We start from the raw sequence: 135,000 nt of genomic DNA on the forward strand, positions 1-135,000 counted from the left end.
TGACTATTAGCACGCTAACCCGAGGCTAGCATTAGCAGAATGGGAGACTTTGAACTCAGAAACGTCAATGTACAGTGGGGAAAAAAAGTATTTAGTCAGCCACCAATTGTGGAAGTTCTCCCACTTAAAAAGATGAGAGAGGCCTGTAATTTTCATCATAGGTACACGTCAACTATGACAGACAAAATGAGAAAAAAAATCCAGAAAATCACATTGTAGGATTTTTAATGAATTTATTTGCAAATTATGGTGGAAAATAAGTATTTGGTCACCTACAAACAAGCAAGATTTCTGGCTCTCACAGACCTGTAACTTCTTCTTTAAGAGGCTCCTCTGTCCTCCACTCGTTACCTGTATTAATGGCACCTGTTTGAACTTGTTATCAGTATAAAAGACACCTGTCCACAACCTCAAACAGTCACACTCCAAACTCCACTATGGCCAAGACCAAAGAGCTGTCAAAGGACACCAGAAACAAAATTGTAGACCTGCACCAGGCTGGGAAGACTGAATCTGCAATAGGTAAGCAGCTTGGTTTGAAGAAATCAACTGTGGGAGCAATTATTAGGAAATGGAAGACATACAAGACCACTGATAATCTCCCTCGATCTAGGGCTCCACGCAAGATCTCACCCCGTGGGGTCAAAATGATCACAAGAACGGTGAGCAAAAATCCCAGAACCACACGGGGGACCTAGTGAATGACCTGCAGAGAGCTGGGACCAAAGTAACAAAGCCTACCATCAGTAACACACTACGCCGCCAGGGACTCAAATCCTGCAGTGCCAGACGTGTCCCCCTGCTTAAGCCAGTACATGTCCAGGCCCGTCTGAAGTTTGCTAGAGTGCATTTGGATGATCCAGAAGAGGATTGGGAGAATGTCATATGGTCAGATGAAACCAAAATATAACTTTTTGGTAAAAACTCAACTCGTCGTGTTTGGAGGACAAAGAATGCTGAGTTGCATCCAAAGACACCATACCTACTGTGAAGCATGGGGGTGGAAACATCATGCTCTGGGGCTGTTTTCTGCAAAGGGACCAGGACGTCTGATCCGTGTAAAGGAAAGAATGAATGGGGCCATGTATCGTGAGATTTTGAGTGAAAACCTCCTTCCATCAGCAAGGGCATTGAAGATGAAACGTGGCTGGGTCTTTCAGCATGACAATGATCCCAAACACACCGCCCGGGCAACGAAGGAGTTGCTTCGTAAGAAGCATTTCAAGGTCCTGGAGTGGCCTAGCCAGTCTCCAGATCTCAACCCCATAGAAAATCTTTGGAGGGAGTTGAAAGTCTGTGTTGCCCAGCAACAGCCCCAAAACATCACTGCTCTAGAGGAGATCTGCATGGAGGAATGGGCCAAAATACCAGCAACAGTGTGTGAAAACCTTGTGAAGACTTACAGAAAACGTTTGACCTGTGTCATTGCCAACAAAGGGTATATAACAAAGTATTGAGAAACTTTTGTTATTGACCTAATACTTATTTTCCACCATAATTTGCAAATTAATTAATTAAAAGTCCTACAATGTGATTTTCTGGAGAAAAAAAATCTCATTTTGTCTGTCATAGTTGACGTGTACCTATGATGAAAATTACAGGCCTCTCTCATCTTTTTAAGTGGGAGAACTTGCACAATTGGTGGCTGACTAAATACTTTTTCCCCCCACTGTAACTATGAGACTAAGGACTAGCTGGTAGGCCTATATATGATGCAGTAAAATACCTGGGGATTTGATTAAAGTCAAAAACAGAAACTCACCCGTACGGTGTCCATATAAGGACTTGCCTCAATCTCTGACACATATCCACAGAAATATATAGACTTTGACTTATTCCCGGACCGAGTTTGGGAAACCCTGCTGTAGAGGATAAGGGTGCCATCTGAGAGGCAGTCAGCCTTTCCATGCCGTGACTGTCCAATTCTAAGTGTTGGAAAACAGGGAGTTTATTTTATTTTTATAATCACATGGTCCAACGTTTGTGTCGGACAGAGAGGAGCTCGAATCGTCTCTCCTTAATTTACCTCACGGGTCTCTCCTTAATTTACCTCATTAAAATAACAATAAAGGATATATTGACAGTGTTGCGTTAACCGCCCAGCGGCACAGTTTTCTATCCAAAAACATTGATTTACTTCATTCATCTTTGGCTCCTGTGAATAGCTTTATGTTTGTGTAAATGTCTCTGTGTGTGTGTTGTGATGACAACACTGTGCCTCAACGCTAAAACAACACTGTGCCTCAACGCTAAAACACACTGTGCCTCAACGCTAAAACAACACTGTGCCTCCCAAGCTAAAACAACACTGTGCCTCAACGCTAAAACAACACTGTGCCTCAACGCTAAAACAACGCTGTGCCTCAACGCTAAAACAACACTGTGCCTCAACGCTAAAACAACACTGTGCCTCAACGCTAAAACAACACTGTGCCTCAACGCTAAAACAACACTGTGCCTCAACGCTAAAACAACACTGTGCCTCAACGCTAAAACAACACTGTGCCTCAACGCTAAAACAACACTGTGCCTCAACGCTAAAACAACACTGTGCCTCAACGCTAAAACAACACTGTGCCTCAACGCTAAAACAACACTGTGCCTCAACGCTAAAACAACACTGTGCCTCAACGCTAAAACAACACTGTGCCTCAACGCTAAAACAACACTGTGCCTCAACGCTAAAACAACACTGTGCCTCAACGCTAAAACAACACTGTGCCTCAACGCTAAAACAACACTGTGCCTCAACGCTAAAACAACACTGTGCCTCAACGCTAAAACAACACTGTGCCTCAACGCTAAAACAACACTGTGCCTCAACGCTAAAACAACACTGTGCCTCAACGCTAAAACAACACTGTGCCTCAACGCTAAAACAACACTGTGCCTCAACGCTAAAACAACACTGTGCCTCAACGCTAAAACAACACTGTGCCTCAACGCTAAAACAACACTGTGCCTCAACGCTAAAACAACACTGTGCCTCAACGCTAAAACAACACTGTGCCTCAACGCTAAAACAACACTGTGCCTCAACGCTAAAACAACTTGGTAAATCAATAGGGTGGATTGAAGACATTACGACAACATCGTCATCGATCAGGACCACCGAGATGTTTCTGCCTCTTTGTGAGCAGCCGCACACAAGCCTAAGATCCCCCCACGCGTAATGCCAAGCGTCGGCTGGAGTGGTGTAAAGCTCGCCGCCATTGGACTCTGGAGCAGTGGAAACGCGTTCTCTGGAGTGATGGATCACGCTTCACCATCTGGCAGTCCCGGATGCATAGTGCCAACTGTAAAGGTGGAGGAGGAATAATGGTCTGGGGCTGTTTTTCATGGTTCGGGCTAGGCCCCTTAGTTCCAGTGAAGGGAAATCTTAACCTATAGCATACAATGACATTCTAGATGATTCTGTGCTTTCAACTTTTTCAGCATGACAATGCCCCCCCGCCGTGCACAAAACGAGGTCCCATACAGAAATGGTTTTGTCGAGATCGGCGTGGAAGAACTTGACTGGCCTTGCACAGAGCCCTGACCTCAACCCCATCGAACACCTTTGGGATGAATTGTAACGCCGACTGAGAGCCAGCGCCCTATCATCAAACGCATGTCCTGGGCCATCTGTCTCTCTCTCTCTGTACCCTGAGCTGCTTCAGAAAACAGCAGAACCCTTTATAGGAGATAGACCGGCACGGCTCATTGGACAGACAGGTCTACTGCTGGTAGACAGCCAATACAGGCTCTGCTCTCTGGTGGACACGTTCAGTTAAACCCTCTGTCTGTCTCTCAGTGACAGGCTCTACTCTCTGAGGGAGACGTTCAGTTAACCCCTCTGTCTGTCTCTCAGTGACAGGCTCTGCTCTCTGAGGGACACGTTCAGTTAACCCCTCTGTCTGTCTCTCAGTGACAGGCTCTGCTCTCTGAGGGACACGTTCAGTTAACCCCTCTGTCTGTCTCTCAGTGACAGGCTCTGCTCTCTGAGGGAGACGTTCAGTTAACCCCTCTGTCTGTCTCTCAGTGACAGGCTCTACTCTCTGAGGGACACGTTCAGTTAACCCCTCTGTCTGTCTCTCAGTGACAGGCTCTACTCTCTGAGGGACACGTTCAGTTAACCCCTCTGTCTGTCTCTCAGTGACAGGCTCTGCTCTCTGAGGGACACGTTCAGTTAACCCCTCTGTCTGTCTCTCAGTGACAGGCTCTACTCTCTGAGGGACACGTTCAGTTAACCCCTCTGTCTGTCTCTCAGTGACAGGCTGGCTCTGCTCTCTGAGGGACACGTTCAGTTAACCCCTCTGTCTGTCTCTCAGTGACAGGCTCTACTCTCTGGTGGACACATTCAGTTAACCCCTCTGTCTGTCTCTTTCAAGGAGCGGGACACTAATCCTGATGCTTATAAGAAATCCCACTATGCCCTAAAACGAACCATCAAACAGGCAAAGCGTCAATCCAGGACTGATTGAATCCTACTACACAGGCTCTGACGCTCGTCGGATGTGGCAGGGCTTGCAAACTACTACGGACTACAAAGGGAAACCCAGCCGCGAGCTGCCCAGTGACGCGAGCCTACCAGACGAGCTAAATGCCTTTTATGCTTGCTTCGAGGCAAGCAACACTGAAGCATGCATGAGAGCACCAGATGTTCCGGATGACTGTGTGATCACGCTCTCTGTAGCCATTGTGAGCAAGACCTTTAAACAGGTCAACATTCACAAGGCCGCTGGGCCAGACGGATTACCAGGACGTGTACTCAGAACATGCGTGGACCAACTGGCCAGTGTCTTCACTGACATTTTCAACATGTCCCTGACTGAGTCTGTAATACCTACATGTTTCAAGCAGACCACCATAGTCCCCGTGCCCAAGAACGCGAAGGTAACCTGCCTAAATGAATACCACCGCGTCGCACTCACATCTGTAGCCATGAAGTGCTTTGAAAGGCTGGTCATGGCTCACATCAACACCATCATCCCGGAAACCCTAGACCCACTCCAATTCGCATACCACCCTAACAGATCCACAGATGATGCAATCTCAATTGCACTCCACACTGTCCATTCCCACTTGGACAAAAGGAACACCTATGTGAGAATGCTGTTCACTACAGCTCAGTGTTCAACACCATAGTGCCCACAAAGCTCATCACTAATCTAAGGACCCTGGGACTAAACACTTCCCTCTGCAACTGGATTCTGGACTTCCTCACGGCCTGTCAACAACCTCTCCTTCAACGTGAGCAAGACAAAGGAGCTGATCGTGGACTACAGGAAAAGTAGGGCCGAACATGCTCCCATTCACATCGACAGGGCTGTAGTGGAGTGGGTCGAGAGCTTCAAGTTCCTTGGTGTCCACATCACTAACAAACTATCATGGTCCAAACTCACCAAGGCAGTCGTGAAGAGGGCACAACAACGCCTATTCCCCCTCAGGAGACTGAAACGATTTGGCATGGTTCCCCAGATCCTCAAAAGGTTCTACAGCTGCACCATCGAGAGCATCCTGACCGGTTGCATCACCGCCTGGTATGGCAACTGCTCGGCATCCGACCGTAAGGCGCTACAGAGGGTATTGCGTACGGCCCAGTACATCACTGGGGCCAAGCTTCCTGCCATCCAGGACCTCTATACCAGGCGGTGTCAGAGGAAGGCCCAAAAAATTGCTCCAGTCACCCAAGTCATAGACTGTTCTCTCTGCTACCACACGGCAAGCGGAACCGGAGCGCCAAGTCTAGGTCCAAAAGGCTCCTTATCAGCTTCTACCCTCAAGCCATAAGACTGCTGAACAATTAATCAAATTGCCACCCGGACTATTTGCATTGACCCCCCCCCCCCCCCCCCCTTTTGTATTTACACTGCTGCTACTCGCTGTTTATTATCTATGCATAGTCACTTTACCCCTACCTACATGTACAAATTACCTAGACTAACCTGCACCCCTGCACATTGACTTGGTACCGGTACCCCCTGAATATAGCCTCATTATTATTTGATTGTGTTACTTATTTTACTTTAGTATATTTAGTAAATATTTTCTTAACTCTATTTTCTTAAAACTGCAATGTTGGTTAACACCTGTTGTATTCGGCGCATGTGACAAATAAAATTGGATTTGAAGTAAATCCCCATCAAAATCCGTCAGTTTAAAATAGAGATATGTTTTTTTTGTTGTTGCATGGGGCTGTGTCTTAAAACAACTCCATGTTAGCTTAGTAGACCCCCCCCCCTCCCTCCCTTTTGAGAATGATGCAAAATGATGACTGAATAGCCATCACATTCTCACTAAGGATCACACACACACAAATAACCGTTTTCATGCACTTTAATATATCCATTTCTCATATTCACAACAAATACATTAAGCTCTTTCATCTTTTTATATAATACAGTTCTTAAATATTTTTTATTTTTATTTTTTTTACACAGCACATTTTCTCAGAACGTCTTCTATCAAAATGTCTTTTCAGTCCTTTATTTTCTTCATTTTAAACATTTTATATATATATCTCATTCCACGTTGAGTCGCCATGCCTCCGGTCAAAACGGCCAGTGTCTCCTTTATACAGCTATTTACAGGTGACAACAATCGTCTCCCAGAAGGATGAAGGTCTTCAGTCGGACGTGGTTTGTGGAATACGTAGGTTTAAGGTGCAGGCAAGGACAGATGGGGAGCGGCCGGGGGGAGGGTTACAGAAAATAAAAGGAACAGCGAAAAGGATAGGTGTTACAGTAAAGTAATACTAATTGAAGTAAACCATTACAGGCAACACACATATGGGACGATAAGAGAGGTTGTCAGCAGAGTCCCATAGTTTTGATGGACCGAAGACATCCACCTTTTGCTGCAACAGCATATCTCATAGAAAACAAAAGAACATGGCTGCATGCCTCCCAAATGGCACCCTATCCCCCATTATAGTGCCCCTATGGGCACTGGTCAAAGGAGGGCACTATAATGGGGATAGGGTGCAATTTAGGATGCTGTCAATCTAAAATAAATAGAGCACTTAACAACTATTTTCTGCTGTTAGTTCCTCAGGGGTCATATCTTGGGTTGTGTAACAGTGAATCCTTTTCTGCTGTTAGTTCCTCGGGGATCATATCTTGGGTTGTGTAACAGTGAATCCTTTCTGCTGTTAGTTCCCCGGGGTCATATCTTGGGTTGTGTAACAGTGAACTGAAGAGAATGGCCCAGTAGAAAGGAAACCATGACCATTTAAAACACATTTACATCTGTCGCTCAGAAAAAATACATTACACTATACATCTCATGGCAGCAAATCTACATTCTGGCATCAATCTCTAGTATTATATTTGCTCTCCTGGGCCTAATCTATGGGCCAGTTTCCCGGACACAGTTGAAGCACAGTCCTGAACTACTAAAATGTAAAATGGGAGATTCTCCATTGAAAGTTCTTCTATTAGCTGAGAAACCAGCCATATCCGCTCAGAGGTTCGTAGAGGCCATTTCTCTCAAGTCTTTAATTCTTCATGTGACGGCCATGGCCGAGTCCCAAATAGAACCCTATTCCTTTATGGCACACTACTTTAGACCAGAGCACCATAACAAAGGGACTAGGGAACCGTTTGGGGACGCGGGCTGTCTAACACACCCTTTGGCTTTCCCCCAGCAGAACATAAAACTGTTGATTTAATAAACCGTCTCCCTAAAGATGTAACACGATGCATTTGGAAATTGAGTTTGGGGTGTTACGTCGTCAACTCAAAATTCATGTTGTGACATGACTTATTTGCTTCTTCGATCCATCGCCCACAAAAGTGAGACAAAAAGACACAAGCAGTAAAAACAAGACAGATGGCTTTAAAAAAAATAAAACTACGCTCTCCCAACGCTCAATAAAAGACAATTAATCAAATGTAATTCACAAATTAGTCAATATTTGCAGGCCTGCCTGTCAACAAAATAAAAAAGGCAAACAACATTAACAAAAAGGTAAGTCAAACAGCTCCTCCGACCCTCCACACACTGGATTGACAAATCCAGCTGCATGATTATAGAAAGGACAGGCGTTATCAGAGAGAGAGAGAAGCGTCCCCTAGGTACAGATCTAAACCATAACCTTAACCAATGGTGAGGGAAATGCAAAAGTGACCCAATATCACCGTCCAGGGGCAACTTTACCCTACCCCCCCCCCCCCCCCCAAAAAAAAAATTACATCTAATAAAATCACACACTAGTCTTTCAAAAGGTAGGTGACGGCAGCCATCTTGTTCACAGGTGCAACAGGTGAGTTGAGCTTCTTCTCCCTCTATCTGTGATAATAGCGGAGTGCAATATCAAAGTCCACGACAAGAAGAGAAAACCTACCAATGAGACTATCACATGCACTGACCAGATAGTTATCACCAACAGAATCAGAGATGTGGGGGGGTTTGACTGGATAGTGTTCGGTGAAGGTAGCCAAGCTGAGAGAAGCAGCGTCTCAGAAGGAGAGCAGACAGACTCTTAACAGCACAATGCAATGTAAACCACAGACTATAGCAGCTGCTATCCAACATATAGACTAAAAAAATGGCACCCTATTTCCCCCCCATGTACTTTTGACCGGGAATATTGGGACGCAGCCCTGAACTTCCTCCCTTCAGACTCTACTCTGGCCAGGACCTTCAGCTAGAGGGAGTGGCATTGTATGGTCTTCTTGTAGTTTCATCCTTCCTTGTACAAAAACGCACTAGAAAACTTCCCCTTCCAAAAATAACGGTGAAACGTGTGGATGTCTGTCGGAGAGATTCTCCTCCTTCCGCACCCCCCTGTAGACTCCGTAACAGATGTTTGTGATCAGGCTTTTTTTTTTTCAAACATCAAGTCAAAACACCAGTCTAAAAAAGAGGCACTGGCAGCCATCTCAGATTCACAGTTTCTTTCTAACAAACCTGTTCATAAAAACAAAAATGTGCTATCCCCTTCCAACAACAGTCCTCAGCTGATTTAAACGGTTATCCGTGATCCTAACGTAGCAGGCGTGGAAAGACGCCGGAGCGGAGTTCCCACTTCTGTTTTTTCAGGGAAAACGGAAGTTAAGTTGAACATACTGTATCCCTGAAAACCGGATGTTAGCTTTCTTTTGGCAACTCCACATACAGTGCCTTGCAAAAGTATTCCTCCCCCTTGCCGTTTTTCCTATTTTGTTGCATTACAACCTGTCATTTAATTGGATAGTCCAAATTGGTGAAGTAAAATTTAAAAAAAAGAACTTCTAAAAAATAAATCATGGAGAAGTGGTGTGTGCATATGTATTCACCCCCTTTGCTATGAAGCCCCTGAATAAGATCTGGTGAAACCAATTACCTTCAGAAGTCACATAATTAGTTAAATAAAGTCCACCTGTGTGAAATCTAAGTGTCACATGATCTGTCACATGATCTCAGTATATATACACCTGTTCTGAAAGGCCCCAGAGTCTGCAACACCGCTAAGCAAGGGGCACCACCAAGCAAGCAGCACCATGAAGACCAAGGAGCTCTCCAAACAGGTCAGGGACAAAGTGGTGGAGAAGTACAGATCAGGGTTGGGTTATTAAAAAATATCAGAAACTTTGAACATCCCACGGAGCACCATTAAATCCAATATAAAAAATGGAAAGAATATGGCACCACAACAAACCTGCCAAGAGAGGGCTGCCCACCAAAACTCACGGACCAGGCAAGGAGGGCATTAATCAGAGAGGCAACAAAGAGACCAAAGATAACCCTGAAGGAGCTGCAAAGCTCCACAGCGGATATTGGAGTATCTGTCCATAGGACCACTTTAAGCCGTACACTCCACAGAGCTGGGCTTTACGGAAGAGTGGCCAGAAAAAAGCCATTGCTTAAAGAAAAAAAATAAGCAAACACGTTTGGTGTTCACCAAAAGGCATGTGGTAGACTCCCCAAACATATGGAAGAAGGTACTCTGGTCAGATGACACCAAAATTGAGCTTTTTGGCCATCAAGGAAAACGCTATGTCTGGCGCAAACCCAACACCTCTCATCACCCCGAGAACACCATCCCCACAGTGAAGCATGGTGGTGGCAGCATCATGCTGTGGGGATGTTTTTCATCGGCAGGGATTGGGAAACTGGTCAGAATTGAAGGAATGATGGATGGCGCTAAATACAGGGAAATTCTTGAGGGAAACCTGTTTCAGTCTTCCAGAGATTTGAGACAGGGAAGGAGGTTCACCTTCCAGCAGGACAATGACCCTAAGTATACTGCTAAAGCAACACGTTGTGGTTTAAGGGGAAACATTTAAATGTCTTGGAATGGCCTAGTCAAAGGCCAGACCTCAATCCTATTGAGAAACTGTTGTATGACTTAAAGATTGCTGTACACCAGCGGAACCCAACCAACTTGAAGGAGCTGGAGCAGTTTTGCCTTGAAGAATGGGCAAAAATCCCAGTGGCTAGATGTGCCAAGCTTATAGAGACATACCCCAAGAGACTTGCAGCTGTAATTGCTGCAAAAGGTGGCTCTACAAAGTATTGACATTTTTTTTTTTTTGGGGGGGGTGAATAGTTATGCACGCTCAAGTTGTTTTTTTGTCTTATTTCTTGTTTGTTTCACAATCAAAAATATTTTGCATCTTCAAAGTGGTAGGCATGTTGTGTAAATCAAATTATACAAACCCCCCAAAAATCAATTTTAATTCCAAGTTGTAAGGCAACAAAATAGGAAAAATGTCAAGGGGGGTTGAATACTTTCGCAAGTAACTGTAGGCTATCAATGATCCAAACAGGGGTTAACATGGAGTTTTGCAGAGGCAAATGACAAGGCAAGATCCAGGAGTCTGGCAAAATGTGGAAAAGCATCCTTCACTCCAAATGGACAGATCTGAGAGAGCTGAGGGTAATTCTCAGAATTTCTGTCCTTTCAGTGAAGCTTGAGTCGAATGTATTCATGTGTGGCCTATCACCAAGTCGGAATGCTTTGTCGTGATTGTAAAAACATCAACGATCTCGTCAAAAAATATAATAAAAAAAAAAAGAGCTCAGAACAACAGCATTCACTCCCATATCCTTAAAATCCAAAAACAAACTGGGACATTTTTTTAAATAAATTAATCTTTCAAGTCATCTTCCCACAGGGTCGACTCCATCCCATGACCTCCAGCTTATCAGGGATTGGCTTAGACCTGGCCCCTCCATCTCAGGCAACCAATGAGCAGCCAGAGAGAGGGAGGCTGCTACTTGTTGACATTGGTCAAAGTGTGGTTTCCTGTGCCTGTAGCTCCGCCCCCTTCGTCAGGGAAGGGGCGTGACGAGGCGTGTGCTGCCCAAACCATCGACCTCTGAACCCTGACCTCTCTTGACCCCTAACCCCCATCCTGTCCTTGTGTTCTCAACCGTTGTCCTCCTCGTCCTCCATCTCTCCACCAGTCCTTCAAGACGTGCTGTTCTCTCCTTTTGCAGTATTCCCTTCTTCCTCTGGTTTGGTTTAGATTTCTTTAGTATTTCTTCATTTGTTTATCCTGTTATGTGTTATTAAAGTTTTCCTGTTTAAAAACAGATGTTGTAGTTGAGTTTTTCGATGTGGTGATTCCCCAGCGGAGATGGTATAATCTTTAGAACTCCCGAGGCGTGGGGCGGAGAGAGGAAGAGGCCGTCTGTCTGTCCGTCCGTCTGTCTTCAGGTGTTGAAAGAGGAAAACTGACGTTCTTTGAGACTAGTATGTTTGTTTTTTGGTTAATGGATGAAGTAATCCACCGCAGGAACACAAGACTGGTTGAAGAGTGACGAGGGATGGACTGGCTGACTGGTGGAATCTGGATCAGCGTCTTATTTAAATGCTGAAAACTCCCCTGGAATGGAGAGGAGGGAGATGATCAGTTTGGAAGGTAGAGAAGAGAGATGATCAGTTTGGAATGAAGAGGAGGGAGATGATCAGTTTGGAAGGGAGAGGAGGGAGATGATCAGTTTGGAATGAAGAGGAGGGAGATGATCAGTTTGGAATGAAGAGGAGGGAGATGATCAGTTTGGAAGGGAGAGGAGGGAGATGATCAGTTTGGAAGGGAGAGGAGGGAGATGATCAGTTTGGAAGGGAGAGGAGAGAGATGATCAGTTTGGAAGGGAGAGGAGGGAGATGATCAGTTTGGAATGAAGAGGAGGGAGATGATCAGTTTGGAAGGGAGAGGAGGGAGATGATCAGTTTGGAAGGGAGAGGAGGAAGATGATCAGTTTGGAAGGGAGAGGAGAGAGATGATCAGTTTGGAAGGGAGAGGAGAGAGATGATCAGTTTGGAAGGGAGAGGAGAGAGAGGATCAGTTTGGAAGGGAGAGGAGCGAGATGATCAGTTTGGAAGGGAGAGGAGAGAGATGATCAGTTTGGAAGGGAGAGGAGCGAGATGATCAGTTTGGAAGGGAGAGGAGAGAGATGATCAGTTTGGAAGGGAGAGGAGAGAGATGATCAATTTGGAAGGGAGAGGAGCGAGATGATCAGTTTGGAAGGGAGAGGAGGAAGATGATCAGTTTGGAAGGGAGAGGAGGGAGATGATCAGTTTGGAAGGGAGAGGAGAGAGATGATCAGTTTGGAAGGGAGAGGAGAGAGATGATCAGTTTGGAAGGGAGAGGAGAGAGATGATCAGTTTGGAAGGGAGAGAGATGATCAGTTTGGAAGGGAGAGAGATGATCCGTTTGGAAGGGAGAGGAGAGAGATGATCCGTTTGGAAGGGAGAGGAGAGAGATGATCCGTTTGGAAGGGAGAGGAGAGAGATGATCCGTTTGGAAGGGAGAGGAGAGAGATTATCAGTTTGGAAGGGAGAGGAGCGAGATGATCAATTTGGAAGGGAGAGGAGCGAGATGATCAGTTTGGAAGGGAGAGGAGCGAGATGATCAGTTTGGAAGGGAGAGGAGCGAGATGATCAGTTTGGAAGGGAGAGGAGAGAGATGATCAGTTTGGAAGGGAGAGGAGAGAGATGATCAGTTTGGAAGGGAGAGGAGAGAGATGATCAGTTTGGAAGGGAGAGGAGCGAGATGATCAGTTTGGAAGGGAGAGGAGGGAGATGATCAGTTTGGAAGGGAGAGGGGAGAGATGATCAGTTTGGAAGGGAGAGGAGCGAGATGATCAGTTTGGAAGGGAGAGGAGAGAGATGATCAGTTTGGAAGGGAGAGGAGAGAGATGATCAGTTTGGAAGGGAGAGGAGAGAGATGATCAGTTTGGAAGGGAGAGGAGAGAGATGATCAGTTTGGAAGGGAGAGGAGAGAGATGATCAGTTTGGAAGGGAGAGGAGAGAGATGATCAGTTTGGAAGGGAGAGGAGAGAGATGATCAGTTTGGAAGGGAGAGGAGAGGAGAGAGATGATCAGTTGGAAGGGAGAGGAGCGAGATGATCAGTTGGAAGGGAGAGGAGCGAGATGATCAGTTTGGAAGGGAGAGGAGAGAGATGATCAGTTTGGAAGGGAGAGGAGCGAGATGATCAGTTTGGAAGGGAGAGGAGAGAGATGATCAGTTTGGAAGGGAGAGGGGAGAGATGATCAGTTTGGAAGGGAGAGGAGAGATGATCAGTTTGGAAGGGAGAGGAGAGAGATGATCAGTTTGGAAGGGAGAGGAGAGAGATGATCAGTTTGGAAGGGAGAGGAGAGAGATGATCAGTTTGGAAGGGAGAGGAGCGAGATGATCAGTTTGGAAGGGAGAGGAGAGAGATGATCAGTTTGGAAGGGAGAGGGGAGAGATGATCAGTTTGGAAGGGAGAGGAGAGAGATGATCAGTTTGGAAGGGAGAGGAGGGAGATGATCAGTTTGGAAGGGAGAGGAGAGAGATGATCAGTTTGGAAGGGAGAGGGGAGAGATGATCAGTTTGGAAGGGAGAGGAGAGATGATCAGTTTGGAAGGGAGAGGAGAGAGATGATCAGTTTGGAAGGGAGAGGAGAGAGATGATCAGTTTGGAAGGGAGAGGAGAGAGATGATCAGTTTGGAAGGGAGAGGAGCGAGATGATCAGTTTGGAAGGGAGAGGAGGGAGATGATCAGTTTGGAAGGGAGAGGGGAGAGATGATCAGTTTGGAAGGGAGAGGGGAGAGATGATCAGTTTGGAAGGGAGAGGAGCGAGATGATCAGTTTGGAAGGGAGAGGAGAGAGATGATCAGTTTGGAAGGGAGAGGAGAGAGATGATCAGTTTGGAAGGGAGAGGAGAGAGATGATCAGTTTGGAAGGGAGAGGAGAGAGATGATCAGTTTGGAAGGGAGAGGAGAGAGATGATCAGTTTGGAAGGGAGAGGAGAGAGATGATCAGTTTGGAAGGGAGAGGAGAGAGATGATCAGTTTGGAAGGGAGAGGAGAGGAGAGAGATGATCAGTTGGAAGGGAGAGGAGCGAGATGATCAGTTTGGAAGGGAGAGGAGAGAGATGATCAGTTTGGAAGGGAGAGGAGCGAGATGATCAGTTTGGAAGGGAGAGGAGAGAGATGATCAGTTTGGAAGGGAGAGGGGAGAGATGATCAGTTTGGAAGGGAGAGGAGAGATGATCAGTTTGGAAGGGAGAGGAGAGAGATGATCAGTTTGGAAGGGAGAGGAGAGAGATGATCAGTTTGGAAGGGAGAGGAGAGAGATGATCAGTTTGGAAGGGAGAGGAGAGAGATGATCAGTTTGGAAGGGAGAGGAGAGAGATGATCAGTTTGGAAGGGAGAGGAGGGAGATGATCAGTTTGGAAGGGAGAGGAGGGAGATGATCAGTTTGGAAGGGAGAGGAGGGAGATGATCAGTTTGGAAGGGAGAGGAGAGAGATGATCAGTTTGGAAGGGAGAGGAGAGAGATGATCAGTTTGGAAGGGAGAGGAGAGAGATGATCAGTTTGGAAGGGAGAGGAGAGAGATGATCAGTTTGGAAGGGAGAGGAGAGAGATTATCAGTTTGGAAGGGAGAGGAGAGAGATGATCAGTTTGGAAGGGAGAGAAGAGAGACGATCAGTTTGAAAGGGAGAGGAGAGAGATGATCAGTTTGGGAGGGAGAGGAGAGAGATGATCAGTTTGGAAGGGAGAGGAGAGAGACGATCAGTTTGAAAGGGAGAGGAGAGAGATGATCAGTTTGGAAGGGAGAGGAGAGAGATGATCAGTTTGGAATGAAGAGGAGAGAGATGATCAGTTTGGAAGGGAGAGGAGAGAGATGATCAGTTTGGAAGGGAGAGGAGAGAGATGATCAGTTTGAAAGGGAGAGGAGAGAGATGATCAGTTTGAAAGGGAGAGGAGAGAGATGATCAGTTTGGAAGGGAGAGGAGAGAGATGATCAGTTTGAAAGGGAGAGGAGAGAGATGATCAGTTTGGAAGGGAGAGGAGAGAGATGATCAGTTTGGAAGGGAGAGGAGAGAGATGATCAGTTTGGAAGGGAGAGGAGAGAGATGATCCGTTTGGAAGGGAGAGGAGAGAGATGATCAGTTTGGAAGGGAGAGGAGAGAGATGATCAGTTTGGAAGGGAGAGGAGCGAGATGATCAGTTTGGAAGGGAGAGGAGAGAGATGATCAGTTTGGAAGGGAGAGGAGCGAGATGATCAGTTTGAAAGGGAGAGGAGAGAGATGATCAGTTTGGGAGGGAGAGGAGAGAGATGATCAGTTTGGGAGGGAGAGGAGAGAGATGATCAGTTTGGAATGAAGAGGAGAGAGATGATCAGTTTGAAAGGGAGAGGAGAGAGATGATCAGTTTGAAAGGGAGAGGAGAGAGATGATCAGTTTGAAAGGGAGAGGAGAGAGATGATCAGTTTGAAAGGGAGAGGAGAGAGATGATCAGTTTGAAAGGGAGAGGAGAGACGGCAGTACATTTCTCTTCTGATGTGCTAAATGATCCTTATTTATTGCATCTGTGTTACAATCCTATCTATTCTTTAAAAAGGCCAATAGTTATGCGAGCATATTTCAAATGGCAGTAACCCCCAGTGTGTGTGTAGCCCCTCACCGTATCCCCCCTGTATCGGGGTTTTGGGGGATGCACAGGCGTACAGGCTGAAGTCCTCCGTCTGGAACCCGGCTCGGTTCAGTGAGGGTTCCGAAGCGGAGCGGTGGATCTTGGGTAAAGAACGCGCCAGCAGCTCAATGGACGCCAGGATCTGACAAGAGGAGGTCAGAGGTTAAAGGTCACCACCAACAAATCAGGAGAAACACAGGCGGTTAGTAGGTCACCACTAGCCAATCACCTATCTCGAATCACTCGTCTCAAATAGGGACAAGTAAGTCAGAGAATCTTAGCTTCAGGCTACCAGCAGAACCTCAGCTGGGCTTTACAGCAGCTTTTAACACAGTGAGATGTTAGTGTGCTTTTATTTCTAATGTTCTGCGGCCACCTAGTGGTGGAACTAACACATTATCATTCATCCATACAAGTAAAAAACTCAAAGGCTCGGTCCCTACACTGGCTACCAGCCTTAACCACATCAGCAGGAACGGCTCAGTCCCTACACTGGCTACCAGCCTTAACCACATCAGCAGGAATGGCTCAGTCCCTACACTGGCTACCAGCCTTAACCACATCAGCAGGAACGGCTCAGTCCCTACGCTGGCTACCAGCCTTAACCACATCAGCAGGAAGATCCTTCTAGTGAGGTGGATATCTTGGTCATTTTAAAACATTCAGCTCAGCCCCTGGCATTTATAGTGAAGTGGTCTCTATAGTTACCTGAGGGAATAGGGGTCGTTTCTATAGATACCTGAGGGAATAGGGGTTGTTTCTATAGATACCTGAGGGAATAGGGGTTGTTTCTATAGTTACCTGAGGGAATAGGGGTTGTTTCTATAGTTACCTGAGGGAATAGGGGTTGTTTCTATAGTTACCTGAGGGAATAGGGGTCGTTTCTATAGTTAACTGAGGGAATAGGGGTCGTTTCTATAGTTACCTGAGGGAATAGGGGTTGTTTCTATAGTTACCTGAGGGAATAGGGGTTGTTTCTATAGTTACCTGAGGGAATAGGGGTCGTTTCTATAGATACCTGAGGGAATAGGGGTCGTTTCTATAGTTACCTGAGGGAATAGGGGTCGTTTCTATAGTTACCTGAGGGAATAGGGGTTGTTTCTATAGATACCTGAGGGAATAGGGGTCGTTTCTATAGATACCTGAGGGAATAGGGGTCGTTTCTATAGTTACCTGAGGGAATAGGGGTCGTTTCTATAGTTACCTGAGGGAATAGGGGTCGTTTCTATAGTTACCTGAGGGAATAGGGGTCGTTTCTATAGTTACCTGAGGGAATAGGGGTTGTTTCTATAGTTACCTGAGGGAATAGGGGTTGTTTCTATAGTTACCTGAGGGAATAGGGGTTGTTTCTATAGTTACCTGAGGGAATAGGGGTTGTTTCTATAGTTACCTGAGGGAATAGGGGTCGTTTCTATAGTTACCTGAGGGAATAGGGGTCGTTTCTATAGATACCTGAGGGAATAGGGGTCGTTCCTCCCTCTTCTTCTTCATACAGTCAGCCATCAGCCTCCTCATGGCTTTAGGACAGTTGGAGCGCACCTTACTGAGGTCAGGAGACAGGTAGCCCCGACCCACCATGAAGATTATCTACAGGAGAGAGGTGGAGGGTTAGAGGTCAGAGGTTATGGGTAGGAGACATGTATAGAACACCTTGCTCAGGAGGGGCAGAGCCCCAAGACATCAGCTCATAGAGAACATTATACATGTATATTCTAGATGTATATAACAGTATTGATATCTACCTGATCTCTGTTATTGATGTTGGAGTAGGGCAGAGCCCCAAGACATCAGGTCATAGAGAACATTATAAATGTATATTCTAGATGTATATAACAGTATTGATATCTACCTGATCTCTGTTATTGATGTTGGAGTAGGGCAGAGCCCCGGACATCAGCTCATAGAGAACTATCCCGAAGGCGTAAACGTCAGACTGGAAGCTGTATGGGTTCTTATCCTGCAAGCGGATCACTTCTGGGGCCTACAGGCAGACAGGGGGCAGCAGAGTCACACAGACGACCAGATATACAAGCCACACTGGCAGGGTTGGGGCTCAATTCCAGTCAATTCAGGAAGTACACCGACGTTCCAATTCTCTTCAATGCTTTTCAAAATGAGGAACATTTTGGAATTGGAATTTGGTTTTACTTTCAGAATTGACTGGAATGTAAATGGAATTGACCCCAAACCAACCCTGCACACTGGGTCTCAAAAGTATTGTCCTTCAGTCTTTCCATCCTCACACCTCCCTCTCAAACCGCATTGGAGGACAAGATCTGAGGTCCCGCCCTTCAGACCCTCTCCTCCAATGAGTTTGTAGATGGAGGCCAGAAGAGGGTGACTAATTGTGTCCGAGCTCATGTCACATTAGACCGATGCATTTATTGACTGTGTTCCTAAAAACAACTCATATCTGATCCTTTCAGATCAGCTCTAATAATGAAGAATAACGTAGATTGAATTCTCTCCCGCTTGACGTTTTCCTCTATTTTCAGGTTCTCCTCTTTCTCCCTGCAGTGTCACTCACCATCCACAGGATGGAGCCAGAGAGCTGTTCAAACTGGTGGGAGCCGCTCCAGCGTGACTTCACAGTGGCCAGGCCGAAGTCTCCGATCTTCACGGTCAGGTCCTCGTGCAGGAAGATGTCTGGGAGGGGAGGGGTTAAGGAAAAGAACGCAAAAGGGAGCTCTGTTTGGGAGACCTCCTGTAAGACTGAAGAGCTTTAAAAAAAAACAGGGAACCATGGAGGTACCTGCTGGTGGCTGTCCATGCCAACTCATCAACAACAACTAACACCATCGCCTTTTCTTCCACTTGTCTAGTCTTTGTCCTACCTAGTTCCCTGAAGAGAAACGTACTGGAAGTTGCTCTGGATAACAGTGTCCTGCTAAATGACTCAAATGTAAAAACAGATCTGAACACAATACTATTTCCCATCAATGGCTTTCGTTTAGGTGACACAGCAGAGAGAGGTGATTATGACCACTTCGCCTTTATAAAAGGGGTCAAAAAAGGTCAGCCGGACTGTGAAAGGCTTGTTGGAACAGGTGAAAGGTCAGAGGTCAGAGAGGATACTGTTGCTCTTCAGGTCTCTATGGATGATGGATTTGGCGTGCAGGTAACTATGGAAGAAAACCACAACAATCCCAGGTTAGTTAGTAATCAATAACACTGGGTACAATAGACATAATTACACTCTCCTAACCTCCACTGGTTAAGACTCTCCTAACCTCTACTGTTACCAGTCTGTCCATGTTAAGACTCTCCTAACCTCCACTGGTTAAGACTCTCCTAACCTCCACTGAACCAGTCTGTCCATGTTAAGACTCTCCTAACCTCCACTGTTACCAGTCTGTCCATGTTAAGACTCTCCTAACCTCCACTGAACCAGTCTGTCCACGTTAAGACTCTCCTAACCTCCACTGTTACCAGTCTGTCCATGTTAAGACTCTCCTAACCTCCACTGGTTAAGACTCTCCTAACCTCCACTGAACCAGTCTGTCCACGTTAAGACTCTCCTAACCTCCACTGTTACCAGTCTGTCCATGTTAAGACTCTCCTAACCTCCACTGTTACCAGTCTGTCCATGTTAAGACTCTCCTAACCTCCACTGTACCAGTCTGTCCATGTTAAGACTCTCCTAACCTCCACTGTTACCAGTCTGTCCACGTTAAGACTCTCCTAACCTCCACTGTACCAGTCTGTCCATGTTAAGACTCTCCTAACCTCCACTGTACCAGTCTGTCCATGTTAAGACTCTCCTAACCTCCACTGTTACCAGTCTGTCCATGTTAAGACTCTCCTAACCTCCACTGTTACCAGTCTGTCCATGTTAAGACTCTCCTAACCTCCACTGAACCAGTCTGTCCATGTTAAGACTCTCCTAACCTCCACTGTTACCAGTCTGTCCACGTTAAGACTCTCCTAACCTCCACTGTTACCAGTCTGTCCATGTTAAGACTCTCCTAACCTCCACTGTACCAGTCTGTCCACGTTAAGACTCTCCTAACCTCCACTGTTACCAGTCTGTCCATGTTAAGACTCTCCTAACCTCCACTGTACCAGTCTGTCCATGTTAAGACTCTCCTAACCTCCACTGTTACCAGTCTGTCCATGTTAAGACTCTCCTAACCTCCACTGTACCAGTCTGTCCACGTTAAGACTCTCCTAACCTCCACTGTTACCAGTCTGTCCATGTTAAGACTCTCCTAACCTCCACTGTTACCAGTCTGTCCACGTTAAGACTCTCCTAACCTCCACTGTAGCAGTCTGTCCATGTTAAGACTCTCCTAACCTCCACTGTAGCAGTCTGTCCATGTTAAGACTCTCCTAACCTCCACTGTTACCAGTCTGTCCACGTTAAGACTCTCCTAACCTCCACTGTTACCAGTCTGTCCATGTTAAGACTCTCCTAACCTCCACTGAACCAGTCTGTCCATGTTAAGACTCTCCTAACCTCCACTGTTACCAGTCTGTCCATGTTAAGACTCTCCTAACCTCCACTGAACCAGTCTGTCCACGTTAAGACTCTCCTAACCTCCACTGTTACCAGTCTGTCCATGTTAAGACTCTCCTAACCTCCACTGAACCAGTCTGTCCACGTTAAGACTCTCCTAACCTCCACTGTTACCAGTCTGTCCATGTTAAGACTCTCCTAACCTCCACTGAACCAGTCAGTCCACGTTAAGACTCTCCTAACCTCCACTGTTACCAGTCTGTCCATGTTAAGACTCTCCTAACCTCCACTGTTACCAGTCTGTCCATGTTAAGACTCTCCTAACCTCCACTGTTACCAGTCTGTCCATGTTAAGACTCTCCTAACCTCCACTGTACCAGTCTGTCCACGTTAAGACTCTCCTAACCTCCACTGTTACCAGTCTGTCCATGTTAAGACTCTCCTAACCTCCACTGTTACCAGTCTGTCCATGTTAAGACTCTCCTAACCTCCACTGAACCAGTCTGTCCACGTTAAGACTCTCCTAACCTCCACTGTTACCAGTCTGTCCATGTTAAGACTCTCCTAACCTCCACTGGTTAAGACTCTCCTAACCTCCACTGAACCAGTCTGTCCACGTTAAGACTCTCCTAACCTCCACTGTTACCAGTCTGTCCATGTTAAGACTCTCCTAACCTCCACGGTTACCAGTCTGTCCACGTTAAGACTCTCCTAACCTCCACTGTTACCAGTCTGTCCACGTTAAGACTCTCCTAACCTCCACTGTTACCAGTCTGTCCACGTTAAGACTCTCCTAACCTCCACTGAACCAGTCTGTCCATGTTAAGACTCTCCTAACCTCCACTGTTACCAGTCTGTCCATGTTAAGACTCTCCTAACCTCCACTGTTACCAGTCTGTCCACGTTAAGACTCTCCTAACCTCTACTGTTACCAGTCTGTCCACGTTAAGACTCTCCTAACCTCCACTGTTACCAGTCTGTCCACGTTAAGACTCTCCTAACCTCCACTGTACCAGTCTGTCCATGTTAAGACTCTCCTAACCTCCACTGTTACCAGTCTGTCCATGTTAAGACTCTCCTAACCTCCACGGTTACCAGTCTGTCCATGTTAAGACTCTCCTAACCTCCACTGTAGCAGTCTGTCCATGTTAAGACTCTCCTAACCTCCACTGTAGCAGTCTGTCCATGTTAAGACTCTCCTAACCTCCACTGTTACCAGTCTGTCCATGTTAAGACTCTCCTAACCTCCACTGTAGCAGTCTGTCCATGTTAAGACTCTCCTAACCTCCACTGTTACCAGTCTGTCCACGTTAAGACTCTCCTAACCTCCACTGAACCAGTCTGTCCACGTTAAGACTCTCCTAACCTCCACTGTTACCAGTCTGTCCATGTTAAGACTCTCCTAACCTCCACTGTTACCAGTCTGTCCACGTTAAGACTCTCCTAACCTCCACTGTTACCAGTCTGTCCATGTTAAGACTCTCCTAACCTCCACTGTTACCAGTCTGTCCACGTTAAGACTCTCCTAACCTCTACTGTTACCAGTCTGTCCATGTTAAGACTCTCCTAACCTCCACTGAACCAGTCTGTCCATGTTAAGACTCTCCTAACCTCCACTGAACCAGTCTGTCCATGTTAAGACTCTCCTAACCTCCACTGTAGCAGTCTGTCCACGTTAAGACTCTCCTAACCTCCACTGTTACCAGTCTGTCCATGTTAAGACTCTCCTAACCTCCACTGTTACCAGTCTGTCCATGTTAAGACTCTCCTAACCTCCACTGTAGCAGTCTGTCCACGTTAAGACTCTCCTAACCTCCACTGAACCAGTCTGTCCATGTTAAGACTCTCCTAACCTCCACTGTTACCAGTCTGTCCACGTTAAGACTCTCCTAACCTCCACTGGTTAAGACTCTCCTAACCTCCACTGAACCAGTCTGTCCATGTTAAGACTCTCCTAACCTCTACTGTTACCAGTCTGTCCACGTTAAGACTCTCCTAACCTCCACTGTTACCAGTCTGTCCATGTTAAGACTCTCCTAACCTCCACTGTAGCAGTCTGTCCACGTTAAGACTCTCCTAACCTCCACTGTACCAGTCTGTCCACGTTAAGACTCTCCTAACCTCTACTGTTACCAGTCTGTCCATGTTAAGACTCTCCTAACCTCCACTGTAGCAGTCTGTCCACGTTAAGACTCTCCTAACATCCACTGTAGCAGTCTGTCCACGTTAAGACTCTCCTAACCTCCACTGAACCAGTCTGTCCATGTTAAGACTCTCCTAACCTCCACTGTTACCAGTCTGTCCATGTTAAGACTCTCCTAACCTCCACTGTAGCAGTCTGTCCACGTTAAGACTCTCCTAACCTCCACTGTAGCAGTCTGTCCACGTTAAGACTCTCCTAACCTCTACTGTTACCAGTCTGTCCACGTTAAGACTCTCCTAACCTCCACTGTAGCAGTCTGTCCACGTTAAGACTCTCCTAACCTCCACTGTTACCAGTCTGTCCATGTTAAGACTCTCCTAACCTCCACTGTACCAGTCTGTCCATGTTAAGACTCTCCTAACCTCCACTGTTACCAGTCTGTCCACGTTAAGACTCTCCTAACCTCCACTGTTACCAGTCTGTCCATGTTAAGACTCTCCTAACCTCCACTGTTACCAGTCTGTCCACGTTAAGACTCTCCTAACCTCCACTGTTACCAGTCTGTCCATGTTAAGACTCTCCTAACCTCCACTGTTACCAGTCTGTCCATGTTAAGACTCTCCTAATCTCCACTGTACCAGTCTGTCCATGTTAAGACTCTCCTAACCTCCACTGTACCAGTCTGTCCACGTTAAGACTCTCCTAACCTCCACTGAACCAGTCTGTCCATGTTAAGACTCTCCTAACCTCCACTGTTACCAGTCTGTCCACGTTAAGACTCTCCTAACCTCCACTGTTACCAGTCTGTCCATGTTAAGACTCTCCTAACCTCCACTGTTACCAGTCTGTCCACGTTAAGACTCTGCTAACCTCCACTGTTACCAGTCTGTCCACGTTAAGACTCTCCTAACCTCCACTGTTACCAGTCTGTCCATGTTAAGACTCTCCTAACCTCCACTGTTACCAGTCTGTCCACGTTAAGACTCTCCTAACCTCCACTGTTACCAGTCTGTCCACGTTAAGACTCTCCTAACCTCCACTGTTACCAGTCTGTCCATGTTAAGACTCTCCTAACCTCCACTGTTACCAGTCTGTCCATGTTAAGACTCTCCTAACCTCCACTGTTACCAGTCTGTCCATGTTAAGACTCTCCTAACCTCCACTGAACCAGTCTGTCCATGTTAAGACTCTCCTAACCTCCACTGGTTAAGACTCTCCTAACCTCCACTGTTACCAGTCTGTCCATGTTAAGACTCTCCTAACCTCCACTGAACCAGTCTGTCCATGTTAAGACTCTCCTAACCTCCACTGTAGCAGTCTGTCCACGTTAAGACTCTCCTAACCTCCACTGTTACCAGTCTGTCCATGTTAAGACTCTCCTAACCTCCACTGTTACCAGTCTGTCCATGTTAAGACTCTCCTAACCTCCACTGTAGCAGTCTGTCCACGTTAAGACTCTCCTAACCTCCACTGTTACCAGTCTGTCCATGTTAAGACTCTCCTAACCTCCACTGTTACCAGTCTGTCCACGTTAAGACTCTCCTAACCTCCACTGTTACCAGTCTGTCCATGTTAAGACTCTCCTAACCTCCACTGTTACCAGTCTGTCCACGTTAAGACTCTCCTAACCTCCACTGTAGCAGTCTGTCCATGTTAAGACTCTCCTAACCTCCACTGTTACCAGTCTGTCCACGTTAAGACTCTCCTAACCTCCACTGTTACCAGTCTGTCCATGTTAAGACTCTCCTAACCTCCACTGTTACCAGTCTGTCCACGTTAAGACTCTCCTAACCTCCACTGTTACCAGTCTGTCCATGTTAAGACTCTCCTAACCTCCACTGTTACCAGTCTGTCCACGTTAAGACTCTCCTAACCTCCACTGTAGCAGTCTGTCCATGTTAAGACTCTCCTAACCTCCACTGTTACCAGTCTGTCCATGTTAAGACTCTCCTAACCTCCACTGTAGCAGAGTTCTGCAGGCACCTACAGTAGTTCAGAGGCGGACTCATTTAAAATGCAGCTCTATCTGCTGTGTAGTGTTGGCCAGAGGTTGGCTCATTTAAAATGCAGCTCTATCTGCTGTGTAGTGTTGGCCAGAGGTTGGCTCATTTAAAATGCAGCTCTATCTGCTGTGTAGTGTTGGCCAGAGGTTGGCTCATTTAAAATGCAGCTCTATCTGCTGTGTAGTGTTGGCCAGAGGTTGGCTCATTTAAAATGCAGCTCTATCTGCTGTGTAGTGTTGGCCAGAGGTTGGCTCATTTAAAATGCAGCTCTATCTGCTGTGTAGTGTTGGCCAGAGGTTGGCTCATTTAAAATGCAGCTCTATCTGCTGTGTAGTGTTGGCCAGAGGCTGACTCATTTAAAATGCAGCTCTATCTGCTGTGTAGTGTTGGCCAGAGGTTGGCTCATTTAAAATGCAGCTCTATCTGCTGTGTAGTGTTGGCCAGAGGTTGGCTCATTTAAAATGCAGCTCTATCTGCTGTGTAGTGTTGGCCAGAGGTTGGCTCATTTAAAATGCAGCTCTATCTGCTGTGTAGTGTTGGCCAGAGGTTGGCTCATTTAAAATGCAGCTCTATCTGCTGTGTAGTGTTGGCCAGAGGTTGGCTCATTTAAAATGCAGCTCTATCTGCTGTGTAGTGTTGGCCAGAGGTTGAGCACATCAACACCTTACAAGACAGACAATAGAAAGGAGGCGAGTAGGAGAATCATGTGGTAGTGGACGAGCGTGTGAGCCAGTGTCTGTGTCCCAGATGTCCCAACCTAAAGCCCTATGTTTGTGACTACTTTTTTTTTTTTTTTTTTAGGGAATAGGGTGCCATTTGGAACGCCGCAATCCAGTGTTGTTGTAGATGGACTCACTCCATGCCCTGTGCGGTCTGCCGGGCGATGTCTATCAGTTTGATCATCTCAAACTTGGTCTCTATGATGTGTAGGTGGTGGTAGAGGGAGGAGCCCTCACACCACTGGGTCACGATGGCTAGCTGAGGCTTGGTGGTGTAGCCCATGAACAGCAGGATGTTGACGTGACGCGTCTTCCTGTTAAGGGAGCAGAGGAGGAAATCAACAGCACTGAGAATGGAGCTTTCGTCTATTCACCCAGCATGTTATTTCATGACAGAACAGAAGCCATGCTATTTCACGACAGAACAGAAGCCATGCTATTTCACGACAGAACAGAAGCCATGCTATTTCACGACAGAACAGAAGCCATGCTATTTCACGACAGAACAGAAGCCATGCTATTTCACGACAGAACAGAAGCCATGCTATTTCACGACAGAACAGAAGCCATGCTATTTCACGACAGAACAGAAGCCATGCTATTTCACGACAGAACAGAAGCCATGCTATTTCACGACAGAACAGAAGCCATGCTATTTCACGACAGAACAGAAGCCATGCTATTTCACGACAGAACAGAAGCCATGCTATTTCACGACAGAACAGAAGCCATGCTATTTCACGACAGAACAGAAGCCATGCTATTTCACGACAGAACAGAAGCCATGCTATTTCACGACAGAACAGAAGCCATGCTATTTCACGACAGAACAGAAGCCATGCTATTTCACGACAGAACAGAAGCCATGCTATTTCACGACAGAACAGAAGCCATGCTATTTCACGACAGAACAGAAGCCATGCTATTTCACGACAGAACAGAAGCCATGCTATTTCACGACAGAACAGAAGCCATGCTATTTCACGACAGAACAGAAGCCATGCTATTTCACGACAGAACAGAAGCCATGTTATTTCACGACAGAACAGAAGCCATGTTATTTCACGACAGAACAGAAGCCATGTTATTTCACGACAGAACAGAAGCCATGTTATTTCACGACAGAACAGAAGCCATGTTATTTCACGACAGAACAGAAGCCATGTTATTTCACGACAGAACAGAAGCCATGTTATTTCACGACAGAACAGAAGCCATGTTATTTCATGACAGAACAGAAGCCATGTTATTTCACGACAGAACAGAAGCCATGTTTACACTATACTTGTTGGTTATATATCCCAACACACATAAGACCTGGAAGGTAGCAGTTTATTACCTAAACGTCAGCAGTAAAAACTGAGTTATCCTACAACTAGTGGTCCGTTAATGTGTCTTACCGAAGGACTCCCACTTCGTTCTTAAAGGCCTGTAGCTGCTGTGGGTTGGGAGCTGTAACGTTCAACATCTTCACCGCCACGTCACCGTGCCACTTGCCCTTGAAGACGGTTCCAAAGGATCCAGATCCTATCCTCTGACCCAGGGTGATCTGACCTTCTGGGATCTCCCAGTCATCGCTAGAGTCCCGTCTGCCCAGGGTTTTCTACGGGGGGGGGGGGGGGGGGGGGACACACACACACACACACGGAAGATGACTCTACTTCCTGCTCTACAACAATAGAGCCGGTGCAGTCTTTAAAGTGGCAGCGCACGGTGAAGGCTCTGTGCATTTCACCACACTATTGTGTTAGTGTTTTACTAGCTCTTTTTCCAAGTAAATACCTGGTTATTTCTAGCTCTCTTGCCAACTCCTGTGTCTTTTTCCATGTAAATACCTGGTTATTTCTAGCTGTCTTGCCAACTCCTGTGTCTTTTTCCAAGTAAATACCAGGTTATTTCTAGCCGTCTCGCCAACTCCTGTGTCTTTTTCCAAGTAAATACCTGGTTATTTCTAGCCGTCTCGCCAACTCCTGCTTCTTTTTCCAAGTAAATACCTGGTTATTTCTAGCTCTCTTGCCAACTCCTGTGTCTTTTTCCATGTAAATACCTGCTTATTTCTAGCCGTCTCGCCAACTCCTGTGTCTTTTTCCAAGTAAATACCTGGTTATTTCTAGCCGTCTCGCCAACTCCTGCGTCTTTTTCCAAGTAAATACCTGGTTATTTCTAGCTCTCTTGCCAACTCCTGTGTCTTTTTCCATGTAAATACCTGGTTATTTCTAGCTGTCTTGCCAACTCCTGTGTCTTTTTCCATGTAAATACCTGGTTATTTCTAGCCGTCTCGCCAACTCCTGTGTCTTTTTCCAAGTAAATACCTGGTTATTTCTAGCCGTCTCGCCAACTCCTGCTTCTTTTTCCAAGTAAATACCTGGTTATTTCTAGCTCTCTTGCCAACTCCTGTGTCTTTTTCCATGTAAATACCTGCTTATTTCTAGCCGTCTCGCCAACTCCTGTGTCTTTTTCCAAGTAAATACCTGGTTATTTCTAGCCGTCTCGCCAACTCCTGCGTCTTTTTCCAAGTAAATACCTGGTTATTTCTAGCTCTCTTGCCAACTCCTGTGTCTTTTTCCATGTAAATACCTGGTTATTTCTAGCTGTCTTGCCAACTCCTGTGTCTTTTTCCATGTAAATACCTGGTTATTTCTAGCCGTCTCGCCAACTCCTGTGTCTTTTTCCATGTAAATACCTGGTTATTTCTAGCCGTCTCGCCAACTCCTGTGTCTTTTTCCAAGTAAATACCTGCTTATTTCTAGTTGTCTCGCCAACTCCTGTGTCTTTTTCCAAGTAAATACCTGGTTATTTCTAGCCGTCTCGCCAACTCCTGCGTCTTTTTCCAAGTAAATACCTGGTTATTTCTAGCTCTCTTGCCAACTCCTGTGTCTTTTTCCATGTAAATACCTGCTTATTTCTAGCCGTCTCGCCAACTCCTGTGTCTTTTTCCAAGTAAATACCTGGTTATTTCTAGCCGTCTCGCCAACTCCTGCGTCTTTTTCCAAGTAAATACCTGGTTATTTCTAGCTCTCTTGCCAACTCCTGTGTCTTTTTCCATGTAAATACCTGGTTATTTCTAGCTGTCTTGCCAACTCCTGTGTCTTTTTCCATGTATATACCTGGTTATTTCTAGCCGTCTCGCCAACTCCTGTGTCTTTTTCCATGTAAATACCTGGTTATTTCTAGCCGTCTCGCCAACTCCTGTGTCTTTTTCCAAGTAAATACCTGCTTATTTCTAGCTGTCTCGCCAACTCCTGTGTCTTTTTCCAAGTAAATACCTGGTTATTTCTAGCCGTCTCGCCAACTCCTGCGTCTTTTTCCAAGTAAATACCTGGTTATTTCTAGCTCTCTTGCCAACTCCTGTGTCTTTTTCCATGTAAATACCTGCTTATTTCTAGCCGTCTCGCCAACTCCTGTGTCTTTTTCCAAGTAAATACCTGGTTATTTCTAGCCGTCTCGCCAACTCCTGCGTCTTTTTCCAAGTAAATACCTGGTTATTTCTAGCTCTCTTGCCAACTCCTGTGTCTTTTTCCATGTAAATACCTGCTTATTTCTAGCCGTCTCGCCAACTCCTGTGTCTTTTTCCAAGTAAATACCTGGTTATTTCTAGCCGTCTCGCCAACTCCTGTGTCTTTTTCCAAGTAAATACCTGGTTATTTCTAGCCGTCTCGCCAACTCCTGCGTCTTTTTCCAAGTAAATACCTGGTTATTTCTAGCTCTCTTGCCAACTCCTGTGTCTTTTTCCATGTAAATACCTGGTTATTTCTAGCTGTCTCGCCAACTCCTGTGTCTTTTTCCATGTAAATACCTGGTTATTTCTAGCCGTCTCGCCAACTCCTGTGTCTTTTTCCATGTAAATACCTGATTATTTCTAGCCGTCTCGCCAACTCCTGTGTCTTTTTCCAAGTAAATACCTGCTTATTTCTAGCTGTCTCGCCAACTCCTGTGTCTTTTTCCAAGTAAATACCTGGTTATTTCTAGCCGTCTCGCCAACTCCTGCGTCTTTTTCCAAGTAAATACCTGGTTATTTCTAGCTCTCTTGCCAACTCCTGTGTCTTTTTCCATGTAAATACCTGCTTATTTCTAGCCGTCTCGCCAACTCCTGTGTCTTTTTCCAAGTAAATACCTGGTTATTTCTAGCCGTCTCGCCAACTCCTGCGTCTTTTTCCAAGTAAATACCTGGTTATTTCTAGCTCTCTTGCCAACTCCTGTGTCTTTTTCCATGTAAATACCTGGTTATTTCTAGCTGTCTTGCCAACTCCTGTGTCTTTTTCCATGTAAATACCTGGTTATTTCTAGCCGTCTCGCCAACTCCTGTGTCTTTTTCCATGTAAATACCTGGTTATTTCTAGCCGTCTCGCCAACTCCTGTGTCTTTTTCCAAGTAAATACCTGGTTATTTCTAGCCGTCTCGCCAACTCCTGTGTCTTTTTCCAAGTAAATACCTGCTTATTTCTAGCCGTCTTGCCAACTCCTATAGTCATTGTTTGGCATCTCCATCTTATTGTAAACTTATTGATCCTGCTTTGTGATAGACAACTCAGCTCTAAGAAGGTCTGTGTTCCTAACAGAGATATCTAACATGTCTCACCATCTTATTGCTTACTTATAAACCAGTCAGCTCTAAGAAGGTGTTTGTAACAGAGATATCTAACATGTCTCACCATCTTATTGCTTACTTATAAACCAGTCAGCTCTAAGAAGGTGTTTGTAACAGAGATATCTAACATGTCTCACCATCTTATTGCTTACTTATAAACCAGTCAGCTCTAAGAAGGTGTTTGTAACAGAGATATCTAACATGTCTCACCATCTTATTGCGGTCGTCAGACGAGGACGAGGACTTCCTCTCTCTCTGTGGACACGGAGACTTCTGAGGAGCCTTCACATTGGTCAGTGAGCCAGGCAGCGAGGCCGGGGGCGTGGCTGACAGCCCTGCGGTCGACCCTATTGGAGGAGGAGGGGGAGGGAGGGGGTTAGAGGGGGGGGAGGAAAAAAAAAAAAAAAACAGAAAGATGAGGATGAGAAGAAACAGAGGACAAACAGAAGCCAGGCGGAAAAGGAGGAGGAGGAAGAGGAGGAAGACGAGGAGGAAGAGGAGGAGGAAGAGGCCGCCAGGGTTTGAGTGAAAGAGAGAAGGGATAAACCCAATCCCAAATTGACCCCTAGACCCTATGCCCTGGGATCGACCCCTAGACCCCATGAGATTATTTGATGGATCTAAAACAAAATAGTGAAACTTCCACCTAGCCAATCAGAGGACAGGTTGGAAATATTACCATATTGCTTCCACCTGTCAAAAATATCTCAGATCTCCACAAGTGCATGGGGTCAATCATAGGGCGTAGGGTCTAGGGGTCAATCATAGGGCGTAGGGTCTAGGGGTCAATCATAGGGCGTAGGGTCTAGGAGTCAATCATAGGGCGTAGGGTCTAGGGGTCAATCATAGGGCGTAGGGTCTAGGGGTCAATCACAGGGCGTAGGGTCTAGGGGTCAATCATAGGGCGTAGGGTCTAGGGATCAATCATAGGGCGTAGGGTCAATCATAGGGCGTAGGGTCTAGGGGTCAATCACAGGGCGTAGGGTCTAGGGGTCAATCACAGGGCGTAGGGTCTAGGGGTCAATCACAGGGCGTAGGGTCTAGGGGTCAATCATAGGGCGTAGGGTCTAGGGGTCAATCACAGGGCGTAGGGTCTAGGGGTCAATCATAGGGCGTAGGGACTAGGGGTCAATCATAGGGCGTAGGGTCTAGGGGTCAATCATAGGGCGTAGGGTCTAGGGGTCAATCACAGGGCGTAGGGTCTAGGGGTCAATCATAGGGCGTAGGGTCTAGGGGTCAATCATAGGGTCTAGGGGTCAATCATAGGGTGTAGGGTCTAGGGGTCAATCATAGGGCGTAGGGTCTAGGGGTCAATCATAGGGTCTAGGGGTCAATCATAGGGTCTAGGGGTCAATCATAGGGCGTAGGGTCTAGGGGTCAATCATAGGGCGTAGGGTCTAGGGGTCAATCATAGGGCGTAGGGTCTAGGGGTCAATCATAGGGCGTAGGGTCTAGGGGTCAATCATAGGGTCTAGGGGTCAATCATAGGGTCTAGGGGTCAATCATAGGGTCTAGGGGTCAATCATAGGGCGTAGGGTCTAGGGGTCAATCATAGGGCGTAGGGTCTAGGGGTCAATCATAGGGCGTAGGGTCTAGGGGTCAATCATAGGGCGTAGGGTCTAGGGGTCAATCATAGGGCGTAGGGTCTAGGGGTCAATCACAGGGCGTAGGGTCTAGGGGTCAATCACAGGGCGTAGGGTCTAGGGGTCAATCACAGGGCAGGGTTCCCCTATAAGCGGCCCGCGGGTGATTTTATTTGGCCCCAAAATGTTCAGAGCAAAAATATTTTTTATTATTTTTATCTATAATTTTCATTCTTGGACAAAAGACTAAAATCACCAGAAAATGAGCTCAAAGTGATTTAATTTAGGAAATCTGTCCCAAGTATTCCAATGCATAAATATAGAGGGATATGTGATCGTATCCCAATGTAATCAAGGTTTGAAATTATTCTGTTTTTCTCAAATATTATATCTGTTTGGGATTCTTGCGGTCAATTTGCAGTGTACAAATGATTTATAACCATGTTCCGGCGCCCCCTTACCATCAGCTCAAGGAAAAATCGTCCCACGGCTGAATGTAATTGGGGACCCTTGGCATAGGGTCCTGGGGTCTATTTGGGATTGGGCCATAGACTGGGTTTCAGAGAACAGGAGGGTTGAGGGAAGCCTGTGAGGTGTTGCGTCCTGGTGGTGTTTGGAGGTGGAGGTGTGGTGACACTGATGGTTTCTCAGAACTGATGGCTTCTACATTTTACCTAAGCCTAACCCTTTTCCTAACCCTTAACCTAATTCTCCTAACCTGCTACGTTAATTGTCCATCCAGCCACAACCGTAGAAGCCATCAGTTCCGAGAAACCATCAGTGTCAGCGGTGTGTGAAGGGGGGGGGGGGGGGGGGGGCTGGTGCAGTAGAGAACTCTGGGTAATGTAGTACTTTAACCTCATCCTCTACTTTATAACCAATACATCTCAATGTGGCTTCCAATATTGAATTAAAAAAGACAAAAACCTACTGGAAGGTAGTTAAATACATTACACTATCAACTGCAGCCGGGTAGTTAAATACATTACACTATCAACCGCAGCCGGGTAGTTAATACATTACACTATCAACTGCAGCCGGGTAGTTAATACATTACACTATAAACTGCAGCCGGGTAGTTAAATACATTACACTATCAACTGCAGCCGGGTAGTTAAATACATTACACTATCAACCGCAGCCGGGTAGTTAAATACATTACACTATCAACTGCAGCCGGGTAGTTAATACATTACACTATCAACCGCAGCCGGGTAGTTAATACATTACACTATCAACCGCAGCCGGGTAGTTAATACATTACACTATCAACTGCAGCCGGGTAGTTAATACATTACACTATCAACTGCAGCCGGGTAGTTAATACATTACACTATCAACTGCAGCCGGGTAGTTAATACATTACACTATCAACCGCAGCCGGGTAGTTAATACATTACACTATCAACTGCAGCCGGGTAGTTAATACATTACACTATCAACCGCAGCCGGGTAGTTAATACATTACACTATCAACCGCAGCCGGGTAGTTAATACATTACACTATCAACCGCAGCCGGGTAGTTAATACATTACACTATCAACCGCAGCCGGGAAGTTAATACATTACACTATCAACTGCAGCCGGGTAGTTAATACATTACACTATCAACTGCAGCCGGGTAGTTAAATACATTACACTATCAACTGCAGCCGGGTAGTTAATACATTACACTATCAACCGCAGCCGGGTAGTTAAATACATTACACTATCAACCGCAGCCGGGTAGTTAAATACGTTACACTATCAACTGCAGCCGGGTAGTTAAATACGTTACACTATCAACTGCAGGTAGTTAAATACATTACACTATCAACCGCAGCCGGGTAGTTAAATACGTTACACTATCAACTGCAGGTAGTTAAATACATTACACTATCAACCGCAGCCGGGTAGTTAAATACATTACACTATCAACCGCAGCCGGGTAGTTAAATACATTACACTATCAACCGCAGCCGGGTAGTTAAATACATTACACTATCAACTGCAGCCGGGTAGTTAAATACATTACACTATCAACCGCAGCCGGGTAGTTAATACATTACACTATCAACTGCAGCCGGGTAGTTAATACATTACACTATAAACTGCAGCCGGGTAGTTAAATACATTACACTATCAACTGCAGCCGGGTAGTTAAATACATTACACTATCAACCGCAGCCGGGTAGTTAAATACATTACACTATCAACTGCAGCCGGGTAGTTAATACATTACACTATCAACCGCAGCCGGGTAGTTAAATACGTTACACTATCAACTGCAGGTAGTTAAATACATTACACTATCAACCGCAGCCGGGTAGTTAAATACGTTACACTATCAACTGCAGGTAGTTAAATACATTACACTATCAACCGCAGCCGGGTAGTTAAATACATTACACTATCAACCGCAGCCGGGTAGTTAAATACATTACACTATCAACCGCAGCCGGGTAGTTAAATACATTACACTATCAACTGCAGCCGGGTAGTTAAATACATTACACTATCAACCGCAGCCGGGTAGTTAATACATTACACTATCAACTGCAGCCGGGTAGTTAATACATTACACTATAAACTGCAGCCGGGTAGTTAAATACATTACACTATCAACTGCAGCCGGGTAGTTAAATACATTACACTATCAACCGCAGCCGGGTAGTTAAATACATTACACTATCAACTGCAGCCGGGTAGTTAATACATTACACTATCAACCGCAGCCGGGTAGTTAATACATTACACTATCAACCGCAGCCGGGTAGTTAATACATTACACTATCAACTGCAGCCGGGTAGTTAATACATTACACTATCAACTGCAGCCGGGTAGTTAATACATTACACTATCAACTGCAGCCGGGTAGTTAATACATTACACTATCAACCGCAGCCGGGTAGTTAATACATTACACTATCAACTGCAGCCGGGTAGTTAATACATTACACTATCAACCGCAGCCGGGTAGTTAATACATTACACTATCAACCGCAGCCGGGTAGTTAATACATTACACTATCAACCGCAGCCGGGTAGTTAATACATTACACTATCAACCGCAGCCGGGAAGTTAATACATTACACTATCAACTGCAGCCGGGTAGTTAATACATTACACTATCAACCGCAGCCGGGTAGTTAAATACATTACACTATCAACTGCAGCCGGGTAGTTAATACATTACACTATCAACCGCAGCCGGGTAGTTAAATACGTTACACTATCAACTGCAGCCGGGTAGTTAAATACGTTACACTATCAACTGCAGGTAGTTAAATACATTACACTATCAACCGCAGCCGGGTAGTTAAATACGTTACACTATCAACTGCAGGTAGTTAAATACATTACACTATCAACCGCAGCCGGGTAGTTAAATACATTACACTATCAACCGCAGCCGGGTAGTTAAATACATTACACTATCAACCGCAGCCGGGTAGTTAAATACATTACACTATCAACCGCAGCCGGGTAGTTAATACATTACACTATCAACTGCAGCCGGGTAGTTAATACATTACACTATCAACCGCAGCCGGGTAGTTAATACATTACACTATCAACCGCAGCCGGGTAGTTAATACATTACACTATCAACCGCAGCCGGGTAATTAATACATTACACTATCAACTGCAGCCGGGTAGTTAATACATTACACTATCAACTGCAGCCGGGTAGTTAATACATTACACTATCAACTGCAGCCGGGTAGTTAATATGTTACACTATCAACTGCAGCCGGGTAGTTAATACATTACACTATCAACCGCAGCCGGGTAGTTAATACATTACACTATCAACCGCAGCCGGGTAGTTAAATACATTACACTATCAACTGCAGCCGGGTAGTTAAATACATTACACTATCAACTGCAGCCGGGTAGTTAAATACATTACACTATCAACTGCAGCCGGGTAGTTAAATACATTACACTATCAACTGCAGCCGGGTAGTTAAATACATTACACTATCAACTGCAGCCGGGTAGTTAATACATTACACTATCAACTGCAGCCGGGTAGTTAATACATTACACTATCAACTGCAGCCGGGTAGTTAATACATTACACTATCAACTGCAGCCGGGTAGTTAAATACATTACACTATCAACTGCAGCCGGGTAGTTAATACATTACACTATCAACTGCAGCCGGGTAGTTAATACATTACACTATCAACTGCAGCCGGGTAGTTAATACATTACACTATCAACTGCAGCCGGGTAGTTAATACATTACACTATCAACTGCAGCCGGGTAGTTAATACATTACACTATCAACCGCAGCCGGGTAGTTAATACATTACACTATCAACTGCAGCCGGGTAGTTAATACATTACACTATCAACTGCAGCCGGGTAGTTAATACATTACACTATCAACTGGAGGTAGTTAATACATTACACTATCAACTGCAGCCGGGTAGTTAATACATTACACTATCAACTGCAGCCGGGTAGTTAATACATTACACTATCAACTGCAGCCGGGTAGTTAATACATTACACTATCAACTGCAGCCGGGTAGTTAATACATTACACTATCAACTGCAGCCGGGTAGTTAATACATTACACTATCAACTGCAGCCGGGTAGTTAATACATTACACTATCAACTGCAGCCGGGTAGTTAATACATTACACTATCAACTGCAGCCGGGTAGTTAATACATTACACTATCAACCCGCAGCCGGGTAGTTAATACATTACACTATCAACTGCAGCCGGGTAGTTAATACATTACACTATCAACTGCAGCCGGGTAGTTAATACATTACACTATCAACCCGCAGCCGGGTAGTTAATACATTACACTATCAACTGCAGCCGGGTAGTTAATACATTACACTATCAACTGCAGCCGGGTAGTTAATACATTACACTATCAACCCGCAGCCGGGTAGTTAATACATTACACTATCAACTGCAGCCGGGTAGTTAATACATTACACTATCAACTGCAGCCGGGTAGTTAAATACATTACACTATCAACTGCAGCCGGGTAGTTAATACATTACACTATCAACTGCAGCAGGGTAGTTAATACATTACACTATCAACTGCAGCCGGGTAGTTAATACATTACACTATCAACTGCAGCCGGGTAGTTAATACATTACACTATCAACTGCAGCCGGGTAGTTAATACATTACACTATCAACTGCAGCCGGGTAGTTAATACATTACACTATCAACTGCAGCCGGGTAGTTAATACATTACACTATCAACTGCAGCCGGGTAGTTAATACATTACACTATCAACCCGCAGCCGGGTAGTTAATACATTACACTATCAACCCGCAGCCGGGTAGTTAATACATTACATTATCAACTGCAGCCGGGTAGTTAATACATTACACTATCAACCGCAGCCGGGTAGTTAATACATTACACTATCAACCGCAGGTAGTTAATACATTACACTATCAACTGCAGCCGGGTAGTTAAATACATTACACTATCAACTGCAGCCGGGTAGTTAATACATTACACTATCAACCGCAGCCGGGTAGTTAATACATTACACTATCAACTGCAGCCGGGTAGTTAATACATTACACTATCAACCGCAGCCGGGTAGTTAATACATTACACTATCAACCGCAGGTAGTTAATACATTACACTATCAACTGCAGCCGGGTAGTTAATACATTACACTATCAACTGCAGCCGGGTAGTTAATACATTACACTATCAACCGCAGCCGGGTAGTTAATACATTACACTATCAACCGCAGGTAGTTAATACATTACACTATCAACTGCAGCCGGGTAGTTAATACATTACACTATCAACTGCAGCCGGGTAGTTAATACATTACACTATCAACTGCAGCCGGGTAGTTAATACATTACACTATCAACTGCAGCCGGGTAGTTAATACATTACACTATCAACTGCAGCCGGGTAGTTAATACATTACACTATCAACCCGCAGCCGGGTAGTTAATACATTACACTATCAACTGCAGCCGGGTAGTTAATACATTACACTATCAACTGCAGCCGGGTAGTTAATACATTACACTATCAACCCGCAGCCGGGTAGTTAATACATTACACTATCAACTGCAGCCGGGTAGTTAATACATTACACTATCAACTGCAGCCGGGTAGTTAATACATTACACTATCAACCCGCAGCCGGGTAGTTAATACATTACACTATCAACTGCAGCCGGGTAGTTAATACATTACACTATCAACTGCAGCCGGGTAGTTAAATACATTACACTATCAACTGCAGCCGGGTAGTTAATACATTACACTATCAACTGCAGCAGGGTAGTTAATACATTACACTATCAACTGCAGCCGGGTAGTTAATACATTACACTATCAACTGCAGCCGGGTAGTTAATACATTACACTATCAACTGCAGCCGGGTAGTTAATACATTACACTATCAACTGCAGCCGGGTAGTTAATACATTACACTATCAACTGCAGCCGGGTAGTTAATACATTACACTATCAACCCGCAGCCGGGTAGTTAATACATTACACTATCAACCCGCAGCCGGGTAGTTAATACATTACATTATCAACTGCAGCCGGGTAGTTAATACATTACACTATCAACCGCAGCCGGGTAGTTAATACATTACACTATCAACCGCAGGTAGTTAATACATTACACTATCAACTGCAGCCGGGTAGTTAAATACATTACACTATCAACTGCAGCCGGGTAGTTAATACATTACACTATCAACCGCAGCCGGGTAGTTAATACATTACACTATCAACTGCAGCCGGGTAGTTAATACATTACACTATCAACCGCAGCCGGGTAGTTAATACATTACACTATCAACCGCAGGTAGTTAATACATTACACTATCAACTGCAGCCGGGTAGTTAATACATTACACTATCAACTGCAGCCGGGTAGTTAATACATTACACTATCAACCGCAGCCGGGTAGTTAATACATTACACTATCAACCGCAGGTAGTTAATACATTACACTATCAACTGCAGCCGGGTAGTTAATACATTACACTATCAACTGCAGCCGGGTAGTTATTACATTACACTATCAACTGCAGCCGGGTAGTTAATACATTACACTATCAACTGCAGCCGGGTAGTTAATACATTACACTATCAACTGCAGCTCATAAATCCCCCTGTTCTCGGTAAGTCAGTTCTGAGGACATTTAGAAAATGTTCTATACATCTATAGTGCACTTTACTAGTCCCTGATCAGGGTCTCTCAGATCTAGGATCAGTTCTCCCTTTTAGATCATAATGAATGAGAATATATGGACAGATCCTAGATCGCCACTCCTACTCTGAGACGCTTTATGGATGCAGGCCCTGAGGCACAAGTAAAACCACCTCTCATATGAGAGTTTTTGGAAGCAGAGGGGGCGGCGGGCGGTAGTGGCAGTGTGAGGGGTCATGATAGTGAGAGAAAACATAAGGAAAGAGTGAAAGACAGACAGACAGACAGACAGACAGACAGACAGACAGACAGACAGACAGACAGACAGACAGACAGACAGACAGACAGACAGACAGACAGACAGACAGACAGACAGACAGACAGACAGACAGACAGACAGACAGACGAGGCCAAAACACAGGTGGCAGGTGAGGACACACAATACACACACACAATACACACACAATACACACACACAATACACACACACACAATACACACACAATACACACACAATACACACATACAATACACACACAATACACACACACAATACACACACAATACACACACAATACACACACAATACACACACACAATACACACACCACACAGAGGCCTAGCTACCTCGGAACACAGGCTCGGACTCAAAATCAAAGACTATGTCATTGGGGTAGGAGTATAGGAGGGGGCTTGAGGTCCGTGTTCGGTGCTTCCTCAAGCAGCGGGCGGGTGGGTGAGTCTGCAGGGGGGGGGCTGCAGGGGGGTGGGGGGGGGGAGAGAGACACACAGCAGGATCACTGGCCCTGAAGACAGGCTTACTGGACCCACCTGACCCCACTTCTCTACGGTACCTACTGTAGGCCCGATCCAATATGGCCGCCCAGATGCTGTGTCGCACCCTACTTTTGGCCACAGCCCCAATGAGTGCAAATGAGGGGGAATAGTGTACAAAATCTGTCTCGAAGGACCAGTAGAAAGTTAAGGAGTTTTTTTTTTCCCCACACACACATTATCACTGGCCAAAAGTAGTGCACTAGATACGGAATAGTTTACCATTTGAGACTGGCCCATAGTAAGTAGTGTACACTCTTCCAGAGGGAGCATGGATGGGCAGTGGAATCAGAGAACGTCAGGGGAAATAAAGGGTAGACGGCTCTCTTAAAGGGGATGTCTCCAGAGCCACTGTTTTACAGTCTAAGGACAAATATTCTGAATATGCATCATGTAGAAATTGAAGTCAGACAGGACAAAATGAGCTTCTAGGGCTTCGTAAGACACAAGAGAACGCAGACGCAGGGTGGGAGGAAGACTTGTTTCTAGGGCTTCGTAAGACACAAGAGAACGCAGACGCAGGGTGGGAGGAAGACTTGTTTCTAGGGCTTCGTAAGACACAAGAGAACGCAGACGCAGGGTGGGAGGAAGACTTGTTGATTGAATGACAGTCCTGATGATGATGATGATGATCAGTTTCCTTACCTCCTTCTGACCTCTGTAAACCTTGGTCTCGAATCAAGTCCTGGAAGAAAGAAAGAGAGAAAGGAAGGAAGGAAGGAAGGAAGGAAGGAAGGAAGGAAGGAAGGAAGGAAGGAAGGAAGGAAGGAAGGAAGGAAGGAAGGAAGGAAGGAAGGAAGGAAGGAAGGAGGAAATAAAAGAGGGAATCACAATACTGTGAAGATTCTCGACCAACACTACAGATTGTGTTATATCTTGATATAACACTTCAAGTGGAACTGACAGCGTTTTAACTACTTGGCAGATATGAAACAGACAATCATAATATCAGTCAAAAATATATCAAATTCCCAGTTTATGCTACAAAACCAACTTTATAAGACGTTTTAAAAATAGGTTCTATTTGACTCAACGTTTCATGACGTACACTAAGGAATTGTTGGCAGAATAGATGGATGCAGTTCAATGCATGATTAATATAATTCACCAATACATTGCTTGGTAGTCCAATAAATATTGCTATCAAGTTGTAAATCACAGTTGGCCTGGTACATTGTTTCCTGCCTCCATTCGATATGCACTGTTTCAGTTTCAATGGCTCAATATTTTGGACAAAAACGGACGAATGTAACTAAGGCTGGGAATGTCAATACAATCAAACTAGCAAAGGCCAAGGGTAATGATCACAAGTCAGTCATTTTACAGTCATAACATGGCTAATAGGCTAGCGTATCTATTTATGTATCAAGCTAAAAACACGGAGCCTAACGTTAGCTAGCTAGCTGCTCGGAGGATGTCATGTCATTGGAGGAGTGGGCGAGTGACTGACTTTTTCCCCTCACATCGTTTTTCGGTGGCTATACACAGCTAGAGATGCAGGTGTCATTTGGTTAGCTAGCAAGAACTTGAACGACTGCTATCCAGTTAGCATATCTCTTGCGTTCGCAGATTCAGAGCGCAGAATAACCGATGAAATTATGACCGCGCAACATCCGCTGAATATGACCGTGCCAGTAAACGTAGGCAAAAAAGTAAGTTAGTCACAAACGCTCTAGATAACACGTAAACAGCCTAACCAGCTCAGCTAGGACGAGTCAAAATGGTCAAGAGTAAGGTGTTCTCTCATTTGTGTCTGGAAGTAGCTAGTTAGCAAGCTAGCCAACATTAGCCAGTTAGCTTTGGGTGCTTGGTTGGGACCAGCATGCGTTGGCAGGCAAGCTGCAGAAGGACGAGGAGGCTACAATTCCCCTTCGCGTATCAGTGCAATTTTGACGGCCCACTAGCTGAAAAAGTTAGAGAGGGTTTGTCTAAAGTTCCTTCGTTATATGTTAGCTCATATTTCTCTGGCTAGCATTAGTTGTTAATCTTTTTGTTGTTGATGTTCATAACTGAGGGAGAGAGTGGCTACCTTTTCATGGTTGTTTGATCAATAGGACTGTAAAGTTCCCAAATGTAAGAGGACTACCTGGTATATACATATTTGGGGGTGTATATGAACAGATTTCAAATTAGATTTAATTTTGCTAAAATGCTGTCAGTTCCCTTTTTAAGTATGACTTAATACGGTTCTGTTGTATTTAGCCAAGCACCCGGATGAGCACCCCATTCACAAGAAGCCTTTTACCAGCGCTGGCAGATAAACATTCTACAGTAGCAGTACTACTTGTCTCCAGCGGGGGGCAGTGTCTGAGCTATCAGACCCAGACAGAAGGGATGGTGGACTCACGTCTATGTTGACGGGTTCGATGGTGTTGATATGGACATTGGGAGCGGAGGAGGAGCGGTCTCTCTGGCCAAACTGGTTCCTGTGGTCCTCTTCTCCAGGCCTGAAATTCTGGGGGATCGGGATGGACTTGGACGGGGACACACTGGCGTGGCACAGGGACCTGGGGGTCAGAGAGAGAGGTCAGGGGTCAGAGAGGATGGGGGTTGAAACTCTGGGGGATGGACTTGGACAGGGACACACTGGTGTGGCACAGGGACCTGGGGGTCAGAGAGAGAGGTCAGGGGTCAGAGAGGATGGGGGTGGAAACTCTGGGGGATGGACTTGGACGGGGACACACTGGTGTGGCACAGGGACCTGGAGGTCAGACAGAGGTTAAGAGGGGAGGACAGGGTGGGTCCATCTCACTGGGGACATTTGGCACAGCATTAGCAGAGAGTCCAGTCTACATTGAATCTAGCAAGGAGATATGAGATGATCAAGGCTGTGCTTCAGTAGTCTTAAATGGCTTCCTTTCCTCACTTCCTTTCCTTCAACTGAGCTGAGGTGAGAATGGGATCAGGACAGGTGTCAGACAGTTCTCAGGTGTGAGACTCACCCAGTGGAGTCGGACGGGGGCAGTGAAGGGTAGGCCACGGTCACATGGGTTAGGATTAGAGGTCAGGGTTAGGTTTAACTCACCCAGTGGAGTCGGACGGGGGCAGTGAGGGGCAGACCTCGGACACGGGGGTGGTGCCCTCTGATGACACCTCCTCCTGGGTGATGGGGTGGTGCTCAAAGAACTTGGACACCAGCAACAAACTGCAGACCCAACCAAGACCCAACAAACAGGTTAGAACTGAACATTAACATATACTTTCATTTGTCTTTTGCTTTTACCCCCCCCGATTTACACACACACGTACAAAAACTAAAAATAACTTGGATACTAGCAATAAGCTGGTGTCCAACTCCAGTCTCGGGGACAGATCACGCCAACTTCAGTCTCAAACAATGAAAAACAACACTTGCGTGCAACCTACAGAATGACATAACTCAACACCAACCCCCCCCCCCCCCCCCCTCTTCTCCAATGACTTAAAAACCGATTCATTTCGATCGATAACTTACTCCAGCTGGTCGTAGTTGACGCACATGAGCGGCACCTCTGTGCTGCAGCGCTGGTGGAACTTATAGCCACACGTCTGACATCGGAACCCCTGGAACAGAAGCTTCCGGCAAAAATCACAGAACGCCAACGTAAAGAACGTCTTCCTCACCTGGGGGAACAGACATGAACAGAGAGAGAGAGAGAGAGAGAGAGAGAGAGAGAGACCCTGTTAGAGAATCCAGTGGGAACATTTTACATTTAAATTTTTGTCATTTAGCAGACGCTCTTATCCAGAGCGACTTACAGGAGCAATTAGGGTTAAGTGCCTTGCTCAAGGGCACATCGACAGATTTTTCACCTAGTCGGCTCGGGGATTAGAACCAGCGACCTTTCGGTTACTGGCACAACGCTCTTAACCACTAAGCTACCTGCCGCCCCGAACGGTTGTCCCTTCTGTCGCATCCATTAAGATAGAAATATGACTGATCTTTGTGTCTGTTGCCATGTGAGGCTCATCTCCATTTTCTTCTTCTATTGTGTTTGTAAAAAAGTGTAAAGCCAATATTGGATTATTTACCGCCACCTGCTGGACTCCTGAACCAAATCTTGTGCGTCAAATCTATTGTGGCCACTAGATGGCAGTGATATATAGCTTAAAAGACATTTACAAACCAAAAGGCGATCAAATTTGAAGAAAGACGATGCTCTGATCATAAGGGAATCCAACCCATAGGATTCCCAACCCAGTTTAAAATACAGTATATGCACATGCTATTGTGAATGCTCATGTTCCAATCATTGGAGGACACTGGAGGTACAGTTTTTCCTTTCATTCAGTGAATGAACCTGCTCTGATACATCAACAGTTTATTTGCCTGGTCTACATGCATGGCCAGAAACAAACATGAGGGTCAACTCAACAATGGACTGAACCTTGAACTGTTTGGTCAGTTCCTCCTTCTCTAGTTAGTATTTCTAGTGGCTTTTCCCAGTAACATCCCACCGCAGTCCCAGCTGGTTCTATGATTCCAGTTCCATAGTTCCGGTTCCATAGTTCCGGTTCCATAGTTCCGGTTCCATAGTTCCGGTTCCATAGTTCTACACTGAACAAAAATATAAATGCAACATGTAAAGCGTTGGTCCCATGTTTCATGAGCTGAAATAAAAATAAAATCCCAGAAATGGTCCATATGCATCCCTGTTAGTGAGCATTTCTCCTTTGCCAAGATAATCCATCCACTTGCCAGGTGTGGCACATCAAGAAGCTGATTAAACAGCATAATCATTACACAGGTGCACCTTGTGCTGGGGACAATAAAAGGCCACTTTAAAAATGTGCAGTTTTGTCACACAACACAATGCCACAGATGTCTCAAGTTTTGAAGGCACGTGCAATTGGCATGCTGACTGCAGGAATGTCCACCAGAGCTGTTGCCAGAGAATGTAATGTTCATTTCTCTACCATAAGCCGCCTCCAACGTCGTTTTAGAGAATTTGGCAGTATGTCCAACCGGCCTAATAACCGCAGACCAAAACTAATTCTGATTGGTTGGGCCTGGCTCCCCTGCCCGGTCATGTCAAATTGTAGTTCTATAGTTCCAGTTATACTCACAAAGTTGTGTGTGGTCAGCGGAACGTTCTCCAGCACTTCCACGTGTAGCTCCTCCCCCGTCAGCCAGGAGATGTCTGTGTCCCAGCCTAGAGGCTTCTTCTCTCTGAGACAGGTGACAGGAAGAGGAGTTAACTGGGTTGTGGTTGAGTTTAGTACACATTAGGGTCATTATTGTAGAAGAGAATGCGTTCTCAATGATTTACCTTGTTAAACAAAGTACAATAAAATAAAGATGAATTGTGTCAGTGTGTCCTATACATTGACCTCATACTGTGTCCTATACATTGACCTCATACTGTGCCCTATACATTGACCTCATACTGTGCCCTATACATTGACCTCTCATACTGTGCCCTATACATTGACCTCTCATACTGTGCCCTATACATTGACCTCTTATACTGTGCCCTATACATTGACCTCATACTGTGTCCTATACATTGACCTCATACTGTGCCCTATACATTGACCTCATACTGTGCCCTATACATTGACCTCATACTGTGTCCTATACATTGCCCTCATACTGTGTCCTATACATTGCCCTCTCATACTGTGTCCTACACATTGACGTCTCATACTGTGTCCTATACATTGACGTCTCATACTGTGTCCTATACGTTGACCTCTCATACTGTGTCCTATCCATTGACCTCTTATACTGTGTCCTATACACTGACCTCATACTGTGTCCTATACATTGACCTCTTATACTGTGTCCTATACACTGACCTCATACTGTGTCCTATACATTGACCTCATACTGTGTCCTATACATTGACCTCATACTGTGTCCTATACATTGACCTCATACTGTGTCCTATACATTGACCTCATACTGTGTCCTATACATTGACCTCATACTGTGTGCTATACATTGACCTCATACTGTGTCCTATACGTTGACCTCATACTGTGTCCTATACGTTGACCTCATACTGTGTCCTATACACTGACCTCATACGGTGTCCTATACACTGACCTCATACTGCGTCCTATACATTGACCTCATACTGTGTCCTATACATTGACCTCATACTGTGTCCTATACATTGACCTCTTATACTGTGTCCTATACATTGACCTCATACTGTGTCCTATACATTGACCTCATACCGTGTCCTATACATTGACCTCATACCGTGTCCTATACATTGACCTCATACCGTGTCCTATACATTGACCTCATACTGTGTCCTATACATTGACCTCATACTGTGTCCTATACATTGACCTCATACTGTGTCCTATACATTGACCTCATATACAGTGTCCTATACATTGACCTCTTATACATTGACCTCTTATACTGTGTCCTATACATTGACCTCATACTGTGTCCTATACATTGACCTCATACTGTGTCCTATACATTGACCTCTTATACATTGACCTCTTATACTGTGTCCTATACATTGACCTCATACTGTGTCCTATACATTGACCTCATATACAGTGTCCTATACATTGACCTCTTATACATTGACCTCTTATACTGTGTCCTATACATTGACCTCATACTGTGTCCTATACACTGACCTCATACTGTGTCCTATACATTGACCTCTTATACATTGACCTCTTATACTGTGTCCTATACATTGACCTCATACTGTGTCCTATACATTGACCTCATACTGTGTCCTATACACTGACCTCATACCGTGTCCTATACATTGACCTCATACTGTGTCCTATACATTGACCTCCCATACTGTGTCCTATACATTGACCTCTCATACTGTGTCCTATACATTGACCTCTTATACTGTGTCCTATACATTGACCTCATACTGTGTCCTATACATTGACCTCATACTGTGTCCTATACATTGACCTCTTATACTGTGTCCTATACATTGACCTCATACTGTGTCCTATACACTGACCTCATACTGTGTCCTATACATTGACCTCATACTGTGTCCTATACATTGACCTCATACTGTGTCCTATACATTGACCTCATACTGTGTCCTATACATTGACCTCATACTGTGTCCTATACATTGACCTCATACCGTGTCCTATACATTGAGCTCATACTGTGTCCTATACATTGACCTCATACTGTGTCCTATATACATTGACCTCATACTGTGTCCTATACATTGACCTCATACTGTGTCCTATACATTGACCTCATACTGTGTCCTATACATTGACCTCATACCGTGTCCTATACATTGACCTCATACTGTGTCCTATACATTGACCTCATACTGTTCCTATACATTGACCTCATACTGTGTCCTATACATTGACCTCTTATACTGTGTCCTATACACTGACCTCATACTGTGTCCTATACATTGACCTCATACTGTGTCCTATACATTGACCTCATACTGTGTCCTATACATTGACCTCATACTGTGTCCTATACATTGACCTCATACCGTGTCCTATACATTGACCTCATACTGTGTCCTATACATTGACCTCATACTGTGTCCTATATACATTGACCTCATACTGTGTCCTATATACATTGACCTCATACTGTGTCCTATACATTGACCTCATACTGTGTCCTATACATTGACCTCATACCGTGTCCTATACATTGACCTCATACTGTGTGCTATACATTGACCTCATACTGTGTCCTATACATTGACCTCATACTGTGTCCTATACGTTGACCTCTCATACTGTGTCCTATACGTTGACCTCATACTGTGTCCTATACATTGACCTCATACTGTGTACTATACATTGATCTCATACTGTGTCCTATCCATTGATCTCATACTGTGTCCTATCCATTGACCTCATACTGTGTCCTATACATTGAACTCATACTGTGTCCTATCCATTGACCTCTCATACTGTGTCCTATCCATTGACCTCTCATACTGTGTCCTATACATTGACCTCATACTGTGTCCTATACATTGACCTCATACTGTGTCCTATACATTGACCTCATACTGGAATCCACCGTGCTGAAATGATTACAAAGTTGAGCAGGAGCATCAATAGACTGTATGTGGAATGTAAAAAGGCACAAAGTGGAGATTGGATCTTTTGGCCAAGGTATACGCGTGTTTTACCCATCCTGGATCCTGTAGACCGCACAGCACTCTGGGATTAGGCCCCTCATCATTAAAGCCTTCTTCAGCGAGTCTCTGACAGTCATGCCACAGCGGGCTGGGACCTGGGACAGGCAGAGAGGAACCATACAGTTAGTTATCTGGTCCTGAACAGCAAGACAACAGGACCTGGGACCTGGGACAGACAGAGAGGAACCATACAGTTAGTTATCTGGTCCTGAACAGCAGGACAACAGGACCTGGGACCTGGGACAGACAGAGAGGAACCATACAGTTAGTTATCTGGTCCTGAACAGCAGGACAACAGGACCTGGGACCTGGGACAGACAGAGAGGAACCATACAGTTAGTTATCTGGTCCTGAACAGCAGGACAACAGGACCTGGGACCTGGGACAGACAGAGAGGAACCATACAGTTAGTTATCTGGTCCTGAACAGCAGGACAACAGGACCTGGGACCTGGGACAGACAGAGAGGAACCATACAGTTAGTTATCTGGTCCTGAACAGCAGGACAACAGGACCTGGGACCTGGGACAGGCAGAGAGGAACCATACAGTTAGTTATCTGGTCCTGAACAGCAGGACAACAGGACCTGGGACCTGGGACAGGCAGAGAGGAACCATACAGTTAGTTATCTGGTCCTGAACAGCAGGACAACAGGACCTGGGACCTGGGACAGGCAGAGAGGAACCATACAGTTAGTTATCTGGTCCTGAACAGCAGGACAACAGGACCTGGGACCTGGGACAGGCAGAGAGGAACCATACAGTTAGTTATCTGGTCCTGAACAGCAGGACAACAGGACCTGGGACCTGGGACAGGCAGAGAGGAACCATACAGTTAGTTATCTGGTCCTGAACAGCAGGACAACAGGACCTGGGACCTGGGACAGGCAGAGAGGAACCATACAGTTAGTTATCTGGTCCTGAACAGCAGGACAACAGGACCTGGGACCTGGGACAGGCAGAGAGGAACCATACAGTTAGTTATCTGGTCCTGAACAACAGGACAACAGGACCTGGGACCTGGGACAGGCAGAGAGGAACCATACAGTTAGTTATCTGGTCCTGAACAGCAGGACAACAGGACCTGGGACAGACAGAGAGGAACCATACAGTTAGTTATCTGGTCCTGAACAGCAGGCCAACAGGACCTGGGACCTGGGACAGGCAGAGAGGAACCATACAGTTAGTTATCTGGTCCTGAACAGCAGGACAACAGGACCTGGGACAGGCAGAGAGGAACCATACAGTTAGTTATCTGGTCCTGAACAGCAGGACAACAGGACCTGGGACCTGGGACAGGCAGAGAGGAACCATACAGTTAGTTATCTGGTCCTGAACAGCAGGACAACAGGACCTGGGACCTGGGACAGGCAGAGAGGAACCATACAGTTAGTTATCTGGTCCTGAACAGCAGGACAACATGACCTGGGACCTGGGACAGGCAGAGAGGAACCATACAGTTAGTTATCTGGTCCTGAACAGCAGGACAACAGGACCTGGGACCTGGGACAGGCAGAGAGGAACCATACAGTTAGTTATCTGGTCCTGAACAGTAGGACAACAGGACCTGGGACCTGGGACAGACAGAGAGGAACCATACAGTTAGTTATCTGGTCCTGAACAGCAGGACAACAGGACCTGGGACCTGGGACAGGCAGAGAGGAACCATACAGTTAGTTATCTGGTCCTGAACAGCAGGACAACAGGACCTGGGACCTGGGACAGGCAGAGAGGAACCATACAGTTAGTTATCTGGTCCTGAACAGCAGGACAACAGGACCTGGGACCTGGGACCTGGGACAGGCAGAGAGGAACCATACAGTTAGTTATCTGGTCCTGAACAGCAGGACAACAGGACCTGGGACCTGGGACAGGCAGAGAGGAACCATACAGTTAGTTATCTGGTCCTGAACAGCAGGACAACAGGACCTGGGACCTGGGACAGGCAGAGAGGAACCATACAGTTAGTTATCTGGTCCTGAACAGCAGGACAACAGGACCTGGGACCTGGGACAGGCAGAGAGGAACCATACAGTTAGTTATCTGGTCCTGAACAGCAGGACAACAGGACCTGGGACAGGCAGAGAGGAACCATACAGTTAGTTATCTGGTCCTGAACAGCAGGACAACAGGACCTGGGACCTGGGACAGACAGAGAGGAACCATACAGTTAGTTATCTGGTCCTGAACAGCAGGACAACAGGACCTGGGACCTGGGACAGGCAGAGAGGAACCATACAGTTAGTTATCTGGTCCTGAACAGCAGGACAACAGGACCTGGGACCTGTGACAGACAGAGAGGAACCATACAGTTAGTTATCTGGTCCTGAACAGCAGGACAACAGGACCTGGGACCTGGGACCTGGGACAGGCAGAGAGGAACCATACAGTTAGTTATCTGGTCCTGAACAGCAGGACAACAGGACCTGGGACCTGGGACAGACAGAGAGGAACCATACAGTTAGTTATCTGGTCCTGAACAGCAGGACAACAGGACCTGGGACCTGGGACAGGCAGAGAGGAACCATACAGTTAGTTATCTGGTCCTGAACAGCAGGACAACAGGACCTGGGACCTGGGACAGACAGAGAGGAACCATACAGTTAGTTATCTGGTCCTGAACAGCAGGACAACAGGACCTGGGACCTGGGACAGGCAGAGAGGAACCATATAGTTAGTTATCTGGTCCTGAACAGCAGGACAACAGGACCTGGGACAGGCAGAGCATTAGTTCCCCAGTCCATTCCCTGATACAGCGGTCTGGCCTGCATTAGTTCCCCAGTCCATTCACTGATACAGCGGTCTGGCCCGCATTAGTTCCCCAGTCCATTCCCTGATACAGCGGTCTGGCCTGCATTAGTTCCCCAGTCCATTCCCTGATACAGCGGTCTGGCCCGCATTAGTTCCCCAGTCCATTCCCTGATACAGCGGTCTGGCCTGCATTAGTTCCCCAGTCCATTCCCTGATACAGCGGTCTGGCCCGCATTAGTTCCCCAGTCCATTCCCTGATACAGCGGTCTGGCCTGCATTAGTTCCCCAGTCCATTCCCTGATACAGCGGTCTGGCCCGCATTAGTTCCCCAATCCATTCCCTGATACAGCGGTCTGGCCCGCATTAGTTCCCCAGTCCATTCACTGATACAGCGGTCTGGCCCGCATTAGTTCCCCAGTCCATTCCCTGATACAGCGGTCTGGCCTGCATTAGTTCCCCAGTCCATTCACTGATACAGCGGTCTGGCCTGCATTAGTTCCCCAGTCCATTCCCTGATACAGCGGTCTGGCCTGCATTAGTTCCCCAGTCCATTCCCTGATACAGCGGTCTGGCCTGCATTAGTTCCCCAGTCCATTCCCTGATACAGCGGTCTGGCCTGCATTAGTTCCCCAGTCCATTCCCTGATACAGCGGTCTGGCCTGCATTAGTTCCCCAGTCCATTCACTGATACAGCGGTCTGGCCCGCATTAGTTCCCCAGTCCATTCACTGATACAGCGGTCTGGCCTGCATTAGTTCCCCAGTCCATTCCCTGATACAGCGGTCTGGCCTGCATTAGTTCCCCAGTCCATTCCCTGATACAGCGGTCTGGCCTGCATTAGTTCCCCAGTCCATTCCCTGATACAGCGGTCTGGCCTGCATTAGTTCCCCAGTCCATTCCCTGATACAGCGGTCTGGCCTGCATTAGTTCCCCAGTCCATTCCCTGATACAGCGGTCTGGCCTGCATTAGTTCCCCAGTCCATTCACTGATACAGCGGTCTGGCCCGCATTAGTTCCCCAGTCCATTCACTGATACAGCGGTCTGGCCTGCATTAGTTCCCCAGTCCATTCCCTGATACAGCGGTCTGGCCTGCATTAGTTCCCCAGTCCATTCCCTGATACAGCGGTCTGGCCTGCATTAGTTCCCCAGTCCATTCCCTGATACAGCGGTCTGGCCTGCATTAGTTCCCCAGTCCATTCCCTGATACAGCGGTCTGGCCTGCATTAGTTCCCCAGTCCATTCCCTGATACAGCGGTCTGGCCTGCATTAGTTCCCCAGTCCATTCCCTGATACAGCGGTCTGGCCCGCATTAGTTCCCCAGTCCCCCACTCATGCTGCACAGACGTTAACACACTTGAATAACGCAACACGGGATGAAGAAATGTTGAAACTGTCCATACAGGCTAGAACACTTTTACAATGCAAGAAGATATACGGAAGTCCTACATGGAAGGGATCTGTGGCACCATGAAATCAGCTAAAATAAGCTGAATAACTCAATGCATGACACACTCCTATTGAATAATATGCATTCACCTGTACTGTGAACAGACCTAGGCTACATTTTGATTTAATTAGTTTATCAATAGAGATTCAACTTTCAAATAAATGATTACCATTATGTTGTTGTGTAGTTTGTTTTTACCAATCTAAGTCAGATCGGTTGTAAAATGGATTCAATGCATGCATACATGGCTGTCTCTAAATGATTGACTCCCGAGTGGCGTGGTGGTCTAAGGCTGTGCCACTAGACATCCTGGTTCCAGTCCAGGATCTGTCGCAGCTGGCACACAATTGGCCCAGCGTCGTCCAAGGTAGGGGAGGGTTTGGCCGGCAGGGTTGTGGGTTTGTTTCCCACGGGGGGCCCAGTATGAAAAATGTATGCACTCACTAACTGTAAGTCGCTCTGGATAAGAGCGTCTGCTAAATGACTAACATATAAAATGTAAATAAATGTTCAAATGTAGCGACACTGAACTCAGATGCCCAGCGGTTGGACAGAGCAGTAGCTGAGTTGATCTGTCTGGATCCAAGTGCCATTCTGGGACTTTGGTTCATAAGCCTTTTCTTTTATGGTATCGAGTACCGTGATGGTATCGAGTACCGTGATGGTATCGAGTACCGTAATGTTACCGAGTACCGTGATGGTATCGAGTACCGTGATGGTATCGAGTACCGTGATGTTACCGAGTACCGTGATGTTACCGAGTACCGTGATGTTACCGAGTACCGTGATGTTACCGAGTACCGTGATGGTATCGAGTACCGTGATGTTACCGAGTACCGTGATGTTACAGAGTACCGTGATGTTACAGAGTACCGTGATGTTACCGAGTACCGTGATGTTACAGAGTACCGTGATGTTACCGAGTACCGTGATGTTACAGAGTACCGTGATGTTACAGAGTACCGTGATGTTACAGAGTACCGTGATGTTACCGAGTACCGTGATGTTACCGAGTACCGTGATGTTACCGAGTACCGTGATGTTACCGAGTACCGTGATGTTACCGAGTACCGTGATGGTATCGAGTACCGTGATGTTACCGAGTACCGTGATGTTACCGAGTACCGTGATGTTACCGAGCCTTGTCATACTAAACCTGGTATCCGTATATCAAAAAGTTAAAATTCTGGTATCGTGACAACACCACTCTGCATTAGTTAATGGTGACGTTGAAGCGTGAACGGCGACAGTGTTGTTGGCCACAGCACTTCAGTAGAGCACCAGGCTCCTTCTACCCAGGCCACAGTCTGGGCTCTATCACACATCTGTGGTTACTAATTGTCAATGTGCAAATAGCCTAGTGTCACAACCCTACGTCATTAAGGTCCTGTAGCTTAAGTCATTTGTCCTTTAAAGGTACACCCTTATGTAGAGTGACACTTCTAATGAAGACTTGGCCTTCTGGTGAAAACACAACAGGGATACTAAAAGGTACATTACAACACAGGGGAGGTTGGTGTTGTAATTATGGCAAAAGGCTCCGGGTTTTTAACTGACGTAACATACGATGAAGAAATGCATCAATGCAATAAATAGTGAAAAAATTACAGAAGTAGGGTATATGTGGCCACCGGAACATCAGGACAGAGACCTAGACCATCTCTCCCTAACTATTGGCTAATATCATCATCATCATCATCATCATCATCATCACAGGACAGACCATCTCTCCCTAACTATTGGTCTAATATCATCATCATCACCATCATCATCACAGGACAGACCATCTCTCCCTAACTATTGTCTAATATCATCATCATCATCATCATCATCATCACAGGACAGACCATCTCTCCCTAACTATTATCTAATATCATCATCATCATCATCACAGGACAGACCATCGCTCCCTAACTATTGTCTAATATCATCATCATCATCATCATCACAGGACAGACCATCTCTCCCTAACTATTGTCTAATATCATCATCATCATCATCATCATCATCATCACAGGACAGACCATCTCTCCCTATCTATTGTCTAATATCATCATCATCATCATCATCACAGGACAGACCATCTCTCCCTAACTATTATCTAATATCATCATCATCATCATCATCACAGGACAGACCATCTCTCCCTAACTATTGTCTAATATCATCATCATCATCACAGGACAGAACATCTCTCCCTAACTATTGTCTAATATCATCATCATCATCATCATCATCATCACAGGACAGACCATCTCTCCCTAACTATTGTCTAATATCATCATCATCATCATCATCACAGGACAGACCATCTCTCCCTAACTATTGTCTAATATCATCATCATCATCATCATCATCATCATCACAGGACAGACCATCTCTCCCTAACTATTGTCTAATATCATCATCATCCTCATCATCACAGGACAGACCATCTCTCCCTAACTAACAACCATCAGCATCTCATAATGCCTATTGACTAGGATTGTTCTGGAGACCTTAAACTGCCACAGAGTAGCATGATTACAACTTCATAACCTGATACATGTTTTCCTTCCGACTAATATAAACAAAGAATAGCATAAGATACTCCAACCCTTCACCTGTAAATCAAAGCCACCCTAACCCCCTAACCCCTCCGAAAGCCACCCTAACCCCTAACCCCTCCCAAAGCCACCCTAACCCCTCCCAAAGCCACCCTAACCCCTCCCAAAGCCACCCTAACCCCTCCCAAAGCCACCCTAACCCCTCCCAAAGCCACCCTAACCCCTAACCCCTCCCAAAGCCACCCTAACCCCTCCCAAAGCCTCCCTAACCCCTCCCAGAGCCACCCTAGCCCCTAACCCCACCCAAAGCCACCCTAACCCCTCCCAAAGCCACCCTAACCCCTAACCCCTCCCAAAGCCACCCTAACCCCTCCCAAAGCCACCCTAGCCCCTCCCAAAGCCACCCTAACCCCTCCCAGAGCCACCCTAGCCCCTAACCCCTCCCAAAGCCACCCTAACCCCTCCCAAAGCCACCCTAACCCCTCCCAAAGCCACCCTAACCCCTCCCAAAGCCACCTTAACCCCTCCCAAAGCCACTCTAACCCCTAACCCCTCCCAAAGCCACCCTAACCCCTCCCAAAGCCACCCTAACCCCTCTCAAAGCCACTCTAACCCCTCCCAAAGCCACCCTAACCCCTAACCCCTCCCAAAGCCACCCTAACCCCTCCCAAAGCCACCCTAGCCCCTCCCAAAGCCACCCTAACCCCTCCCAGAGCCACCCTAGCCCCTAACCCCTCCCAAAGCCACCCTAACCCCTCCCAAAGCCACCCTAACCCCTCCCAAAGCCACCTTAACCCCTCCCAAAGCCACCCTAACCCCTAACCCCTCCCAAAGCCACCCTAACCCCTCCCAAAGCCACCCTAACCCCTCCCAAAGCCACTCTAACCCCTCCCAAAGCCACCCTAACCCCTAACCCCTCCCAAAGCCACCCTAACCCCTCCCAAAGCCACCCTAGCCCCTCCCAAAGCCACCCTAACCCCTCCCAGAGCCACCCTAGCCCCTCCCAAAGCCACCCTAACCCCTCCCAAAGCCACCCTAACCCCTCCCAAAGCCACCCTAACCCCTCCCAAAGCCACCCTAACCCCTCCCAAAGCCACCTTAACCCCTCCCAAAGCCACTCTAACCCCTCCCAAAGCCACTCTAACCCCTCCCAAAGCCACCCTAACCCCTCCCAAAGCCACCCTAACCCCTCCCAAAGCCACCCTAACCCCTCCCAAAGCGAATGCCAAGTGGTATATGTATTATAACCAACCCCAACTCACCACGGTCCGCTGTTTGTTGGGCAGGAACACCCTGACGATGGGTTTCTGAGGGGAGCGGGGGTTGGCACGTCCGTCCGTAGGGGTCTGGAGGACAGCCAGGGAGTTGGTGGCGGAGGGGAGGAGGGCCTGGGCGCCCCCGGATCCCCCAAAACAGCTCATACCCCCATCCAGGAGGGAAGGGGGCGTAGGGGAGGAGGAGTAGAAGTCTGTCCCGTTCCCCATGGCTTCCAGGAGCTGCTGTTCCCTCTGCTGCAGAGCATCAAGCTTACTGGTGTACTCCTCATAGGCCTGCAGAGAGAATACACACATTATATATACAGTTAACTGGTGTACTCCTCATTAGGCCTGCAGAGAGAATACACACATTATATATACAGTTAACTGGTGTACTCCTCATAGGCCTTTCAGAGAGAATACACACATTATATATATAGTTAACTGGTGTACTCCTCATTAGGCCTAAAGAGAGAATACACACATTATATATACAGTTAACTGGTGTACTCTTCATTAGGCCTGCAGAGAGAATACACACATTATATATACAGTTAACTGGTGTACTCCTCATTAGGCCTGCAGAGAGAATACACAGATTATATATACAGTTAACTGGTGTACTCCTCATTAGGCCTGCAGAGAGAATACACACATTATATATACAGTGGAGGAAAAAAGTATTTAGTCAGCCACCAATTGTGCAAGTTCTCCCACTTAAAAAGATGAGAGAGGCCTGTAATTTTCATCATAGGTACACGTCAACTAGGATTTTAAATGAATTTATTTGCAAATTATGGTGGAAAATAAGTATTTGGTCAATAACAAAAGTTTCTCAATACTTTGTTATATACCCTTTGTTGGCAATGACACAGGTCAAACGTTTTCTGTAAGTCTTCACAAGGTTTTCACACACTGTTGCTGGTATTTTGACCCATTCCTCCATGCAGATCTCCTCTAGAGCAGTGATGTTTTGGGGCTGTCGCTGGGCAACACAGACTTTCAACTCCCTCCAAAGATTTTCTATGGGGTTGAGATCTGGAGACTGGCTAGGCCACTCCAGGACCTTGAAATGCTTCTTACGAAGCCACTCCTTCGTTGCCCGGGCGGTGTGTTTGGGATCATTGTCATGCTGAAAGACCCAGCCACGTTTCATCTTCAATGCCCTTGCTGATGGAAGGAGGTTTTCACTCAAAATCTCACGATACATGGCCCCATTCATTCTTTCCTTTACACGGATCAGTCGTCCTGGTCCCTTTGCAGAAAAACAGCCCCAAAGCATGATGTTTCCACCCCCATGCTTCACAGTAGGTATGGTGTTCTTTGGATGCAACTCAGCATTCTTTGTCCTCCAAACACGACGAGTTGAGTTTTTACCAAAAAATTATATTTTGGTTTCATCTGACCATATGACATTCTCCCAATCCTCTTCTGGATCATCCAAATGCACTCTAGCAAACTTCAGATGGGCCTGGACATGTACTGGCTTAAGCAGGGGGACACGTCTGGCACTGCAGGATTTGAGTCCCTGGCGGCGTAGTGTGTTACTGATGGTAGGCTTTGTTACTTTGGTCCCAGCTCTCTGCAGGTCATTCAGTAGGTCCCCCCGTGTGGTTCTGGGATTTTTGCTCACCGTTCTTGTGATCATTTTGACCCCATGGGGTGAGATCTTGCGTGGAGCCCCAGATCGAGGGAGATTATCAGTGGTCTTGTATGTCTTCCATTTCCTAATAATTGCTCCCACAGTTGATTTCTTCAAACCAAGCTGCTTACCTATTGCAGATTCAGTCTTCCCAGCCTGGTGCAGGTCTACAATTTTGTTTCTGGTGTCCTTTGACAGCTCTTTGGTCTTGGCCATAGTGGAGTTTGGAGTGTGACTGTTTGAGGTTGTGGACAGGTGTCTTTTATACTGATAACAACTTCAAACAGGTGCCATTAATACAGGTAACGAGTGGAGGACAGAGGAGCCTCTTAAAGAAGAAGTTACAGGTCTGTGAGAGCCAGAAATCTTGCTTGTTTGTAGGTGACCAAATATTTATTTTCCACCATAATTTGCAAATAAATTCATTAAAAATCATACAATGTGATTTTCTGGAATTTTTTTTCTCAATTTGTCTGTCATAGTTGACGTGTACCTATGATGAAAATTACAGGCCTCTCTCATATTTTTAAGTGGGAGAACTTGCACAATTGGTGGCTGACTAAATACTTATTTTCCCCCACTGTATGGACGGGGGGTTACATTCTCCTCAGTAACTCACCTCCAGATATATGGACTGGGGGTTACATTCTCCTCAGTAACTCACCTCCAGATATATGGACGGGGGGTTACATTCTCCTCAGTAACTCACCTCCAGATATATGGACGGGGGGTCATATTCTCCTCACAGTGTAACTCACCTCCAGATATATGGACGGGGGGGTTACATTCTCCTCAGTAACTCACCTCCAGATATATGGACGGGGGGGTTACATTCTCCTCAGTAACTCACCTCCAGATATATGGACGGGGGGTTACATTCTCCTCAGTAACTCACCTCCAGATATATGGACGGGGGGTCATATTCTCCTCACAGTGTAACTCACCTCCAGATATATGGACGGGGGGGTTACATTCTCCTCAGTAACTCACCTCCAGATATATGGACGGGGGGTCATATTCTCCTCACATTGTAACTCACCTCCAGATATATGGACGGGGGGTTACATTCTCCTCAGTAACTCACCTCCAGATATATGGACGGGGGGGTTACATTCTCCTCAGTAACTCACCTCCAGATATATGGACGGGGGGGTTACATTCTCCTCACAGTGTAACTCACCTCCAGATATATGGACGGGGGGGTTACATTCTCCTCACAGTGTAACTCACCTCCAGATATATGGACGGGGGGTTACATTCTCCTCAGTAACTCACCTCCAGATATATGGACGGGGGGTTACATTCTCCTCAGTAACTCACCTCCAGATATATGGACGGGGGGGTTACATTCTCCTCAGTAACTCACCTCCAGATATATGGACGGGGGGTTACATTCTCCTCAGTAACTCACCTCCAGATATATGGACGGGGGGTTACATTCTCCTCAGTAACTCACCTCCAGATATATGGACGGGGGGTTACATTCTCCTCAGTAACTCACCTCCAGATATATGGACGGGGGGGTTACATTCTCCTCACAGTGTAACTCACCTCCAGATATATGGACGGGGGGGTTACATTCTCCTCACAGTGTAACTCACCTCCAGATATATGGACGGGGGGGTTACATTCTCCTCACAGTGTAACTCACCTCCAGATATATGGACGGGGGGTTACATTCTCCTCAGTAACTCACCTCCAGATATATGGACGGGGGGTTACATTCTCCTCAGTAACTCACCTCCAGATATATGGACGGGGGGTTACATTCTCCTCACAGTGTAACTCACCTCCAGATATATGGACGGGGGGGTTACATTCTCCTCACAGTGTAACTCACCTCCAGATATATGGACGGGGGGGGTTACATTCTCCTCACAGTGTAACTCACCTCCAGATATATGGACGGGGGGGTTACATTCTCCTCACAGTGTAACTCACCTCCAGATATATGGACGGGGGGGTTACATTCTCCTCAGTAACTCACCTCCAGATATATGGACGGGGGGGTTACATTCTCCTCAGTAACTCACCTCCAGATATATGGACGGGGGGTTACATTCTCCTCAGTAACTCACCTCCAGATATATGGACGGGGGGTTACATTCTCCTCAGTAACTCACCTCCAGATATATGGACGGGGGGTTACATTCTCCTCAGTAACTCACCTCCAGATATATGGACGGGGGGGTTACATTCTCCTCACAGTGTAACTCACCTCCAGATATATGGACGGGGGGGTTACATTCTCCTCACAGTGTAACTCACCTCCAGATATATGGACGGGGGGGTTACATTCTCCTCACAGTGTAACTCACCTCCAGATATATGGACGGGGGGGTTACATTCTCCTCACAGTGTAACTCACCTCCAGATATATGGACGGGGGGTTACATTCTCCTCACAGTGTAACTCACCTCCAGATATATGGACAGGGGGGTTACATTCTCCTCAGTAACTCACCTCCAGATATATGGACGGGGGGTTACATTCTCCTCACAGTGTAACTCACCTCCAGATATATGGACGGGGGGTTACATTCTCCTCACAGTGTAACTCACCTCCAGATATATGGACGGGGGGGTTACATTCTCCTCACAGTGTAACTCACCTCCAGATATATGGACGGGGGGTTACATTCTCCTCAGTAACTCACCTCCAGATATATGGACGGGGGGTTACATTCTCACAGTGTAACTCACCTCCAGATATATGGACGGGGGGTTACATTCTCCTCAGTAACTCACCTCCAGATATATGGACGGGGGGGTTACATTCTCCTCACAGTGTAACTCACCTCCAGATATATGGACGGGGGGGTTACATTCTCCTCACAGTGTAACTCACCTCCAGATATATGGACGGGGGGGTTACATTCTCCTCACAGTGTAACTCACCTCCAGATATATGGACGGGGGGGTTACATTCTCCTCAGTAACTCACCTCCAGATATATGGACGGGGGGGTTACATTCTCCTCAGTAACTCACCTCCAGATATATGGACGGGGGGTTACATTCTCCTCAGTAACTCACCTCCAGATATATGGACGGGGGGTTACATTCTCCTCAGTAACTCACCTCCAGATATATGGACGGGGGGTTACATTCTCCTCAGTAACTCACCTCCAGATATATGGACGGGGGGGTTACATTCTCCTCACAGTGTAACTCACCTCCAGATATATGGACGGGGGGGTTACATTCTCCTCACAGTGTAACTCACCTCCAGATATATGGACGGGGGGGTTACATTCTCCTCACAGTGTAACTCACCTCCAGATATATGGACGGGGGGGTTACATTCTCCTCACAGTGTAACTCACCTCCAGATATATGGACGGGGGGTTACATTCTCCTCACAGTGTAACTCACCTCCAGATATATGGACAGGGGGGTTACATTCTCCTCAGTAACTCACCTCCAGATATATGGACGGGGGGTTACATTCTCCTCACAGTGTAACTCACCTCCAGATATATGGACGGGAGGTTACATTCTCCTCACAGTGTAACTCACCTCCAGATATATGGACGGGGGGGTTACATTCTCCTCACAGTGTAACTCACCTCCAGATATATGGACGGGGGGTTACATTCTCCTCAGTAACTCACCTCCAGATATATGGACGGGGGGTTACATTCTCCTCACAGTGTAACTCACCTCCAGATATATGGACGGGGGGTTACATTCTCCTCAGTAACTCACCTCCAGATATATGGACGGGGGGGTTACATTCTCCTCAGTAACTCACCTCCAGATATATGGACGGGGGGGTTACATTCTCCTCACAGTGTAACTCACCTCCAGATATATGGACGGGGGGGTTACATTCTCCTCACAGTGTAACTCACCTCCAGATATATGGACGGGGGGTTACATTCTCCTCAGTAACTCACCTCCAGATATATGGACGGGGGGGTTACATTCTCCTCAGTAACTCACCTCCAGATATATGGACGGGGGGGTTACATTCTCCTCAGTAACTCACCTCCAGATATATGGACGGGGGGTTACATTCTCCTCAGTAACTCACCTCCAGATATATGGACGGGGGGTTACATTCTCCTCAGTAACTCACCTCCAGATATATGGACGGGGGGTTACATTCTCCTCAGTAACTCACCTCCAGATATATGGACGGGGGGGTTACATTCTCCTCACAGTGTAACTCACCTCCAGATATATGGACGGGGGGGTTACATTCTCCTCACAGTGTAACTCACCTCCAGATATATGGACGGGGGGGTTACATTCTCCTCACAGTGTAACTCACCTCCAGATATATGGACGGGGGGTTACATTCTCCTCAGTAACTCACCTCCAGATATATGGACGGGGGGTTACATTCTCCTCAGTAACTCACCTCCAGATATATGGACGGGGGGTTACATTCTCCTCAGTAACTCACCTCCAGATATATGGACGGGGGGGTTACATTCTCCTCACAGTGTAACTCACCTCCAGATATATGGACGGGGGGGTTACATTCTCCTCACAGTGTAACTCACCTCCAGATATATGGACGGGGGGGTTACATTCTCCTCACAGTGTAACTCACCTCCAGATATATGGACGGGGGGGTTACATTCTCCTCAGTAACTCACCTCCAGATATATGGACGGGGGGGTTACATTCTCCTCAGTAACTCACCTCCAGATATATGGACGGGGGGTTACATTCTCCTCAGTAACTCACCTCCAGATATATGGACGGGGGGGTTACATTCTCCTCACAGTGTAACTCACCTCCAGATATATGGACGGGGGGGTTACATTCTCCTCACAGTGTAACTCACCTCCAGATATATGGACGGGGGGGTTACATTCTCCTCACAGTGTAACTCACCTCCAGATATATGGACGGGGGGGTTACATTCTCCTCACAGTGTAACTCACCTCCAGATATATGGACGGGGGGTTACATTCTCCTCACAGTGTAACTCACCTCCAGATATATGGACAGGGGGGTTACATTCTCCTCAGTAACTCACCTCCAGATATATGGACGGGGGGTTACATTCTCCTCACAGTGTAACTCACCTCCAGATATATGGACGGGGGGTTACATTCTCCTCACAGTGTAACTCACCTCCAGATATATGGACGGGGGGTTACATTCTCCTCACAGTGTAACTCACCTCCAGATATATGGACGGGGGGTTACATTCTCCTCACAGTGTAACTCACCTCCAGATATATGGACGGGGGGTTACATTCTCCTCCAAACTTGTCCAGCAGTGCCTCTAAGTGCTCCTGTGTCAGCTTGATCATCTGTTTGATATTCCAGATCTATGGACACACACACACACACACACACACACACACACACACACACACACACACACTAGTTATGAACTACACAACACACAGTTATAGAGCCTAATTGCATTGACTGAAATGGTGACATTAGACATTGCAGAGGCATAGCATGTCTCTGTCCCAAATGGCACCCTATTCCCTATGTAGTGCACTACTTTAGACCAGAGAATGGCACCCTATTCCCTATATAATGCACTACTTTAGACCAGAGAATGGCACCCTATTCCCTATATAGTGCACTACTTTAGACCAGAGAATGGCACCCTATTCCCTATATAGTGCACTACTTTAGACCAGAGAATGGCACCCTATTCCCTATATAGTGCACTACTTTAGACCAGAGAATGGCACCCTATTCCCTATATAGTGCACTACTTTAGACCAGAGAATGGCACCCTATTCCCTATATAGTGCACTACTTTAGACCAGAGAATGGCACCCTATTCCCTATATAGTGCACTACTTTAGACCAGAGAATGGCACCCTATTCCCTATATAGTGCACTACTTTAGACCAGAGAATGGCACCCTATTCCCTATATAGTTCACTACTTTAGACCAGAGAATGGCACCCTATTCCCTATATAGTGCACTACTTTAGACCAGAGAATGGCACCCTATTCCCTATATAGTGCACTACTTTAGACCAGAGAATGGCACCCTATTCCCTATATAGTGCACTACTTTAGACCAGAGAATGGTACCCTATTCCCTATGTAGTGCACTACTTTAGCCAGAGAATGGTACCCTATTCCCTATATAGTGCACTACTTTAGACCAGAGAATGGCACCCTATTCCCTATATAGTGCACTCCTTTTGACCAGAGAATGGCACCCTATTCCCTATATAGTGCACTACTTTAGACCAGAGAATGGCACCCTATTCCCTATATAGTGCACTACTTTAGACCAGAGAATGGTACCCTATTCCCTACGTAGTGCACTCCTTTAGACCAGAGAATGGTACCCTATTCCCTACGTAGTGCACTCCTTTTGACCAGAGCCCTATGGTCCCTGGTGAAGAGTAGTGCACTATGCTAAACAAGGGGATAGGGTGCCATTATGGATGCAGCCATTTGACATTAGTATTTGAAGCCGTAGATACATGTTGTTCTTACTATTCGCTGCATCCCCAACTTCCCAACTAACTGTCAAAATTCACAACTCCATTCCCAACTGACTGTCAACATTTTAATCACAACTCCCTTCCCAACTGACTGTCAACATTAAAAATCCCAACTCCCTTCAACTGACTGTCAAAATTAAAAATCCCAACTCCCTTCAACTGACTGTCAAAATTAAATCACAACTCACTTCTCTCAACAAGGTGGGGCCGTGACACCAGCAGAGACACCAGTTCTTATATCTAAACCATCAGTTTAGCAATAAGAAATAAAACATACATATCCTAATAAAATGACACATTCATTTAGCAGCATAGAAGAGTGGGTTAGACCAGGACCCAAATGGCACCACACTTCCCTACATAGTGCACTAGTTTTGGCCAGGGCTCACAGGGTCGCAGCTCAGACAGCAGTCTGGCCAGGGCTCACAGGGCCGCAGCTCAGACAGCAGTCTGGCCAGGGCTCACAGGGACACAGCTCAGACAGCAGTCTGGCCAGGGCTCACAGGGACACAGCTCAGACAGCAGTCTGGCCAGGGCTCACAGGGACACAGCTCAGACAGCAGTCTGGCCAGGGCTCACAGGGACCCAGCTCAGACAGCAGTCTGGCCAGGGCTCACAGGGACACAGCTCAGACAGCAGTCTGGCCAGGGCTCACAGGGCCGCAGCTCAGACAGCAGTCTGGCCAGGGCTCACAGGGACACAGCTCAGACAGCAGTCTGGCCAGGGCTCACAGGGCCGCAGCTCAGAGAGCAGTCTGGCCAGGGCTCACAGGGACACAGCTCAGACAGCAGTCTGGCCAGGGCTCACAGGGACACAGCTCAGACAGCAGTCTGGCCAGGGCTCACAGCTCAGACAGCAGTCTGGCCAGGGCTCACAGGGACCCAGCTCAGACAGCAGTCTGGCCAGAGCTCACAGGGACCCAGCTCAGACAGCAGTCTGGCCAGGGCTCACAGGGCCGCAGCTCAGACAGCAGTCTGGCCAGGGCTCACAGGACCCCAGCTCAGACAGCAGTCTGGCCAGGGCTCACAGGGACCCAGCTCAGACAGCAGTCTGGCCAGGGCTCACAGGGCCGCAGCTCAGACAGCAGTCTGGCCAGGGCTCACAGGGACACAGCTCAGACAGCAGTCTGGCCAGGGCTCACAGGGCCGCAGCTCAGACAGCAGTCTGGCCAGGGCTCACAGGGACACAGCTCAGACAGCAGTCTGGCCAGGGCTCACAGGGACACAGCTCAGACAGCAGTCTGGCCAGGGCTCACAGGGACACAGCTCAGACAGCAGTCTGGCCAGGGCTCACAGGGACACAGCTCAGACAGCAGTCTGGCCAGAGCTCACAGGGACACAGCTCAGACAGCAGTCTGGCCAGAGCTCACAGGGACACAGCTCAGACAGCAGTCTGGCCAGGGCTCACAGGGACACAGCTCAGACAGCAGTCTGGCCAGGGCTCACAGGGACACAGCTCAGACAGCAGTCTGGCCAGGGCTCACAGGGACACAGCTCAGACAGCAGTCTGGCCAGGGCTCACAGGGACACAGCTCAGACAGCAGTCTGGCCAGGGCTCACAGGGCCCCAGCTCAGACAGCAGTCTGGCCAGGGCTCACAGGACCCCAGCTCAGACAGCAGTCTGGCCAGGGCTCACAGGGACCCAGCTCAGACAGCAGTCTGGCCAGGGCTCACAGGGACACAGCTCAGACAGCAGTCTGGCCAGGGCTCACAGGGACACAGCTCAGACAGCAGTCTTCCCTTCTTATGCCTCCCTCTTCCCCCCTCCCTGTGAGGGACTGTCACGATGATGCCCAAGAGAGGCACCAGGGACTGTCACGATGATGCCCAAGAGCGGCACCAGGGACTGTCACGATGATGTCCAAGAGAGGCACCAGGGACTGTCACGATGATGCCCAAGAGAGGCACCAGGGACTGTCACGATGATGTCCAAGAGAGGCACCAGGGACTGTCACGATGATGTCCAAGAGAAGCACCAGGGACTGTCACGATGATGTCCAAGAGAGGCACCAGGGACTGTCACGATGATGTCCAAGAGAGGCACCAGGGACTGTCACGATGATGTCCAAGAGAGGCACCAGGGACTGTCACGATGATGCCCAAGAGAGGCACCAGGGACTGTCACGATGATGTCCAAGAGAGGCACCAGGGACTGTCACGATGATGCCCAAGAGAGGCACCAGGGACTGTCACGATGATGCCCAAGAGAGGCACCAGGGACTGTCACGATGATGCCCAAGAGAGGCACCAGGGACTGTCACGATGATGCCCAAGAGAGGCACCAGGGACTGTCACGATGATGTCCAAGAGAGGCACCAGGGACTGTCACGATGATGTCCAAGAGAGGCACCAGGGACTGTCACGATGCTGTCCAAGAGAGGCACCAGGGACTGTCACGATGCTGTCCAAGAGAGGCACCAGGGACTGTCACGATGATGTCCAAGAGAGGCACCAGGGACTGTCACGATGATGCCCAAGAGAGGCACCAGGGACTGTCACGATGATGTCCAAGAGAGGCACCAGGGACTGTCACAATGATGCCCAAGAGAGGCACCAGGGACTGTCACGATGATGCCCAAGAGAGGCACCAGGGACTGTCACGATGATGTCCAAGAGAGGCACCAGGGACTGTCACGATGCTGTCCAAGAGAGGCACCAGGGACTGTCACGATGCTGTCCAAGAGAGGCACCAGGGACTGTCACGATGATGTCCAAGAGAGGCACCAGGGACTGTCACGATGATGCCCAAGAGAGGCACCAGGGACTGTCACGATGATGCCCAAGAGAGGCACCAGGGACTGTCACGATGATGCCCAAGAGAGGCACCAGGGACTGTCACGATGATGCCCAAGAGAGGCACCAGGGCGTTCCTTCACACTCCTCAGCAAGGTGTGACCTGCCTCATCATGGGAACATATTTGTCCTGTTTGATACATGTACAAGTGCACCCTGGGAGAGTGGGGTCATGGCCAGGGTGATTCTCCTCTACACCCTGGGAGAGTGGGGTCATGGCCAGGGTGATTCTTCTCTACACCCTGGTTGAGTGGGGTCATGGCCAGGGTGATTCTCCTCTGCACCCTGGGAGAGTGGGGTCATGGCCAGGGTGATTCTCCTCTGCACCCTGGGTGAGTGGGGTCATGGCCAGGGTGATTCTCCTCTACACCCTGGGTGAGTGGGGTCATGGCCAGGGTGATTCTCCTCTACACCCTGGGTGAGTGGGGTCATGGCCAGGGTGATTCTCCTCTACACCCTGGGAGAGTGGGGTCATGGCCAGGGTGATTCTCCTCTACACCCTGGGAGAGTGGGGTCATGGCCAGGGTGATTCTCCTCTACACCCTGGGAGAGTGGGGTCATGGCCAGGGTGATTCTCCTCTACACCCTGGGAGAGTGGGGTCATGGCCAGGGTGATTCAGCCATGGCTTCCCACAACCACCACCGGACAAGACGCATGGACCAGGACTTGTCTGTGTATAGACAGTATACCACCATTACCATGACGATATACAAACCAATTCCTCTCCAGGGGCATCAGTTAGCAATTGTGAGAAAATGTGAGAAAATGTGAGAAAATGCTTCATAAACCAGTGTCCCTACCGTGGGCCATGGATCCCAAAATAACCAGTCACAGCAACCTTCACTATGACTGGTTAAATGCATGGAAGCATCTGTGCATCCAGAGAGTAGGCCTCAGATATGCCCCTGTTGCCCTCAGATATTCAGTACATTAGGGCCGTCTACAGATATGTCCCTGTTGCCCTCAGATATTCAGTACATTAGGGCTGTCTACAGATATGTCCCCCGTTGCCCTCAGATATTCAGTACATTGGGGCTGTCTTGAAAAGCCAAACCAATTCCTTTCTAGCCTTTCAGGGGGTCTCATTGAAATGATCAAATGCTACATAAGTTTGATACTTTGATAAATCTTGAGTGGTTTGAGAAACGTACACATTCTTCACGAGCACAAATGAATGTATTTCTATGTACAGTGCCTTTGGAAAGTACTCAGACCCCTTGACTTTTCCCACATTTTGTTACTTGCAGCCTTATTCTAAAAATGTGTTAATTTTTTTTATATCCTCAGCAATCTACACACAACACCCCATGATGACAAAGCGAAAACAGGTTTTAGGAATTTTTGCAAATGTATTAAAAATAAATAAAAAACTGAAATACCTTATTTACATAAGTATTCAGACCCTTTGCTATGAGACTCGAAATTGAGCTCCGGTGCATCCTGTTTCCATTGATCATCCTTGAGATGTTTCTACAACTTGATTGAGTCCACCTGTGGTAAATTCAATTGATTTGGAAAGGTACACACCTGTCTATATAAGGTCCCACAGTTGACAGTGCATGTCAAAGCAAAAACCAAGCTATGAGATCGAAGGAATTGTCCGTAGAGCTCCGAGACAGGATTGTGTCAAGGCACAGATCTGGGGAAGGGTAGAAAAAAATGTCTGCAGCATTTAAGTTCCCCAAGAACACAGTGGCCTCAATCATTCTTAAATGGAAGAAGTTTGGAACCACCAAGACTCTTCCTAGAGCTGGCCGCCCGGCCAAACTGAGCAATCAGGGGAGAAGGGCCTTGGTTAGGGAGGTGGCCAAGAACCCGATGGTCACTCTGACAGAGCTCAAGAGTTCCTCTGTGGAGATGGGAGAACCTTCCAGAAGAACAACCATCTCTGCAGCACTCCACCAATCAGGTCTTTATGGTAGAGTGGCCAGACGGAAGCCACTCCTCAGTAAAAGGCACATGACATCCCACTTGGAGTTTGCCAAAAGGCACCTAAAGACTCTCAGACCATGAGAAACAAGATTCTCTGGTCTGATGAAACCAAGATTAAACTCTTTGGCCTGAATGCCAAGCGTCACGTCTGGAGGAAACCTGGCACCATCCAGTGAAGCATGGTGGTGGCAGCCTCATGCTGTGGGGATGTTTTTCAGTGGCAGGGACTGGGAGACTAGTCAGGATCGAGGGAAAGATGAACGGAGCAACGTACAGAGAGATCCTTGATGAAAACCTGCTCCAGAGCGCTCAGGACCTCAGACTGGGGTGAAGATTCACCTTCCAACAGGACAACGACCCTAAGCACACAGCCAAGACAACGCAGCAGTGGCTTCGGGACAAGTCTCTGAATGTCCTTGAGTGGCCCAGCCAGAATTCGGACTTGAACCTGATCGAACCTCTCTGGAGAGACCTGAAAACAGCTGGGCAGAGACGCTCCCCATCCAACCTGACAGAGCTTGAGAGGATCTGCAGAGAAGAATGGGAGAAACTCTCCAAATACAGGTGTGCCAAGCTTGTAGTGTCATACCCAAGAAGACTCGAGGCTGTAATCGCTGCCAAAGGTGCTTCAACAAAGTACTGAGTAAAGGGTCTGAATACTTATGTAAACGTGATATATTTTTTAAAATTATTATTAATTAGCAAAAATGTCTACAAAAAATGTTTTTGCTTTGTCATTATGGGGTATTGTGTGTAGATTAATTAGAGGGGGGAAAACGATTTAATCAATTTTAGAATAAGGCTGTAACGTAACAAAATGTGGAAAAAGTAAAGGGGTCTGAATACTTTGAATACTTCCCCAAGGCACTGTACATAGCTAGGTCTCTACCAATTGTTTTGTCCCAAAAACTGATGGCGTTAAATAGCAAATGTGACTAGTCTGGTCTTGGCACGTTCGCTCTAGCCAACAGCTAGAAACACTTCTGTTTTTTATTTCTACCTGGTAGTTAATTGTATAATATAATAATATTATATATATATAATATATTAATGTATAATAATAGTTTACTGTATTGGGCATGTGACTTGCGATCAAAAATAATATAATTCAAATTCAATTACATTCTCTGATTCTATGATCATTAAAGAGATTCTCCGGTACTTTTGAGCCAGTAGTTCTGAAAGTAGCACTCACTAGCCAATAGTGGTCCTCGAAAATTGCGTACTACGTCACATATGTACATATATACGTGCACCACGTCACTGCTCTCTCTCACTCTGCTGTGTCTGCATCTTGCTAGCTGTAACTCAAATAGCGAGGGGCTGAAGCTCATTGGCTAGAACTCGAATTGCTAGGGGTCTAGCCCACGTGTGGGGGGGGGGGGATATGGCGCAGCACAGCTTCCAGAAATACTGTCGCTTTCAAACTAGGGATTCCGTGGCTAATTGAGGTAAAACAGTAATTCTGCTCATAGATTATGCATGTGTGAACTACACATTGACACATCCAGCCCAAAGCCGGAGGTTTAAAAAATACTTAGTAGTCGCCAACATGTCTAACTGTTCTATTTGCATTCTGTTGACAGCTGAATGGGGGCCAATATTATTCAGTCAGCTTGGAAGATATCCTGAAGATTTGCAGACATCCCCGCTGATTAAAATTTTAAAACAGACAATAAAATATATTGTATTTATTGAGAAGGCATACAATAACATCAGTCAAGCACTTTTGGGAAGGGGAAAGTTGAGCTACCTGAGTATACCTTTAAAAATCTGACTAATTAGGCCCACTAATTGATCTAATTACCTGGATCCTAGGTGAATTGGCTTATGAGTTCTACTGTAACCAGAGTAACCACTAGTTTCAACAGCAGGTTAGTCAAGGTCCCAAAGTAAAGCTGCCAGGGAATTGATTGAGGATTTCGGTTTGGCTCTTTGCACCACTTACAGATTTTCTATATAACTGAAAGATACAATCTGATGCAAATTGTGATTTTGGCATCATTTTATCTTATTGGATAAGCCTGATATTTGTCACCCACAAAACAGACCTTCTGACTGTTGCGTGATGTTCTTCATTTTAATTTCATGTCTTAGATACAGGCCTGCTTGCACTGAACGCACAAATATTTTGAAAATAACTGTTGGATAATATGGTTCAACTTTACAACAATCTACCGTTAGCTAGGACCATATCATTTGAGCCATGATGATGGGGTTAGAGGCCTAGCCAGTGTATTACAACAATACGTGCGCTAATAATCCTGCATTATTTCTCATGAACCTCCATATCAATGATTTATATATTGGCAAATAAATAATGTGCCTTTTATCAACCAAAACAAAGCCGATCTTTGCACCGACATATCAGCTCCCGTCGACAGCCCACGGTGGGGTTCTCTGCATCGAATTGACGAAAACCATAAATCCCTGATGAATGGTTTATAAATATAACTAAGTTTGTCAGTTAGTTATATCGATATAAAACGATGCATGATCATCCCGCCCGCGGTAGTACGTTGAAGCCAGCCGGTGCCAGCTATCTAGATGCAGCCGCAGAGAACGAGAGACCTGCTGGGAAAAAAAAACTCGAAAAGCAAATGAAATATAGGCAGGCCTGAAATAAACATTGCCGTCAGCGGACTATAATAACTTGATCAATGTAGTCTAACGCAAAATGCACCTTAAGGAAAACGGCAAATGCAAAGAGTACGAAGGGCACGGTAGTGATGGAAATCATTTCCATTTTAGTGCATCATCTCGCCCCCTGCAATGCATCCCCACGATCCATATTACAGCCGGTGTTTCCTGAAGATCCCCATCCAGCAACCTCCACTCGGTACCCCCGTCTCGCCGTGCCCAGCTTCACCCCCGTCCCCCCCCGGTCCATACCTCCTCGTCCTGCGGACATTCCGGGATTCCCACCGAACAGGCCGGGTCCAGGCAGGCTCCCAGCTCGTCCAGTCCCCGCTCCCGCTCCGGGTCTCGGTCCATCGTGTCACCGTTGAAGACGGGCGGTGGGGACTCGGCGTTGCTCAACGCCGCCATTTTAAACTGCGAGCAACTGAGTGGAAAAGAATCGAGGAGAGGAGACAGGAGGGGGAGACAGATTCAACTCATGTAGCTGGCTAGTAGTAAAGCACTGGGATGTGATGGTTTTGGGGGTGAACGGGGGAATTAGGGTACCACTTTCCTTCGTTCTGTGTCAGTGACTATTTCTGTTGTTTTATTATGTCAATAACGACTATTTGTTTCGTTAAAGTGACACCAGCTGATTTTGCTTACTGATTAGTAGCTGGTCTAATTACAACGGCATTAAATGCACCTGCAAAATACAATAAAAAATACAAAAACATTACCACAAAAAAATGTATACCCTTTGTAGGTCTCCCACCATACACACCAAACAGTAGCTAAGAGTTTCATCTTTAGCTCAACCAGAGAGGAAGAGGCGAAGCAACAGGGGTATTTCTGGCCCAATATCTGTCTCCTCCAGCAGGCGGCGTTTTTGTATGGAGGTCAAAGAGAGTAACCTGAAATAATGATAACGACTGTCGAATTTGGTCAACAAAAAGTGTAATGGCTTATTTGCTACGTGAGGCTTATTTGATCGAATACGCGTTTTCGTAATGTTTAGGTTGTTACGAGTGTACCGATATAAGGAGGACATGTGACATCCCGTCAAACTTTGAGGAAACAACTTTATATCGGAGTTGTACCTGATCTTGACAGTCTATTCATGAGGCTAGCATAGCATCCATTTAATACAGGCGGTTGACGTCAACACCCCTCATCGAATATTCAACTAAATATTCAAATGACCAGACGTATGTACCAAGCCAAAGCGAGGTGGGAGCAACAATTCCCATTGTTATGGTGGAGACATGGGTATCTCTTCTTTATATCTAAATCTCTGGGTAAACCAAACTGCAGGTTAATCAGTAGGCATGTCAACCCTGCCAATTATACTGAATAAAAATATAAAAACGCAACATGCAACAATTAACGATTTTACTGAGTTACAGTTCATGTAAGGAAATCAGTCAATTTAAATAAATAAATTAGGCCCTAATCTATGGATTTCACATGACTGGGAATACAGATATGCATCTGTTGGTCACAGATACCTTTAAAAAAAGGTAGGGGTGTGGATCAGAAAACACAGTCAGTATGTGACCACCATTTGCCTCATGCAGCGCGACACATCTCCTTCGCATAGAGTTGATCAGGCTGTTGATTGTGGCCTGTGGAATGTTGTCCCTCTCCTCTTCAATGGCTGTGTGATGTTGCTGGATATTGGCAGGAACTGGAACACGCTGTCATACACGTCGATCCAGAGCATCCCAAACATGCTCAATGGGTGACATGTCTGGTGAGTATGCAGGCCATGGAAGAACTGGGGCATTTTCAGCTTCCAGGAATTGTGTACAGATCCTTGCGACATGGGGCCGTGCATTATCATGCTGAAACATGAGGTGATGGCGGCGGATGAATGGCGCGACAATGGGCCTCAGGATTTTGTCACGGAATCTCTGTGCATTCAAATTGCCATCGATAAAATGCAATTGTGTTCGTTGTCTGTAGTTTATGCCTCCCTATACCATAACCCCACTGCCGCCTTGGGGCACTCTGTTCACAACGTTGACATCAGCTAACCGCTCGCACACACGACGCCATACATGTGGTTGTGAGGACGGTTGGACGTACTGCCAAATTCTCTAAAACGACATTGAAGGCGGCCTATGGTAGAGAAATGAGCATTAATTTCTCTGGCAACAGCTCTGGCCGACATTCCTGCAGTCAGCATGCCAATTGCACGCTCCCTCGAAACTTAAGACATCTGTGGCATTGTGTTGTGTGACAAAACTGCACATTTTAGTGGCCTTTTATTGTCCCCAGCACAAGGTGCACCCGTGTAGTGATCATGCTGTTTAATCAGCTTCTTGATATGCCACTCCTGTCAGGTGGATGGATTATCTTGGCAAAGGAGAAATGCTCACTAACAGGGATGTAAACAAATTAGCGCCTAAAATGAGAGAAATACGCTTTTTGTGCGTATAGAACATTATTTGGGATCTTTTATTTCAGCTCATGGAACCAACATGAGCTGCGTTTATATTTTTGTTCAGTGTACAAAGGCCTCCTATCTCCTCATTTCTCTCCTTCGACCCTACGACACACCATTCTGAGTGCACACCAGGGGGGGACATAATCAAAAAACGTCTTACAAACCCTACATCCATGGACTGAAACCTATCATTTGTGTTATGTTAAATGTATTCTCGTTGGATAGACTAATCGAGCAACTGAACAAATCACGCAAGATTTTAGTTCTGGGTTAACTGAGATGGGAGTTGAATGAGTGTTCTGGCCTCATGGTGAGCAACCAGAAGAGAAGTGAGGTGGTGGGGTCAGCGCTCTGGGGCGGAGGATATGACAGAGAGAGGAAGATATAGAGAGAGAGAGAGAGACGGAGAGAGAGACAGAGAGAGAGACACAGAGAGAGAGACGGAGCGAAAGACACAGAGAGACAGAGAGAGACACATAGAGAGAGAGACGGAGAGAGAGAGAGAGACACAGAGAGAGAGAGAGAGAGAGAGAGAGAGAGAGAGACAGAGAGAGAGAGAGAGACAGAGAGAGAGAGAGACAGAGAGAGAGAGACAGAGAGAGAGAGAGAGAGAGAGAGAGAGAGAGAGAGAGAGAGAGAGAGAGAGAGAGACAGAGAGAGAGAGAGAGAGAGAGAGAGAGAGAGAGAGAGAGACAGAGAGAGAGACAGAGAGAGAGACAGAGGGAGGAGCCCAGTAATATCAGTGTGTGATTCCCAAATACCATCATATTCCCTTTATAGAAAAGTAGTTCACGATAGAGGGAAGCATTTTGGGACACAACCAACCAGTCAGTGAATGGACAGGAGCCACTAGACCAGCCCACACGTATCAGGGTGGTCTGAACACATATGGCTTTATGAACGGTGTGTAGCAGCGGCAGCGTTAAAGATATCCACGTATCAGGGTGGTCTGAACACATATGGCTTCATGAACGGTGTGTAGCAGCAGCAGCGTTAAAGATATCCACGTATCAGGGTGGTCTGAACACATATGGCTTTATGAACGGTGTGTAGCAGCAGCAGCGTTAAAGATATCCACGTATCAGGGTGGTCTGAACACATATGGCTTTATGAACGGTGTGTAGCAGCAGCAGCGTTAAAGATATCCACGTATCAGGGTGGTCTGAACACATATGGCTTTATGAACGGTGTGTAGCAGAGCAGCAGCGTTAAAGATATCCACGTATCAGGGTGGTCTGAACACATATGGCTTTATGAACGGTGTGTAGCAGCAGCAGCAGCGTTAAAGATATCCACGTATCAGCGTGGTCTGAACACATATGGCTTTATGAACGGTGTGTAGCAGCAGCAGCGTTAAAGATATCCACGTATCAGGGTGGTCTGAACACATATGGCTTTATGAACGGTGTGTAGCAGCAGCAGCGTTAAAGATATCCACGTATCAGGGTGGTCTGAACACATATGGCTTTATGAACGGTGTGTAGCAGCAGCAGCGTTAAAGATATCCACGTATCAGGGTGGTCTGAACACATATGGCTTCATGAACGGTGTGTAGCAGCAGCAGCGTTAAAGATATCCACGTATCAGGGTGGTCTGAACACATATGGCTTTATGAACGGTGTGTAGCAGCAGCAGCGTTAAAGATATCCACGTATCAGGGTGGTCTGAACACATATGGCTTTATGAACGGTGTGTAGCAGCAGCAGCGTTAAAGATATCCACGTATCAGGGTGGTCTGAACACATATGGCTTTATGAACGGTGTGTAGCAGCAGCAGCGTTAAAGATATCCACGTATCAGGGTGGTCTGAACACATATGGCTTCATGAACGGTGTGTAGCAGCAGCAGCGTTAAAGATATCCACGTATCAGGGTGGTCTGAACACATATGGCTTTATGAACGGTGTGTAGCAGCAGCAGCGTTAAAGATATCCACGTATCAGGGTGGTCTGAAGACATATGGCTTTATGAACGGTGTGTAGCAGCAGCAGCGTTAAAGATATCCACGTATCAGGGTGGTCTGAACACATATGGCTTTATGAACGGTGTGTAGCAGCAGCAGCGTTAAAGATATCCACGTATCAGGGTGGTCTGAACACATATGGCTTCATGAACGGTGTGTAGCAGCAGCAGCGTTAAAGATATCCACGTATCAGGGTGGTCTGAACACATATGGCTTTATGAACGGTGTGTAGCAGCAGCAGCAGCGTTAAAGATATCCACGTATCAGGGTGGTCTGAACACATATGGCTTCATGAACGGTGTGTAGCAGCAGCAGCGTTAAAGATATCCACGTATCAGGGTGGTCTGAACACATATGGCTTCATGAACGGTGTGTAGCAGCAGCAGCGTTAAAGATATCCACGTATCAGGGTGGTCTGAACACATATGGCTTTATGAACGGTGTGTAGCAGCGGCAGCGTTAAAGATATCCACGTATCAGGGTGGTCTGAACACATATGGCTTTATGAACGGTGTGTAGCAGCGGCAGCGTTAAAGATATCCACGTATCAGGGTGGTCTGAACACATATGGCTTTATGAACGGTGTGTAGCAGCGGCAGCGTTAAAGATATCCACGTATCAGGGTGGTCTGAACACATATGGCTTTATGAACGGTGTGTAGCAGCAGCAGCGTTAAAGATATCCACGTATCAGGGTGGTCTGGACACATATGGCTTTATGAACGGTGTGTAGCAGCAGCAGCGTTAAAGATATCCACGTATCAGGGTGGTCTGAACACATATGGCTTTATGAACGGTGTGTAGCAGCAGCAGCGTTAAAGATATCCACGTATCAGGGTGGTCTGAACACATATGGCTTTATGAACGGTGTGTAGCAGCAGCAGCGTTAAAGATATCCACGTATCAGGGTGGTCTGAACACATATGGCTTTATGAACGGTGTGTAGCAGCAGCAGCGTTAAAGATATCCACGTATTGAGTGACATCCAAATCCAACCACCCTCTGGGACTTTGTTTTCCAAAAGTTATCAGAGTTTCGCCTGGCAGATAGGATTAAATGCAAAGAAATAGAATGACTTGCACAGGAGCCCCCATTCAAGTCAATGAGTCGTCAATTTCTACGCATTCCTACCCGATCGGCAAAATCCAGATAGATTTTACATTTTAGTCATTTAGCAGACGCTCTTATCCAGAGTGACTTATAGTTAGTGAGTGCATACATTATTTTTTTTATACTGGCCCCCCGTGGGAATCGAACCCACAACCCCTGGCGTTGCAAACGCCATGCTCTACCAACTGAGCTACATCCCTGCCGGCCATTCCCTCCCCTACCCTGGACGACGCTGGGCCAAATTGTGCACCGCCCCATGGGTCTCCCGGTCGCAGCCGGCTACGATAGAGCCTGGATTCGAACCAGGATCTCTTTGAAATACTGGGCCCTGGGCATCAATTCATAAAGGGATCAGGTCAGTACAGGTTTTGAATGGGATCAGTACAGGTTTCCTGTAGTTACACTAATTATCTAGTAACAACATTGTATAACACATAGTAATTGCATTGCAATACACCAGTCACAAAATGGATAGTGTCCTCCTACACATTTAAGCAGATTTTGTTTTCAGTATTTTATTCATGACACCTGATGTGATGTGTTGCTCAAAAACATGTAAAATCACCAGCTTTGTCCCAGTCAATATGAACATACTAGCGTCACAATTGTATGTACTGACGCCCTCCAGTTCTCCTTCACCCATTCACTGTACAAATAGTATTAGAATGGAAAGCCGCTAACAACGTGGATACAATTGCAGCATAATGAAACATCTTGTAAAGCAAAGAACAGGATGCTATATATACCAAACACACAGTGGTCACAAAGACTGGTCACTTGTCAGATAGGATCTTCTGTGATGGGATTTAGAAGGATCTTTAAAATACACACATCGGCTGATCCAAAAGGTCCAGTCAATATAAACATCCGGAGTGGGGTCACATGTTACCGTTGTGAGGGAGGCCATTCCTCTGGTGTCCCAGAGCAAACGAGGCCAGTTCTGATCACCCCATAGGTCCTCTGTGACAGGGCAGGGAACTGTCTATTTCTTCTTGGTGGCTCTCTTCCCCTCTCCCTTCTTCGGTTTGCCCTTGCCTCTCAGTTTCCTCAGCCGACGCATCTCCTCCTTGAAGTCCTCGTGCTCATCCCTGGTGGGGAACAGGGAGGAAACGGTGTTACTGATGTGGGCTAAACTAGTACTACACTAAAATAGGTGGAAAGAAGAATATAGAGACACACAGGGTCTAGAAAACTGTCTGGTTAGAAGACAGAGACAAACAGGGTCTAGAAAACTGTCTGGTTAGAATACAGAGACAAACAGGGTCTAGCAAACTGCCTGGTTAGAACACAGAGACAAACAGGGTCTAGAAAACTGTCTGGTTAGAACACAGAGACAAACAGGGTCTAGAAAACTGTCTGGTTAGAACACAGAGACAAACAGGGTCTAGCAAACTGTCTGGTTAGAACACAGAGACAAACAGGGTCTAGCAAACTGTCTGGTTAGAACACAGAGACAAACAGGGTCTAGAAAACTGTCTGGTTAGAACACAGAGACAAACAGGGTCTAGCAAACTGCCTGGTTAGAACACAGAGACACACAGGGTCTAGAAAACTGTCTGTGGACAAACAGGGTCTAGAAAACTGTCTGGTTAGAATACAGAGACAAACAGGGTCTATAAAACTGCCTGGTTAGAACACAGAGACAAACAGGGTCTAGAAAACTGTCTGGTTAGAACACAGAGACAAACAGGGTCTAGAAAACTGTCTGGTTAGAACACAGAGACACACAGGGTCTAGAAAACTGTCTGTGGACAAACAGGGTCTAGAAAACTGTCTGGTTAGAAGACAGAGACAAACAGGGTCTAGAAAACTGTCTGTGGTTAGAAGACAGAGACACACAGGGTCTAGAAAACTGTCTGGTTAGAATACAGAGACAAACAGGGTCTAGAAAACTGTCTGTGGGCAAACAGGGTCTAGAAAACTGTCTGGTTAGAATACAGAGACAAACAGGGTCTAGAAAACTGTCTGGTTAGAAGACAGAGACAAACAGGGTCTAGAAAACTGTCTGGTTAGAACACAGAGACAAACAGGGTCTAGAAAACTGTCTGGTTAGAAGACAGAGACAAACAGGGTCTAGAAAACTGTCTGGTTAGAAGACAGAGACAAACAGGGTCTAGAAAACTGTCTGTGGTTAGAAGACAGAGACACACAGGGTCTAGAAAACTGTCTGGTTAGAATACAGAGACACACAGGGTCTAGAAAACTGCCTGGTTAGAATACAGAGACAAACAGGGTCTAGAAAACTGTCTGTGGGCAAACAGGGTCTAGAAAACTGTCTGGTTAGAATACAGAGACAAACAGGGTCTAGAAAACTGTCTGGTTAGAAGACAGAGACAAACAGGGTCTAGAAAACTGTCTGGTTAGAACACAGAGACAAACAGGGTCTAGAAAACTGTCTGGTTAGAATACAGAGACAAACAGGGTCTAGAAAACTGTCTGGTTAGAAGACAGAGACAAACAGGGTCTAGAAAACTGTCTGTGGACAAACAGGGTCTAGAAAACTGTCTGGTTAGAATACAGAGACAAACAGGGTCTAGAAAACTGTCTGTGGACAAACAGGGTCTAGAAAACTGTCTGGTTAGAAGACAGAGACAAAAAGGGTCTAGAAAACTGCCTGGTTAGAACACAGAGACAAACAGGGTCTAGAAAACTGTCTGGTTAGAAGACAGAGACAAACAGGGTCTAGAAAACTGTCTGGTTAGAAGACAGAGACAAACAGGGTCTAGAAAACTGTCTGTGGTTAGAAGACAGAGACACACAGGGTCTAGAAAACTGTCTGGTTAGAATACAGAGACACACAGGGTCTAGAAAACTGCCTGGTTAGAATACAGAGACAAACAGGGTCTAGAAAACTGTCTGTGGACAAACAGGGTCTAGAAAACTGTCTGGTTAGAATACAGAGACAAACAGGGTCTAGAAAACTGTCTGGTTAGAAGACAGAGACAAACAGGGTCTAGAAAACTGTCTGGTTAGAACACAGAGACAAACAGGGTCTAGAAAACTGTCTGGTTAGAATACAGAGACAAACAGGGTCTAGAAAACTGTCTGGTTAGAAGACAGAGACAAACAGGGTCTAGAAAACTGTCTGTGGACAAACAGGGTCTAGAAAACTGTCTGGTTAGAATACAGAGACAAACAGGGTCTAGAAAACTGTCTGGTTAGAATACAGAGACAAACAGGGTCTAGAAAACTGTCTGGTTAGAACACAGAGACACACAGGGTCTAGAAAACTGTCTGGTTAGAATACAGAGACACACAGGGTCTAGAAAACTGTCTGGTTAGAATACAGAGACAAACAGGGTCTAGAAAACTGTCTGGTTAGAAGACAGAGACAAACAGGGTCTAGAAAACTGTCTGTGGACAAACAGGGTCTAGAAAACTGTCTGGTTAGAATACAGAGACAAACAGGGTCTAGAAAACTGTCTGTGGACAAACAGGGTCTAGAAAACTGTCTGGTTAGAATACAGAGACAAACAGGGTCTAGAAAACTATCTGTGGTTAGAACACAGACAAACAGGGTCTAGAAAACTGTCTGTGGTTAGAAGACAGAGACAAACAGGGTTTAAAACTGTCTGGTTAGAACACAGAGACAAACAGGGTCTAGAAAACTGTCTGGTTAGAATACAGAGACAAACAGGGTCTAGAAAACTGTCTGTGGACAAACAGGGTCTAGAAACCTGTCTGGTTAGAACACAGAGACAAACAGGGTCTAGAAAACTGTCTGTGGTTAGAACACAGAGACAAACAGGGTCTAGAAAACTGTCTGTGGTTAGAACACAGACAAACAGGGTCTAGAAAACTGTCTGTGGTTAGAAGACAGAGACAAACAGGGTCTAGAAAACTGTCTGGTTAGAATACAGAGACAAACAGGGTCTATAAAACTGTCTGTGGTTAGAACACAGAGACAAACAGGGTCTAGAAAACTGTCTGGTTAGAATACAGAGACAAACAGGGTCTAGAAAACTGTCTGGTTAGAATACAGAGACAAACAGGGTCTAGAAAACTGTCTGGTTAGAATACAGAGACAAACAGGGTCTAGAAAACTGTCTGTGGTTAGAACACAGAGACAAACAGGGTCTAGAAAACTGTCTGTGGTTAGAATACAGAGACAAACAGGGTCTAGAAACGGTGTAATTTCACTGTCTGTGGTTAGCCAGAAGAACCTAGAGTAGAGCTGTATACATTATTGCACAAGGCCAAAACACAGACATGCCAAAAGAACCCCGATCCCTTTCCCGTGAATAGGCCTAGCGATCTATTAAGGCCAAACACCACGGCATGTCTACCTGAAGAGTCCCATGTATCGTAGCTTCTGTGTAAGGGCATAGTAGATCTTGTGTTGGGGGTACCAGTCATACACCTCCTTCTTCTGGGCCATGGGCGGCTCCTTGAACAGCTGGACCACCTTCATGGACTTGTTGTCTGTGGGACGCACCACATCCCCAAAGATACGTGCGCTGAGACGCGCCATACGCACGGCGTAGTTCGACAGACTGGCCATAGCTAGCTGAAATACAAGAGGAAAGAGGAGCAGCAAAGTTTAAAAAAAAAAATGTTCAAAAAAATAATAATTATAACCAAGACGGGTTAGCTGACAACGTCACGCGCACTTCAATGGGGGCAGAAGTCTGTGTGCTGTTGTTGTGATTCTGGATAGCAAGATCGCTAGCAACAATGACAAGAAGCTGCCCTGTGGGGAATCGTAGGTGGCTCGTTTCAGCTAGTTGTATCTTGTTCTTGATAACGTGTCTTGTTTTGACTGATGGCCGATCTATGCTAATATGGCTAAAAATGTGCTAGCTACCTGACCAACAATTGTAACGATGTATTTGAGACAAGTGCTCATTGTGCAAATCTATGTTTTCAATAAATATTTGGAGACTAAATATAGTTTACGTGTTGTCAACGATCTAAAACAGGAGAAGTTGAATATGGTGATTATCTTTTTAAGCCCAGGAAGCAGTCATTTTACTTGCCATTAACCAGCTTTTCAAGCTTAATAATGTCAAAAATAAGCACCAAATCCACCTTTCCTGCACCTCCAATAAAATCAGTCATTACTGCCACGCACAGGTTGGCTGATCCAATAAAATCACTCATTACTGCCACGCACAGGTTGGCTGATCCAATAAAATCACTCATTACTGCCACGCACAGGTTGGCTGATCCAGCAGCTGGAAAGGTCATTGATTTTTCATCCAGAGAGGAAGAGGTCGAAGTGACAGGGTTTCACTCTCGACCAAAACCTGTCCAAAATAAGCCTGATACGTTTCTATGGGCTTGTTTTGGACCTAAGCTTGTCACCTGCCTTCCCTCCTTTGTGAAAACGACTCCCATCGTTAGTGGCGGAGGCATGACCATCGTCATTATAGACAGATCTCTGTTTTAAATCACATACAACAGTGTATGAACATAACATCTAAAAATCGGTTGTTTCACCTGCGCTACACGGAATGCAATAATATTTCCTGTAAGTAGATCAAGCAGTCGATATAAGCTAGGTTTTTAACAGCGATTGTATGTTTCTAGATAGGCTTTATTTAGTGCATTTTTAATTCCATTACTAATATCGCAGGAGGTGAAGAGATTTGGCGCATGTGCACTTGCTCAAAAACAATACTTTGATTCTTTCCTAACAAGGCATGTTTTCGGTTGCATGCAACTTTTTATTCAGAGCTTTTTTGGAAGTACATACCAGCTGGAGCGGCAGTAATGACGATAGTTGCTCAGCGAAACTCCATTCTTTGGTAGCTAATTACCCAATGTATTTAGACATTATTAACCTTGAAAAGCGGGTGAATGGCAAGTTGAATGGCTGCTTCCTGGGCTTAAAGTGGAACTGACTGCATTTTAGTAACATGAAATCTTATTCAAATCTGTTCATACACACCCCCAGGAATTTCTGACAAGCGAGCACTTAGATATGGACATTTTCACATTTTCATAAAATGTTTGGGAATGACCTGTAGTAAGGCATTTGTGAAAATTCTATAGCAAGATAGAGTGGGGAAAAGGCCATGTGTTTGTACAATTAATAGACACTGCAGTAAATAAAGCCAAATTTAAAAAATCTGTCTCATCCAGGACCAGAGTCTACGCAGACCGGTGCGCCATAGCCAATCAGAGCTACAGTAGGCCTTTATGCAAACAAGCCATTTGCCACACGGGCCTGCCATCATTCACTTTGAACTGGACTGTGTGTTTACAGACCGTTGCAAGAGTGCGACTTTAAATAATTAGAAAGCATTCGCCAAAAGCCACAAAATACACCTGAATGGATTTCTGCAAATATGTAAATACCACGGGAGTCCTCTTACATTTGGGAACTTGAACTGCATCCATCTATTCTGCCAACAATGCCTTACGGTAGGTCATGGAATGTTGAGTGAAATATAACCTATTTTTAAAACCTCTTATAAAGTTGGTTTCGTAGCATAAACTGGTAATTTGATATTTTTGACTGATATTATGATTGTCTGTTTCATATCTGCAAAGTAGTTAAACCGCTGTAGGTTCCACTTTAAATAGTCCAAAGGGTCACCCACCATAAATGTGTTGTTTCTTGACCCAGGTAGAAAAACTTTAAAAATTTCAACAATACTACCTAGATAATGTTCTGAATGTATCCACCGGGTGGGTCTAATCCTGAATGCTGATTGGTTAAAAGCGCATTCCAGCCTGTGTCTATTCCACAAATTACCACAGCTAAATGGATGACGTTAGATGGCCATTTACTCTGTTCCATCTGACTGCCTCATCAGCCCAGCCAGGCAAATTATAAACTTGATCTCCACTATAAAAAGCATCTAGATATTATCTCACATTTTATTTTAGACTGACATTTAGTTTTCAACAGCGGAGATTTGTATCTGTCTCTCCGACATTTGCAACATTGTTTCAATATTCACATTTTATCTCCAGCTGTCCCCATAGTAATGAACCTGTATCGGTCGGGAGTCGGGACGAGACAGACAGGCAGCTTTTCTCAGCCAGTCGAAAACATGAATCAGCTGGCATCCTTTTTATGGATATATACACAAAGAAATGTCAATTTAAAAAAGGTGAAACGAAGTGCAGCTAGTTTGCAGTCTTTCCAGCTTCAGTGTTTTGAAGTGATTGTGTTAGCTGTGTTGTTGGCTAGCTCCTCTGAACAACAGTGTCCTGACGAGAGAGCACATTTTCTCTGCCAGGGTGAAATAACGCCTCATTAGCTCATTGTTATGGATGTATTGTTGATAACGGGATATGGAGAAGGGAGAGTCGGTCAAGGATGGATTCAGACTAGGTGATAAATTGTATGACAAGGCAGTTTATTCAGAGTAAAGATATCTGGTACAAGCGTGCACGGACTCGTTCTTTCAGCTCATATGGAACTTGCAGACGGAGCCCCGAAAACACAGTGCACACATGTTTTATACAGTTTAGTAAAGTAGGTTGAGTCTGGCAGATCTGGTCTTCTGGTTGGTCCATGCTGTTTGAGCGTTGTCCTCTGTGATTGGGTCTAGGAGATCTACTCAGGCCCTTTGTTCCGAATGCTCAGCAAAGTAGGAGATTTGGTGTGTGCGTTTAGTTATCTCTTATCTTGAGTAAGTCTGTGTGTGTGAGTGCATCTTTGCAAAAGTCACGAGATGTTATTGTCTATAATCAGCAATGACCTTAACACCCTGTGGTCAGGCGTTACCTGTTTCATCAATGTCTATGCAAGGTTGGTGTCAGCATTCTGTCTCTGAGTGTGTGTGTGTGTTCAGCATCATGTGCCTCTTGTGCAATGCAGAACATGTTTTCTGCAATATATGTGCCTTCGAGTTCTTGACAAAACTTGTCTTGAAAAAGGAATTAGTTATAGCAATGTAATAGCAATAAGCTATTTATAAAAATAGCATTTCTTACAAATCCCCCTCTACACGTCTCTAAAGACGTGTCATATAGGGAAAGGCGTGACATAAACTAAGTAAAAAACAAACAAAAGGGAAACTTTCTCAGAGAGAAAGTTTTGAGTAGAAAGTTTTGAATCCCCCTCTTCACGTCTCAAAAGAGACGTGATCCATTAATTATGTTGGCATTAAGCATAGTTGAATCAGTCTTAAAAGAAAAACAATAATGTAGAAAAGAAAAACAACACATGATAACGCATAATGCAATTTGTAAAAAAAATGTAACCATTCCCCCTCTAGCATACTAATTATATGGGCAGTTAATTAAACAATGTTAGTCCCCCTCTAGTGAGTGAACATAACAATCAGAGTTGGTCTTCGAAATTGCTAACCTCCAATTGTCGTTGTTCAGGTTTGTAATCATGACAGGCCCATCCACCTTTAATATTATATAAGGAGGATAGTCACTTTCAAAATCGTCCAGTTCCAAATCATTAGTTCCCAAAAGCGGATACAAGGCAACATCCACAAAGAACAAGTATACCCATAGAAGCTATAACTTCACCCAGAATTGTCACAACAATAGTTTTCCATTTACCAAATATGTTATTGAACCAACCGTTTATGGAGCTATCAATACCAGAGTTCTTAACCAGTTCGTTCGCCAGCGCGGTGATGGTCACTCAAGCGCTTTTGTCACAGGCCCGTCCGGTGCTATATTGTTGGAGATGAAAATACAGCACATATATCCAAACAGAACACAAACCCCGTCCTGCTCAGCCAAAAGCATATCTAAAGCTATTCTATTCTGCCATGCCATTAAGCTAGTTGCCGCTGTCTGCTCAGCTAATCCCTTTATTGCATCACGAGTGTGGGTTATAAATATTTTGCTGGTTATATTAAATATAATTTATCCAATCTACATTTTTATTAATTGTTGACCACCAGAAAATACTTGATTCAAACCCAGCTGCGATCTGATTCCTAGCTTTGAATTGTTCTGAAACCTCTCGAGGTACTCCTATCTCATCAAAGGATCCTTTCATCAAAGGATCCCGGGAGGAGGTCCTATTTTCTATGTGACAACTCACCAGTCTCTGACACGTTTGATTGTTTGCTTATGTAGGTGAGTTCACAATCAGTTATCACCACATATCCATCAGATGTCAGCACGGGTCTGGTTTTTTTTGCTCCTAAAATCCTCTGTGACTTCAAACTGAGGCAACCCAGGTCTGAATGACTTTGTTATCGGGGGAAACAGATAGTGCAAGTTACCATAAGACTCTCCAGTTGAAGAAGATATCTCACTTGTCAGGTCTGTAATCTGTTTTAGCATAATTCAGACTTTCAGACAGTACCTACCCTCATATGGGTCGCACTGCCATTTTCTGATAATTCCCTACTTTCACAACCCTAAACTGTATATGGAGATTGGTGATGTCCTTCCCTAAAGTCCCTAGTATTTCTCCTTTCCCTACGTCTAGTTGTCTCCTATGCCTTTTCAACTTGTGTTAGGTTAACTACCACTTCTGGCTGAAACAGGAGGGTCCGTGTGTGTTAGGAATATGGCCCCCACAATCAGACAGCTACCTACCGTCGGGAGACCTGTGAATCCCCACCCTTGCCCTGAGAACATGTCAGATGCCAGAGGCCAACCCATTGCTTTACCTTCTATCGAACTCACACAGGGATGATCAGACAGGGTAAGGGAATCTTCGTTAAGGAGGCAACCCCCGAACCCTAGTGGTGATCGGATCTTTCTCCTAACTCTGTGCTTGTTCGTCAGGTGTAGCTGGTTTTGCCTTTTTACAGTGTGTGACATGCACCCAGATGGATCTCTCAGCTATTCTGCTGGCAAAGGCAGTACTTGGTAGGGCCCTTCCCGCCAGGCCTGGTTCAGTCTCCTGGTTAGATAGAGTGGGTCACCTTCTCCTTTAATTCACCTGTGGGGCACAAAACCTCTGACATACAGGTGTGGTTAATAAACTATCATACATGTTTTTCTGTTTTGTTTTTTTTAAAAGTATTTTGTCCTCTCCTTCGTATATATTTAATATTTAATCCATCCATCCCCCTTTTTGACACATGATTTGGCCATGTGTCAATATTACCACCTACCTAAACAATCACTTTGGTAATATTGGTAATTCATTATCCAATTGCCATTCCTCCACTCTCTCTTCTGTTATTTTATGGTTCAAATCAAATATACTATTACCAAACTATAACCTTCTTCACAATTTGCACAGTATTACAAATTACCCTCAACTTAGTAAAATAAACTATCTTAAAGTCCCGTCTCATGCCTTTAGAATTTACTAGTGTGGATGATTAATTAACACCAGAATGTTAAAACAGAGTTCAGAGGCAATTGAAATCATTTAACGAACTGTTTAATCCCATAGTATACTAAACATTACCATTATTCTAAATATTTCATAAATGTTAGTTATCCCAAGTGTTCATTAAGTCCTCATGACATTCATTCTCATAAGAAATCATATATACCCCAAACTCAGCCAAAAGCTAAAAAACTCCATAAAATTCACTGTGTGCTCCTCTAAGACCTATCACCCTTGACCTGCTGAAAACCCTCCAAAATTGAAACAACAACCCTTTATAAACATCATACTAGGTGTGTTGTTTTTTATTTGAAAACCCCAATTAAAACCAACAACCAAACAGCCAGGTCATGATGACTCCTGATTTCTCTCTTCCCCTTCTGCCTACAGTTTCTTAACTGGTGCCCTTTCCTTGCAGTAACTACACGGTTCCTCACATTTTCTAGCAAAATGTCCCGTTTTGTCACAATTGTAACACTTCCACTCACTCCTGTCTCCACTATTACTATTTCCTTCTTGTCTGTCTTTGCTACCGTAACCTCTCTTCTCTCCTAGGTATTGACTAATAGTCTCACTGTCTCTAATTCAACATAAAACCCCATCATCCAATCAATTTTCATACCCATTACTGTCAATGCCAAATTAGGTTTCTCTGTTCCTGTTGAAGTGCTAAATCAATAGTAGCCAATTCAAACACCTCACAATTTGGATCAAAGGGTTCCTTAGTCTTCCCCCCACTAGAGTCTACTATTTCTCCCTCAAGGACTAGTCACGCCTTATCTTCCTCTTTCTCACACTCAAAGCTGGGGGATGGACTTCTCTCTCTCTCTCCTCTCTCCTGTCTGACTCAGAGAGATTCCCCCCCAATAGATTAGGTAAGGCTATCAGTGGGTACTGGCCCCCTCCTACTCTCTCTATCTCACTGCTTATTTCTCCTTTACACACCTTATGTATCTGTTTTAAGCATGGATTCGAGTTTATCTGCGTCCAGACGTCCCTCAAAACCATACCTCTCCCTCCACCTGGTTATATAATGGAGATTTCTTCTATCCCTGGATTCCATTTTAATTACATCAAGCATTTCTCGTCCCCAGTCAATTCTGGGACCTCTTGTGAGGATTCCCCCCCCCCATGGTTGGTACTGTTAAAAATCCCTTAGCCACCTCTTCTATATTACAAGTCAATTTAACAAGTAATTCAAAATAGCTTCACACAACAACACCTCATAAGGAGTGCCCAGCAGGAGTCCAATTCCTATCAGAAAACATACATACAAACATTCAGACACTCCCAATCTCTCCCAGGGGGAAAAAGTTATCCTTCTCCCTGAGTGAGATTGTTGTTCCCATAAGGGTTTCTTCATTTTGTTGTCAGGATTGGTTCTCGCTGCTCAAATCAGCTCTTACTTCAGACAATGGTCTGGAAGGAGTGGGGGCTGGAGTGCAATGTGTTAGATGGTGCCAGGGTGCTCCTGATTTACCTCTGACCTGGACTGAGTGTGAAGTAACCTCCTTCACTTCGTACGGTCCAGTCCACCTGGGTTCCAGCCACTTTCTTTTGTGGACTTTCACCCTCACCCAGTCTCCCACTTTTACCTTCAGTGGTGGCGTGTTTCCCGTCAGCTCCCCCTCTTGGGCCTTCTACACCTGAGAAGAGAGTGCTGCAGAAAATTCCGTCAATTTCATCACATAATCAGTCATTTCTATCTGTTGTACATCAAGGGCGGGCATATGACCTCCCTCCCTTGGTGGACTCTGGCATTACTCTCCCTGTCATTCGTTGTTCTAAGTATTCATTAAATTTGGGTATGGTTGGGTTTGGCCCTGCCATTTTGCTTTCTCTGTCTTTATACACTTATCCCGTCCCTGGTGTTTTATTTCCAAGGATGTATTATCGGTATCAAATACAGACTTATCTCATGTATGACACCCTCGCATATAAAGAGGCTAATTTATATAATTTGTAATGCAATTATTATCATAAGAATAAGAATTCCAATCACATATACCAATGCAGTAATTTCTACACACAGCACACACCACGCTTTAGTTATCTCACGCTTGTTCTAGAATCATGCACAACTTCAATATCAGTCTCCCCAGTCCCTGGTTCCTGAAACCCTAGGTCGAATTCACTCAGTTCAAAAGTTTGATATTCAGTTTCATAAGTCTCACTATTACTTCCCATCCTCCATCACACGTTTAAGATATAACACAGACACGTTAAAATATAAACACAGCAAAACAAAACTGCCAATTAGAATTCAATACCTTAAAAAATGTAGGTTACCAGAGCGTACTAAAACATAGTCTCAGTTCAACAGAAACAACTGGATCCCTTAGAGACTTTTGTCTTCAGGTTAACTGCACCTTTCACACAACCATTTAAATGGAACGTTTTAAATGTGAAATTACAGAGATAGCTGGCATCCCCGGGAATTCAGGAATTCAGTACCTCTGGTCAATTTCGGTGATTCTCCCCCACCTAATGATGGGTCAAATCTCATCCACTCACACAGTTCCCCCCCGGTCTGACTCTCTGGATCCTTCTCTCGTGAACCCACTCTCCCAGCCGGCTTAAACTGTACACATAATATCACACACTTCCCGGTCTGACTCTCTTGGTCCTTCTCTAGTGAACCAACTCTCCCAGTCCGGCTTAATACATGTTATCACAAAGTCCCTCCCGGTCTAACTCTCTTGGTCCTTCTCTAGTGAACCAACTCTCTTAGCCGACTCTCGACTTATTAATTATTCCCACATATGTTTACTTCACTGTCTATTTTCAGTTGTCATACATGTATAAATTTAATCAATAATTCATACTCACACTCGGTAATACTGATCAGAATTTAGATAGACTATACGACAATATGCAAAGTTTGATTTAACAGGTTTTGCTTACCTTGTTTATAGTCGACTTTAGGATCAGTTTCCCGAGCTGAGTTGAATTGTTGTCCTCCCCCCGAATAATTACACCAGTCTTCCGTGAATCGTCCTTCCACCAACTCGCCCCCTCACATCCACATCAACCACTCTGGACCGTGTATCTAGACAACCATCCTCTGCTACCAAGTTTCTGTTGATAACCGGATATGGAGAAGGGAGAGTCGGTCAAGGATGGATTCAGACTAGGTGATAAATTGTATGACAAGGCAGTTTATTCAGAGTAAAGATATCTGGTACAAGCGTGCACGGACTCGTTCTTTCAGCTCATATGGAACTTGCAGACGGAGCCCCGAAAACACAGTGCACACATGTTTTATACAGTTTAGTAAAGTAGGTTGAGTCTGGCAGATCTGGTCTTCTGGTTGGTCCATGCTGTTTGAGCGTTGTCCTCTGTGATTGGGTCTAGGAGATCTACTCAGGCCCTTTGTTCCGAATGCTCAGCAAAGTAGGAGATTTGGTGTGTGCGTTTAGTTATCTCTTATCTTGAGTAAGTCTGTGTGTGTGAGTGCATCTTTGCAAAAGTCACGAGATGTTATTGTCTATAATCAGCAATGACCTTAACACCCTGTGGTCAGGCGTTACCTGTTTCATCAATGTCTATGCAAGGTTGGTGTCAGCATTCTGTCTCTGAGTGTGTGTGTGTGTTCAGCATCATGTGCCTCTTGTGCAATGCAGAACATGTTTTCTGCAATATATGTGCCTTCGAGTTCTTGACAAAACTTGTCTTGAAAAAGGAATTAGTTATAGCAATGTAATAGCAATAAGCTATTTATAAAAATAGCATTTCTTACAGTATCCAAATAAATGTCACTAGAAAACAGCTTCAACAAATGCAGCTACTGTTGTACTTCTTTTTGACGTGACCAAGTTAGCCGTAGTTAGCTAGCTAGCTAGGGATAAGAACGACTGTCTCCAGCCTAACAACACCCCGTCCAAATATATCCTCCAAAACACCGGCTTCTCCGGCATTATCACTTAAATGAACACTGTGGTGGTTCAAAACGTGTAAAAGTTGCACATACCTTCCTTTTTTAAATAAAAGTAACGATATTTTTTTTTCTCCATCGAAATCATACTAGCGCATCTTGGGTTATTTCCCTAGCAACGTTGCCGTTTCACCATGGTTACTGTCGTTACGGACAGACCTTCCTGAGGGTTGCGTTCGTCCTGGCATAAAACTGAAGCGACATTTTACATTTCAGTCATTTTAGCAGGCGATCTTATGCAGTGCGACTTACAGTTAGTGAGTGCATATATTTTTCATACGGGTCTCCCGTGGGAATCGAACCCACAACCCTGGCGTTGCAAGCGCCATACTCTACCAACTGAGCTACAGGGGGAACACATGTCACCGCTCCTGTTTGGCCTCTTGGACTAAAAGGAGACTCGCCATATTCAACGTCTTCTGTAAACCCAGTTTTGCCCGAAAGTTGCTAAACAACCAACCCGTTAATAAAACAGCTTCATTGGTCATGGTTTTAAAACCAATCGAATAATCATAGCCAACACATCATAAACGTTCATGATCAGTTTTAAAACATGCACCAGACAGAGGAAGGCATACACTAAAATGACAAAATGGCTCACTGTGTCCACAGTCAAATACATACCTGGAATCACCGCGACTTGTGCAGTAGCTTTGTTATATCCAATGCAGATATATTACCATGTTCTACACGATAATTGCATAACTTGCTACTCAGTGTGTGACTGGTAATTGTTATTGTATTTCGTTAAACGTGTCGCTAACCTTCAAGCATGCCACCACTTCTTCTATAATATTCTTCTTCTTCTTCGATGTGGTTTAACGGCGGTTGGCATCCAATAAATGTTGCATTACCGCCACCTACTAGACTGGAGTATAACTCCCTTCTACTTCGCTTGAAAATAAAAAAAATAAAAAAATCTTCAAATACCCTACAATCCAACCCTACACTCACAAAAAACCCAACACCCTACTCCCCTATTTAAATATATATAGTCCTACCTCAGACCAACAGCCTGAAAGGACGGGACACCACCTCTCATTTTTACATTTTAGTCATTTAGCAGACGCTCTTATCCAGAGCGACTTACAGTTAGTGAGTGCATACATTATTTTATTTTATTTTTCATACCCCCCGTGGGAATCGAACCCACAACCCTGGCGTTGCAAACACCATGCTCTACCAACTGAGCTACATCCCTGCCGGCCATTCCCTCCCCTACCCTGGACGACGCTGGGCCAATTGTGCGCCGCCCCATGGGTCTCCCGGTCGCGGCCGGCTACGACAGAGCCTGGATTCGAACCAGTATCTCTAGTGGCACAGCCTTAGACCACTGCGCCACTCGGGAGGCCAACCTTCACTCAACACACTCAATCAATCACATTTTATTTATAAAGCCCTTTTTACATCAGCAGATGTCACGAAGTGCTATACAGAAACCCAGCCTAAAACCCCAAACAGCAAGCAATGCAGATGTAGAAGCACGATGGCTAGGTAAAACTCCCTAGTAAGTGGCTCTGAGGGGTGGCCAGTCCTCTTCTGGCTGTGCCGGGTGGAGATTATAACAGTACATGGCCATTAAGGCCAGATTTTTCTCCAAGATGTTCAAACCTTCATAGATGACCAGCAGGGTCAAATAATAATCACAGTGGTTGCAGAGGTTGCAACAGGTCAGTACATCAGGAGTAAATGTCACTTGGCTTTTCATAGCCGGCCATTTAGGGGTTGAAATAGCAGGTGCGGTAGAGAGAGAGAGTTGAAAACAGCAGGTCTGGGACAAGGTAGCACGTCAGGTCAGGGTTCCATAGCCGCAGGCAGAAGAGTGGAAACTGGAGCAGCAGCACGACCAGGTGGACTGGAGACAGCAAGTAGTCATCAGGCCAGGTAGTGCGTACGGCCCAGTACATCACTGGGGCCAAGCTTCCTGCCATCCAGTACCTCTATACCAGGCAGTGTCAGAGGAAGGCCCTCAAAATTGTCAAAGACTCCAGCCACCCAAGTCATAGACTGTTCTCTCTGCTACCGCACGGCAAGCGATACCGGAGCGCCATGTCTAGGTCCAAAAGACTTCTCAACAGCTTCTACCCCCAAGCCATAAGACTCCTGAACAGCTAATCATGGCTACCCGGACTATTTGCACTGCCCCCCCACCCCATCTTTTTACGCTGCTGCAACTCTGTTAATTATTTATGCATAGTCACTTTAACTCTACCCACATGTATATATTACCTCAACTACCTCAACTAGCCGGTGCACCCCGCACATTAACTCTGCACCGGTACCCCCCTGTATATATAGCCTCCCTACTGTTATTTTATTTTACTTCTGCTCTTTTTTTCTCAACACTTTTTTGTTGTTGTTGTTGTTTTATTTTACTTTTTTATAAAAATAAATAAATGCATTGTTGGTTAAGGGCTGTAAGTAAGCAGTTCACGGTAATGTCTACACCTGTTGTATTCGGCGCATGTGGCATTTTTTTTTTGATTTGATTTGAATTGATTAGTCCTGAGGCATGGGCCTAGGGCTCAGGTTCTCCGGGAGGGGAGGGAGAGAGGGAGAGAGAGAGAGAATTAGAGGGAGCATACTTAAATTCACACAGGACACCAGATAAGACAGGAGTATAACACCAGATATAACAGACTGACCCTAGCCCCCCCGGCCCATAGACTATTGCAGCATAGATACTGGAGGCTGAGACAGGGTGGGTTGGGGGACACTGTGGCCCCGTCCGACGACACCCCCGGACAGGGCCAACCAGGCAGGATATAACCCCACCCACTTTGCCAAAGCACAGCCCCCACACCACCAGAGAGATATCAACAGACCACCAACCTACTACCCTGAGACAAGGCTGAGTATAGCCCACGGAGATCTCCTCCACTGCATACACCCTGTACCTCTTCTGACGTCAAGTCTCGTACACCCAAATACCTCTCTGCAGCTGCCACCACAACCTCAATTTCCTGCGACTTACGTTCCATCCCTGCAGTACAGTTGATAACCATTGCTATAAATGCTAAAAATTACTGAAGCATATATCACTTGTTGGCCTATCCCTCTGTACTGGTACAGATCTACTACTCACACCACTCCTCTCAGGATCCCTCCCCCTTGACCCATCTTCCTCTACTTTCTTCACTGCCTACCACAACTTCTGCACTACTCTAACCCTGGAAACCTCAACCTGCCTCTCTCGCACTGGATATTTCTGATCCCCAGCCCCAATCGGCACCCCTGCAATTAACACATACCACTACGTCCCCCCCAACGCTACGCATTCATTTCTCATGCCCTTCTTCACACTTCTCACACCTAGGAACCTCCCTCCTACACACTGCTGCCACATGCCCATAAGCTTGACACCTGTAACAACGTAATGTGTTTGGCACAAAAGCTCGTACGGGATAACTTACAGTATATATCCTAACATCACTTTGTCAGGCAAAGACTCAACATCAAAACTTAAAAGAACAGACAACGACTCTTCTGTTCCACCACTTACACCACCCTGTCTGCGTCGCACCAAACGACGAGCATCACAAACCTTCTAGAATATTCTTCTTCTATGATACCATGGCGGTCCGCAAACAAACATTTAAGGTGCATGCCGCCACTTTCTGTGCTGGAGTGTGTGATCAATAGTCTGCCTAATTCTGTACTGGAAGCAAATGTATAAAATTAAAAAGACAAATAAATCCCTACTAAGTTCTCCCAAGACCCCCAACCCAATAAACTTGAACTATATCATGCTGAAACAATCCCCCAATAGGATTATTCAGTATGTCTACAACCATTTCAACAGTAACATCTGTTACCCCCCCCAATACCTATTTAGCCGTCTCCACGGTAACCTTCAACCTGGCATTTCTGCTTTCCACAACCTGAGTTGTATTGATAACCTTACCAATAACAGATATGAAGTCAACTTTATTCATTATCAACGTGTCCTTTGAACACAGCACATTCATAAGCACAAGATTTCTAAACAGGTCTTGAAACCTTGCCAGGACCAGCAGAAACACCAGCCCTGACAGTAGGTCCACTTAGTACAGGACCAGCCATAGAAGCTGTAGTTCCACCAATCTGTCTTCCAGCCTCAGCTTACGATACATCATGACTGATCCTAGATCTCTGATCCTCTCTAGCCCCTCTCTGTACCTGGTATCCACCAAACGCTGCACTATGATCCCCCCCTGGCATCCACCAAATGCTGCACTGTGTTCCCCCCCTGGCATCCACCAAATGCTGCACTGTGTTCCCCCCCCCCGGTATCCACCAAATGCTGCACTGTGTTCCCCCCCGGTATCCAACAAATGCTGCACTATGTTCCCCCCCTGGCATCCACCAAACGTTGCACTATGTTCCCTCCCAACAATTACAACACTTAACCTTCACATTGCTCCCACATTCACCGTAATCATGTTCCCCTCCACACTTGGCACATCTTTTATTTCCTTTACACTGAGCAGCTACATGTCCCGTTCTTTGCCGTTTAAAACACTGCAATGAGGATGGGACAAATTGTCTGACATTGAAACTAAGCAATCCAATCTATACTTTTCCAGGCAAAACCTTCCCAAACCTCAGCAGCAATGATAAGCTTTCACTTCTTTGATCCTCTTTCCTACTGATCAACCTTTAGGCCTCAATCACTCTGCCTCCCTTCACATTTCCATTAATATCATCTATGGACATAGATATTGGGACCCCTGTGATGACTCCCCTCGACCTAGCATGAGCACCAGGGACATGGCTTTACCATGAGCACCAGGGACATGGCTTTACCATGAGCACCAGTGACATGGCTTTACCATGAGCACCAGGGACATGGCTCTAGCATGAGCACCAGGGACATGGCTTTACCATGAGCACCAGGGACATGGCTTTACGATGAGCACGAGGGACATGGCTTTACCATGAGCGCCAGGGACATGGCTTTACCATGAGAACCAGGGACATGGCTCTAGCATGAGCACCAGGGACATGGCTTTACCATGAGCACCAGGGACATGGCTTTACGATGAGCACCAGGGACATGGCTTTACCATGAGCACCAGGGACATGGCTTTACCATGAGCACCAGGGACATGGCTCTACCATGAGCACCAGGGACATGGCTTTACCATGAGCACCAGGGACATGGCTCTAGCATGAGCACCAGGGACATGGCTTTACCATGAGCACCAGGGACATGGCTTTACCATGAGCACCAGGGACATGGCTTTACCATGAGCATCAGGGACATGGCTTTACCATGAGCACCAGGGACATGGCTCTACCATGAGCACCAGGGACATGGCTTTACCATGAGCACCAGGGACATGGCTCTAGCATGAGCACCAGGGACATGGCTCTACCATGAGCACCAGGTACATGGCTCTAGCATGAGCACCAGGGACATGGCTTTACCATGAGCACCAGGGACATGGCTCTAGCATGAGCACCAGGGACATGGCTTTACCATGAGCACCAGGGACATGGCTTTACCATGAGCACCATGGACATGGCTTTACCATGAGCACCAGGGACATGGCTCTACCATGAGCACCAGGGACATTGCTTTACCATGAGCACCAGGGACATGGCTTTACCATGAGCACCAGGGACATGGCTTTACCATGAGCACCAGGGACATGGCTCTAGCATGAGCACCAGGGACATGGCTTTACCATGAGCACCAGGGACATGGCTCTACCATGAGCACCATGGATATGGCTTTACCATGAGCACCAGGGACATGGCTTTACCATGAGCACCAGGGAAATGGCTTTACCATGAGCACCAGGGACATGGCTTTACCATGAGCACCAGGGACATGGCTTTACCATGAGCACCAGGGACATGGCTCTAGCATGAGCACCAGGGACATGGCTTTACCATGAGCACCAGGGACATGGCTCTAGCATGAGCACCAGGGACATGGCTCTAGCATGAGCACCAGGGACATGGCTCTAGCATGAGCACCAGGGACATGGCTTTACCATGAGCACCAGGGACATGGCTTTAGCATGAGCACAAGGGACATGGCTTTACCATGAGCACCAGGGACATGGCTTTACCATGAGCACCAGGGACATGGCTATAGCATGAGCACCAGGGACATGGCTTTACCATTAGCACCAGGCACATGGCTTACCATGAGCACCAGGGACATGGCTTTAGCATGAGCACAAGGGACAAGGCTTTACCATGAGCACCAGGGACATGGCTTTACCATGAGCACCAGGGACATGGCTTTACCATGAGCACCAGGGACATGGCTCTAGCATGAGCACCAGGGACATGGATTTACCATGAGCACCAGGGACATGGCTTTAGCATGAGCACAAGGGACATGGCTTTACCATGAGCACCAGGGACATGGCTCTAGCATGAGCACCAGGGACATGGCTTTACCATGAGCACCAGGGACATGGCTTTACCATGAGCACCAGGGACATGGCTCTACCATGAGCACCAGGGACATGGCTTTACCATGAGCACCAGGGACATGGCTTTACCATGAGCACCAAGGACATGGCTTTAGCATGAGCACCAGGGACATGGCTTTAGCATGAGCACCAGGGACATGGCTTTAGCATGAGCACCAGGGACATGGTTTTACCATGAGCACCAGGGACATGGCTCTACCATGAGCACCAGGGACATGGCTTTACCATGAGCACCAGGGACATGGCTTTACCATGAGCACCAGGGACATGGCTTTACCATGAGCACCAGGGACATGGCTTTACCATGAGCACCAGGGACATGGCTTTACCATGAGCACCAGGGACATGGCTCTAGCATGAGCACCAGGGACATGGCTTTACCATGAGCACCAGGGACATGGCTTTACCATGAGCACCAGGGACATGGCTTTACCATGAGCACCAGGGACATGGCTTTACCATGAGCACCAGGGACATGGCTCTACCATGAGGACCAGGGACATGGCTTTACCATGAGCACCAGGGACATGGCTCTAGCATGAGCACCAGGGACATGGCTCTACCATGAGCACCAGGGACATGGCTCTAGCATGAGCACCAGGGACATGGCTTTACTATGAGCACCAGGGACATGGCTCTAGCATGAGCACCAGGGACATGGCTTTACCATGAGCACCAGGGACATGGCTTTACCATGAGCACCAGGGACATGGCTTTACCATGAGCACCAGGGACATGGCTCTACCATGAGCACCAGGGACATGGCTCTACCATGAGCACCAGGGACATGGCTTTACCATGAGCACCAGGGACATGGCTTTACCATGAGCACCAGGGACATGGCTCTAGCATGAGCACCAGGGACATGGCTTTACCATGAGCACCAGGGACATGGCTTTAGCATGAGCACAAGGGACATGGCTTTACCATGAGCACCAGGGACATGGTTTTACCATGAGCACCAGGGACATGGCTCTACCATGAGCACCAGGGACATGGCTTTACCATGAGCACCAGGGACATGGCTCTACCATGAGCACCAGGGACATGGCTTTACCATGAGCACCAGGGACATGGCTTTACCATGAGCACCAGGGACATGGCTTTACCATGAGCACCAGGGACATGGCTCTACCATGAGCACCAGGGACATGGCTTTACCATGAGCACCAGGGACATGGCTTTACCATGAGCACCAAGGACATGGCTTTAGCATGAGCACCAGGGACATGGCTTTAGCATGAGCACCAGGGACATGGCTTTAGCATGAGCACCAGGGACATGGTTTTACCATGAGCACCAGGGACATGGCTCTAGCATGAGCACCAGGGACATGGCTTTACCATGAGCACCAGGGACATGGCTTTACCATGAGCACCAGGGACATGGCTTTACCATGAGCACCAGGGACATGGCTTTACCATGAGCACCAGGGACATGGCTTTACCATGAGCACCAGGGACATGGCTCTAGCATGAGCACCAGGGACATGGCTTTACCATGAGCACCAGGGACATGGCTTTACCATGAGCACCAGGGACATGGCTTTACCATGAGCACCAGGGACATGGCTTTACCATGAGCACCAGGGACATGGCTCTACCATGAGCACCAGGGACATGGCTCTACCATGAGCACCAGGGACATGGCTTTACCATGAGCACCAGGGACATGGCTCTAGCATGAGCACCAGGGACATGGCTCTACCATGAGCACCAGGGACATGGCTCTAGCATGAGCACCAGGGACATGGCTTTACTATGAGCACCAGGGACATGGCTCTAGCATGAGCACCAGGGACATGGCTTTACCATGAGCACCAGGGACATGGCTTTACCATGAGCACCAGGGACATGGCTTTACCATGAGCACCAGGGACATGGCTCTACCATGAGCACCAGGGACATGGCTCTACCATGAGCACCAGGGACATGGCTTTACCATGAGCACCAGGGACATGGCTTTACCATGAGCACCAGGGACATGGCTCTAGCATGAGCACCAGGGACATGGCTTTACCATGAGCACCAGGGACATGGCTCTACCATGAGCACCAGGGATATGGCTTTACCATGAGCAAAAAGGACATGGCTTTACCATGAGCACCAGGGACATGGCTTTACCATGAGCACCAGGGACATGGCTTTACCATGAGCACCAGGGACATGGCTTTACCATGAGCACCAGGGACATGGCTCTAGCATGAGAACCAGGGACATGGCTTTACCATGAGCACCAGGGACATGGCTCTAGCATGAGCACCAGGGACATGGCTCTACCATGAGCACCAGGGACATGGCTCTAGCATGAGCACCAGGGACATGGCTTTACCATGAGCACCAGGGACATGGCTTTACCATGAGCACCAGGGACATGGCTCTAGCATGAGCACCAGGGACATGGCTTTACCATGAGCACCAGGGACATGGCTTTACCATGAGCACCAGGGACATGGCTTTACCATGAGCACCAGGGACAGGGCTTTACCATGAGCACCAGGGACATGGCTCTAGCATGAGCACCAGGGACATGGCTTTACCATGAGCACCAGGGACATGGCTCTACCATGAGCACCAGGGACATGGCTTTACCATGAGCACCAGGGACATGGCTCTAGCATGAGCACCAGGGACATGGCTTTACCATGAGCACCAGGGACATGGCTCTAGCATGAGCACCAGGGACATGGCTTTACCATGAGCACCAGGGACATGGCTTTACCATGAGCACCAGGGACATGGCTTTACCATGAGCACCAGGGACATGGCTCTAGCATGAGCACCAGGGACATGGCTTTACCATGAGCACCAGGGACATGGCTCTACCATGAGCACCAGGGACATGGCTCTACCATGAGCACCAGGGACATGGCTTTACCATGAGCACCAGGGACATGGCTTTACCATGAGCACCAGGGACATGGCTCTAGCATGAGCACCAGGGACATGGCTTTACCATGAGCAGCAGGGACATGGCTTTACCATGAGCACCAGGGACATGGCTCTAGTATGAGCACCAGGGACATGACTTTACCATGAGCACCAGGGACATGGCTCTACCATGAGCACCAGGGACATGGCTTTACCATGAGCACCAGGGACATGGCTTTACCATGAGCACCAGGGACATGGCTCTAGCATGAGCACCAGGGACATGGCTTTACCATGAGCACCAGGGACATGGCTCTACCATGAGCACCAGGGATATGGCTTTACCATGAGCAAAAAGGACATGGCTTTACCATGAGCACCAGGGACATGGCTTTACCATGAGCACCAGGGACATGGCTTTACCATGAGCACCAGGGACATGGCTTTACCATGAGCACCAGGGACATGGCTCTAGCATGAGAACCAGGGACATGGCTTTACCATGAGCACCAGGGACATGGCTCTAGCATGAGCACCAGGGACATGGCTCTACCATGAGCACCAGGGACATGGCTCTAGCATGAGCACCAGGGACATGGCTTTACCATGAGCACCAGGGACATGGCTTTACCATGAGCACCAGGGACATGGCTCTAGCATGAGCACCAGGGACATGGCTTTACCATGAGCACCAGGGACATGGCTTTACCATGAGCACCAGGGACATGGCTTTACCATGAGCACCAGGGACAGGGCTTTACCATGAGCACCAGGGACATGGCTCTAGCATGAGCACCAGGGACATGGCTTTACCATGAGCACCAGGGACATGGCTCTACCATGAGCACCAGGGACATGGCTTTACCATGAGCACCAGGGACATGGCTCTAGCATGAGCACCAGGGACATGGCTTTACCATGAGCACCAGGGACATGGCTCTAGCATGAGCACCAGGGACATGGCTTTACCATGAGCACCAGGGACATGGCTTTACCATGAGCACCAGGGACATGGCTTTACCATGAGCACCAGGGACATGGCTCTAGCATGAGCACCAGGGACATGGCTTTACCATGAGCACCAGGGACATGGCTCTACCATGAGCACCAGGGACATGGCTCTACCATGAGCACCAGGGACATGGCTTTACCATGAGCACCAGGGACATGGCTTTACCATGAGCACCAGGGACATGGCTCTAGCATGAGCACCAGGGACATGGCTTTACCATGAGCAGCAGGGACATGGCTTTACCATGAGCACCAGGGACATGGCTCTAGTATGAGCACCAGGGACATGGCTTTACCATGAGCACCAGGGACATGGCTCTACCATGAGCACAAGGGAAATTGCTTTACCATGAGCACCAGGGACATGGCTTTACCATGAGCACCAGGGACATGGCTTTACTATGAGCACCAGGGACATGGCTTTACCATGAGCACCAGGGACATCGCTTTACAATGAGCACCAGGGACATGGCTTTACCATGAGCACCAGGGACATGGCTTTACCATGAGCACCAGGGACATGGATCTAGCATGAGCACCAGGGACATGGCTTTACCATGAGCACCAGGGACATGGCTTACCATGAGCACCAGGGACATGGCTTTAGCATGAGCACAAGGGACATGGCTTTACCATGAGCACCAGGGACATGGCTTTACCATTAGCACCAGGGACATGGCTTTACCATGAGCACCAGGGACATGGCTCTAGCATGAGCACCAGGGACATGGCTTTACCATGAGCACCAGGGACATGGCTTTAGCATGAGCACAAGGGACATGGCTTTACCATGAGCACCAGGGACATGGCTCTATCATGAGCACCAGGGACATGGCTTTACCATGAGCACCAGGGACATGGCTTTACCATGAGCACCAGGGACATGGCTCTACCATGAGCACCAGGGACATGGCTTTACCATGAGCACCAGGGACATGGCTTTACCATGAGCACCAAGGACATGGCTTTAGCATGAGCACCAGGGACATGGCTTTAGCATGAGCACCAGGGACATGGATCTAGCATGAGCACCAGGGACATGGCTTTACCATGAGCACCAGGGACATGGCTTACCATGAGCACCAGGGACATGGCTTTAGCATGAGCACAAGGGACATGGCTTTACCATGAGCACCAGGGACATGGCTTTACCATTAGCACCAGGGACATGGCTTTACCATGAGCACCAGGGACATGGCTCTAGCATGAGCACCAGGGACATGGCTTTACCATGAGCACCAGGGACATGGCTTTAGCATGAGCACCAGGGACATGGCTTTACCATGAGCACCAGGGACATGGCTTTACCATGAGCACCAAGGACATGGCTTTAGCATGAGCACCAGGGACATGGCTTTAGCATGAGCACCAGGGACATGGCTTTACCATGAGCACCAGGGACATGACTTTACCATGAGCAACAGGGACATTGCTTTACCATGAGCACCAGGGACATGGCTCTGTGGAACTCTTTTGACACCTTGTAGTCCATGCCCCGACGAATTGAGGCTGTTCTGAGGGGAAAAAAGGAGTTAAAACTAAATATTAGGATGGTGTTCCTAATGTTTAGTACAGTCAGTATATATATATATATATATATATATATATATATATATATATATATTTTTTTTATACAGGGTAGAAATTTGCAGTATCATAGCTACTCATGCTATTAAACACATTTCGCCAGAGAACATTTAGCTTTTTTAGAGATCAGGGATTCTTGAAAGACCGGACAATCTCCCGTCAGCCAACGCTCTTTCAATTTCTAGACAATAAAGCATTTTAACTTTCCATTGCGTGAACGACAGAGAATTGGCTGTCTGCATATTTCATGTCTTGAAACAGATGTGATTAAAAGTACATTTACATTGCAATAACTCTGACATCCATCTTTCCAACTCTGCCCATAACTTCATAACATTCTCAGAAGGCATGGATTATTGACTCATTAGTAGTTTTACACTTCAGACATGAGTCTGCCGTTGTGCTGTTGAATTTGTGAATTTTGCATAATAAATTCTATACATTAATTTATACTGGATTAAGCGTATATTTTTGTTAACTGTAATTATCGTTAGTTATGTTCCAACATTCCCTCGATCTTGTGCCAATATCAGTTATTTTTAAGTCTTGGTTCCAATAGTTTATATTATTTTCTAAGAGGTTGTCAGTTGGATATGCTCTCTGTAAGGTTTTTCAATATCTTACCAATCATATGAATATCCTTTTCTGACTCAAATAGGATTCCCTCAAGATTGCTCTGATGTCCAAAAGATTTTCAAATCGAAATATTGTGATATAATCAATCAATCACATTTATTTATAAAGCCCTTTTTACATCAGCAGATGTCACAAAGTGCTATACAGAAACCCAGCCTAAAACCCCAAACAGCAAGCAATGCAGATGTAGAAGCACGGTGGCTAGGGAAAACTCCCTAGAAAGGCAGAAACCTAGGAAGAAACCTAGAGAGGATCCAGGCTCTGAGGGGTGGCCAGTCCCCTTCTGGCTGTGCTGGGTGGAGATTATAACAGTACATGGCCATTAAGGCCAGATCGTTCTTCAAGATGTTCAAACGTTCATAAATGACCAGCAGGGTCAAATAATAATCACAGTGGTTGTAGAGGTTGCAACAGGTCAGTACATCAGGAGTAAATGTCACTTGGCTTTTCATAGCCAGGCATTTAGAGGTTGAAATAGCAGGTGCGGTAGAGAGAGAGAGTTGAAAACAGCAAGTCCAGGGCAAGGTAGCACGTCCGGTGAACAGGTCAGGGTTCCTTAGTCGCAGGCAGAAGAGTGGAAACTGGAGCAGCAGCACGACCAGGTGGACTGGGGACAGCAAGGAGTCATCAGGCCAGGTAGTCCTGAGGCATGGTCCTAGGGCTCAGGTCCTCTGGGAGGAGAGGGGGAGAGAGACAGCCAGGAGTCATCAGGCCAGGTAGTCCTGAGGCATGATCCTTGGGCTCAGGTCCTCCGGGAGGGGAGGGAGAGAGAATTAGAGGGAGCATACTTAAATTCACACAGGACACCAGATAAGACAGGAGAATTACACCAGATATTACAGACTGACCCTAGCCCCCCGGCACATAGACTATTGCAGCATAGATACTGGAGGCTGAGACAGGGTGGGTTGGGGGACACTGTGGCCCCGTCCGACGATACCCCCGGACAGGGCCAACCAGGCAGGATATAACCCCACCCACTTTGCCAAAGCACAGCCCCCACACCACCAGAGGGATATCAACAGACCACCAACCTACTACCCTGAGACAAGGCTGAGTATAGCCCACAAAGATCTCCTCCACTGCACGAGCCCGAGGGGGCGCAAAACCGGACAGGAAGATCACGTCTGTGACTCAACCCACCCAAGTGATGCACCCCTCCTAGGGACGGCATGGGAGAGCACTAGTAAGCCAGTGACTCAGCCCCCGTAATAGGGTCAGAGGCAGAGAATCCCAGTGGAGAGACGGGAATCGGCCAGGCAGAGACAGCAAGGGCGGGTCGTTGCTCCAGTGCCTTGCCGTTCACCTTCGCACCCCTGGGCCGGACTACACTCAATCGTAGGACCTACTGAAGAGATGAGTCTTCAGTAAAGACTTAAAGGTTGAGACTGAGTCTGCGTCTCTCACATGGATAGGAAGATCATTCCATAAAAATGGAGCTCTACAGGAGAAAGCCCTGCCTCCAGCTGTTTACTTAGAAATTCTAGGGACAATAAGGAGGCCTGCGTCTTGTGACCGTAGCGTACGTGTAGGTATGTACGGCAGGACCAAATTGGAGAGATAGGTAGGAGCAAGCCCATGTAATGCTTTGTAGGTTAGCAGTAAAACCTTGAAATCAGCCCTAGCCTTAACAGGAAGCCAGTGTAGAGAGGCTAGCACTGGAGTAAATGTTGGTTCTAGTCAAGACTCTAGCAGCCGTGTTTAGCACTAACTGAAGTTTATTTAGTGCTTTATATGGGTTGGAAAAATAGGATGATCGAGCAGCAGTGAGGGCTCTTCGATTTTGCACGGTACCGTCTTCCAAGCTAGTCGGAAGACTTCCAGTTTGGTGGAGCGCCATTTCCGTTCCAATTTTTTGGAAGCTTGCTTCAGGGCTCGGGTATTTTCTGTATACCAGGGAGCAAATTTCTTGTGACAAACGTTTTTTGTTTTTAGGGGTGGGACTGCATCTAGGGTATTACGCAAGGTTACATTTAGATCCTCAGTTAGTTGGTTAACCCATTTTTGTACTCCGACGTCCTTGTGTAAGTGGAGGGAGTCTGGAAGGGCATCTAGGAATCTTTGGGTTGTACGAGAATTTAGAGCACGGCTTTTGATGATCCTTGGTTGGGGTCTGAGCAGATTATTTGTTGCGATTGCAAACGTAATAAAACGGTGGTCCGATAGTCCAGGATTATGAGGAAAAACATATAGATCCACAATATTTATTCCAAAGGAACAAAACTAGATCCAGGGTATGACTGTGGCAATGAGTAGGTCCGGAGACATGTTGGACAAAACCCACTGAGTCAATGATGGCTCTGAAAAGCCTTTTGGAGTGGGTCTGTGGACTTGTCCATGTGAATATTAAAGTCACCAAAAATTAGAATGTCATCTGCCATGACTACAAGGTCCGATAGGAATTCAGAGAACTGAGTGAGGAACACTTCACCCTGTCTCATTGTGGAGCTAGAGGAGTTAGAGTCCTGTCTATGTTCATAGATAAGAACTCCCGAGTGGCGTAGTGGTCTAAGGCACTGCATCGCAGTGCTAGCTGTGCCACTAGAGATCCTGGTTCGAGTCCAGGCTCTGTCGCGACCGGGAGACCCATGTGCGGCGCACAATTGGTCCAGCGTCGTCCAAGGTAGGGGAGGGTTTGGCCGGCAGCGATGTGGGTTCGTTTCCCACGGGGGGGCCAGTAAAAAAAAAAAAAACATGTATGCATTCACTAACTGTAAGTCACTCTGGATAAGAGCGTCTGTTGATGGGTCTGATCATGATGTTACCTCTGTTGATGGGTCTGATCATGATGTTACCTCTGTTGATGGGTCTGATCATGATGTTACCTCTGTTGATGGGTCTGATCATGATGTTACCTCTGTTGACGGGTCTGATCATGATGTTACCTCTGTTGATGGGTCTGATCATGATGTTACCTCTGTTGATGGGTCTGATCATGATGTTACCTCTGTTGATAGGTCTGATCATGATGTTACCTCTGTTGATGGGTCTGATCATGATGTTACCTCTGTTGATGGATCATGATGTTACATCTGTTGATAGGTCTGATCATGATGTTACCTCTGTTGATGGGTCTGATCATGATGTTACCTCTGTTGATGGGTCTGCTCATGATGTTACCTCTGTTGATGGGTCTGATCATGATGTTACCTCTGTTGATGGGTCTGATCATGATGTTACCTCTGTTGACGGGTCTGATCATGATGTTACCTCTGTTGATGGGTCTGATCATGATGTTACCTCTGTTGATGGGTCTGATCATGATGTTACCTCTGTTGATAGGTCTGATCATGATGTTACCTCTGTTGATGGGTCTGATCATGATGTTACCTCTGTTGATGGATCATGATGTTACATCTGTTGATAGGTCTGATCATGATGTTACCTCTGTTGATGGGTCTGATCATGATGTTACCTCTGTTGATGGGTCTGCTCATGATGTTACCTCTGTTGATGGGTCTGATCATGATGTTACCTCTGTTGATGGGTCTGATCATGATGTTACCTCTGTTGATGGGTCTGATCATGATGTTACCTCTGTTGATAGGTCTGATCATGATGTTACCTCTGTTGATGGGTCTGATCATGATGTTACCTCTGTTGATGGGTCTGATCATGATGTTACCTCTGTTGATAGGTCTGATCATGATATTACCTCTGTTGATGGGTCTGATCATGATGTTACCTCTGTTGATGGGTCTGATCATGATGTTACCTCTGTTGATGGGTCTGATCATGATGTTACCTCTGTTGATGGGTCTGATCATGATGTTACCTCTGTTGATGGGTCTGATCATGATGTTACCTCTGTTGATGGGTCTGATCATGATGTTACCTCTGTTGATGGGTCTGATCATGATGTTACCTCTGTTGATGGGTCTGATCAAGCATCACAGGGGGATTTTTTCCCTTGTCTGCACAGCAGCACGTAGACAAGTCCGGAAGTTGAGGGCGGAGCTAGACTGTAGCAGTGGAGTACAATACAACTTTTAAATTGGATGTATTCTGAACTAAAATAAACGACATGCAACAATTTCAAAGATTTTACTGAGTTAAAGTTCATAGAAGGAAATCATTCAATTGAAATAAATTAATTAGGCCCTAATCTATGGATTTCACATCACTGGGCAAGGGCCCACCCACTGGGGAGCCAGACCCGCCCACTGGGGAGCCAGGCCCACCCACTTGGGAGCCAGGCCCACCCACTTGGGAGCCAGGCCCAGCCAATCAAAATGAGTTTTTTTTCCCACAAAAGGGCTCTATTATAGTTTCTCCTCAGTTGCTTTATGACTCTAAAACCTATTTAAACGGAACATATTAGAACCAAAATTAACATTCTATCAGGCAGGTGGAGTTGACAGTTTATGGTTGTGACCATGGTGATTTCAATATGTTTAAATCTATCAACAGTAGAGAACTTTCCAGATCATGAGTGGCCTTGTTGCACTACATGTAATGAGGACATTAATAAAGGGTCCTTATGGTATAGCTGATCCTGCTCATTCCTGATTCATTTAGGATTTTAGACAAATCTGATAGAGTTGACCAAATCTCCGGACACATCTTTTAGGAATCACAATTTTGAGATAAATATTCTTTAAAGTCACAGAAACGACATAAGATCATTTTTCAGTTAATATCAATTATTGCCAGTTGTTTTTTGTTGTTGTTGTGGGAAACACTTTGCGTTACTGATGTCGTTCTTCTGTGAGCTGCTCCACAACCAGCTTCCTGACAGCCCAGGTTCAGCAGAATATCATCTATCTGAAAATATTTCACGTGCTTTGTGTTTGTGTTGGGTACTTTGTGAAGGATTTCTCTATTGTACTACATAACTGATACAGCATATACCTCCACTACACTGCTTTGATACGCATCAGTGGAGATTAAGAAGTGATTATACGCCCACTGAAACCATCACAAGCATCACGCCCCAACGCCATGACGAGCATCACGCCCCAACACATCATGAGAATCAAATCCCCTCACCATTACGAGCTTCACGCCCCAACACATCACGAGCATCACATCCCCTCACCATTACGAGCTTCACGCCCCAACACATCATGATCTTCACGCCCCAACACATTACGAGCATCACATCCCCTCACCATTACGAGCTTCACGCCCCAACACATCATGAGCATCAAATCCCCTCACCATTACTATCTTCACGCCCCAACACATCACGAGCATCACATCCCCTCACCATTACGAGCTTCACGCCCCAACACATTACGAGCATCACATCCCCTCACCATTAAGCGATCATGCCCACCCCCTACATCCCCCTACATTATAAAATGTATTAACTTAAATGTCCCTATATATTAAAGAACATCTCACTTTACAAGACTCACACTACTCCTTCAGACAACAACAGACTCCCACTACTCCTTCAGACAACAACAGACACACACTACTCCTTTAGACAACAACAGACACACACTACTCCTTTAGACAACAACAGACACACACTACTCCTTTAGACAACAACAGACACACACTACTCCTTTAGACAACAACAGACTCACACTACTCCTTTAGACAACAACAGACACACACTACTCCTTTAGACAACAACAGACACACACTACTCCTTCAGACAACAACAGACACACACTACTCCTTCAGACAACAACAGACACACACTACTCCTTTAGACAACAACAGACTCACACTACTCCTTTGGACAACAACAGACACACACTACTCCTTTAGACAACAACAGACACACACTACTCCTTTAGACAACAACAGACACACACTACTCCTTTAGACAACAACAGACACACACTACTCCTTTAGACAACAACAGACACACACTACTCCTTTAGACAACAACAGACACACATTACTCCTTTAGACAACAACAGACACACACTACTCCTTTAGACAACAACAGACACACACTACTCCTTTAGACAACAACAGACACACACTACTCCTTTAGACAACAACAGACACACACTACTCCTTCAGACAACAACAGACACACACTACACACTTACTCCTTACAGTGAAAATCTGACAGGAGAAAGCCAATCCGGGGTATCGAATCCAGACATGAGCTGCTGTATTTAGCCTGGAATCGTTTATTTCTTAACGTGAAAATCTGACAGGAGAAAGCCATCTGACTTCTGACTATCCTAGCTCCTCACCATGTAAAACTGTCATCGTCATCCATACCATAAATTCTGATATAAAAACCTCTCTTTTTGTCAATCCACTCATCCCAAAGAGAAAGAGTTGAATCTTATTAATTTAAGATCAGGTTTACATCGAAACCGTAATGTTAGCTAAATTGTTTTGATTGTAAATCCAGGAAATAATTAAAGACAGAATTTGAGGACGAAGTGACAAGGACAACTGTACTCTAATTGTTTGAAATCAGTGGACCCAACATGAATATGAAATATGCACACAGGAAAAATGGAATTGTTTATACAATGGAGCATTCAAATACTAGCCCACTGCCAGTGGGGCAACTCTAGCTTTTTCTGATTGGTCAATTCTTGGTGGGAATACAGTCTGTTTATTGGCTAGCCAGAGCAATTCTTCAAATTGTGGTAGCGCACAGCAATGTGATTGGTTGTCTAATATTCATATTGCAATATCCATAAAAATAAATACAGTTTTACAGTTCACACAGTTGTTTCATTCTACGTTTTTATTACCTAAACATTTTTTATTTCATTTTAGCCCCTTTGTTGACAATTATTAGATTTGTGCATTCATTGAGTTATTGCATTAATACAGTTTAAACAGTAGTTGTTGGGGGGAAGTTTCAAACATAAAAGTGGAATATTGGAATATGTCTGACAAGAGGAACAGTCCAGTCCAGCATGAAATCACACAGCCACACCCACACCCACACAGCATCCTGCATTATACAGCTGCACTGCTACAGCTTCACCTAGAGGGGGCGACAGAAACAAACAGATTTAGGGGACAGGACAAACACGACCAATGAAGGACAACACACCTTATCTGTAAGACTCTCCTGACGTAGCTGTCCCCATAGAGTCACTGTTAACCAGAAACTGACTGGCCTTAGGACAGCTCGGGGCCGGATGGGCTGGTCCCATCTTTAAGATCAGTGGGCCGGTCTAAATTGTTTGTTTTTTAACAGAATAACCTTTTTTTTTGTGTGTGTGTGGTGGTGGTGGGGGGAGGGGGGGGACCTCAAGGAAAATAATGGGCCAGTGTGTTAGAAAATAAATGTAAATGTTAAAAAGAAAAAGAAAAACTGTCACATTATCAATCATGGGCACAATCCTCAACTGATTTCAATACAAGTAAGACAAATAAATATTTTTAGATAAATATAAATAAAATGTCACTCACTGTTACGAACCCCGTGGCTCTAAACGTCTAGGGTGGATGGACATGAGACCCGTAACATAAATTATGCAAATTATAAGTGTGACCTGGAACAGTGAGAACCAAAAATGACACAACAACCATGAACTACCGTCAAACATAAATGGTTTATTACTAAACACACGGTAAAGGTTTGGGAAAAAGGGCTGAGCAGGACCCAAGAAATGAAACAATAGTGTAAAACCCCCTAAACTGATCTAGCCTGCCTGAAGAACCGCTAGGCTACTGCTAGTCATCCAAAAGTACAGTGGGTGGTCCGCTCAGGTCTAACTAGTGTTTTTAGACAGAATTCTTCCTACGGGTAATGTACGCCCAAGGGCAACTAGCTTAAACTCCCCTTTTCCCAGAAACACACAAAGCTACCAAACAGGGTAATCAGCAACAAAGTAAGTACACAATACACAGGACACCACAGTATCCACACTCACATAAAGAAATAGATTCTAATAAAGTTACCAACAGGGTAACCAACAACTTAGTGAGTACACAATACACAGGACACCACCGTGTCCATACTCACATATGGAAAAAGTATCTCTCTCTCTCAACAAACACAAGACTGGTTTTTATACAATGGAATGTGTGATTGAACAAACGAGTAACAGGTGGTGCAATGCACAGGAATGTTCACTGATTGGTCTAATCAGCAGACACCTCAACGACCACCAATCAGGAACATACAGGACACCTGTGATTAGGGCAGAAGGAGTAGAAACACACAAAAACACAGGATACCTGTATCCGTAACACTCCCACCCTTAAAAGAGCAAACCACAATGGTTTGCGACACACGTACCATCACAACACCCAAAATTCAATAATCATCCTGCCGGGATAACAAAAAAAAACCTAGATCATTACACACGAGACAAAGCATCTGCCAACACATTATCCAACCCCTTTTTGTGGCGGATCTCCAAATTATAATTTTGCACGACAAGTGCCCAACGCATAAGGCGTTGGTTCTGGTTGTACATCCGGTGGAGAAAAACTAAGGGGTTATGGTCAGTATACACTATCACTGGTAATGCACTGGAACCAACATAAACTTCAAAGTGCTGCAGAGCTAACAACAAAGCTAGAGCTTCTTGTTCAATGGTGGAATAGTTTGTCTGACATTTGTTAAATTTCCGTGAAAAATAACAGACAGGATGGTCCACTCCACTCTGGTCCTGCTGCAGTAGAACAGCACCAGCACCTCTGGCACTTGCATCTACCTCCAGTTTAAACGGTCGTTCAAAATCTGGCGCAGCAAGAACAGGAGTACTACATAAGAGTGCTTTAGCAGTGTTGAAAGCAGTACAACAATCTTCAGACCATACAAATTTTCTCGCCGGACTGAGCAAATCCGTTAATGGAGCAACTACCGCAGAGAAATTTTTACAGAAACTACGGTAGTAGCCAACCATCCCTAAAAAACGGCGTAGCTCTCTTCTGGTGGTAGGTGCGGAAAATGCGTTTATAGCGGAGACCTTGGCATCTACAGGGCGCACCTGACCATGGCCGACCTGTTTACCAAGATAAGTAACAGTGGCCTTCCCAAACTCGCACTTTGCTACGTTCAGGGTTAGAGAAGCGGTTGCTAGACGTTCACACACTACCCTTAGAGTGTTAACATGATCAGACCACTCAGTTGAATAAATTACCAGATCATCAAGGTAAGCACTACAATTAGGAACTCCAGCCAATACTGTGTTAACCAGGCGTTGGAAAGTGGCTGGTGCGTTCCGCATCCCAAATGCCATGACAGCATATTGTAGGAAGTGATCTGGGGTCACAAAGGCAGATATGTCGGAGGCACGTGGGGTTAACGGCACCTGCCAGTAACCTTTTAGAAGATCTAGTTTGGTTACATAAGTAGCAGCACCAACAGTATCAATACAGTCATCCAGTCTGGGTAACGGGAACGAGTCGGGCACTGTGACAGCATTGACTTTCCGATAGTCCGTACATAATCTGGATGTCCCATCAGGTTTAGGAACCAGAATGCACGGAGAACTCCAAGGACTTGAACTTGGCATAGCCAGGTTATTCTCCAGCAAATAACCGACCTCACCCCTCATTATCTTTCTCTTAGCGACGTTGACACGATAAGCATGTTGCTTGATAGGTGCAGCGTTTCCGACATTAATGTCATGTTCTAACACATTTGTACATGTAGGAACATCATTAAAAAGACATGGAAAGCTGTGTAATAGTCTCACAATATCATCTGACTGTCTGTCCGTTAAATGAATCAGGCTTGACGGGAGAGACAGCAGCATCTCTGAATTGGGCAATCTAGCACACTGCTGCTGAGTATTGCGCAACTCCAAACCATCTCCGTCCACATCATTAACATGACCTCCCACTACAGCCGTAGCAGCAATAGAGACAGCCGACTCGGCCAGTTTCTCTGGACTGTCTACCTGAGTGACGGGTCTGGTGTGGTATGTCTTCAACATGTTAACGTGGCACACACGAGATTGGCGTTTTCTATCAGGAGTCTGTATCACATAGTCTGTTTCACTTAGTTTCTTTTCAATGACATAAGGACCAGAGAAACGTGCTGACAATGACGCTCCTGGCACAGGCAACAATACAAGAACTCGGTCACCTGGCTGCAGTGAACGAGAAACAGCCTGTGTGTCATAGTATCGTTTCATCCGTTTCTGTGAGGAAGACAGCGCTTCCTTTGCTAGAGCACAGGCAGCATGTAGGCGCTCACGAAAGCGACTAACGTAGTCCAACACATTTTCTTTCACACACAACTCTTGTGACAAAAACTGATCCTTAAGGACTTTCATAGGTCCTCTCATGGTGTGTCCAAACACCAGTTCAGCTGGGCTGAACCCTAGGGATTCCTGTACTGTCTCACGGACAGCAAACAACACTAGAGGAACTCCCTCATCCCAATCTTTCTCAGATTCCAAGCAATATTTACGGAGCATAGACTTCAGGGTCTGATGCCAACGTTCAAGCGCACCCTGAGACTCTGGGTGATATGCGCTTGACACACGGTGTGTAACTGACAAGGATTTTAACACTTGTTTGAAAAGTTTAGAAAGGAAATTCGTACCCTGATCAGTTTGTATCACCTTAGGTAACCCAAAAGTTGAGAAGAATTTGATCAACGCTTTACTCACCACCGGAGCAGTAATCCTTTGCAGAGGAATGGCCTCTGGGTACCTGGTGGCCACACACATAATTGTCAACATAAACTGGTTACCAGATTTTGTTTTTGGTAATGGTCCAACACAATCAACCATCACATGTTCGAAGGGTTCACCTATGGCCGGTATGGGACAAAGAGGCGCGGGGGAAATAACCTGGTTCGGTTTCCCAGTTACTTGACAGGTGTGGCAAGTCCGACAGAACTGAGCCACATCTTGTCTTAAGCCAGGCCAAAAGAAATGTCGCAAAACACGATCATAAGTCTTGGTGACTCCCAGAGGTCCGGACCACTGGTGATCATGAGCGAGGGATAAAACATTTTGTCGAAAGGCTGTAGGAATCACTATTTGGTAAACAGCATTCCAATCTCCGCCAGCGTCAACATGGGATGTCCATTTACGCATGAGGAGATTACCATCAATGAAGTATACCATGTTTTTCTTCTTTAGCTCCTCCTCTGAGACAACAATAGAAAAACATTTAGCCAGGCTAATGTCAACCTGTTGGTTAGCGATCAGCTGCTCACGAGTAACTGGTAACTGTATTGCCTCAGCAACAAGTTCCACATCCTTCTTCCTTTCTCTGGGCTGTTGGTCAGACTGCACCAGCTTACCAGAGGTAGCACCCGAACTATCCTCTGGGTCACACTCTCTGAATAGAATCGTGTTCGACAAATCTATCACTTCACCCACTTGTCGTGCTTGAGCACGTGTGACAGCACAAGCGGGGAACACATCTGGATCACCCTGTGCCAGCTCCTCGGAGAGAGACTGGTCACTTTTATCCAATACCTCCAATACGGGTATCACCTTTCCTCCGGCAATATCGTTGCCCATTATAAATGTCACACCTTTTACTGGCAACATAGGACGTACGCCAACTCTGAACAATCCACTGACTAACTCAGAGTGTACGTTCACAAAGTGCAATGGCACTGGAACAAATCCCATTTCGATTCCTTGTACTAACACACTGGAACCACAATATGTATTACTGGACAAGGGCAACACATCAGCGAGTATGAACGACTGCGCCGCACCAGTATCTCTGAGGATTCTAACTGGACGCTGAGACGCTTCGTCATCTGATATAGAAACAAACCCCTCAAAAATGAACGGTTCATAACTGTGATCTGGGACAGGGACTTTCAAACCACATTCACTATGAGGCCTCTGTCTTGATTCCGGCCTTACAACCGTACGAATCAGCCCAACACCCGTTGGCGGCCTGGCGTGCTGAGGCATCCCCGGTTTGCGTTTTAGCAGAAAGCAATCATTAACCATATGTCCCACCTTATGACAATAGAAACAGTGACGCACATCTTTTGGGCGTGCTGGATGTACTGCTGGTCGACTAGGACTAAAAGTTAGCAACTCTGCAGCCCTGCTCTCCGTACGAGCCGAAAACACGCTCTTATGCGTCAACACAAACTCGTCTGCCAATACAGACGCTTCCGACAGTGAGGATACTTTCTGTTCGTTCAGATAAACTACAATGCGTTCCGGTAAGCAATTTTTAAACTCTTCTAACAAGATTAACTCCCGTAGAGAGTTAAAATCAGTTACTTTACTAGCACTGTGCCATTTGTCAAACAGATTTCCTTTGTCTCTAGCAAACTCCACATAAGTCTGAGTAGGAGACTTTTTATGAGACCTAAATCTCTGTCGATATGCCTCAGGAACAAGCTCATAGGCACGAAGAACAGTAGCTTTGACCACTTCATAATTCAAACTGTCTTCAAGAGGTAGCGCTGCCAGAACCTCTTGGGCTTTACCTGTTAGTTTACACTGAAGTAATAGGCACCATACCTCTTCGGGCCATTTCAATGCTACCGCTATACGTTCAAACACACTGAAATAGGAATCAACCTCTGACTCCCTGAACACAGGTACCAAGGTGATCTGCCTACTAATATCAAACGTAGCAGATGACAAAGCTGGTGAGGATGGCTCACTAGCAGGCATAGTATGAGCAGAGACTAACCTCGCTGTTTCTGCCTCTAGTTCCATTTTACGCATCTCCAGTTCTTGATCAAGCCTACGCGTCTCCAGTTCCATCTTACGCGTCTCCAGTTCCTGATCAAGCCTACGCGTTTCCAGCTTGTCTAGCCTGATTTGTGCCCGCTCTTCCGCCTCCATTTGGAGCCGTGTCAAGCGGACATCCATCCTGGCATCACTGTCAGTCAGTGGGGAGAGTGGGTCATAACGGGGCAATGTGGCTGGAGCCTTAGTCTCGTCCTCAGACACTGATGGGCTTACAGGAACAGCAACCACCTCCCCTACAGGAGCAGCAGACTCAGGCGGCGGTAACTCAAGCACTCGCTCGTTCAACAATATCGCTAGCACTACTTCCCTAACTTCTGCTTTCACTAAACCCCTCGGTATGGGTGCAGAAAAGTGGTCAGCCAAAACCTGTAGATCCACTCTACGGCAATTCTCAAAAACCTCCCACGTAGGGTTTTCCAAAAATGCCTCCAACTCAAAAGTAGCCATCCTACTAGCAACACGAGCCGTCGACTACTGAACACACAAAAAACAGGTAGTACAGCTGCCAAGCTCAACACTGAACCAGACACTTACTAATTTGCATGAGTAGCACGGGATGGATCCCGGATGAGCCCCCACTTTATGTTACGAACCCCGTGGCTCTAAACGTCTAGGGTGGATGGACATGAGACCCGTAACATAAATTATGCAAATTATAAGTGTGACCTGGAACAGTGAGAACCAAAAATGACACAACAACCATGAACTACCGTCAAACATAAATGGTTTATTACTAAACACACGGTAAAGGTTTGGGAAAAAGGGCTGAGCAGGACCCAAGAAATGAAACAATAGTGTAAAACCCCCTAAACTGATCTAGCCTGCCTGAAGAACCGCTAGGCTACTGCTAGTCATCCAAAAGTACAGTGGGTGGTCCGCTCAGGTCTAACTAGTGTTTTTAGACAGAATTCTTCCTACGGGTAATGTACGCCCAAGGGCAACTAGCTTAAACTCCCCTTTTCCCAGAAACACACAAAGCTACCAAACAGGGTAATCAGCAACAAAGTAAGTACACAATACACAGGACACCACAGTATCCACACTCACATAAAGAAATAGATTCTAATAAAGTTACCAACAGGGTAACCAACAACTTAGTGAGTACACAATACACAGGACACCACCGTGTCCATACTCACATATGGAAAAAGTCTCTCTCTCTCTCAACAAACACAAGACTGGTTTTTATACAATGGAATGTGTGATTGAACAAACGAGTAACAGGTGGTGCAATGCACAGGAATGTTCACTGATTGGTCCAATCAGCAGACACCTCAACGACCACCAATCAGGAACATACAGGACACCTGTGATTAGGGCAGAAGGAGTAGAAACACACAAAAACACAGGATACCTGTATCCGTAACACTCACCCTAACGTCAGATCCAGACTCCACAGACCACACACGGATGGGTTGGTCCTCCACTTCCTCCTCGTCACCAGTGGGAAACCAACTAGGATAATATTATACAGACGGATTAGATCACATCAGATAGAGATTCATTTATTGATTTTATTTGATATTTAAAAGTATTAGGATGCTCCAGCCGGAGACAACATTACATATGACCTCAGTTGTATTACACTATCAGCTAGTAATACAGAGATGAACATCACAGAGACATTTAACATTAATACAGAGATTAACATCACAGAGACATTTAACATGAATACAGAGATGAACATCACAGAGACATTTAACATTAATACAGAGATGAACATCACAGAGATCTTTAACATTAATACAGAGATGAAAATCACAGAGACATTTAACATTAATACAGAGATGAACATCACAGAGACATTTAACATTAATACAGAGATGAACATCACAGAGACATTTAACATTAATACAGAGATGAAGATCACAGAGACATTTAACATTAATACAGAGATGAACATCACAGAGACATTTAACATGAATACAGAGATGAACATCACAGAGACATTTAACATGAATACAGAGATGAACATCACAGAGACATTTAACATGAATACAGAGATCACCTGGTTAGTGTGATACCCGTGTTCTGCTGTAGTGTTTTACTCTGCCTTTTATTTAAGTTCCTAACCTGAAATCCAGACCTGTTTTGTGCTAACATCCCAGCTATCACATAACGTTCTGAGAGATCCATTTTTCCTTAGAGCTTGATGGGAGCATGGTTGTCCTGTGGTTATTTTGCCTACAACCTTTCCACAACTTTCTGGGGATTGTTCAGGATAGTTTCTTGGCTTTGGAACATTCTCACTACATTTAAGGAATTTTAAGGATATATCTTTTTTTTTTTTCTGATTTAAAGGTTTTTATTAAAATCGTACAAAAACCACACATCATAATTCATTTCATTTTTCCATACCATACTCACTACTGTCTCCTCTCACCCTCCTCTTTCCACCCCCTATAAACAAACAAACCAACCAACAATACTACTGTGCCATTTAGCAGACGCTTTACTTACCGTCATGCGTGCATACATTTTACGTGTGGTTCGGTCCCGGGGTTCGAACCCACTACCCTCGTGTTACAAGAACCCTGCTCTACCAGCTGATCAATACCGGATTCTAGGCTGGAAGCTCACTGATGCCGTGTCACAATACAAAATAAATGTTTGATTAATGCCATGTGTCCAATCCAGGGGTGCGACTTTCACTGGGGACAGCGGGGGACATGATCCCCCACTACATTCTGAAATTGCATGTTTGTCCCCCCTCCCAGCTTTATCATTGCACTGTGATACAAAACGAGGCATCGGTTTGCTTTAGGACCATGCAGACGCCTCAGAGCGGTCAGGTAGGCTGTTTGATGGTTTCAGCCAGCTAGATTTAGGACCCAACGTAAAGTGACGATGGTGCCAATATTAGCGTAATTGGCCAGAACTGTGCTCAGGAGGGAGTTGATGTTTCAGACACGGGCACCTGGGTGACAGTGGACCAGTCCACTGACTGTAAGCAGGCAAATTCTCTCACCATCGAGCTGTCCACAATGACGGTGGTCATGATGGAATTCCATGGGGAAGAAAGGGGGGGGGAACGGGATGGGACTGCCTCGAGCAGGGAGGGTGGGGGCTTTGAGCCAGGCTAGCCTGACTCCCAGAACCAGCAGCAGTGGATGGCGTCTGGAGACATAGTAGGCTGGTGGTATAGACAGAGGTTGTAGCTTCCGGCTGTTGGTAAATTCCCAGGATCAGAGCCAACTCCTAGGGCCGGTAGAGGCAAAACTGTTTGATAGCCAGATCTTCCAGGATTGAGGCCAGACTGCCTCCCTCCCGACCTCCTATGCCTGGCTAGTGACCAGTCTCCCAGGAGCAGCGGAGTTGAGCTTACCTTCGGTCTGGTGGAGTGGAACAGATCAACGCCGCCTGACACATCGGCACCCTGACTGTAGGAGGCACTCAAGACCGAAATGTAAGTTGGAGCGGTCCCAGCCACAGGGCAAAACTTTTTTTAGGACCGCGCCGACACCACAGAGCGTGTGAACAGAGGCAGCTGTTGTCTGTGTGTGTTGTGCTGTTTCTCTGAGTTGTAAAACAAGTAGAGCAGGAACTGGCTCCTCTTTATTTGACTGATGTAGCTGGCAAGGTAATTGCTGTTTGACTTCACAAAAACAAATATTTATTCCCAGTGCCGAGTTAGCAGTGTAACTGAAATGTAACGTTAGCTAATGTTTCATCCCCTCTCGACTGAAGTTCTGTCTGAAGTGAATGAACTAGCTAGCTATCTAGCTAGTAGCTACCACAGCCAGTTCAGCTCTAGCCTCTAGCTATCTAGCTAGTATCTACCACAGCCAGTTCAGCTCTAGCCTCTAGCTATCTAGCTAGTAGCTACCACAGCCAGTTCAGCTCTAGCCTTTAGCTATCTAGCTAGTAGCTACCACAGCCAGTTCAGCTCTAGCCTCTAGCTATCTAGCTAGTAGCTACCACAGCCAGTTCAGCTCTAGCCTCTAGCTATCTAGCTAGTAGCTACCACAGCCAGTTCAGCTCTAGCCTCTAGCTATCTGTCAGGTAGCAGTATCTAACAGCTGTTGTGTTCATGGAAATGTATTGTAGCCTTGTTTTTTCCCGTTTCAACAGAAGTAAATAAACTTGGCTCGTTTTCGCCTGTTGATGTACCATTAGAGCTAGCCAAAAGTTGGCTAACAATAGCTATTATTTTAGCCTCAATCACACTAGTAGACCTGAATCAAATGATGAAACAAGCGGCCAAATGATAGAAGACCAATATTCTGATGTTGTTTGACAATGTGAGTTTTTATCAGTATACTGTAGTAATGTTACGTTATTGATCTCCAATGTAACGTTATTGATCTGCAATGTAACATTATTGATCTGTCAGTTTCCCTAGCTAATCCCCTACTTTTCACACGGACACAGTATAAACAGCTCTTCAGGATTCACTGTCATGGTGCACAGTCAGTACACAACACTATGCTCATCGTGTCTTAGCAGGATCAGATGGTGACAGGTGTCTCAGCAGGATCAGGCAGCCAGGGAAGACCAGTCTGTGACGGAGCTGAGGTGAATCGTCGGAGATACAACACTTTATTCTCTCCGTGCAGCAAACACTGGACAAGCCAGATGCTATTTTAAGGCAGTCTGACAAACCTCCAAAGTTGATTTCCGAACTGTATCAAGGGTTGATAGAGGCTTTTCCCGATGACACAAAACATGTAAAATAAAAATGTGAGGAAGACTGCGTCGCAGTGCTAGCTGTGCCACTAGAGATCCTGGTTCGAATCCAGGCTCTGTCGTAGCCAACCGCGACCGGGAGACGCATGGGGCGGCGCACAATTGGCCCAGCGTCGTCCAGGGTAAGGGAGGGAATGGTTGGCAGGGATGTAGCTCAGTTGGTAGAGCATGGCGTTTGCAACGCCAGGGTTGTGGGTTCGATTCCCATGGGGGGCCAGTATAAAAAAAAATAATGATGTATGCACTCACTAACTGTAAGTCGCTCTGGATAAGAGCGTCTGCTAAATGACTAAAATGTAAAAATGTAAATGATGAATGGATACAGATATGTTTGAATGCCCAGTCATGTTCATATCATCTCAGACATAAATTACTGAAGTTTAAGACCATCCATATAATGTACTACATGCACTTAGAAATGTCATTCCTCTGCTGGAGGTGTAAAACACAAAAGGGGACTTATTTGCATATGTTATGGTCTCGTGAAGGCTGGCTGAATTCTGGCAAAGAGTATGTTATTTTATCTCAGCATGTCTACAGATTCTCCCTTCTCCCTGTTTTTGTTTGCTTGGAAATGTTAATACTGGAGACTGTTATCAGAAGATAACTGTGTAACCTAGCATTTATAGTGGCTAAGAAATGCATTGCCATTAATTGGAAGGTTGGTGGACCCCTAGGGGCAGGATGGGGCAATCCAGCTATTTTGTGTGCAAGTGAAAACAGTACTACAGTACTATGATATGAATTACAGTGCCCTTCGTAATTACTGGGACAGTGAAGCATTTTGTCCTCTTTTGGCTCTATACTCCAAAAGTTTGGATTTGAAATCTAACCATGACTATGATGTTAAAGTGCAGACTGTCAGCTTTCATTTTAGGGTATTTTCATCCGTATCAGGTGAACCATTTAGAAATAACAGCACTTTATGTACATAGTCCCCATTTTAGTGGAGCAAAAGTACTGGGACAAATTCACTTGTACGTGTATTAAAGTAGTATAAAGTGTAATATTTGGTCCCATATTCAAATGCAAATGGGTCTTCCAAATGGACAATGATCCCAAGCATACTTCCAAAGTTGTGGCAAAATGGCTTAAGGACAACAAAGTCAAGGTATTGGAGTGGCCATCACAAAGCCCTGACCTCAATCCTATAGAAAATGTGTGAGCAAGGAGGCCTACAAACCTGACTCAGTTACACCAGCTCTGTCAGGAGGAATGGGCCAAAAAAATGTGCTAGTTGGGATTCCACTTCTTGTACTCCGTGTCATATACCAAATGATGTTTTGCATGACAAGGAGTGGCAAGGAGTAGAATGTTATCACAAAATAGACTAGTACCCAGGCTAAGAAGATCCCATAGGGTTGACAGCCTGTTTTGCGAGGGAGACTTGGCAAGACTTGGTTAGCAGGACCAGGCTAACTGTAGACTTACAGTAGTTAGCAGGACCTGGCTAACTGTATACTAAGATAACAGGACCTGGCTAACTGTAGACTTAGTTAGCATGACCAGGCTAACTGTATACTAAGATAACAGGACCTGGCTAACTGTAGACTTAGTTAGCAGGACCAGACTAACTGTATACTAAGATAACAGGACCTGGCTAACTGTAGACTTAGTTAGCAGGACCAGGCTAACTGTAAACTTAGTTAGCAGGAACTGGCTAACTGTATACTAAGATAACAGGACCAGGCTAACTGTAGACTTAGTTAACAGGACCAGGCTAACTGTAGACTTAGTTAGCAGGACCATGGTAACTGTAGACTTAGTCAGCAGGAACTGGCTAACTGTAGACTTAGTTAGCAGGAACTGGCTAACTGTAGACTTAGTTAGCAGGACCTGGCTAACTGTAGACTTAGTTAGCAGGACCAGGCTAACTGTAGACTTAGTTAGCAGGACCAGGCTAACTGTAGACTTAATTAGCAGGACCAGGTTAACTGTAGACTTAGTTAGCAGGACCAGGCTAACTGTAGACTTAGTTAGCAGGACCAGGCTAACTGTAGACTTAAATAGCAGGACCAGGCTAACTGCATACCTAAATTAGGCTAACTTTACCTGGAGGTGAAGAGAGCCTTCTCGTTGATCATCTGGACTCTGAAGATGTTGACAGCCTTATAGACGTCTATCACATCCTGGTACTTCTCCAGTAGAGGCCTGGAGAGAGAGACAGGTTAGAAAAGTGTCACTCCACAATATTACCACACTAGATTAAACACAACAATGTGTAGTTGAGACGCTATAAACCTCCATAGGCAATCAATGTCATCAATATAAATCAGCATACATTATATTGTATCAGTTGTAATACATTATAATATCCTCAAGATACCTGTAATATGACCCTGACTTGTCCTTCTGGTTCCTCTGGTCTGACTTCATGTCCTCTCCCCCCCACTGGTAGCAGGGGCAGGGGAAGAGGCTTAGCCAGGGGTAGAGGCAGGGGCTGGGGCCTGGTCTGGTCCTCTCTTCCAGGGGCAGGTGCTGTGCCAGGTAAGGTCTGAGCAGGGCTCTGGGCAGCAGAGACACCAGCCAGTAGATGGGCTCCTCATTCACAATGTCATGGAAGCTCTGGAGATACTGACGCACGGCTGCAGAGGGCTGGATGGAGGACAGGTTCTGTAGGCAGGAGGAGGAGGAGGAGGAGGAAGAGATGGAGGAGAAAGAGATGGAGGAGAAAGAGGACGAGATAGAGGAGGAGATGGAGGAGGAGGAGGAGGAGGAGGAGGAGGAGGAGGAGATGGAAGAGGAGGAGAAGGAGGTAGAGGAGGAGGAGATGGAGGAGATGGAGGAGGAGGAGGAGGAGGAGGAGGAGATGGAGGAGGAAGAGGAGGAGATGGAGATAGAGGAGCAGGAGATGGAGGAGATGGAGGAGGAGTAGGAGATGGAGGAGGAGTAAGAGATGGAGGAGATGGAGGAGGAGGAGGAGGAGATGGAGGAGGAGTAGGAGATGGAGGAGGAGTAGGAGATGGAGGAGATAGAGGAGATGGAGGAGGAGGAAGAGGAGGAGGAGGAGGAGGAAGAGGAGGCGATGGAGATAGAGGAGGAAGAGGAGGAGGAGGAGGAAAATCAAATTACATTTTATTTGTCACATGTGCTGAATACAACTGGTGTAGACTTTACCATGAAATGCTTGCTTACGAGCCCTTCCCAACAATGCAGAGTTTTAAAATAATAATACAAGAATGGAGCTATATATAGGGACTATCAGATCAATGTTTTTTATTGAACCTTTATTTAACTAGGCAAGTCAGTTAAGAACAAATTCTTATTTACAATGACGGCCTACACCGGCCAAACCCGGACGAATGTGGAGCTATATATAATAATATATAGGGAGTACCAGTACCAGATCAATGTGGAGCTATATACAGGGAATACCAGGACCAGATCAATGTGGAGCTATATACAGGGAGTACCAGTACCAGATCAATGTGGAGCTATATACAGGGAGTACAAGTACCAGATCAATGTGGAGCTATATACAGGGAGTACCAGATCAATGTGGAGCTATATATAGGGAGTACCAGATCAATGTGGAGCTATATAAAGGGAGTATCAGTACCAGATCAATGTGGAGCTATATACAGGAAGTACCAGATCAATGTGGAGCTATATACAGGGAGTACCAGTACCATATCAATGTGGAGCTATATACAGGGAGTACCAGTACCAGATCAATGTGGAGCTATATACAGGGAGTACCAGATCAATGTGGAGCTATATACAGGGAGTACCAGATCAATGTGGAGCTATATACAGGGAGTACCAGATCAATGTGGAACTATATACAGGGAGTACCAGATCAATGTGGAGCTATATATGGGAAGTACCAGATCAATGTGGAGCTATATACAGGGAGTACCAGCACCAGATCAATGTGGAGCTATATACAGGAAGTACCAGTATCAGATCAATGTGGAGCTATATACAGGGATTACCAGTACCAGATCAATGTGGAGCTATATACAGGGAGTACCAGATCAATGTGGAGCTATATACAGGGAGTACCAGATCAATGTGGAGCTATATACAGGGAGTACCAGTACCAGATCAATGTGGCGCTATATACAGGGAGTACCAGTACCAGATCAATGTGGAACTATATACAGGGAGTACCAGATCAATGTGGAGCTATATACAGGGATTACCAGATCAATGTGGAGCTATATACAGGGAGTACCAGATCAATGTGGAGCTATATACAGGGAGTACCAGTACCAGATCAATGTGGAGCTATATACAGGGAGTACCAGATCAATGTGGAGCTATATACAGGGAGTACCAATCCCAGATCAATGTGGAGCTATATACAGGGAGTACCAGTACCAGATCAATGTGGAGCTATATACAGGGAGTACCAGTACCAGATCAATGTGGAGCTATATACAGGGAGTACCAGATCAATATGGAGCTATATACAGGAAGTACCAGATCAATGTGGAGCTATATACAGGGAGTACCAGATCAATGTGGAGCTATATACAGGGAGTACCAGTACCAGATCAATGTGGATCCATATACAGGGAGTACCAGTACCAGATCAATATGGAGCTATATACAGGGAGTACCAGTACCAGATCAATGTGGAGCTATATACAGGAAGTACCAGTACCAGATCCATGTGGAGCTATATATAGGAAGTACCAGTACCATATCAATGTGAAGCTATATACAGGGAGTACCAGTACCAGATCAATGTGGAGCTATACACAGGAAGTACCAGATCAATGTGGAGCTATATACAGGGAGTACCAGATCAATGTTGAGCTATATATAGGAAGTACCAGTACCAGATCAATGTGGAGCTATATACAGGGAGTACCAGTACCAGATCAATGTGGAGCTATATACAGGGAGTACCAGATCAATGTGGAGCTATATACAGGGAGTACCAGTACCAGATCAATGTGGAGCTATATACAGGGAGTACCAGTACCAGATCAATGTGGAGCTACATACAGGGAGTACCAGTACCAGATCAATGTGGAGCTATATACAGGGAGTACCAGATCAATGTGGAGCTATATATAGGAAGTACCAGTACCAGATCAATGTGGAGCTATATACAGGGAGTACCAGTTCAATTTGGAGCTATATACAGGGAGTACCAGATCAATGTGGAGCTATATACAGGGAGTACCAGTACCAGATCAATGTGGAGCTATATACAGGAAGTACCAGTACCAGATCAATGTGGATTTACATACAGGGAGTACCAGTACCAGATCAATGTGGAGCTATGTACAGGGAGTACCAGATCAATCTGGACCTATATACAGGAACCAGTACCAGATCAATGTGGAGCTATATACAGGGAGTACCAGTACCAGATCAATGTGGAGCTATATACAGGGAGTACCAGATCAATGTGGAGCTATATACAGGGAGTACCAGATCACTGTGGAGCTATATACATGGAGTACCAGTACCAGATCAATGTGGAGCTATATACAGGAAGTACCAGATCAATGTGGAGCTATATACAGGGAGTACCAGATCAATGTGGAGCTATATACAGGGAGTACCAGTACCAGATCAATGTGGAGCTATATACAGGGAGTACCAGATCAATGTGGAGCTATATATAGGAAGTACCAGTACCAGATCAATGTGGAGCTATATACAGGGAGTACCAGTACCAGATCAATGTGGAGCTATATACAGGGAGTACCAGATCAATGTGGAGCTATGTACAGGGAGTACCAGATCACTGTGGAGCTATATACAGGAAGTACCAGTACCAGATCAATGTAGAGCTATATACAGGAAGTACCAGATCAATGTGGAGCTATATACAGGGAGTACCAGATCAATGTGGAGCTATATACAGGGAGTACCAGTACCAGATCAATCTGGACCTATATACAGGAACCAGTACCAGATCAATGTGGAGCTATATACAGGGAGTACCAGTACCAGATCAATGTGGAGCTATATACAGGGAGTACCAGATCAATGTGGAGCTATATACAGGGAGTACCAGTACCATATCAATGTGGAGCTATATACAGGGAGTACCAGCACCAGATCAATGTGGAGCTATATACAGGAAGTACCAGTATCAGATCAATGTGGAGCTATATACAGGGATTACCAGTACCAGATCAATGTGGAGCCTTTTTTGGTTTCAGGTGGACCTCTTTTGGTTTCCATGTAGAACCCTCTGGGGAAAGGGTTCTGCATGGAGCCCAGTGGGGTTCTGCCTGGAACCAAAAAGGGTCTTCAAGGGGTTCTCCCATGGGGACAGCCGAATAACCCTTTTAGGTTCTAGATAGCACCTTTTAGGGAGCTTTTCTGCTGTACTGTATTTGTTGCTTGCGCTGCTGGATACAAAAGAAAAGGATTCTTAAAATCATATTCTTACAAATCTAGGTACAAGACTCAGGAATGTAGGTTGGATGTCTGTTGTACATTATTTATGTTTTACATTAGGCTGGCGTTGTACATTACATACACACCTGTATATGTATGTGTTTGTATGTGTGTCTTTCAGAGGTGTTGGGTTAAAAGCGGAAGTCACATTTCGGTTGGACATTTTGTGCAATTGACCAATAATGTGATCGTAATCTTAATCTTGCATTGTACATTAGGCTGACTGACTTCAGATCAAATAACAGCAGGCATTCCTTCAAGGTGCTGTATTCAGTCAAATAACAGCAGGCATTCCTTCAAGGTGCTGTATTCAGTCAAATAACAGCAGGCATTCCTTCAAGGTGCTGTATTCAGTCAAATAACAGCAGGCATTCCTTCAAGGTGCTGTATTCAGTCAAATAACAGCAGGCATTCCTCAAAGGTGCTGTATTCAGATCAAATAACAGCAGGCATTCCTTCAAGGTGCTGTATTCAGTCAAATAACAGCAGGCATTCCTCCAAGGTGCTGTATTCAGTCAAATAACAGCAGGCATTCCTCCAAGGTGCTGTATTCAGTCAAATAACAGCAGGCATTCCTTCAAGGTGCTGTATTCAGTCAAATAACAGCAGGCATTCCTTCAAGGTGCTGTATTCAGTCAAATAACAGCAGGCATTCCTTCAAGGTGCTGTATTCAGTCAAATAACAGCAGGCATTCCTTCAAGGTGCTGTATTCAGTCAAATAACAGCAGGCATTCCTCCAAGGTGCTGTATTCAGATCAAATAACAGCAGGCATTCCTCCAAGGTGCTGTATTCAGATCAAATAACAGCAGGCATTCCTCCAAGGTGCTGTATTCAGATCAAATAACAGCAGGCATTCCTTCAAGGTGCTGTATTCAGTCAAATAACAGCAGGCATTCCTTCAAGGTGCTGTATTCAGTCAAATAACAGCAGGCATTCCTTCAAGGTGCTGTATTCAGATCAAATAACAGCAGGCATTCCTTCAAGGTGCTGTATTCAGTCAAATAACAGCAGGCATTCCTTCAAGGTGCTGTATTCAGTCAAATAACAGCAGGCATTCCTTCAAGGTGCTGTATTCAGTCAAATGCCAGGAACTTTTCCTGTTTAACGTTTCCGTGTGTTTAATTTAGCAAACATGAGGAGAATCTCCTGTTTAACGTACTCTGACCTACCTTGATTTGCAAGCAGCTATTGTTCTCCTCTGCTGAGGTTTTGAAATCTAAGATCTTGCACACACACAATAGCACAAACACTGTGGTGGCCTCTTTCTTTGTCTGTCTTCCACTTCAAATTTACTGGACATTGCACATTCTAGGCCTTTTATTCTACAATTTGGGACCTCATATAAAAGCCAAACCAACCATTGCCTAAAACTCTCAGTCGTGTGGACAGCCTGGTCTCATAGACTAGACGTAAATCCGGGACACTCAAATTAGTATATGTTACATTTGGTATGGTTACATAAGAAGGATGGTTACTTATGGCAAAAAATGAAAGTAGGGTAGTTGGTCGGGGTGGATGGATGGGCGTATAATGCGAACGTCTAGAAACCCAAAGGTTGCGAGTTCGAATCTCATCGCGGACAACTTTAGCATTTTAGCTAATTAGCAACTTTTCAACTACTTACTAATTTATTGCTACTTTGCAACTACTTAGCATGTTAGCTAACCCTTCCCCTAACCCTAATCTTAACCATTTTAGATAACCCCCCCCCACCCCCCCAAAAAAAAGAAGCCACTACTAAAGGACACCAATAATAAGAAGAGACTTGCTTGGGCCAAGAAACACGAGCAATGGACATTAGACCGGTGGAAATCAGTCCAAATGTGAGATTTTTGGTTCCAACCGCCATGTCTTTGATCTCTGCATATGTGGTTCCCACCGTGAAGCATGGAGGAGGAGGTGTGATGTGTGGGGGTGCTTTGCTGGTGACACTGTCTGTGATTTATTTAGAATTCAAGGCACATTTAACCAGCATGGCTACCACAGCATTCTGCAGTGATATGCCATCCCATCTGGTTTGCACTTAGTGGGGCTATCATTTGTTTTTCAACAGGACAATGACCCAACACACCTCCAGGCTGTGTAAGGGCTATTTGACCAAGAAGGAGAGTGATGGAATGCTGCATCAGATGACCTGGCCTCCACAATCACCCGACCTCAAACCAATTGAGATGGTTTGGGATGAGTTGGAACTCAGAGTGAAGGAAAAGCAGCCAACAAGTGCTCAGCATATGCGGGAACTCCTTCAAGACTGTGGGAAAAGCATTCCAGGTGAAGCTGGTTGAGAGAATGCCAAGAGTGTGCAAAGCTATCATCAAGGCAAAGGGTGGCTACTTTGAAGAATCTCAAATATAACATATATTTTGATTTGTATAACACTTTTTTGGTTACTACATGATTCCATATGTGTTATTTCATAGTTTTGATGTCTTCACTATTATTCTACAATGTAGAAAATAGTAAAAAATAAAGAAAAACCCTTGAATGCGTAGGTGTGTCCAAACTTTTGACTGGTACTGTTTATATTTATTAAAATATGAATATCATACAGTAGACACCTAAGCCCATAGCCCTATACATGCAATGACCTGATATGTTTAGTGCTCAAATCTCTGACAGCTGAACCGTGAGGTGGACAATTATTGTTTTAGGAAAGTAACCTAAAACCCCCTCAAAAATATAAAGGCTATAAAGGAATAGTGTTTTTGTTATAGGCTGTTTTTAAGGGCACGTAAATGTGGCTAATTTGGCCAACATCCCTGGTTTATTGATGGCGCTGGCTGCGCCAGGTTGGATCTGAATGCATATGGATGTCCGTAACATTTCTCAAATGCCCAGTAAATTACAATCTTCCCTGTCATGTTGTCCGGTTCCAGATTTTCCTTAAGAAAACTCTGAAATGGCATATTGTTTTTATGAAAATGTTAGAATATTGACATGAAAACCTGTCGCCAATTGGATGGAAACCAAGCTATAGACACCCTAAAAGCCAATTTAGGTCAATATTATTTGAATGCTAAAAGACTATGAACTGAACTGAATGAACTAAAGGGAATATTATTGTAATGCTAAAAGACTATGAACTGAACTGAATGAACTAAAGGGAATATTATTTGAATGCTAAAATACTATGAAGTGAACTGAATGAACTAAAAGGAATCAAAAAAGGGGAAAGAAAACAGAAACTTGAAACTATTGATTCTGTTTTGGGTCTAAATACACTAAAACTTGAGTAATAGAATTTGAATTTAACCAAAACAAAAAAAGGGTTCAATAAGGTTACTGGTTCATTGAAAAGGTTAATGGAAGGTTAATTGATTATTAAATGATTAATTGATAAATCACCTACTACATTCCAGTTGTTTTTTCTTGCTATACGTCCTCTTACATTGTATATTAAGATATACCTTACATTTTATATTAAGATATATCTTAAATTGTACATTAAGGTTGTTATAAGAGCGTCTTACCAGGTGTGGTGGAGTTTGGTTCTGGGCCTCCTTCAGAGACTCCTGGTAGCGTTGATGTGTTGTCTGGAGAAACAGCATGATGTCTGGGGGACCCTGGACTGTTCTGATCAGCACCTGGCACTCACACACACATTTAGCAGACACTGTTATCCAGAGCAACTTATCTTAAGATAGCTAGGGACGACAACCACGTATCACAGTCATAGAAAGTAAAACTTTACGGTATTAGTTTTATTTAATGTATTTTCCTTTCACCTGCAGCATGGTGATGACTCTGTCCAGGTATAGCACCTCCTGGTGGCAGAAGTCAGCGTAGCAGCGGGCAGGCAGACGTCTGGAATACATCCCTCTGAGGAAGGCTGAGTAGAGGGTCTCATCTGCTACTCTCTTACTGGTCTCCCACAGGACGTCATAAATACTCACCTCTTCAACCAGTTCTGGGGGGGAGGAAAAAATAAATAAAACATTTGCTTTGGTGCAGTTTTCACAAGTATGTGTTACATTTTAGCAACTCTTAGTACAAAACTCAAAACAGATAATCAAAAAGGCAGCCGTTTCAAAACTCTAAACACATTTTCTATTGACTATTACAACACACAAAGTCATACAGTCACTTTTACACCCAAACTTAATCATTGTTTCATCTAGAAAATACATGTTTCACATTGCAATTTGAAGTAATTGCTTTTCACAGTGCAACGCTCACATTACTTTCGATATGATTCTCTTCTCATTTGTTAAAATACATTTGACTATTACCCTAATATACCTTTTATGTAGCAGGAGTTTTTATCCAAAGTGACACCAGTGAGTCTACACATTTTCGTATGTGACCCCAGTGGGAATCAAACCCACAACTCTGGTGTTGCTAGTGCCATGCTCTTACTAATTGAGCCACACAAGACACTACAATATATGAGCGCAATATAATACTGTAAAATACAATACATGATTACAATACAGGTGGAAGAGGTATGATCGCCATCCCCATGAGCATACCGCCCACCTTCAGGCCATGGATGAGGCATGCAATGACATCAATCCAGAACTATGTCAGGCTTGGATTTGACATGCCAAAAAGGTTTTTCCCCAGGCGCATGAACAATGAGGACATTTATTGTGATGTCGATGAGAACCTATGGCAAAATGCTCCAGACAGGCTTGATGCAAACTAGCGCCTGCTAAACATTATGTTTCTTTCATTCATTTAATTTGTTTCATTTGATTACAGTACACCTACAGAACCAGTCACAAGCTTGGACAAACCTACTCATTGAAGATTTTTTCTTTTTCTAAACTATTTTCTACATTGTAGAACAATAGTGAAGACATCAAAACTATGAAATAACACATATAGAATCATGCAGTAACCAAAAAAGTGTTAAACAAATCAAAACATATTTTAGATTTTAGATTCTTCAAAGTAGCCACCCTTTGCATCGATGACAGCTTTGCACACTCTTGGCATTCTCTCAACCAGCTTCATGAGGTAGTCACCTGGAATGCATTTCAATTAACAGGTGTGCCTTGTTAAAAGTTAATTTGTGGAATTTATTTCCTTCTTAATGCGTTTGAACCAATCAGTTCTGTTGTGACAAGGTAGGGTTGGTATACAGAAGATAGCCCTATTTAGTAAAAGACCAAGTCCATATTATGGCAAGAACAGCTCAAATAAGCAAAGAGAAATCTACATTGTAGAATAAGTGAAGATATCAAAACTATGAAATAACACATATAGTAACCCCAAAATTGTTAAACAAATCTTAATAATATTTTAAATTTGAGATTCTTTAAAGTAGCCACCCTTTGCCTTGATGACAGCTTTGCACACTCTTGGCATTCTCTGTCTAAGGGCTATTTGACCAAGAAGGAGAGTGATGGAGTGCTGCATCAGATGACCTGGCCTCCACAATCACCCGACCTCAACCCAATTGAGATGGTTTGGGATGTGTCGGACCGCAGAGTGAAGGAAAAGCAGCCAACAAGTGCTCAGCATATGTGGGAACTCCTTCAGGACTGTTGGAAAAGCATTCCTCATGAAGCTGGTTGAGAGAATGCCAAGAGTGTGCAAAGCTGTCATCAAGGCAAAGGGTGGCTATTTGAAGAATCTCAAATATAAAATATATTTTGATTTGTTTAACATGTTTTTGGTTACATGATTCCATATGTGTTATTTCATAGTTTTGATGTCTTCACTATTAATCTACAATATAGACAATAGAAAAAATAAAGAAAAACCCTTGAATGAGGAGGTGTGTCCAAACCTTTGACTGGTAACGTTTGTTGTAATGATATCGGAACAATACATTTATTTTTTGCATCAAGGATTGTGAAATATGTCTTAATTTCCCCAAAACTATTCCAAATTCTATTTGAACTCTTCCAGGCAATAAAGCAATAAAACTGGCCTTCTTGAGACTAGTTGAGTATCTGGAGCATTAGCAATTGTGGGTTCGATTACAGGCTCAAAATGGCCAGAAACATTTAAGTCATTTAGCAGACACTCTTAACCAGAGCGACTTACAGGAGCAATTAGGGTTAAGTGCCTTGCTCAAGGGCACAGACAGATTTTTCACCTAGTCAGCTCGGGGATTAGAACCAGCGACCTTTCGGTTACTGGCACTACGCTCTTAACCACTAAGCTACCTGCCTCCCTACCTACTTTCTTCTGAAACTCGTCTGTCTATTCTTGTTCTGAGAAATGAAGGCTATTCCATGCAAGAAACTGCCAAGAAACTGAAGATCTCGTACAATGCTGTGTACTACTCCCTTCACAGAACACTAACCAGAATAGAAAGAGGAGTGGGAGGCCCCAGTGCACAACTGAGCAAGAGGACAAATACATTAGAGTGTCTAGTTTGAGAAACAGACGCCTCAAAGGTCCTCAACTGGCAGCTTCATTAAATAGTACCCGCAAAACACCAGTCTCAACGTCAACAGTGAAGAGGCGATTCCGGGATGCTGACCTTCATGGACCTTTGTTCAACAAATCAAAATACACAACCGTTAAAAAGTTTGGGGTCACTTAGAAATGTCCTTGTTTTCGAAAGAAAAGCAATTTTTTTGTCCATTAAAATAACATCAAATTGATCAGAAATACAGACGGTGCACCTAGTGAAAGTAGTTTAGAAGTTTGTTAGTGTTACATTTTGTAGGCTGGTTTAGTAGAGGGAGTGACCGTTGTAAAACTAGTTGATGGTAGCCGTCAGTGGGTTGTAGTAGTAGTAGTAAATAGCCCAGGCTATTTTAGATAGGTAGGTCATGGGTTAGCTATAGTAAGTGGGGTCGCTATCGTAGCGTGGCTAGCGTGGGGGTTGTTATAGAGGGTAAGGTTAGTGGGTTAGAGTGAGCTGTGTGGTATATTCAGTCTGACATGCTTCCCCAGTGCTACAATTAGAACATTCTAAACGTTATATGGCACTTACTTCAACAGTGGGAAGTTAGCTACATTAAAGTAGCTGATGCAGTTACCAAAACAGCTGTATAGTTAGATTGGTAGATGTTATTTCTGTGTCCTGATGTTAGGTTTGAATAGCAGAGAAGTGGACTTAAAAATATGCTCTACGTTTTTGCCGAAGCTGCTGGGGAAAGTGATCAAAATAGCTGATAGCTGATTGGTGTCAAAAGTCACATTGTTTACAGTGAATAGAACGTTGGAAGTCAGTTTTTAACATGGGAGATTTAAATAATGGCATCTTTAGAATGTTGAAGATATCCCATTAAAGTGGATGAGGTTTTCTAGGAGGACGAAAAGCTTAATAGTTTAAAAACTATTTCAGACCTGTCTACACGTTTAAAAGTTTATATGGCGTAGCGTTCTCAAGTGCCATTAAACATCAGACAGCTGTCATCTTTATGGCAGAGTGCTCCACGTTTTTGCCGAAGCTGCTGGGAAAGTGGTCAAAATAGCTGATAGCTTTACAATGAATAGCAATGGTCCTAGACATACCTACCTCTCTCGTGTGCTTGCTTCTGACTTGCTAATGCTGCTAAACCAGATCTAAAAGAACATGAAAAAAAAAAGACATGAATGTAATTTACTGTTAATGTGGTCTCTGCAAAAACGTGGCCAGGTACAAGACAGTATTATCCTGCTACCTTGTCTCCATCGAACACACGTAGAACCTCAGCTCTCCACAGGACACGTCATTCCATCCCTGCCCAGCTGTTACCAAGGCAACAACCAACAACACTTCAATTATTTCAATGTAGAGAGAGAGAGAGAGAGAGAGAGAGAGAGAGAGAGAGAGAGAGAGAGAGAGAGAGAGAGAGAGAGAGAGAGAGAGAGAGAGAGAGAGAGAGAGAGAGAGAGAGAGAGAGAGAGAGAGAGAGAGAGAGAGAGAGAGAGAGAGAGAGAGAGTGTGTGTGTGTGTGTGCACCTCCAGTGTGTAGCTCCATACAGTTCTCCCCCTGTCCAGAGTTACTGGGCTCATCCTCCTCCCAGTAAAAATGGTCAACAGCTGAGCCGTCACTCCACAGCCACATCCCCTCCTAATCACAGGAAAACATTGATTGATTGATTAATGGATTGAAACCACTTCTTTTTGTTTTTAAACCAAAAGGTACATTGAGATTTTACCTGTGTAACCTGTAGACATTACTAAACATTTGACTGACTGACTGACTGATTAACCCAGTGTACCTGAGCTGCGTCGTAGCCCCCCATCCAGACCGGCTGGTCTGTGTGTCTCCTGACCAGGTCCTGGACAAACACCTGTTGACCCGGGCTGTGAACCGACACTAGATTCCCTCCGTGCTGGGAGCAGTACG

General features: G+C 45.7%; 2 protein-coding genes across 2 annotated transcripts; both read right to left on the reverse strand.

Moving 5' to 3' along the window:
• Nucleotides 1-9,740: 9,740 nt before the first annotated feature.
• Nucleotides 9,741-71,412, reverse strand: LOC311114232 (serine/threonine-protein kinase B-raf-like). The gene is made up of 19 exons (XM_084189495.1): nucleotides 71,191-71,412; nucleotides 62,317-62,418; nucleotides 55,494-55,781; nucleotides 47,481-47,584; nucleotides 44,425-44,527; nucleotides 42,833-42,981; nucleotides 42,404-42,523; nucleotides 41,726-41,885; nucleotides 40,024-40,063; nucleotides 39,172-39,300; nucleotides 29,993-30,129; nucleotides 26,596-26,798; nucleotides 25,333-25,509; nucleotides 18,950-18,996; nucleotides 18,402-18,520; nucleotides 17,724-17,855; nucleotides 17,327-17,461; nucleotides 15,866-16,016; nucleotides 9,741-11,795 (listed from the first exon to the last, which is right to left on the reverse strand). The coding sequence occupies exons 1-19, from the start codon at nucleotides 71,344-71,346 to the stop codon at nucleotides 11,773-11,775; spliced, it is 2,475 nt and encodes an 824-aa protein (XP_084045621.1). The 5' UTR covers nucleotides 71,347-71,412; the 3' UTR covers nucleotides 9,741-11,772.
• A 5,520-nt stretch (nucleotides 71,413-76,932) lies between these two features.
• On the reverse strand, nucleotides 76,933-91,370 carry LOC311114233 (small ribosomal subunit protein mS33-like). The gene is made up of 3 exons (XM_084189496.1): nucleotides 91,212-91,370; nucleotides 80,724-80,944; nucleotides 76,933-77,525 (listed from the first exon to the last, which is right to left on the reverse strand). The coding sequence occupies exons 2-3, from the start codon at nucleotides 80,936-80,938 to the stop codon at nucleotides 77,420-77,422; spliced, it is 321 nt and encodes a 106-aa protein (XP_084045622.1). The 5' UTR covers nucleotides 80,939-80,944; nucleotides 91,212-91,370; the 3' UTR covers nucleotides 76,933-77,419.
• Between the last annotated feature and the right edge of the window lie 43,630 nt (nucleotides 91,371-135,000).

This window comes from Coregonus lavaretus (assembly GCF_964263955.1).
Source record: "Coregonus lavaretus genome assembly, contig: HAP1_SCAFFOLD_608, whole genome shotgun sequence".
NCBI classification, from domain to species: domain Eukaryota; kingdom Metazoa; phylum Chordata; class Actinopteri; order Salmoniformes; family Salmonidae; genus Coregonus; species Coregonus lavaretus.

What these genes read in the sequence shown, in the direction of transcription:
- LOC311114232 (XM_084189495.1), bottom strand. Translation starts at nt 71,346, where the DNA reads ATGGCGGCGTTGAGCAACGCCGAGTCCCCACCGCCCGTCTTCAACGGT. An exon ending in CTGACGACCGCAATAAGATG is followed by an intron (nt 26,799 to 29,992) that starts GTGAGACATGTT and finishes CCCCCCCCGTAG; the next exon opens with AAAACCCTGGGCAGACGGGA. An exon ending in ACATCAATAACAGAGATCAG is followed by an intron (nt 17,462 to 17,723) that starts GTAGATATCAAT and finishes TCTCTCCTGTAG; the next exon opens with ATAATCTTCATGGTGGGTCG.
- LOC311114233 (XM_084189496.1), bottom strand. Translation starts at nt 80,938, where the DNA reads ATGGCCAGTCTGTCGAACTACGCCGTGCGTATGGCGCGTCTCAGCGCA. An exon ending in CGATACATGGGACTCTTCAG is followed by an intron (nt 77,526 to 80,723) that starts GTAGACATGCCG and finishes GTTCCCCACCAG; the next exon opens with GGATGAGCACGAGGACTTCA.